The 144,179-nt window shown below is 43.4% G+C and overlaps 3 protein-coding genes across 31 annotated transcripts in view; all 3 read right to left on the minus strand.

Annotated features, from left to right (window-relative positions):
- Positions 1–306: 306 nt before the first annotated feature.
- LOC110520061 (bromodomain adjacent to zinc finger domain protein 2B) lies at positions 307–98,940 on the minus strand. 19 transcript variants are annotated; one of them, XM_036974333.2, is made up of 37 exons: positions 98,597–98,940; positions 87,425–87,466; positions 50,053–50,226; positions 43,523–43,729; positions 42,399–42,560; positions 41,796–41,989; positions 41,389–41,583; positions 40,440–41,060; positions 38,968–39,613; positions 38,473–38,754; positions 37,388–37,448; positions 35,358–35,466; positions 35,015–35,116; positions 34,367–34,580; positions 18,832–18,924; positions 18,574–18,635; positions 18,103–18,168; positions 17,112–17,177; positions 16,571–16,615; positions 16,284–16,310; positions 15,114–15,179; positions 14,687–14,827; positions 13,824–14,078; positions 12,672–12,907; positions 11,885–11,959; positions 11,348–11,591; positions 11,080–11,142; positions 10,826–10,970; positions 9,883–10,604; positions 9,271–9,520; positions 8,946–9,101; positions 8,110–8,270; positions 7,750–7,958; positions 3,696–3,831; positions 2,548–2,882; positions 1,847–1,990; positions 307–1,735 (listed from the first exon to the last, which is right to left on the minus strand). In XM_036974333.2, exons 3-37 carry the CDS (start codon positions 50,222–50,224, stop codon positions 1,579–1,581), a joined length of 6,819 nt encoding a protein of 2,272 aa, XP_036830228.2. In that variant the 5' UTR covers positions 50,225–50,226; positions 87,425–87,466; positions 98,597–98,940; the 3' UTR covers positions 307–1,578. The 19 variants fall into 19 exon arrangements, with proteins under 19 accessions (XP_036830228.2, XP_021452734.3, XP_090085802.1 ...); XM_021597059.3 differs by having other exon boundaries at positions 9,271–9,523; XM_090229676.1 differs by having other exon boundaries at positions 43,541–43,729; positions 98,597–98,823.
- A 7,354-nt stretch (positions 98,941–106,294) lies between these two features.
- LOC110520063 (CD302 antigen) lies at positions 106,295–111,892 on the minus strand. Its single transcript, XM_021597068.3, has 6 exons — positions 111,613–111,892; positions 109,337–109,462; positions 108,790–108,900; positions 108,088–108,270; positions 107,781–107,804; positions 106,295–107,679 (listed from the first exon to the last, which is right to left on the minus strand). The coding sequence occupies exons 1-6, from the start codon at positions 111,701–111,703 to the stop codon at positions 107,462–107,464; spliced, it is 753 nt and encodes a 250-aa protein (XP_021452743.1). The 5' UTR covers positions 111,704–111,892; the 3' UTR covers positions 106,295–107,461.
- Positions 111,893–120,637: 8,745 nt separating this feature from the next.
- Positions 120,638–144,179, minus strand: part of LOC110520064 (RNA-binding motif, single-stranded-interacting protein 1) — a 49,687-nt gene continuing 26,145 nt past the window's right edge. For 3 of the 11 annotated variants that reach the window (XM_036974339.2, XM_090229702.1, XM_090229699.1), the window contains exons 3-14: positions 137,715–137,773; positions 134,693–134,784; positions 130,534–130,691; positions 129,638–129,717; positions 128,706–128,821; positions 128,339–128,388; positions 128,080–128,167; positions 127,582–127,632; positions 125,688–125,753; positions 125,317–125,394; positions 124,940–125,018; positions 120,638–123,183 (exon numbers count right to left, since the gene is read on the minus strand). In XM_036974339.2, the coding sequence (XP_036830234.2) occupies positions 124,947–125,018; positions 125,317–125,394; positions 125,688–125,753; positions 127,582–127,632; positions 128,080–128,167; positions 128,339–128,388; positions 128,706–128,821; positions 129,638–129,717; positions 130,534–130,691; positions 134,693–134,784; positions 137,715–137,773 (910 nt within the window). In that variant the 3' untranslated portion in view covers positions 120,638–123,183; positions 124,940–124,946. Of the gene's footprint in view, positions 123,184–124,939; positions 125,019–125,316; positions 125,395–125,687; positions 125,799–127,581; positions 127,633–128,079; positions 128,168–128,338; positions 128,389–128,705; positions 128,822–129,637; positions 129,718–130,533; positions 130,692–134,686; positions 134,785–137,714; positions 137,774–144,179 lie in introns of all 11 variants that reach the window. The other 8 variants (XM_021597070.3, XM_090229701.1, XM_090229697.1 and 5 more) reach the window with 3 other exon arrangements.

The following is a 144,179-nucleotide window of genomic DNA, read 5'->3' on the forward strand; positions in this document are numbered from 1 at the left end:
GGATTTTTAACGCTCAACAGTTGCCTGTGTGTATCAAGAATGGTCCGCCAACCAAATGACATCCAGCCACAAGTATGGGAAGCATTGGAGTCAACATGGGCCAGCATCCCTGTGGAACGCTTTCGACACCTTGTAGAGTCCACAACCCGAGGAATTGAGACTGTTCTCAGGGCAAAAAGGGATGCAAACTCAATATTAGGAAGGTGTTCCTGATGTTTTGTACACTCAGTGTTTGCCCAAGATATCCTACCAACACAAATATTTGTAGTTATAGTATGGAAATGAAATATGACGGAATGCAAAATACAGAGTTGAAAAAGATCCTTTATATTAGATCCGTGCCCCATACACTAGTGAAAAATTATGCTCCTACAAAAAAAAGTGACTTTTCCCCACAATATTCATAAATAAAATAACTTCAAGTACTCTGACTCAGGTACAAAGAAAATGCTGTACATGGCACCAGTAGACCATGCATGACACAGCCAGATTCAAACACAGTGGTTATTACAAACGCCCTGTGTCCTTGGGTCTGTGGCAAAGCAAATGGAGAGAACATCTTTTATGAAAGGTACTGTGCATCACAATGGATTCTGTACTGACGATAGGATGATAATGTCAGAATTCGAGGCCCACCAGAGTTGACATTTTGTACACACAGACACACAGACACACACACACACACACACAACCTTTTGAAGGAATGCTAAACCAAAAGATTGAAATAATTACCTCCACACACATTTGAGAGGGCAGGCATTACCCAGATTGAAGAGACCACAGTGTTTGCAGAGGATATACATCACAGGTAATATACATGTATTTATCACTTTAGACTGAAATGAAACACCACAATCAAAGGCATAAACAATATTGAATGTCTTGTAACAATACTGTATGTACACATATTACAAACAATACTTCATATTAACATGAATGAATAGTATATACAGATGTCATTGCTGCCTCACTGTCCGTGTGAAGTTAGCGAGCAATGTAAAGATACATTGAAATGCAGTGTTACAGTAATACCGTCAGGAATCTTGTGGTACCCCGGCGGCACAGAGCAGTGTAAACAATTCATTTTTTCTCTCTTGGCTTTAGTTTTATGTCCAAAAAAATAAAATAAAAACATTCCGTGAGATTTTTGTTCAAGCAGTTTTGCTTTTTTCTTCCTCGTCTTAGAAAACGGAACCATTTTCACTCATAAATAATTGACTAAATTAAATACATTCACTTTAATATTAATATTAAAAAATAAAAAATAAACTAAGTACAGTTAGTTGGAACGTTTTGTTCCCAGTTGCAGCTCCGATGTGGTTTCTTCTAGGAAATGGTATTGCACTTTAAAAACACCCACCCCTTTTGTGTGTATCCCTTTGGGTGCATTTCTCTGCTCTTAAAAAAAGAAACTGCATTCTACTGTACATCACTGAAGTGAATGTGTAGAATTACAATTGTAAATTCATTTAGGTTCCCTGGATGCTGACGGAGAGACTTTAGACCAATCCAGCTGCTCTGCTTGTGGTTACTGCTGGTCCCATACAGTATAGTGAGGATAAAGTAGTCCAAACTAGCCTAGTTGGTTTGTTTTAACAGCTCATTCCATCTACTCTCAAAAAAACTCCTCATGTTGTGTCCGGCTCGTCCAATGTCCGAATTGTCTTCATTAAACCTTTCACAGTTATCAAAAACCAAGTTAACGTCGATTATAAACGTCTCGAGGTTCAAGTACCTGTAAATTGAGACAAATAAACATTTAATTATGACATTTATGAGACAGAGTCATATCAGGCAACACTGTATGCAGATCATTTTTCATACTAATATTGTATGGTACACGTACTGGCTGTGGACGAGCTTCTCTCGGATTGTGTAGAAATCCATGGGTTTCCTGATGACTTTCTTGTAGCCAGGGACAGATTTGGGGTTGACAGGGTTAAGGAAGGGCCAGGCATCCTGGTGACCCTCCAGCTCAACCAGTAGCACCCTATGGAGAAAAAGGAGTCAACAAATCAATGAACCTCAGATTAACTACAGTCCAGCATGGCAATGCATCCCACACTACAGCAGCTAGGGTGTTAGCCTGAGCACTAGCCTGTTTATGATTCCATGGCAACTGTGCCCGGGACATTACCAGTATCACGATACTCATTAGCATCGTGGCAAGGAAACAAAACAGGAAGCGGTTTAACTTCTTTAGGAAAACAGCCCTAATGTTGGAAACAAACATCATTATGTCACATTCATTTTCCAAGCTATAACACAGTATTTTATATACTGCAGGTTTTTAAAAAGGACCAAAGACTTAGGTCTGCGTCTGGTTTTCATTTTTGCCATGGGAAAAAAAATATTGCGATACTGGTATCATCACAGCCCTAACGCCAACTCCCTGTCACTCATTGACATGCCAAACATGTTTAGCTTGACAATGATATCAATGGAGTCGACAAGTGCACAAACAGATCTGGGACCAGCGTAAGCGTACATCACTTACTGGGTCAATATTGTATTATACTAATGGTGCAACCTCAGTCATACTGTTACCTGCACAATGTCAGATCCTTTTCATTGTCTCTGGCTGATGTGGCCATCTTCGCCTTCTTCACACAGACGGGAGTACTGTCCTGCTTGGACTGGTTGGTGGCTGGGCTCCCCTCTCCTGGGCTCTTCCTCTTTTTGGGCTCTTTACTCACTTTTTTTGGCGTGCTGCTGCTGGTGCTGGCAGCATCGTCCTCAGAGATCTCTCCGCTGGCTACAGACGACGGTTTCCTGTTCTGTTTTACCTCGGTGGTTGTCTTCCCTCCTCGCCCGGCTGCCCCCGCTCGGCTCTGCTGCTGCTGCTGCTGCTTCTTCTTATTCTTGGGGGATTGACCGCTTGCCTGAATGACATAAAATATGCATTTCGCATTTAGCGAGGATCACACTTGTCATCGTTGAATTGAATGAATATGAGAGGGCGGTGAGATACCCAATGGGTTGGACCATACTTTACTCGTCAATAATTGAGAAAAATGTTTTACCTCAACTGGAAATCAAATGATCATTGTTAAGACAGTGGAAGAATCAAATGCATTAATATTTAAATATTGAAAAGGTGTGGGCGACAGAAAAACAGAATAGCACAATTTGAAATGCCATATGGCATAGTCTTACAAGTACTGGAAATAGATGCAGTGGGAACATGTGGGTCTGGGCAGGTGTGATGTCATTATTTGTGTGTGTCTGTCTGTTGTCGGTATATATTTATACATTGAGCTCCAGAAGTATTGGGACAGTGACACATTATTTGTCATTTTGGCTCTGTACTCCAGCACTTTGAAATGATACAATGACTATGAGGTTAAAGTGCAGACTGTCTTTAATTTGTTTTGGTTGTGCTTCAGATTATTTTGTGCCCAATAGAAATGAATGGTAAATAAAGTATTGTGTCATTTTGGAGTCACTTTTATTGTAATTAAGAATATAATATGTTTCTGAACACTTCTACATTCATTTTTTATTTACAATAAAAGTCACTCCAAAAATGACAACACATTATTTACTATTCATTTATATTGGGCACAAAATAATCTGAAACACAACCAAAAACAAACAGCAAATGCACCCAACAAGTTTGTAGAGTCACAAGCATGGGGTCTGAATACTTTCCGAGTGCACCGTACTTTAAATAAACTCTATCCGAGAACACGTACCACTTTCATGATGGATCTCTCCCAGGCAATAGACTTCTGGAGCTGCTGGATGCAGAGAGACAGTTGGGCGGCGCTGCAGACCTCGCCCATGGCCTTGCGCCATACCTTCATGCCCGGGGCCAGTTCCTCTTCCCCCCTGAGAAGATGGAGACAGACAACGTGATCAGAGAACCAGCCACTCACAACATCCCATAAAACTAGCAGAAACATTAACCAAGCCCACTGCCAACAGCAGTGCACAGAAAACCACGAGGGTGGAAGAGTGTTTTGGTCACAGTGGACATGATTAAGAGATACTGCATAATACTCCACAGACCTGGTGACTGACATGCTTCATAGTACTGTAGGGATGGGCATTTGGGATTATTTCACAATTCAAATAATATCATGACATTTGTTCAAATATCCAGGTAGTCTAAAAAAAAAGTAAAAAAAAAAAATATGTATATATACACATACACACACACATGCTCTGAACTCTCTTGACCAATAAAAATGAAGCAAATGTGCATGGCAGAGGTAAACAGCAGACCGGCTGCTTTTCTCCAGTCGTTATCCACTTAAGCAAGTTGGCAGGTAGCCAAATGGTTCAGAGCATTGGGCCAGTAACCGAAAGGTCGCTGGTTCGAATCCCCGAGCAGACTAGGTGAAAATCTGTCATTTTGCCCTTGAGCAAGGCACTTAACCCTAATTGTTCACGGGAGTCGGTCTGGATAAGAGCATCTGCTAAATGACCAGTCTGATTTTTCACCATTATAGAATTGATTCTGTTACAAAAAAGTTCTGGTGAGTGTTTTCCATTGATTTGTGTCAGGTCTTGTGGAAACTCTTAGGTGTGCGCCTATAATTGCTATTTGAAGTGGGGAAAACAGCATATCGATGCGAAATCAAATTTTGTCACATGCTCCGATTACAACAGGACTACCTTACAGTGAAATGCTTACTTATAAGCCCTTATCCAACAATCAATGTGCGGGGACACCGGTTAGACGAGGTAATTGAGGTAATATGTACATGTAGGTAGAGTTAGTGACTATGCATAGATAATAAAACATAGAATAGCAGCAGCATATAAGAGGGGGGGGGCAATGCAAATAGTCTGGGTAGCCACTTTATTAGCTGTTCAAGAGTCTTATGCCTTGAGGGTAGAAGCTGTTGAGAAGCTTTTTGGACTTAGGCTTGGCGCTCCGGTACAGTTTGCCGTGCGGGAGCAAAGAGAACAGCCTATGACTGGGGTGGCTGGAGTCTTTGGCAATTTTAGGGCCTTCCTCTGACATCGCCAGTGTACTGTACTGCGCCGAACGCTCTACCCTCTGTAGTGCCTTGTGGTCGGAGGCCAAGTAGTTGCCATACCAGGCTGGGATGCAACCTGTCAAGATGCTCTCGATAGTGCAGCTGTAGAACGTTTTGAGGATCTGAGGACCCATGGCAAATCTTTTCAGTCTCCTGAGGGGGAATAGGTTTTGTCGTGCCCTCTTCACAACTGTCTTGGTGTGCTTGGACCATGTTTGTTTGTTGGGGATGTGGACGCTAAGGAACTTGAAGCTCTCCTGCTTCACTATAGCCCCGTCGATGAGAATGGGGGTGTGCTCTGCCCTTTTCCTGTAGTCCACAATCATCTCCTTTGTCTTGATCACGTTGGGGGAGTGGTTGTTGTACTGGCACCACAGAGCCAGTACTCTGACCTCTTCCCTATAGGCTGTCTCATCGTTGTCGGTGATCAGGCCTACCACTGTTGTGTCATCAGCAAACTTAATGATGGTGTTGGAGTCGTGCCTGGCCATGCAGTCTTGAGTGAACAGGGAGTACAGGAGGAGACTGAGCATACACCTCTGAGGGGCCCCCGTGTTGTTACCTACCCTTACCACCTGGGGGCGGACCGTCAGGAAGTCCAGGATCCAGTTGCAGAGAGAGGTGTTAAGGCTCAGGATTCTTAGCTTAGTGATGAGCTTTGAGGGCACTAGGGTGTTGAACAGTGAGCTGTAGTCAATGAATAGCATTCTCACATAAGTATTCCTTTTGTCCAGGTGGGAAAGGGCAGTGTAGAGTGCAATAGAAATGGCATCATCTGTGGATCTGTTGGGGCGGTATGCAAATTGGAGTGGGTCTAGGGCTTCTGGGATAATGGTGTTGATGTGGGCCATGACCAGCCTTTCAAAGCACTTCATGGCTACAGACGTGAGTGCTACGGGTCAGTAGTCATTTAGGCAGGTGACCTTAGTGTTCTTGGGCACAGGGACTATGGTGGTCTGCTTGAAACATGTTGGTATTACAGACTCAGACAGGGAGAGGTTGAAAATGTTAGTGAAGAAACATGCCAGTTGGTCAGCGCATGCTCGGAGTATACGTCCTGGTAATCCATCTGGCCTGCAGCCTTGTGAATGTTGATCTGTTTAAAGGTCTTACTAACATCGGCTGCGGAGAGCGTGATCACACAGTCATCCGGAACAGCTGATGCGCTCATGCATGTTTCAGTGTTACTTGCCTCGAAGCGAGCATAGAAGTAATTTAGCTCGTCTGGTAGGCTCGAGTCATTGGGCTCGCGGCTGTTCTTACCTTTGTAGTCTAATAGTTTGCAAGCCCTGCCACATCCGAGAAGAGTCGGAGCAGGTGTAGTACGATTCGATCTTAGTCCTGTATTGACACTTCGCCTGTTTGATGGTTCGTAAGAGGGCATCGTGGGATTTCTTATAAGCTTCCGGGTTAGAGTCCCGCTCCTTGAAGGCAGCAGCTCTACCCTTTAGCTCAGTGTGGATGTTGCCTGTAATCAATGGCTTCTGGTGTGTGTATGTACGTACAGTCACTGTGGGGATGACGTCATTGATGCACTTATTGATAAAGCCAGTGACTGATGTGGTGTACTCAGAATCCTGGAACATATTCCAGTCTGTGATAGCAAAACAGTCCTGTAGCTTAGAATCTGCTTCATCTGACCGAGTCACTGATGCTTCCTGCTTTAGTTTTTGCTTGTAAGCAGGAATCAGGAGAATATAATTATGGTCAGATTTGCCAAATGGAGGGCGAGGGAGAGCCTTGTATGAGTCTCTGTGTGTGGTGTAAAGGTGGTCTAGAGTTTTTTCCCCCTCTGGTTGCACGTAACATGCTGGTAGAAATGAGTTAAAATGGATTTAAGTTTCCCTGCATTAAAGTCCCCGGCCACTAGGAACATTGCCTCTGGATGAGCATTTTCCTGTTTGCTTATGGCCTATACAGCTCATTGATTGCGGTCTTAGTGCCAGCATCGGTTTGTGGTGGTAAATAGACAGCGACGAAGAATATAGATGACATAAGATATTACAGCTTTTAATGTCCCGTTGGTAGGATATACGTGGTTGTAGTTCGTCTATTTTATAATCCAATGATTGTAAATTGGCTAATAGGACCGGTGGAAAAGGTAAATGACCCACTCACCGCCGGATCCATACAAGGCACCGCGACCTTCGTCCTCGATATCTCCGTCTCTTTCCCCTGCACATGACGGGGACGAGGGCCTTGTCGGGTGACCCTCTCGTCCGACTCGTTTAAGAAAAAAATGGTCTTTCAATACGAGGTGAGTAATTGCTGTCCTGATTTTTACAAGCTCTTTCTAGACTCTCAGGTCAGACTTTAGGGCTAAATGCGCAGCCGTAGCTCAACAAATGTCATGGTGTACATGCATCCTTGTCGGTAACAATGTCACTCATAGATACATTCAGGCTGCCGTGGTAAGTCAATGAGTTGACATAGAACCACGGTTACCAGTGTGATGCAGCATGCAGAGCTACAGTACAGACCGGCTTCCAAAGAGACAGATGCAACCACTTACATTAAGGGACTTCACAAATGAAGAAAAAACACAATGCACACAGCAGCAAAAAGGGAGAGAGAAACAGACAACCGAAATAGGCCCCAGTGAAGCAGAGGAAAGCCCAAAGAAGTGTTCAAATGGGAATCTGGATGACCCTACCCTTCACCATCAACACTACTAGATGGTGTGGGAGCAGGGACAGTGCATGTACCCAGCACATTATCCAGTTTGACCTGAATGGTGGGACTTAAAGGGCTCTTCAGGTACCTTCGCTCAATGTTCCTCTCCAGCTCGGCTAGCCGTGTTACAGCTATATCTAGGGGGTTGTTGACGCGCCGCACCAGGCTGCAGCCGCCTTTGGCCGCCTCCTCCCCTGCAAGCTGCTCCTCTCCTGCTAGAAGCAGCTTAGTGAAGGGCTTGTGTTCATGGTAGACCAGGTCCTCTCTCTCTGACTGGGGCTCCGGATACATCCAACCCTGGGAGGAAATAAGACAAACAGTCGATTGCGCGTCCATGCGGAAGGAGCACTTTATTCAGCGTCGTCTTTCTCCATTGCAGATAGATTCCTTCTTCACTACATACCACATGGATACAGTGCTATAAAAGGATGTACAGGATGTACTGTACCTTAACCTGCAGGCTGGCCGAAGTGACCTTCCTCTCCAGCTCCTCCACCTGTTGCAGAACAGCGATGTCCATCTCCATGGCCTGCTCCTCCACACACCAGCTCTCCACTGTCTCCTCGCTCACCCCGTTCTCTTCCAGCTTGGACTCGTCTATCACCGCCACTGAAGCGAGAGTGGGAGGGAGAGAAAGGTGGAGAGAGAGAGGGAGAGACAGACAGGTCCATAGGGATAAACGCAGGACCCCCAAAAACACATTTTTCTAAAAACCAAGTTTACTACAGTTATTGTATCTTAGTATGTACTGTGAAGTTTGGGAAGGATATTTTCTAATATAGGGATGCAGTGTTTCCCCTGACATTTTTATTGGGCTCCCCTGCCTAGCTCTGTAGAGATGAGCCATTGTAACCGCATGCATGCAGACAATCTTCAGTTTAGAATATATTTGGCATCGAGGTTACAGAATTCAAAGCTGTAAGACAGCCTCATTCAATTGCGCCAACATGCTGTAAGTGATTATGATCCTAAGGAATGGTGGTAAATACCACGTTAGCTCTGAATGATGTATCCACTCTCTCCCTGCAGTGGGTTGACATTTCAGTGTCATTTTAAAACCGAGGTCATGCATGCTACCACATTATTAAAAGGTCAGATTTAAAGAGTCACAAGACACTTTGGACATCTATAAGGACTCATTTGAAATGGCACTCTATTCCCTTTATAGTGTACTACTGTATTACCCTATTCCCTATGGGCCCTGGTCAAAAGTAGTGCACTTTATAAGGAATAGGGAATAATTTGAGAATTGTATGCGTGTTAACCCTAGTCTAAAAAACTCACCATCCCTGTTTTTGGCACATGCCTGTGCAATGAACTCCATGTGTTTCTGGATCTGTTTCTGCAGGGCCCTCTCTCTGATACCTCTGCTGTGCAAGCCCTTGACCAAGCTCCTCAACTCCTCCATGTCTGCCACTCTCCACCAGCCTGACAGCATCTCTACAACACACACACCTAAGTTATTAAGACTTCTTTAAATAAAATCCATGACAACACATAATGAAAAGTGGAAATTCTTGGGAGCCACCTAAAAGTCCTCCACAGTGCTTGCATGTGCTGTGTCATCTACCATCTTTCCTGTCAGCGGGTGGCAGTGTGCCATGCTTACCCTCTGGAATGGGCAGTGGGTCGGGGTAGTCCTGGGTCTTGGCCACCTCCACCACGTTGGACGGGGCAGAGGGGGGCTTCTCTCCAGGGGGCACTGCCAGGAAGGGGTTGCTGTTACCCTCCACATGGTGGTAGGCAGCGGCCAGCGTGGAGGGGGGCAGTGGACTGGCAGAGAAGGGCAGGGTGGGGATCATCATGCCACCGGGCCATCCACAGAATGGCAGACCTATCATATGGACGCCAGACTTCACCTGCTTGGAGGAGTTCATGAACCAGAGAAATGCACAGGCAGTGGTGAGGAGTGAGAATGTTATGTAGCAGAACTTGGTTCACTGACAACTAGCACAAATGGCATCTAGAAATAAAGCTATGATAAAAGGAACACGGCTAAAGAATAACAAATCAGACATGAACATAAGGGGGTTGGATTCCTAGAGACAGATTACACCTAGTCCAGGACAGGGATTCAGGTGTGCCTGGGAAATCAGCTTCAGAACAGCACTTATTGGACAACATCAAAAACTGCCTGGTATGCCGGTCAGTAGCAATATGCTTACACCATGTTAACAATCATCCTAGAGGATCAGCGACAGATATGGTGCAGGGGCCCTACCTGGAGAGCTGAAAAAGGGAAGTTATTGATCCCAGTGGTGAGATTGCTGGGGCTGGCTGATGTGGAGGCTAGGGGATTAGAAGACAGGGAGGAGGGGGACTTGGGCCTGGTGGTTGAGGAGGAATAGGGGGAGGAGGCCGGGGGGGTGGTGGTGGAGCTGGTGCTGACGGACGACTCGTCACACGGGGAGCGGGGAAGCAGGCTGAACCAGTGGCAGTTCTTCTCTGTCAGCACCCTGAAGAGCTGGTCATTGGGCTGGAGCTGCTGGGGGCTGGAGGACATCTTCCCTGGGCCGCTGCTGAGGTAGGACGGGCTGAGGAGGGCTGTGGAAGGCTCCGCTTTCACCTCTGGACACAGCAGAGCGGGAGATGCAGAGGGGTTGCTGGGTAGTGTAGTCTGAATGGTAGGGCGGATAGGGGAAGATACTGTGGTGGGGACTTTGGCTAGACTACAGCTCAGACTGTGAGGGTGGTTGTCTGAGTCCGGGGACATCTTGGCCACCTCCAGGAGTTTGCTGAGTTTGGAGAAGGAGCCGGGCTTCTGGAGGAAGAGGTTGAGGGTGTGCTTGTCTGGTGTGGCGGTGTGCTTGTCACGGCTACCCTCCAGGGTGGACGCCCCTAGCCTCCCCTCCACCTCCTGTGGCCTCCTTTCCACCTCCTCCTTCACCTGGACCAGCTCTGTGCGCCTCAGTCTCTCCCTCTCATTTTCCAGCTCCTCTGCTCCTGGAAAATATAGTAATATTATTAACCACATTGCTCTAGAAAGCGCATTTCCCAAACTCACATGTATAATATAAAAGACCTTACCGATCTGAAGCCATGTCACTAGGAGAAGAAGCTGAATTGGGTTATTCAAATGAACGATATTATCCCAATAGTGAGTTGATAAAGTAAGTAGCAACAAGTGTGGTGCCCGTATGTCATGTCAGTGTTTTAAGTCTCACCTTCGCCACTCTCCATACCCTCCACAAAGACGCCCCCACACTGTGGCAGCACCCAATAACGGCGCCTGTAGCGGTCCTGGCCGAACATCATGGAGCGCAACGAGTGGGATGACTCAAACAACTTCCGTCTGATCTGACTCTGTTGCTAGAGAGAGAAAACACAAATGGTATCAAGGCCGGGGTCTTTTCTGCCCGGAAATTGACCCTCATAAAAATAAAAAAATAAAAAATCTTTGATCCCATTGGGTATCAACCTTGGTTAATTTGTCGATATGTTTCTCCAGCTCCTCTACACTGGATGTCTGGTCCCCATCATCCTAGAAGGGAAAGATCACATTTCATTTGACACCAGAGGAGAGGCTGACATTTACAATAGACAAACAATGACTGAGACTATGTCCCAAATGGCATCCTATTCACGATGTAGTGCAATACAGTGAATAGGGTGCCACTTGGGACAACTCCATTGTCATTTGGTTCAGAGGATAGATCATGTGGATAGGTGACAATTTCCTCACTGACCTCATCCTCACAGGTTTCCACTTTCTTCCCTTTCTTCCCTCTCTCCTCCTCCTCCTCCTCCTCCTCATCGTCGTCTTCATCCCCCTGATCCTCGCTGTCCTCGTCCTCATCCTCATCCTCCTCGCTGTCCCCTCCTTTCCTCTTGCGTTTCTGTCCGGGGGTGGATGTACCCAGGGACTGGGTCTCCTCTCCCCCCACACCGCTGTCCCTCTTCCCAGTCTTCTTGGCGTGGCTGGTCCTCAGCCTGGAACAAGACAAGCAGCAGGAGGATAAGAGTGGCAAATGTTTTCCTAGGCTTTGGTATCATACCATACTATATAAAAACCTTTAAAAAGCCTAAACAATCAAATTCACATTTATTCGAAGTATAACTTCAAACAAGTCTGTCCCAATACAAAAGAAATAGAGGCGGGACAACAGTAAATTATGTTCTGATATCCATCATTTTCCCTGGACACCCATTCGGTAATACAGGTCTATTAATGTATGTCACGTAGTCTTCTCCTGAGTGCTCCTTGACATGACTCGGGTGCTCACTTGCGAAGCGTGCCCTCGATGACCCACTTGTCCCGTCGCAGGTTGGTCATGTGATCGATGTTCTTGTCGATCTCGCTGCAAAGAAGCACGAAGCACCAATTTTAGATAGGTCGGCTTTGTTAAACAATGATAAAAAAGGCGAAGTAAGGCTTTAGTGGCATAATTTTCCTTGAGCAACAGGATTGTATTTTCAAGCATTGCCAGTTGTGTCACCTAATCTACCTCAGGTACAGGCAGTGACTTGAAAAGGGTTTCAGGTTTGATGCAACCCAATGAAACGCTCTATGACAACACAACTCTTGATATTCCACATTTAACAGCAAAAAAAATGCCAATAAATAAAACAGTACTATGTCCAGCAAAATCCGCTTCATGCTCAAAGATGAGTGACGCAGGCGTCAGTCAGCTAAAAAACAATCTGTGCTCAGAATAACGTTGGGCTCTATTCAATCCACATTGCGTGATTGAAATTTAAAAGGCAAAGTTTCCCGCGTTAGCGGAGACTGCATTTCGCGGTAAATGCTGCATATGTGGGCTCAGTCGGAAATGACCTTTACTTTTCTATAGCGGAATCTGTAACGCCTCAGCTTTACAGGTTGAATAGAGTCCCTTAATCATTTTTTGATTGGACACTGAACAACATCAAATATCAACAAAGTAGTTTCCCCACATGTAAGCCTAAAGCACTTACCTTGACATCATTTGTCTAAATAACAGACCGTATCAGTGTTGTGATCTAGATCGCAGACGAGACTGCTGTGGCCAAGAGTTCAGTGTCCTCTCTTACCTGACCACACTCTTACTGCAGGACAGCTCGTTGACCAGGAAGGCCAGGACCGAGGCCTTCTGTGTGGCTGTGTGGGCCTGGAAAGCCTTGGTCTTCAGACTGGCCGTGACCTCTCCCAGGTCAGTCTGCAGCTCCGTCCCCCCACAGTGAGCCTCCATGTAGACCCGCAGCACCTCCGACACGTTATCCCGGTTGATGCCCACATTACTCAGGTGGTCCCCCAGGGCCGTCTTGGTCTGGCGGGGCGGAGAGGGACATATATCGGTAAACACTTTATTTGAAGGGTCCCAAGTAAACGACGCTTCAACTAACTGTCTGCTAACCCTAGCCCTCGCCCTCATTCTAAACCTAACCTTAGCAAGCAGTTGCTTATCAACAAACTGTTTGTTGATCGTATAACCATCTATACGCGACTGTCCAAATGAAATGTGACCCATATATTTTTTCAAAGAATATCTTCACATTTTATTGACAGGTTTGCAAAAGATATGTAGAGGGATACAGGAGAGAAAGTGAGTGGTGGAACAGGGGATCGAACCGCTGCCTTTAGGGGCATAATGTAGTCCAGCCTAAGGCACAGACGAGGACAGTTAGAGGGGACTACATTCTTCTCTTTTCAGGGATACATTTTCCCTCGACGTCAACTGAGGCTCCATAATAGGCGACAGTCATCTGGGCTCCTTGAAGGAATAATGGAAAGCCACATGAAAGCGTGACTAAGCCCTTTAGATTAGCATGGAGAGAAAATACTGATGAATTAGGAAAAATGTGGGGGTATAACTGTGGAAGCTGTATTAAGAGCTATAAACACTGATACCCAACCAAAAACAGATAAGCCCATTCATTTAGCCTCGCAGAGCCAGAGATATTGATAATGCCCCACTTGTGTGTTCTGATTACAGTAGGGGAATCTCGTCTTTAGCTCTGCAATGCAGCCCTCTAAGCTGTGGATAGTGCGTACAGTACAGTCTATGAAGGCAGATCAGAATATACTGTACGACTGCTGATAGTATGAGTGTGTGACCATGTGGGAAAGTGCTAATATACGTGGCTGCTCAAGCATTCATCAAATTGTACATATGCCTTTTAGTATTTATGAATGTGTGACGAGTGTGAGTGCGTGCGTTTGTTCTAAAGAGTAAAGTCCCTCACCCGGTGTCCTGGGGGCAGTCCGGGGTCACACACCACAGCAGAGAGCATGCGCACCAGCAGGTCCTGGACCTGTCCCATGCTGTCTCCCAGGTTGAGCAGGCCCTCCTGCAGCACGCTCAGGTTGGGTATGTGGGCGTCCACGTCGAAGCCCAGCACCTTCCCAAAGCTCCGCAGGAACTGCATCACCATCAGGCAGTCAGAGAAGCTGCTTCCTGGTAGAACCAGGCCGGGAATACGGGAATACTCCGGGAGAGGCTGGGCACGGAGAGAGGACACATTCAGTCATGTAATTACAGTAGTGTGCTGTGCATTTGTTAGAATTTCAAGGTTCCTAACGCAGTGTAAGAGCAAAATCTAGAGAGATAGCTTCTCTAGCTGCAGATTCAAGTAGGTCAAACAGAGCTTGACCCGTATGGAGGGAGGTTTAGTGAGAGCCGTATGGAGACGGGGTTGATGTGTGATCTGTGAAATCATGATTAAGCAGCTCTCAGAAATCCCCTGGTCAGAGTTGTGTTAGGGGCAGCCACTTGATGGCACAATTAAAATGTGTACCTGTGTTTACTTCACTTTCGTGCATTCCAATTTGTAAGACGTTATCACTATACAAATAAAGAACCGGTGTCATTTAGAAACACTATCGTCATATTGATTAAAATAGGTAATAGGCAAAGAAACTGATTGAAAGCGATTAAATGTGGCCAGTATTAACGATTTTCTTGGTTTGAGATCGTCTAATGGCAATGCGGCCCACGTCTCCTTTTCAGTTGGAGAACAAATCTATGACCGATAGCACACTCATAGCCATAGAAGGCTCATATCCCTCCCTTTAGAATTTCCGCTAGTAGCTCCTATGAATCGTATACCTTGTGATCTGCTAAGCACATGTCTTCATTTGGCTTCTTCAGCTCCTTGGCAATTTCCAGTTCCAGTCTTCTAAGCTCCAATTTCCTCTCCTTGTTTAACCGTTTCTCATCCTTCTTCTCCTGCTTTAAGCGCTCCCGCTCCTAAGGTCCAAATTACAGACCAAGTTAACAGTGCATGCTATCGGCACCGTTGCAGACAATCGTGTTAGGGATTATGTCATTACAATTCAGGCCAACACTAGGCCTTCCTTGCTTATAAATTGCTGCACTTTCACCGAAAATTGCTTCGGGCCCAATTTCCCTCTTTCATTCACACTCCATATAGTTTTACAAAAAGAGGGGGAGGAAGAACTGAGGAGAGGAGGCAATAGCCAGAAGCCCGCTCTAACAGTTTCAAGGAGAAGTGGTCGAGTTGTGAATCACGCACCTCTGCTTTCTTACGGGCGTCCATGGCCTTCGTCAGCATCATGTGCTGCCTCCGCCTCTCTCTCTCCTGACAGAGCACACACAACCACAGCTCAACACAGACCAGGCCACTTCATATTAGACGTCAAACACAACAGCTTACTATGACACGTACAGTATAGTCTGGCCATCGTTGTGAACATTATAGCGGAAGTTCAGAGGTTAATAAAATGATGACAACCAACAATCAAAAAAAAAAAAGGGCAAAGCAACAGCTATGAGGGCGGTGTCAACGCAAAGTGTAAGCTTGAAGTTAGTCGGCTTGAATGCGTCTGTATAATGGTAATAGGCAAACTGAAGTGCTACTTGTACAACTGCATCTAAGAATTAAAACAGACGTCGTCATACTATGCCGTGTTAGAAAGTTACTTAAAAGCTGCTACAGTTTTTCATTCTTTATTCACTGGTGAAAAGCAAAGCAAAATACCTTATATCAGAATGCAAGTAATATTATACGACAGAAAGCAAGTTACCTCTCACAAATACATTCATGGATTCAATTGGAGATTGAGGCCTTGTAGTAATGAATTTATCTTAGGTGTGTACTGAGCACGCCTATATTCAGTATGGCATGGGTTTAAAGCAATGCTATCATTGCCTGTCTTTAGCTTATTGTAACTTATGGTAAGTAGGTTTGGGTACAACAACAAAAATCAAATATGGAACAAGAAACACGGCAACGAAACGATGAATGAACATTTCACCTGGAGGTTGGTGATTTAAACTGATGTCAACAAGCAGGAGAAAAGCCGGTGATGGACGGGTCTGATTTGTCAGGTGGTAAAATGGACAAGTGCAGCATTCTCTACATTGACTTTAAACACCTGGATGTCAAGCACTTCCATTCACTCGACAACAAAACAAGGAAATGGAGGGTCACGTCTTTAGGGACCATGATAGTGGGCATTGCTCCCCTTAAATGGAATCTGAGTCAAGAAGTTCTTGACTATTTTGTCTTGTACGAGAACAAATAGAGCAAGACGTGCGTACGCAATGCACTTTGCTCGAAAGCCATGCAGGAGAATGTAGTATGACGGCAGCCAGAGCTACACTTCATGAATTGCTATAACAACCATATCACAACCAATATCACGATGCGGTGTTAGATGTGCAAAAGTAAACATACCCATACCATATCTAGTCTATGCCTCTCCAACTCCTGGGAGAAAGAGTTGGCAAAGTATTACGGAACAGAAATCACAGGCTCATAAAAACTAAGTTCATATAAGACAGACCCCCCCCCCAAAAGAAAGGTGACAAGCTAGGGTCATCAAAACTGAATTTAACAAAGTGACAGATTTGGACAGGGAATTGTCAAGTACTTACATCAAGAAGAACCCTTCTTCCAAAAAGATTCCAGTAGAATTGAAAGTGAAAATGGGCTTTGGACATCATGTGGTGCAGGAGAGTGATACCTACCTGGTGTTTCAAAATGACTGCTTGTTGCCTCCTCATCTCCTTCTCCTTTAAGGGGAAAAAGATAAAACGACATTAGAATCCAAACACACCCCTCATTTCCATCATCTAAAAAAAGCAGCCAACACAAACGGATAAGGTTTCTCTACTTCATTCCACAGCAAGTTCAAATCCCTCACTAATCTGATTGACAGACAGGCAAAGAGCCCGGGCATGTTGGAACTAATGTGAAATGGAAATGCCATAGTTGTTGTTGTTGTTTTTTTGAGACGTGCAGGAGACAGAGACAGAATGCAATGTCCTTTATGACACTGATTAACATGGAAAAGGTCTGCTCTGGGTGGCAAGGAGATTTTCCTAAACACGGAGAAGCAGTCCCTTGGAGCAATGAGCATTGCTTTACATTCACCTAAATGAGGCAATGAGGTGCAAGGAGGAGATTGGGAATCAACACGAAAGGGGTTGTATGACTTGAGGCAACAGTGGGAGGTGGAGTGGGCCACAAATTAATGGTTGATTCTTTTAACAGGACATCTAAACTAACCTTGATTCGTTTTTCAGCCTCCATTATTTTGGCATTTGCCGCTTCTTCCTTCTTTTTCCTTTTAGTCTGTGCATGCAAAACAGGTCTACAGGTCATGCAACAGAACAACCTTGAGAGATTCAACACTTCATTCAACAGCACATGTACAGTACTACATGCCGGTAGCCAGTACAGAAATACACAGACAAATCCATTTATGCTCGTGTAAGATTAGGCTTTTATCACTAGTTCCTACTAGAAGCAAATAATGAATTTCTGTCATGTGGGAGGGCTAACATTGTTTGATTAACTAAAATCAAGACAATTTTCACAAATAAACATGCAGGGCAAAATACATATTTTGGTTCTAGTCACTACACGAACACTAAACACACAATGAAATAGACATATGTGCAACATAGAACTGTTCAATTTAGAGCAGAGAGAGGATAATATTGAATGAGAATAGTCCCACTTGCAGCAGGGACTTACTGGCAATGTCAAGCGTGAAATATTGCAATCTTGTGCAGTGAGATAATTATTTCCTCACATTAACACTAAAAAGACAAACTAGTTGTAGTTCTTACAAAATACCAGTAGCCAGTCGGAATAAATTAAGACATTTCAATATCTAATTACAAGCATAGAGGAATCCTGTTAAGAGCAGCTTGCCAACCATGTCAACTGAAATTTGATTTAGTAAAGCTAAAACACTTCGGAGCTTCTATTAGCGCTGTGCATGGAAAATAGCTGTTTCACCTCCTTGTGCTAAACTGTTAGCGACTATTGTCTGAGAGATGGTATTTTGTGTCGAATCCCATCACGGTCTGAGGAGATATGAATATTCAATGGCACTTTGTGAAAAACCAATTAAGCATTAGTCATTTGTAGTCAGGAGACAGAACCGAAAAAGTGCAACCACATAATTTAGAAATAGCCGTTGGTTGATTTAGAAAAAGTCCTACCAACAGCAAAAAAGGAAGTGTTTCGGAATATTTCTGCAATAACTCACCTCGAGAATCTGCTGCGCTCTGAGCTCCTTCTCCATTTGAATTTGCTGAATGCGCTTGATCTTCTCCTAGTACAAGGATAGGGGAATTCAATCTACAGTCATGCATGTTAGAACAGGGGGCCTGTATACGTAGTTCTAATGGAGATTAAGGTTGCAAAAATGTATGAATTTTCAATAAATTCCCTGGTATTCCAGAAATCCTGGTTGAATCCTCCAAACTGGGATTTGGGGAAAACCAGAGAATTTATTGAAAGTTCACAGAATTTTGCAACCATAATGAAGATTAAGCGAGTGTAGCATCTTGAAGGTTAGCACCTTCCCTTTAGAGAATATTTCAAAGCAATTAATTCTGCTTGGGATCTTTTCACCTTGGAAGAGTCGGAACAAAAACACAACTTGTGAACAGATGCATCCGAGTGGTGAGCTTTTGGACATGACATGGCAATGCTCGTACTGTAGGCAAATCCCTACCTGCTGCTTTACAATCTTCACTTGCTCCTTCTGTTTCCGCTTCTCCTCAGCAGCCATGATTGCTGAGAGAGAGAAAGAGAGAGCGAGCGAGAAAGACCGAAAGAAAGGACAAAGAGAATCAGACAGAGAGAAAGAAAGAAAGTAAACATTGAGATTAGGGTTGTACTGTGTGGGTTAAACTGGACTAACTGTGCTATGGTGGAGAACAGGATGAGATTGTCATATGAACAGCTTTCACAGAACACTAGCTTACAATACCTTGTTGTTTCCTAGCCTCCTTGGCTGCTAGTGCCATGGCCTGCTTTTCAAGTTTCCTCATCATTTTAATCTGGGCTGCTTGTCGAGCTATCTCTGCAACAAGAGGAGAGATTTTTAGAGTTCATAGTTCTATTGGTTACAGCAGCTTCTATTGGTTACAGCAGCTTCAAAAAGATACACTATACAGTGCATTCAGACCTTTTTCCACATTTTGTTACATTACAGCCTTATTCTAAAATGCATTAAATGAAAATGTTCCTCAATCTATACACAATACCTCATAATGACAGAAAATAGGTTTTCAGAAATGTTGTCAAATTTATATAAATATTTATTTATTTTTAAATACCTTATTTAGATACGTATTCAGAGATTTTGCTATGAGACTTGAAATGCATCCTGTCCACCTGTGGTAAATTCAATTGATTGGACATGATTTGGAAAGGCACACACCTGTCTGTATAAGGTCCCACAGTTGACAGTGCATGTCAGAGTAGAAACCAAGCCATGAGGTCGAAGGAATTGTGTTGAGGCACAGATCTGGGGAAGGGTACCAAAAACTTTCTGCAGCATTGAAGGTCCCCAAGAACACAATGGCCTCCATCATTCTTAAATGGAAGAAGTTTGGAACCACCAAGACTCTTCCTAAAGCTGGCTGCCCGGCCAAACTGAGCAATTGGGGGAGAAGGGCCTAGGTCAGGGAGGTTACCAAGGCGATGGTCACACTGACAGACCTCTAGAGTTCCTCTGTGGAGATGGGAGAACCTTCCAGAAGGACAACCATATTTGCAGCACCCCACCAATCAGGCCTTTATGGATATAGAATAACTATCTTCAAAGTAATGATTCGGGACATCGGTTGTGAGATGAAAGCTTATTTTTAGTAATAATACTTGAACACGTTAAATTTGACCAACTTTATCTTCTATAAAACAATATAACAACGTTCTAGAGAAAGCTAGGGAAATCACTTGTACATAACTGGCAAGTTCTCGTTTTTTTCTTCCCTGTTGCAAGGCATTCCGGTACTTGCAGTCAATAGTGTAATCCATTACAACAGATATGTACAGTGGGAAGAAAATGTATGTGAACCCTTTAGAATTATCTGGATTTCTGAATAAATTGGTGATACAATTTGATCTGATCCTCTAAGTCACAACAATAGACAGTCTGCTTAAATGAATAACACAAACCATTATAATTTTTCATGTGTTTATTGAACACGCCATGTAAACATTCACAGTACAGGTTGGGAAAAGTATGTGAACCCTTGGATTTAGCAACAGCTTAACCCTCCTTTGGCAGCAATAACCTCAATCAAATGTTTTCTGTAGTTGCAGATCAGACCTGCACAACGATCAGGAGGAATATTGGACCATTCCTCTTTCCAAAACTGTTTCAGTTCCACAATATTCTTGCAATGTCTGGTGTGAACTGCTCGAGGTCATACCACAGCATCTCAATCGGATTGAAATCAGGACTCTGACTGGGCCACTCCAGAAGGCGTATTTTCTTCTTTTGAAGCCATTCTGTTTTTGATTTACTTCTGTCTTTTGGGTTGTTGTCTGGTTGCATCACCCAACTTCTGTTGAGCTTCAATTGGCAGACAGCCTTACATTCTCCTGCAAAATGTCTTGATAAACTTGGGAATTCGATGATAGCAAGCCGTCTAGGCCTAGAGGCAGCAAAGCAGCCCCAAACCATGATGCTCCCTCTACCATTGTTTACAGTTGGGATGAGGTTTTTGATGTTGGTGTGCTGTGCCTTTTATTCTCCACACAGTGTTGTGTGTTCCTTCCAAACGACTCAACTTTAGTTTCATCTGTCCACAGAATATTTCTCCATTTATAGACAATTTGTCTTACCGTGGACTGACTTTTAGAGATAGTTTTGTAACTCTTTGCAGCTGTATGCAAGGCAACAATTCTTAATATCAGGTCTTCTGAGATCTCTTTTGTTAGAGGCGTGGTTCACATCAGGTAATGCTTTTTGTGAATAGCAAACTCAAATTTTGTGAGTTTTTTTTTTTTTTAATGGGGCAGGGTAACTAACAAAAATCTACAATCTTGTCTCATTGATTCGACTCCGGGTTAGCGGTCTCCTGACTCCAATTAGTTTTTGGAGAAGTCACTAGCCTAGGGAGTCACATACTTTTCCTAACCTACACTTGAATGTTTAAATGACGTACTCAATATAGACAAGAAAAATACAATAGTTTGTGTTTTATTAGTTTAAGCACACCGAGTTGTTCTATTGTTGTGACATAGATGAAGATCAGATCAAATTTTATGTCAAATTTATGCAGAAATCCAGGTAATTCCAAAGGGTTCACAATTTCTCTGGCCAATGTACATATAATTCATGTGATGGAGATTGAGAACTAATACAATTACTCTGACATATGTAAATAACTGTAAAATAAAATATCTTTAGACACAGCTCCATAAATTAACTGTAAACATTAACTCTGTAACCAATTAAAGTTACAACTTCCTGCCCCTAGATGAACAGCTGTGTTCATCTACATCTCTAAGCAGTATATCAACTGAATAGGTCTTCTCAACAAAGTCCCTGCGGCAGTACGAACTGAACATGACCTGAATAGCCCATTTCAGCCTGGAAACAGTTCCTCAATCTTCCCTAGGTTCCAGGTTTGTCTGGGTGTGTTATCTTCTCCGACGAGTGCAACATCACCCACTTTCAGTGGGGTGGGCTGTGGTGTCACAGGGTTGTGCCGACTTTAGATCCAGGAAGTAGTATCTTCGCTTGCTGGTCACAAGTCTCTGCCTGTACTTCCATCTGCATGTCATTTCCTCCTGGGTGCTGAGTGTCAGCTGGAAATGGCTTGGGCAGCAAAGAGGTTTGTCTTTTACCCACCAGGAAGTGTGCTGGTGTCGGGGGTTGTGGTTCATCCACTTCATTGTGGACGAAGGTCAGAGGCCTAGAGTTTAGGATAGCTTCAACCTCTGTCAGGACTGTGCACATCTCTTCAAAAGTTGAGCAAAGCTCTCCCAAGAATGTTTCTCGGGCATGTCTTCACTGACCTGACAAGTCTTTCCGAGGATCCGCCCCACCATGCCGCTCGCTTGGCGATGAACCTCCAGGTGATGCCCCTATCTAAGTTGGGGCACTTTGATTGCCTTCCACAACTCGTTCAAGTCCTGATCAGCGCTCTTGAAGGCTTTTGCATTGTCCGAATAGATTACCTTACATAATCTTCTCCTTGAGATTAATATTTTCAGAGCTAACAGGAATATCTCGGTTGACTAATGAGAGACCAGTTCCAAATTAAATGCTCTGGTTACACCACAAGTGAACAGCGCAATGTTTGACTTCTTCACAGAACCATTTTCTTTCATGTAGAGCGGCCCTGCAAAATCCACACCTGTAACTTTGAATGGTGGGTATTCAGTTATTCTGTCTTTTAAAGGTGCAGTGACCTGCTGTTCAGCCCTTGCCTTGAATCTTTTGCAAACTATACATCTTGCCACTGTGCTCTTGACTAGCTGCCTAGCACGCAAGATCCAGTATCGCTCTCTGATTTGTACTAGAGTGTCTCTTACTCCAGAATGCATCATCCTCTCAAGATAGTACTGTATAAACATTTGAGTATCTGTGCTTGTTGGGCAGAACCCATGGGTGCTGCTCTCTGAATGTGAAGTTGGACTGTTGCAGTCTTCCTCCTACACTGAGTAGTTCGTGTTCATCCAGGGACGGTTTCAGTTCTTTGATTTTAGTCATGGTTTAGGCTTTTTCCTGCCTTCAGTAATTTCTCCTGACTGAAACTCTATTGTTCTGTTACCTTGATCCAGACCCGAACAGTTCGTCAGCAGTTAGTTCACCTTGCAACTTTAATAATTGTACGAGCATTCGCTATGAATCTCTTTATCCAGGTGGTCACACTGAACACTTCTCAGTTTGCTGTACCTTTCAAGTTCCAACACGGTTTAGTGATGTCTGTGCTGTTTGCTGTGAGCTGTACAGTGACCAGGCGACTAGACTTGAGTTCTGTATTCACCTCTTCTGGAACCTTGTCATCATCAGTCTCCTCTGACTGTTTAGGTGATGTCAGAATGATGGGTCCGTTCCACCATAGCTGGCTCTGTGTCAAGTTTTTAACAGTTTGTCCTCTTGTAGGGAGGTCGGCTGGATTAGTTTCCCCTTCAATAATGTCACGATGACTCTGGATCAGTCAAGGACTGGAGCTCTGTCACTCCATTTGCGACAAACGGTTTCCGTTTCTGAGCTGAGCTGCAAATCCAATGCAGCACGTTCATCATGTCTGTCCACATTTTGATCGATTTTTGTTCCATTTTCAGTGTGCTCATCAGGTTGTTTGCTAGTCTCGCTCCAATCACAGCTACCATGAGCTCCAGGCGTGGCAGCGTCATTTTCTTGAGTGGGGCTACCCTGGACTTGGATGCGACTAGACTTGTCGTTGTTTCCCAATCTTGTGATAAACCTTGCAGGTAAGCTACTGTACTGTAAGCCCACAGAACAAGTGTAGTTTCAGTCTGTGGCAGTTCTGTGGCTGCATGTCTGCTCTGTACCACCTTGGTATGGCAAGCTGGTGTAGTTCTGAATACCACAGTTGCCATTCTTGTGTCAGATCAGGTGGTAAATCTTCATCCCAGCTGAGTCCCCTCTCCCACATTTCCTGGAACATGCGCTTGATCCTGATGGTGAAGGGGGTCAGGAAGCCAAGAGGGTTGAAGAAGCATGCAGACGACTGCAGAACACTTATCTGTGTTTTCCTTGTGCTTTAGAATGCTCAGCAGCGGCCTGAGGTCAAACACAAAGTAATCTGTTCATGGTCGCCACACTAAACCTAAACTCCTTGTGTTTCTAGTGCCAACGGGAGGTCAGTTGTCGTACTCTCCTCCCATTTTGTTTTCAGTTCAGGAGGGTTGGTCATCCCCTTGCAGAGGTCCATGCCTGCAGTCAACAGCATTCGCTTTGCAGTTGTCACAAAGTAAGCCTCTTCAACATCGCATTAAAATCATCAATTAAGTAATCTACATAGAGTGACTCCCCCAATGCCTCGACAACTTCTGGTTCTTCTGTCTAGCTGTGAGCAAGAATGGACTTGGGGAAACTCCAAATAGCATTCTGGTAATCCTAAGCACGCGCAGCTCTTCTTCATTTTCTCCCCTTGGTGGGCCTGTGAGCAAGAGGAATCTCACAGCGTCTCTCTCTCTCTCTGCTAGGGATTTCTGCAGGAAAGCCTTCTTGATGTCTGCCGTGAATGCAATCTCATGTAGTCTGAACTTCATCGGAATGCTAAGCAGAATCGGATTCAGGTTCGGTCCTGTGAGTAGACAGTCAGAGGGAGGGACAGCCATCTTCATGGGACAAGGCATCAAACACCCCTCTCAGTTTTGTTGTCACCTTGTCCTCCCGGAGTACTGCATGGTGAGGTAAGTAATATTTCACGTTGTTGGAGTTTGATGCGTTGTCCTTGGGCATGTCCACTGCCATATCCTACTGTATGTGGTCCTCAACTACTTCATTGTATCTGCTGTACAACATCATATCCTTCATCAGTCTTACCTTCAAACCGTTTCTTGGCGATTCTATACAGTTGAAGTCAGAAGTTTACATACACCTTAGACAAATACATTTAAACTCAGTTTTTCACAATTCCTGACATTTAATCCTAGTAAAAACTAGGATAAGATTAGGATCACCACTATTTTAAGAATGTGAAATGTCAGAATAATAGAATCACATTCCCAGTGGGTCAGAAGTTTACATACACTCAATTAGTACTTGGTAGCATTGCCTTTAAATTGGTTCAAACATTTCGGGTAGCCTTCCACAAGCTTCCCACAATAAGTTGGGTGAATTTTGGCCCATTCCTCCTGACAGAGCTGGTGTAACTGAGTCAGGTTTGTAGGCCTCCTTGCACGCACAAGCTTTTTCAATTCTGCTAACACATTTTCTATAGGGTTGAGGTCAGGGCTTTGTGATGGCCACTCCAATACCTTGATTTAGCCGTCTTGAAGCCATTTTGCCACATCTTTGGAAGTATGCTTGGGGTCATTGTCCATTCAGAAGACCCATTTGCGACCAAGCTTTAACTTCCTGACTGATGTCTTGAGATGTTGCTTCAACATATCCACATAATTTTCCTCCCTCTGATGCCATCTATTTTGTGAAGTGCACCAGTCCCCCCTGCAGAAAAGCACCACAACAATATGATGCTGCCGCTTCACAGTTGATGGTGTTATCCGGCTTGCAAGCCTCGCTCTTTTTTCCTCCAAACATAACGATGGTCATTCTCGCCAAACAGTTCTATTATTTTTTTCATCAGACCAGAGGACTTTTCTCCAAAAAGTACGATCTTTGTCCCCATGTGCAGTTGCAAACCGTAGTCTGGCTTTTTTATGGCGGTTTTGGAGCGGTGGCTTCTTCCTTGATGAGGAGCCTTTCAGGTTATGTCGATATTAGAGTCGTTTTACTGCGGACATAGATACTTTGTACCTGTTTCCTCCAGCATCTTCACAGGGTCCTTTGCTGTTGTTCTGGGATTGATTTGCACTTTTTGCACCAAAGTACATTCATCTCGAGGAGACAGAACGTGTCTCCTTCCTGAGTGGTATGACGGCTGCGTGGTCCCGTGGTGTTTATACTTGGGTACTATTATTTGTACAGATGAACGTGGTACCTTCAGGCATTTGGAAATTGCTCCCAAGGATGAACCAGACCTGTGGAGGTCTACAATTATTTTCTGAGGTCTTGGCTGATTTCTTTTGATTTTCCCATGATGTCAAGCAAAGAGGCACTGAGTTTGAAGGTAGGCCTTGAAATACATCCACAGGTACACCTCCAGTTGACTCAAATGATGTCAATTAGCCTATCAGAAGCTTCTAAAGCCATGACATTCTGGAATTTTCCAAGCTGTTTAAAGGCACAGTCAACTTAGTGTTGCCCCACTGGAATTGTGATACAGTGAATAAGCGAAATAATCTGTCTAAACAATTGTTGGAAACATTACTTGTGTCAGGCACAAAGTAGATGTCCTAACCGACTTGCCAAAACTATAGTTTGTTAACAAGAAATTTGTGGAGTGGTTGAAAAATGAGTTTTAATGACTCCAACTTAAGTGTATGTAAACTTCCGACTTCAACTGTAGTTGTCTTGGAGTTCTGGCATTTCTCATTTACATGGCAACTCCACATGGTATCGTTCATCTTTGAAGGTGGTTGTTCTCTCGAACATCTGTAGAGCCTCCTTTCCTCTGGGTTCTGTGTTTTCCATGTCAAGCCTTGGCAACACTTGACATGGACAATGGTCCCTGCACCGACCATCCAAGGGTTCCCTCTAAAGCAACCAGCGTCTGTCAGTTGCTCCACTCAGTCTGATACTATCTGCAAGTAGTAGTCTGCTCATATCAGGACAGAGTTCAGGATCTTTGTTATCTTCTCGAAAGTCTGCGAGCTGCAGTCCCTTTCTATTGAGCTCATGTTGAATCTGCTCACCGGGAACCTTCATCACAGCTGTGCACACTTGTGGGGTTTCAATTGCCTCCATTTCAATTCTCTGCTATTTGTCCCAGACATTCTCCAAGATGACATTCACTGTGTTGCGTTGGGACGTTGCTGGAGCAGTGGAGCCAAACGTGTGAAGAGTGAGTGCCTCTTGTCTGATTACTGGTAGTTTCAGGCCCTTCACAAGGTTTTCATGTATGAAGCTTCTCTGACTGCCTCCATCTAGTAAGCAACGAGCTATCTTCCTGCCCGATGGGCCTTCTACCCATGGCTTTTATCGTTTATGGCAACAGTGTTCTGGCCGCCTAGTTGTCTTCACAGAATGGGGAATAACTGAGGAAACAACAGCATCTGCAGAAACAGGAGGGGGTTGCACCTCACGCCTCTTACCAGTACACACAGCAATGTGATGTCTGCTTCCATATGTTGCACATGACACTGACTTTAAAGAATTTTGATATGTGTTTCTTTCCTAAACATACAAAGCATCTTCCCATGTTCTTTAGTCTCTCTTTGTGTGCAGCAATATTGTGATCTGGGCAGTTTTCTGAATATGTGGTCTGCACCATCACCGAATACAGTTCTGTTCCTTCTGGCTGGCCGGGTGGCAGTGCCGCAGCAGATAGCATGTTGGGTCTTTGTTTTAATTTCATTGGAGGAGCATGACCTGTTCCATGGTTTGACCTCTTTCTGTTGGTTGCATGATCTTAGCACTACAAATGACATCTCCCTGCTCTGAACCTCCTTCTGTAGGAAACTGACCATCTCAGACACTTTCCATTCATCATCTACTCCCCTCTGACGACTATAGTCAAGCGCTATCTCCTCTGCAATCATCTGTAGTAAGATTGGGCACAGTAGCCTTCCATAGGTTTCTGACACTACACCCAGTGATTCCAAGCTCCCAATCTGAATTTCACATTCATCGTATGCATCTGTAAGAGGATTTCCTCACGGGAGTGAGATTCAGCAGCTTTGACACGTGAGCACTAATCACAAGATCCTTCCTTCCAAATCTGCTCGAGAAGAGCGATTGTATCATCATAGTTACTGTTAACATCAGTCCTGCTACTGACTTTGCAGCTGGTCCAGTGAGAAGTTCTCAGGTAGGTATAAACTTCTCTACTGCACAGTGAATCATTGTTGTGAATAGCAGTCTCATACTGGCTCCAAAACTCCCGCCACATACTGACATCTCCATAGAATTTCTCAATCAACTTCGGTAGCCTTAGTGATTGTCTCTGTGTTCTGTTTTCAGTTAGCGTCACTCACCCGTCCTGGTAGTGGATCGAGGTCCTGTTTTGTATTTATTTTTTATCTATTACTCATTGTGCACGACTCTCCAGCATGATAACGCACTCTTTGTAATTCTCTGTGCATGCAATCTCCGCATCCAATACGTCCAACGGAGTTAACTGTTCAATTCCACAACAGCTGACAGCAATTCCAACAATGTACTGAAGTAGTCGGTATCCAGATTTTACTGGGTTATATCCACGTCAATCTGATTCAAAATCCGTGTTGTGGCACCTCAGGATGGTACCCCGCTTTTGTCTCATTCTTTCTGCTCCATACCGACGTTCCTCCTCAGCCATTTCAGCCACTTCATCCCTCGGATCACCGTCGCAGCTCATACTCCCTGGTTTCGGCACCAAAAATATAGAACAACTATGTTCAAAGTAATGACTCGGGACGTCAGTTGAGATGAATACTTCTTTTTGAGTAATAATACTTGTTCATGTTACATTTTACCACTTTTACTTGGATAATGACTTGTCACTTGTACACAACAGGTGTGTTCTCTTATCTTTAGATACAGCGCAATGAATTAACTGTAAACATTAACTCTGTAACCCATTAAAGTTATAACAATGGTAAGAGTGGCCAGACGGTAAAAAGGCACATGACAGCCCACTTGGAGTTTGCCAAAAGGCACCTAAAGGACACTCAGACCATGAGAAACAAGATTATCTGGTCTGATGAAACCAAGATTGAACTCTTTGGCCTGAATGCCAAGCGTCTCTTCTGGAAGAAACCTGGCACCATCCATACGGTGAAGCACGGTGGTGGCAGCATCATGCTGTGGGGATGTTTTTCAGCGGCAGAGACTAGGAGACTAGGCAGGATGGAGGGAAAGATGAACGGAGCAAAGTACAGAGCAATCCTTGATGAAAACCTGCGCCAGAGCGCTCAGGACCTCAGACTGGGGCAAAGGTTCACCTTCCTACAGGACAACAACCCAAAGCACACAGCCAACACAATGCAGGAGTGGCTTCGGGACAAGTCTCAATCTCCTTGAGGGGCCCAGCCAGAGCCCGGACTTAAATCCTATCGAACATCTCTGGAGAGACCTGAAAATAGCTGTGCAGCGATGCTCCACATCCAACCTGAGAGTGCTTGATAGGATCTGCAGAGAAGAATGGGAGAAACTACCCAAATACAGGTGTGTAGTGTCATACCCAAGAAGACTCGAAGCTATAATCTCTGCCAAAGGTGCTTCAACAAAGTACTGAGTCTGAAAACATACAGTGCCTTGCGAAAGTATTCGGCCTCCTTGAACTTTGCGACCTTTTGCCACATTTCAGGCTTCAAACATAAAGATATAAAACTGTATTTTTTGTGAAGAATCAACAACAAGTGGGACACAATCATGAAGTGGAACGACATTTATTGGATATTTCAAACTTTTTTAACAAATCAAAAACTGAAAAATTGGACGTGCAAAATTATTCAGCCCCCTTAAGTTAATACTTTGTAGCGCCACCTTTTGCTGCGATTACAGCTGTAAGTCGCTTGGGGTATGTCTATCAGTTTTGCACATCGAGAGACTGAATTTTTTTCCCATTCCTCCTTGCAAAACAGCTTGAGCTCAGTGAGGTTGGATGGAGAGCATTTGTGAACAGCAGTTTTCAGTTCTTTCCACAGATTCTCGATTGGATTCAGGTCTGGACTTTGACTTGGCCATTCTAACACCTGGATATGTTCATTTTTGAACCATTCCATTGTAGATTTTGCTTTATGTTTTGGATCATTGTCTTGTTGGAAGACAAATCTCCGTCCCAGTCTCAGGTCTTTTGCAGACTCCATCAGGTTTTCTTCCAGAATGGTCCTGTATTTGGCTCCATCCATCTTCCCATCAATTTTAACCATCTTCCCTGTCCCTGCTGAAGAAAAGCAGGCCCAAACCATGATGCTGCCACCACCATGTTTGACAGTGGGGATGGTGTGTTCAGGGTGATGGGCTGTGTTGCTTTTACGCCAAACATAACATTTTGCATTGTTGCCAAAAAGTTCAATTTTGGTTTCATCTGACCAGAGCACCTTCTTACACATGTTTGGTGTGTCTCCCAGGTGGCTTGTGGCAAACTTTAAACAACACTTTTTATGGATATCTTTAAGAAATGGCTTTCTTCTTGCCACTCTTCCATAAAGGCCAGATTTGTGCAATATACGACTGATTGTTGTCCTATGGACAGAGTCTCCCACCTCAGCTGTAGATCTCTGCAGTTCATCCAGAGTGATCATGGGCCTCTTGGCTGCATCTCTGATCAGTCTTCTCCTTGTATGAGCTGAAAGTTTAGAGGGACGGCCAGGTCTTGGTAGATTTGCAGTGATCTGATACTCCTTCCATTTCAATATTATCGCTTGCACAGTGCTCCTTGGGATGTTTAAAGCTTGGGAAATCTTTTTGTATCCAAATCCGGCTTTAAACTTCTTCACAACAGTATCTCGGACCTACCTGGTGTGTTCCTTGTTCTTCATGATGCTCTCTGCGCTTTTAACGGACCTCTGAGACTATCACGGTGCAGGTGCATTTATACGGAGACTTGATTACACACAGGTGGATTGTATTTATCATCATTAGTCATTTAGGTCAACATTGGATCATTCAGAGATCCTCACTGAACTTCTGGAGAGAGTTTGCTGCACTGAAAGTAAAGGGGCTGAATAATTTTGCACGCCCAATTTTTCAGTTTTTGATTTGTTAAAAAAAGTTTGAAATATCCAATAAATGTCGTTCCACTTCATGATTGTTTCCCACTTGTTGTTGATTCTTCACAAAAAAATACAGTTTTATATCTTTATGTTTGAAGCCTGAAATGTGGCAAAAGGTCGCAAAGTTCAAGGGGGCCGAATACTTTCGCAAGGCACTGATTTAACTTGCAGAAACTTCTAAAAACCTGTTTTTGCTTTGTCATTATGGGGTATTGAGTGTAGATTAAAAAAAAAATTTAAAAAAGGTATTACAGTTTTTTTTTAAGGCTGTAACGTAACAAAATGTGGAAAGAGTCAAGGGGTCTGAATACTTTCTGAATGCACTGTATATAGACAAAAGTATGTGGACACCAATGTTCCCTACATTTCTTTGGGCACTGAGCATTTTTCAGGTCTGCTGAGCGCAAACTTGAACGTTGTGAAAATTCTGTGCATGTAGCACACGTGGCTACATGCAGCTCTCGCTTTGATCTCAAAACAAGCACATCTACTCACGACCGCTCATGCTGTAAACATAGTCCAGTTCAAAGTAAATGGCATAGATCCCTATATGGCAATGGTATATTTGCATATAGGCCTACTGCAGCTCTTATTGTTTATGCTGCACCGGTCTGTGTAGAGTACGGGCTGAGTCGTGTGTGTCAATCCAAAATAATGCCACTCCGATGCATTCTGCTACAACAAAATATCTTGCATAGTTGGTTTTGTTTCGGTATGTTGCATTGAAAGTGGCTTATATTGCATTGATTCAGTCACAATTGCCACAGTAAAGGGAAACGTTGATTGTGTTAACAGGGAAAACTCTAGAACAGTGGTGACCAACCTTTGAGTCGAGATCACTTTCCGAGTCAAAATGCAAGCTGCGATGTACTGGACAGATTTTTTTTACATGATTTAAAAAACATAAGCCTATGCAACATTAACCAATTAAAAACAGCACTGGAGCAATGAGGTTTGTGCAGTAAGCTATAGGCTTTGCTTGAATTGCCCTGTCAATGCATGGTTGTTGGGGTCATTTCTTAAAATATACACTGCTCAAAAAAATAAAGGGAACACTAAAATAACACATCCTAGATCTGAATGAATGAAATATTCTTAATGACTTTTTTCTTTACATAATTGAATGTGCTGACAACAAAATCACACAAATTATCAATGGAAATCAAATTTATCAACCCATGGAGGTCTGGATTTGGAGTCACACTCAAAATTAAAGTGGAAAACCACACTACAGGCTGATCCAACTTTGATGTAATGTCCTTAAAACAAGTCAAAATGAGGCTCAGTAGTGTGTGTGGCCTCCACGTGCCTGTATGACCTCCCTACAACGCCTGGGCATGCTCCCGATGCGGTGGCGGACGGTCTCCTGAGGGATCTCCTCCCAGACCTGGACTAAAGCATCCGCCAACTCCTGGACAGTCTGTGGTGCAACGTGGCGTTGGTGGATGGAGCGAGACATGATGTCCCAGATGTGCTCAATTGGATTCAGGTCTGGGGAACGGGCGGGCCAGTCCATAGTATCAATGCCTTCCTCTTGCAGGAACTGCTGACACACTCCAGCCCCATGAGGTCTAGCATTGTCTTGCATTAGGAGGAACCCAGGGCCAACCGCACCAGCATATGGTCTCACAAGGGGTCTGAGGATCTCATCTCGGTACCTAATGGCAGTCAGGCTACCTCTGGCGAGCACATGGAGGGCTGTGCAGCCCCCCAAAGAAATGCCACCCAACACCATGACTGACCCACCGCCAAACCGGTCATGCTGGAGGATGTTGCAGGCAGATTCTGTCACGTCTGTCACATGTGCTCAGTGTGAACCTGCTTTCATCTGTGAAGAGCACAGGGCGCCAGTGGCGAATTTGCCAATCTTGGTGTTCTCTGGCAAATGCCAAACGTCCTGCACGGTGTTGGGCTGTAAGCACAACCCCCACCTGTGGACGTCGGGCCCTCATACCACCCTCATGGAGTCTGTTTCTGACCGTTTGAGCAGACACATGCACATTTGTGGCCTGCTGGAGGTAATTTTGCAGGGCTCTGGCAGTGCTCCTCCTTGCACAAAGGCGGAGGTAGCGGTCCTGCTGCTGGGTTGTTGCCCTCCTACGGCCTCCTCCACGTCTCCTGAGGTACTGGCCTGTCTCCTGGTAGCGCCTCCATGCTCTGGACACTACGCTGACAGACACAGCAAACCTTCTTGCCACAGCTCGCATTGATGTACCATCCTGGATGAGCTGCACTACCTGAGCCACTTGTGTTGGTTGTAGACTCCGTCTCATGCTACCACTAGAGTGAAAGCACCGCCAGCATTCAAAAGTGACCAAAACATCAGCCAGGAAGCATAGGAACTGAGAAGTGGTCTGTGGTCACCACCTGCAGAACCACTCCTTTATTGGGGGTGTCTTGCTAATTGCCTATAAATTCCACCTGTTATCTATTCCATTTGCACAACAGCATGTGAAATTTATTGTCAATCAGTGTTGCTTCCTAAGTGGACAGTTTGATTTCACAGAAGTGTGATTGACTTGGAGTTATTGTGTTGTTTAAGTGTTCCCTTTATTCTTTTGAGCAGTGTATATTTCAAAATTTGAGGTAGGCTATATGATCACACCATTAATAGATCTGCTGTTGTATTATTTGAGGCACAGCTGAGTGAGCATACAGACTTAGGGTCCACCTCTCAACATCCCTTCGCTTTCCCTTTCCTCCACTGACCAAAAAGGTGCACTGTCTTCCAGCTGAAGGCGAAACTCAAGTTGAACCGTATTACTTCTGCCTCATGAACAAATTCATGTTGTTACTCCTACAAACAAGAAAGTGAAACATTCCTTGATATTAAAAAAGACCAAGCTGCTAATAACAACGTAAGCCTATCGATACACTCAATCATTAATGCTGCAGTGCTTTGAAATAGGAAGACCGCGCATTTTAAAATTGTAATACTAAGTGCTGAGTAAGAACTTAAACATGAACTCAGTCATATAAACAGCAGTTATTCATTGCATTTGTTGACAGTCTCTCTCGTCATGGTTTTAAACCTTTTGAAATTTCACAGTATCAATTTTGCTGTAGCTTTCTTTTATGCCTGCTACGTTACTGCAGACGCGGTAATCTAAGCCATCCGATTGGCCAGCGGTAGACCCATAGTGCACTTGATTTTCTCTGTGCCCACCGGAAAGGCAGAGTTTGTACCTTCAGACACATGAAATTGTGAAAAATGGCACCAGTTCGGCTACCTAAGTACTGTTATTGTGAAGTGGAAATGTCTAGGAGCAACAATGGCTCAGCCGCGAAGTGGTAGGCCACACAAGCTCACAGAACGGGACCCGCCGAGTGCTGAAGGGCATAGCGCTAACTACCGAGTTCCAATCTGCCTCTGGAAGCAACATCAGCACAAAGAACTGTTCGTTGGGAGCTTCACGAAATGGGTTTCCATGGCCGAGCAGCCGCACACAAGCCTAAGATCACCATGCACAATGCCAAGCGTCGGATGGAGTGGTGTAAAGCTCGCTGACATTGAACTCTGGAGCAGTGGAAATGTGTTTTCTGGAGTGATGAATCATACTTCACCATCTGGCATTCCGACGGATTAATCATGGTTTGCTGGATGCCAGGAGAACGCTACCTGCCCCAATGCATAGTGCCAACTGTAAAGTTAGGTGGAGGACAAAATGGTTTCGGGCTGTTTTTCATAGTTTAGCCTAGCCCCATTAGTTCCAGTGAAGGGAAATCTTAACACTACAGCATACAATGACATTCTAGACGATTCTGTGCTTCCAACTTTGTGGCAACAGTTTGGGGAAGGCCCTTTCCTGTTTCAGCATGACAATGCCCCCATGCACAAAGCGAGGTCCATACAGAAATGGTTTGTTGAGATCGGTGTGAAAGAACTTGACTGGCATGCACAGAGCCCTGACCTCAACCCCATCGAACACCTTTGGGATGAATTGGAATGCAGACTGCGAGCCAGGCCTAATCGCCCTTCGACGAGCAGGTGTTCACATACTTTTGGTCACTTAGTGTACCCCAGTGATGCTTGCAAGAACTGAACCCACCTTGAGCTTCTAGTTTGCGTAGAAGTTTGGCGTCAGTGGCGCCTGGGAAGTCGGCCTCGCCAACGTTAGGAAGTCGACCCTTACTGCGCCTGGACCGGGGGCCCTCGTCACCTCTCCTCTGGTGTTCAGGCTTAGGGGGATGCCCACGCCTCCCCTCCATGGCCAGGATACGAGGAATCACCTCATCCTCGGTCAACAAGCTCCACTGCAATCCCTTATGAGAGGAGAGCGAGGGACAGACAATTAGAGCATTCCATTTACTTACACTGCAGTATGACTATACTTGATACCGTATAAACAATAACCTCATGACAAAGAAATATGAACGTTAAGCTTAAATACATATATCTATGTAATTGCTGCCTTTAAGTATGAATCAATTAGACATCACTTGTTGTATGTAGAAAAATGCATATTTGTCACTTTTTTTCTATGTACTGAAAGGGCTCCATCTTAAAATAGCGTTTTGGAGTGAACTATCCCTTTAACTATATGCGCCTGGCTTTCATATTACAATACAGCATATAACTTTTCCAGTGAATGTAATAGTAACACAATGATATACAGTACTTTAGTACAGCTACAGTACAGCTACAGAAGACTGCTCTGTGGGAGGGAAAAAACGGTCAATAAAGAGATGACAGTCACCTGCGGTCCTTCTCTGGCTTCATAGAAGTCACCAACCCTTATTTTTGCACTGAAGCTAAAATGATCGCGTGTGATGTCACTTATTCCATTTCTGGACACATACTACAAAGAAGAACATAAATGAGGCCTTGGTGAGACAAAAGATCAGTGTTAAGGCAAAGATTAAGTTAATAACAGAAACCTTATTGGTTTGGGTGTAAACTATGTCTTTCTTGATCAAAATCTGGAGACAATGCAAATCAAATCCCTCATTAACATTAGCTTTAAATCTATTAGGATTCGTAGGAAAGAGATGTAGGGAGAGAGGATGCTAACGCTAGTGACCTGGGAGGTATGACCTTACCTTCATCACGTCGGGGTACTGCCGGAGCTTCTTCCCACACGGGGCGTAATACGCCACGTCTCCCTGCAGACGGCCCGCCACATTACAGATACGAGTCTCTCTCTGCCACCTAGGATGGAGGGAGGTTACAAGTGATTCACATACAGAAGCACAATCCCATTCACACTAAATCGGGCAGAACGACACAGTGCAGTGCCGATATATTCCAGTCATGTATCATTTTGTAATGTTTCAAGCAGTCAAAGTAGAGGAACTATACAAGATGCATTATAAATTGTACTGTATATCAAAGTACATGAGTGGAAACTAAGTTGATTTGTGCTACCTTCTTACACCTTCTTCATTCTTTTACACAACACTTAGTCAGCTAAAATTGTTACATGCTCTTCTCCTAGCTGCCAATCCTTCAGCAGACAGCTAGAGCCTGATGTTGGCGAGGGCAGCTATCTAAATGAGCGGTTTACAGCTGTGTCTTCTGTACTGAGTGGTCTGGCTGCCCTGTGAGCCCTGTAGGAATCAGACTCTCCTGGGATGGACAGCTGCCAAGAGGAACACCGCCCCACACGACACGATTCTGGCCCAAACGGCACCCTATTCCCTACATGGTACACTAACCCATGGGGCTCTGGTCAAAAGTAGTGCACTATACAGGGAATAGGGTAGCATTGGCGACGTAGCCTGGATCTTAAGAGGAGCAGGGGACTGATATAAGGCTTGTCGCCTTGCTTTTCTCTTTGAACCTGCTGATGAGAAACATCTGTGGGAGATGAAAGACACCCTGATCTAAGTGCAGCGTCGCTGGGTTTGTGGTGGGTGGCGGGACGGAGCTGCTAATGTTGCGCGTCTGTGTTGAGACTGGATGTGGTTAACCCCTGACCATCACTGCTGCAGTGCCTCATTTCCTGGCCACTTGCTTACTGTCAGGCCTGGGCTTTGGAGGGGCCCACTGAGGGAAGGCGGGATGGATGGTGAGTGGTAGGGAGGGATAGAGAAAAGGGATGAAGGATAGAGGGAAAGAGAGAGGGACAAGGGAGGGAAAGGGGAAAGTTTGAGGAAGGGAGAGTTTAGGGGAGGAGGGGTAGCGGGAGGGAAGGATGAAGGGAGGATGGATGAAGGGAGGGAAGGAGCGATGTTGTGTTGTTTACTCTTTTTTTCGTCTAGCCACTGTTGTTGACGATGTATCATCACCGCTCTGGAAAAAGGAACCTCACTGATTGGGATGTATACACTATGATTTGGCTCATTTAAGACCCTTTTAGTCAGTCATACCACCCATGTTGTTTGAGGGAAAGAGGAAATCGCCACAACATCATATTATAGTACTTTTTTTTTTACATTTATTTTTTACAATAAATGCACTATGCATTATGTGTGTTGAATGCTGTAACACAGAATACAACAATTAATAAAAGTCCCAGGATGGTAGTGACTGCTTATCACTTTTTAACCATCATTTATTCACATTACTTTAATAAAATATTTATTTTCTGACTATTATTTCATTCCAAGTCATCATCTCATCAGAGCTGCTGCATATGCTGTCTGAGAAAATCACTATTTTAGAAGGTCTTCAAATTAAATAAGACATACTTTTATGACTGCTGAATACCACCTATCAATCATGTAGATCATGTATTTTCAGACTCGAAGCAACTGCTTTCTAGCCATCTCGACTTTGCTTGTGCTCTTCACACAGATTGGACAAGTTTAAGTGGGCGCACAATGGATTACAGTCATTGTAGTTAATTACCAAGTGTTCTGTGCTAAACTATGTAAAATATTGGCCTGTTGGAAACCACAACATCACACAGTTCAGGCTTGATGTGATTATCTCTACAGAAGCTGCACAAATCAAGCTCACAGAAAAAACCCAGAACGAAATGGAATTCAAATAATTGAACCGAAGTCGGTCAATTAGTTGTTTAAAAACCCCAAAATAACTGACATTTCGGTTAATCACTCAGCACTAACAGTGGGTGACCAGTGACATTCTGAGTGGTGTATATATGTATATACGGTGTATATCTTACCCAAACTCTAGAGGTGTCCGCAGCTTTCTCTCATCTGTCACTCTCCTTCTCTTCCCTGTTCCTGGGATAAAGAGGGGACTCTTTACAACAGTCTGACAGATCCACTGTGACCTGAGCAAATGCAGAAACCTTGTCGTGTTGGCCAGAGGTGCCCTTAGTCTAAAATAAGAAACACCTACGTCAATTCAGTTGCCTAGGGGGAAACAATGGCTTGAAAACTCCACCCACCAGACAGGGTACCTTTAAGAACATTTCAGCCTGTTACGTTCAGGTGTTTTATTCAAAGAAACATGCAAAACATTGGGTCCTTTTAACCACTGTTGCTTTTAGAAATGACACATCAACGCAGGGTTAGCAATACAGCACCTTGTCAAATCGACCATGTCAAAGCCGATATCAAGGAATAGAGCTAAGAATGATTATATGGGAGTGGAACTACAACAATAAAAAGATTCCAACATGCAGCTATTAGGAAAGAGAGACTCGGACTGCAGTAATCATGGAGGTCTGAGCCAGCCAAGTGCTTCAGCTGCTAAACGGTTAAACATGTGCCAGCCAGGGTAATCAAAAGACTCAAAGGGCCTGCTCTGAGTCATCAAAACAATGACACAAACACTTTGACCAGAGACATGATTTTGCATTGAGAGACACCCTGAACAATGTTTTCCTGCTGGATCTTTTTTTTTTTTTAAGCATGCGTTGTTTCCCCTGGATTGGACTGGGTGATCAGACTAAGCATTTGGAGAAGGAGAGGACTGGACTTCCAACCAACAGCCTCAAGGTCCACGACCAAATAGCACTATATTGGGAATAGAGTGCCAATTGGGATGCAGGCCATGAGAGTAGCACACTGGTTTGAGCAGGGCTCTCCAACCCTGTTCCTGAAGAGATACCGCCCTGTAAGTTTTTCTCTCCAACCCTAATCTAACGCACCTGATTCTAATAATTAGCTAGTTGATAAGTTGCATCAGGTTAGTTACAACTGGGGTTGGAGCAAAAACCTACAGGAGGGTAGGTCTCCAGGAACAGGGTTGGAGGGCCACAGGTTAGAGAGCAAAGATGAGCTGAGAGAGTTCCATTGGTACCTGGTGGAGTGGAGCAGAGAGTATATGAGGAAGAGGGGGTGCTGTGGTAGACCAAGGCCCCAGAGCTGGTCACCATGGCTGGGGTGGGCAGGCCACCGGATGCCTTGATGACCTGGAGGTTGAGAGGGGAGCAGCTGGCTGAGAGGCTGGAGGAGGTGGTGTCGAGTAGAGAAGAGGAGCCTTTGGCACGCTTCAGAGGGGTCCTATCTGCCTCCGTGTCCGTGGTGGTCTCGTCGCGGTCCTTCACGTCGTCCGAGTCGCTCTCCAGATTACTCTCAGACTCTGCAGGGGAGACCAGTGGGAGTGGAGGACTTGATAAGTCATTCTCCAATTAACATTCAGTTCACATTCAACCACACTGATAATCACAGGCCTCTTGAAGGAACCTCTTTAAAGTATCTGCTGAATCTGTACCTAAAGTGGCTCTGAAGCACTTAAACCAGACGTAAGAGCTGTTCCAGAAGTGCATGACATTAACGTGCTGAGCTGACTAACCTGATAGGCTGTCATCAGAATCCTCCTCGTCGTCGTTGTCATCATGTTCATCATCCTCATCCTCTACGGAATCGTCGGAGTCCTTGCTGCTGGGGATGTCAGACTCTGTGCCCCGGAACAGCTCCACCTGGGACTGCACCAGGTGGGTCTGGGACTGGGAGATGCCCTTCCCTGTGTGGAGAGCCTTTTGCTGGGCCTTGCTCTTCCCAGCTCTGTGGGCCAGGCCCGGTGAGGTAGAGGCCCAGCCTAGGGCTCCAGAGCTTTGCTCCTTATGCCCAGTGCTCAGGTTGACAGGCATAGAGAAGGGTGGGCTGGTGGCAGCCAGGAGAGAATTGTTGATGGTGCTCCTGTTCTGACTGCTGCTGCGAGGCTTGGTGATGAGGGCCAGGGGGGCATCCTGCACAATGCTGTGGATCACCCCTTTGGGGTGGGCGCCCAGGAGGGAGGAGGCCAGGAACAGGTTGGAGTGGTTGGTGTGTGGAGAAGGGAGCCTGAGACTGCTCGGGGTCTCTGGAGACAGTTTGGGCGGTGCTAATGAGGAGGGCGATGAGGCGGCCATTTTCTTTTTCTTCAGGCTCTTGAACCGATCCTGATGCATCACTGGCAGAGGGAAGGCCTGTTTGAAGTGCTCCTGGGAGACGAAGGGCTTAAGGAGAGAAGGAAGAGGGGAAAAAGAGAATGGAAGTAATTATACGAGCTGTCAGTCATTTGCATTACTGCAGATTGTGAAAGGAAAACATAATAAGGAATGCACTTGTAATTGCTCAGTGAGAATGACAATGAGGAAGCGGGTCTCTCCCATTAAAGTATATTAAAACGAGTCCGTGTCGAACACGGTATACAAAGAATAAAAAGCTGTTCGGCACAGTCCCTGCCAATTTTTTATGTTTAGTGCCGTATTCTAGGCTTAGCAATCAACTTTCTTTTTTGAGATACCTCTAAACTCCGTCAGTACTCAAATCCTGTTCCAAAGGTCTTGTTATAGATTGACCTGCTATCACCACTGTTCAGATTAACAATAATAATTTAATCCTTGGAAAAAGACAGATTTTTTCCCCCTTTTGATAACAATGGGATAGCAACGGGCTTCCTAAAGCATTACTGAGTTAATTGCGTGTCAGCTTTTGTGAAGTATTTCCAATAAAGCTAACTAACTGCATTGTCACTTTAGGTCGTGTACAGGGAGGGCCGTCATGAAACGTAATCAAACTGCTGATAACAGTGCTTAGACGTTTCATTTTCTGTAGAGAGGAAGCTGACCTTTTCAAATCTGCAAATCAGAAACAATGATAGTCAAGAAGAAATGGGAGATACTAAATATCCATATCCTCTCTGTGAAAAAAAAAAAGAACGTTATCAATATTGCTTTGGAGAAAGACTTCAATCGAATAGTCTTATTTTAATAAGTGGAAAACACACCATTACACACAAAACAATGAAAATGCAAATAATTTGCATACAGCAAGACTCACCTGTTTCAATTTAAAGTTGTTGATGTGTAACAAGGTTTTATCCAGGAAGTTTCTGCTCCCCAACTTCATACGGTCAGACAGGGGTTTGGGGGAGCCTGTCCGAGATTTGGGTTTGTGTGAGGGCGAAAGGGTGGGTGGTTTGGGGGACGAAGACAGAGAGAGAGGCTTGGGTGAGGAGGAGAGAGACAAGGGCTTCGGAGAGGAGCAGAGGGAGACGGGCTTGGGAGATGAAGAGAGAGAGTTTGGTTTAGGTGAAGAAGAAAGAGAAAAGGGTTTGGGTGAGGAAGAGAGAGAGAAGGGCCTGGTGGGTTGAGGAGACGATGAGGCCTCCCTGCGTGGTTTGACCAGAGCCAAGGGTTTAGTACTGGCCAGCCCCGTAGCCTGGATCACACTGGTGTGCTGCTTGAGTTCTTCCTCCCTGTTCCTGGAGCTCTGGAAGACAAGGGATGTGGACTGGGACAGCGCTGGGGGCTGGGGTGAGGGTTTGAGCGGGTAGTGGAGGAAATGGAGAAAGGTCTCATCTGGATGTTTCTGAAGCAGACCACTCCGGCTGTCCCGAGCCTTCTCGCCTTCAGCAGCATGGGGTCTCTTCTTGCTGATGGCAGTGCTCTGTGTCAGGCTCTGAGAGAGAGAGAGAAGAGGAGGGGGAGGACAGTTTCATGTCAGCTCTGACTCAACCCAGCCCACGATGGCAGCCCTGTCGGGCAACGCGGTCAGGCCCCCAGCGTGCCACCCACCAGCGGAGCTGCCCTTGACATTTAACTGAGATTAACAGTCATAGAGAGCGTCACAGTGTGCTTGGAACAAAGCGGAAAGTATAACATTTTCGAAAGACAAACCATACAGACATGTCATGTTGAAATAGTGTATGCATGAGTCCAGATATATGGCTACCGAGTTCTAACAATCCAACAGGGACAGTTCGACTGGACAAGCGCCTGAAGTACACCTTAATCGTCCTCTTTACACGGCTCTCCTTCTCCGAGTCAGAATCGTCGCTGTCGTTGCTCTGATCGTCGTCGTCATCCTCCTCGTCTAGGTCGTCTGAGTCACTGCTGTTCACCCCGTCGCTGGAGATATCCGAGGAAGAACCTGATTCGCTGTCACTGTTGCTGGACGCCTCCACTGGTTTCTTGCTGAGTTTCTATAACAGAGAACAGTGACGGAGTCATTCCGGCCTGTACGGTAACTGAATACCATTGCAAAACAGCACACATCTCAGATGTCAATGCTTGTCTAGATCGCAGCCGCCCTTGCAGGACACTAACGTTGCCAGATATGTTTACCACCAACTAGTCCTTTTTGGACTTGTTTTTCCTGGGTAAGCCCTAATATTAGTTGCCAGATCCTACTAACCTTCTCTTTAGTTTTCTGAACGCTCTTCTCCTTCACTTGGGTCCCATCCTGGTGGCTCTTGCGGCTTCTGACGCTTCCGTTGGTGGCTTTCTGTTTCTCCGTGTTCCCCTGTGTTGAGAACGTAGCGGCGGTTGTGCTGAAGCTGCTCCCAGACACAGTGGAGATCCTGCTGCCATTCACAGCGCCATTCACTCCTTTGACCATGAGGAAACAGACACCACAACTATCAAATCAGGAACGACCACTTCTATACAGTGATTATGAAAAGGAAAATAAGGTGGAAGACGGGCGAGTTCTCTAAAATGATGACTTATCAGAAATTGCCAAAGCACTTACTATTGGAAAAAATCTAATTACATTAGCAAAAGGATCTCCAGGTTAACATATTCACTGGTGAGACACCCGGCACCTGCTTACAAACTGATTTATGCATTAACATGGTCTTCCTATTGCCTCCAGGGTCAATTAAACATATTTGATATTGTACCTGTGCCCATAAGGACATCATTCTCTTTTATGCAGAAAAGTTCCTTGCTTCATTAAATTGTTTGCAGAGTAGGGAAAACATCTGGCAAGAGAGAAAGTGTGTGTGTGTCTGCCTACCTTTGGCTGTGGCTCGTCCATTCTTGCTGGGGATGCGGGCCTGGAAGGGGCTGAGGTCGTTGCTCTGCTGGAGTTGGGGTAGGAACATGGGCGGCAGCCCCAGGAGATGGGGAAAGAAGGCTGCAGCTCCCCGCCCCTGAGCCTCAGCTGCCCGCCACCATTCTTGGGTGTGGAGGGAGAGGAGAGAGAATGCATGAGAATCCATGCCAGGCTGATTTCACTGTTATTCGAGTCGTGTTTAATGCATCTCAGTGATGACACACTGTTTCAGACAGCCAGGGTTTACGGCTGTTCAACCTTTCTGTTTCTCTTTGAACAGATCTCAGCAGATGACCAGTGCATTCCACAGACTCACTGATTTCAGCCCATTTAATTGTAAACATGTTGAGAATTGTAAATCCCAGAGGATAGACGTAGCTCCACATTTGAGCCTCATTCATGCTGGATATTTCACAGCTGCAAAAACAGTCTCACGGGGACTTTCTCTTTCCCTTTAAAATGGCAAAAGAAATTCAAAATGGAGCCCTTTGTGCTTGATGAAGTTGAACATACTCCTGATTCATTTGTGATTCCAGACTTATACAACAACAAAAAATCATATTCACAAGCTCTGGAAACTGTATACAGTTCCTGGTTGCTAACCAACACCATTTTCCTCTGAGTGTGACAGAAAAAAATTTATGTAACAAAACATTTAGCTTGAAAAGTGTGATAGGTCCAATGTTTTTCTCAGAGGTCAAGGTGGTGGTGTGAACCATCCCAATCTATAAAAGTAATGTCCTGAATGCTGCCTATTGAACTGATGTGACGATACCATAAAGGCTAATAAGCACACATTCTGGGAACTCTCAGAAGGCGGAATGAACTAATCAAATGACTGTGTCCCAAACGGACACCGATATTCCCTTAATTGTGCACTACTTTTGACCAAAGCCTTATGGACCCTGAGCAAAAGTAGTACATTATGGTCTGCTCCAAAGTAGCGCACTATATAGGGAATAGGGTGCACGTCTGTTATTCACTGTCAGATACTGATACATTTCTAGTTTGTACTATTCATTATTAGACATAAACTAATGATAGTGCATATATTTTAGAATGGATTCTAGTCAAGGCCCTCCTACCTGGAAAAGCTGCCATACCTGGAAAGGCACCTAGCTGGGAGTGAGCAGCCAAGGCAGCAGACATCCCCAGGGAGCCCAGGCCTCCAAACTCTGAGCGCCCTGAGCTGGTAGTGTACAGACCAAATGCTGGGTGGTTGACGATGGGAAAGGCACTTGAGACCGTAGACATGTTGAGATGTTGATCGCCCGCCGCCCGGAACAAGTGTCCTGGAAAAGGGAGGCGGGATAACGGCATAATGAAGCATCTGTATGAATTTAGTTACATAATCTATGTAGCTAAAATACCACAGCTAAATAATTCATCCGTATGACTGTTAATGTTTAATATCGCAATAAAGTGTCCTTAAGGATCTGTTACAACATCCTCTGGATGGGAAGAGATCATGTTTTATGCATTATCAATAAAGACGCTGGTTAGTGGGTGTAAAGGAAAAAGACTCCACGGATTCTGCTTGATCTGTTCAAACATGCTTTTGCAAATATGAGACATGGTTGTGGGAGGCTGTTGGGATTGTATTCAGAGGGAGATCATCATGCATGTTTAAAGTGCCTGGTGCTGTTGCTCGTGTTTGAATACGATTATAAAATTGCAATATCAACAAAATGGCCTCTAACATTTTGCATAATCATTTTCCTAAATAAAAGTCAACCTGAATTTGGTTAGGTGGGGGGGGGGGATACAATATATTTACAAGGATGTTCATTTCATGTTTTGCTTTTTTCCTGTATGTTGGAATTTGTGCAGGACATTTGAACAGCTGATAATGCAATCCCAAGATTCCTCCTCTTGCACCTGATAGATGCAACTAACAGATCACTCCTGGTTCACCGAGATATTGTAGGCAATGTTCCCTCTAATTTTTTGGGGCACTGAACAAATTTTAGGTCTTGTGAGCGGAAACCTGAACATTATGTGAATTTTGTGCAACTTCAGGGACACGTTTACAGTAAACACTGAGGCTGTACTCTTATAGGTTTTAGACAGTAGCCAAGCGGCTATTTGATCATAATGTAGGCCTACCACCAAAACCAGTAGAGCAAATCCCATAAAACGTTCACATGGAAATAGCTTTTGATTACAATAGCCTATGTGTGGTGTTCAATACAGGCCTACACTGCATGAGACTTTTAAAAACATTTTTACATTATGAAGGGCTTGACATTAATGAATGATTTGGTACTTGGTCTGTAACACCATGGGCTAGTTGACTGTAAATAACATTGTATTGTCTTGTATGATGCAAGAAAGCACTTTACAAAATAAAATGCATTATTATTACTACCATACAGAGAATTAGACCATGTAGGCTACCGCTCTGCGTACTGGCTTATTTGTCAAAAAGACTCCAGCCACCCTAGTCATAGACTGTTCTTTCTGCTACCGCACGGCAAGTGGTACCGGAGCGCTAAGTCTAGGTCCAAGAGGCTTCTAAACAGCTTCTACCCTCAAGCCAAAAGACTCCTGAACATCTAATCAAATGGCTACCTGGACTATTTGCATTGCCCCCCCTTTTACGCTGCTGCTACGCTCTGTTATCTATGCATAGTCACTGTAAAAACATAGTACCACCTGTAAAAAGCCTCAATATTGTTATTTTACTGCTGCTCTTTAATTTCTCTATTTTTTTGTTGGTTAAGGGCTTGTAATTAAGCATTTTACTGTAATGTATACCTGTTGTATTCGTGCATGTGACAAATATATTTTGTTTTTAAATCTGATTTATTTGCATATTCAAGCCGCTCTCAAAATACAACACTGCCCCTTTAATTAAGACAATTAGCTGACTGGCATTTCAAAGACAGCTCTTGTCGGAAGCAGTAACTCCCCATTGCTGAACTATACTTATCTATAACTGGGATAATAACTCGCTAACTGCGCACTGAGCTGAACTGATCTGAAAAGCGGATTCACTCGAGGGTGATTGAATGACCGCTCCAATAGAATTCTACTCCGTTGCACTCTGGCTACAACAAAATCACAGACTCAATCTTACAAAGTTAGATCTGTTTTGTTGCATTGAAAAGGGGCTGATATGTTGATTTAAAAACTAATGGGACGAATTCGGTGAAGTACAATCTCGTGTATCTGCGCAGCATGGAATTTATTCTGCGCCACAGTCCTGGAGGAAGTGTGCGGTTTAGAAGGAATTTTATTTAACTAGGCAAGTAAGTTAAGAACATATTCTTATTTACAATGACAGCCTACCCCGGCCAAACCCAGGTGACGCTGGGCCAATTGTGCGTCGCCCTATGGGACTCCCAATCACGGCCGGATGTGATACAAGCCTGGATTCGAACCAGGGAGGGCCGTGTCCAAATACCATACAAGCGTACTAAATTGTATGCCAACAAATTATGTTTTATAGCATGAATGATTTTCTTGTTATTTTTATGAATTAATGAATTGTTATTTTCGTGTCAAATGGACAATAGGCAACCCATCCCTTATGGGATTAATTGACACAAACAAACTTTACAATAATTCACTGTGGTAATTCCATGATAATTCTTCCGGTGTTCTCTGCATTGCGCATCGCATAAAGGGTGAAAAAAATATTCAAGCTAAAAATACATAATAGTAAATAATAAGGTTACCCAAACAGTAATTATATCCCTAGTATGTGAAATAACAAAAATAGTACTCAATGCATCATCTGAATTGGTGTCGAATTCCCCATTTGTTCGTTCTGGTACATCGAGTCAATTTGATTATCAGCTGTTGTCAAACACGTGAGTTTGAAAAGACAAGTGAATTCTTGTAGCTCAAATGCTGAAATGAGTATGCAGTTTAAGTATGTAGTACACTAGTATGGGTATATAGACACAACCATTGTTTCTCTCTGATCACTACTTCCCAGGACTCCTGGGAAATCAGTGGCAATTGTTACCGAGTGGATAATCTTGGTTAACCCAGAACTAAAACCTTGTGTAATTTCGTCAGTCGCTCAATTTGGTTTGGGGGGGGGGGTCGAAATTGAGATTGGTTTGGCGAAGGCGTCAACCCTCGCCAAAGCAATCTTATAGCTTGGACGTAGAAGCTGTTCAGGGTCCTGTTGGTTCCAGACTGTGGTGCATCCATACTGCTTGCCGTGCGGTAGCCGAGAGAAGTTTGTGACTTCGGTGGCTGGAGTCTGACAATTTGTAGGGCCTTCCTCTGACGCCCCAGGTATAGAGGTCCTGGATGGCAGGGAGCTCGGCCCCAGTGATTTACTCGGCTGTACACACTACCCTCTGTAGTTCCTTGTGGTCGGACGCCAAACAGTTCCCATACCAAGCGGTGATTCAGCCAGTCAAGATGCTTTCAATGGTGCAGCTGTAGAACTTTGAGGATCTGAGTGCCCAAATATTTTCAGCCTCGAGGGGAAAGAGGCATTATCGTTCCTTCTTCACGACTGTGTTGATGTGTGTGGACCATGATAGTTCCTTAGTGATGTGGACACCGAGGAACTTGAATCCCCCGACTAGTTCCATAAAAGCCCGGTCGATGAGGATAGGGATGTGCTCGGCACTCAGTTTCCTGCAGTCCACAATCAGCTCCTTTGTCTTGCTGATGTTGAGGGAGAGGTTGTTGTCCTGGCAACACACTGCCAGGTCTCTGACCTCTCTGTAGGCTGTTTCATCACGTCAGTGATCAGGCTTACCACCGTTGTGTCGTCTGCAAACTTAATCATGGTGTTGGAGTCGTGCGTAGCCACTCGGTCATGGGTGAACAGGGAGTACAGGAGGAGACTAAGCACGCACCCCTGAGGGGCCCCCATGTTGAGGGTCAGCGTGGAGGATGTGTTTTTACTTACCCTCAACACCTGGGGGCGGCCCATCAGGAAGTCCAGGATCCTGTTGTAGAAAGAGGTGTATAAATCACGGGGTCCTTAGCTTAGTGATGAGCTTGGAGGGCACAATGGTGTTGAACGCTGAGCTGTTGTCAATGAACAGCATTCTCACATAGGTGTTCCTTTTGTCCTGGTGGGAAAGGGCAGTGTGGAGTGCAATAGAGATCGTGTCATCTGCGGATCTGTCGGGGCGGTATGCAAATTGGAGTGGGCCCAGGGTATCTAGGATGATGATGTGACCAGCCTTTCAAAGCATTTCATGGCTACAGATGTGAGTGCTATGGGGCGACAGACATTTAAAACAGGTTACATTGGCGTTCTTGGGCACAGTGCTATGGTGGTCTGCTTGAAACATGTACTGTAGGTATTACAGACTGGGTCAAAATGTGAAAACACTTGCCAGTTCATGCTCTGAGTAAGCATCCTGTTAATCCATCTGGCCCTGCGGCCTTGTGAATGTTAAAGGTCTTACTCACATCGGCTACAGAGAGAGCGATCTCACAGTAGTCTGGAACAGCTAGTGCACTCATGCATAGTTCAGTGTTGCTATCCTCATCTGTGGAAGCGAAGCAGTTTAAGCAACACCTTCACCCAATCCTGATAAGTCGAACTAACCAGTGACAAAAATCCAAGTCCCGGAACTAATATTGCTCGTTATCTCATGCATCCTATAGCATGCCGACATATCTACAGTACTAGTTATATTTAGGTAGTCTGTCCACAAGAGATTGCGTGGACTGGCCTAGGTAAATAAAACTATTTAATTATTTAAATATTCCCAACTGTCTATGTCCGTGTTGGCAAGACAAGCCCTGCATGTTGTCCTCTCTCACAGTCAGATAGACTAGAGTACTGAAGGACCACATTTAAATGGAAACTCAATTAGCAGCATAGACGTGCACAGAAGCTTGCACCTGCTGTTCTAACAGGCCATGTGCCAGCCAGGTGATTGGCATAATTCAAAAAGATGACGGAACACATTTCCTCATAAAATTACTAAATCCCCCAAATAAATGAAACTTGTCAGCTTTCATTCTACAATCTAATTTCAAGTCAATGTATAATATGTTTATAAGGAACATTTATGGTTTGTGACTGGTCTATAAACCCACCCTGTGCACTAGCTCTTCCAAGCAGCTTGCTTACAATTTACAGCCTTCCCATTTGATTTCAGCCTTCCCATTTTCAATAAAAAAAAAAAATAATAATAATAATAATAATAATTTAAAAAAATAATAATTTAAACACACAAACCAAGCACTTTTTATACAATAATGCAAATAAGTGTGTTATGCTGTAAATGGTAACTATAAAAGGATAATGTCAGGTCTAGATTATCTGCATGTAATTCCTATAATTCCCTGACATCTTGGTATTGTTAGAGAGAAACTGATGTAGGCCTAAATTATGTGGAGAGAAGTTAGTTAGGCCTACACAAGTTTGCCATGAAAATAAAATATGGAGTTTCATGCTTGTCAGTTCAAATCAACCAACGTTTACTTTTTAATTGCATCTGTGACAGCAAAAGATCTATCAATTACTTATCTTATCATCCATTTCACTTCCATATAAAAATGAGCACTTTTCATTTCAGATTTCAATCAAGTCCTTTCGGTTGAACAATGTATGAGCTTAAAGAAAATTTTCCAATCCATAATCGATTCAAAGCACTGTGAAATTAACGTTTTTTCCCCCCATTTCAACCTAAAAAGGTTAGTGATATCCAAAACCGATTGAGAATTAGTATCTGAAAATTGCCTTATAAAGTGCTTTCGCAAACATGAAAAGTACTGCGTGAGACAAGTATGTCATGAATTAATACCACAAGTAAAGCATGCAAGTGTAATTAAATCACTTAGATAGAGCGTGACCAACACAGGAGATGTAATATCTTTACTTTGCTTACCACCAGCGGGGATGAGAAATCTCTTAAAATAACCAAATGTGTTTTATTCTCATAAACGCTATGGTGACTTCAGAGGTGCTGTGCTTTCTGCATTTAATTCCAGCTCTCTGTCCAAAATAGCTTATCTGGAGAAATCTCGGAGCGTGTTTGGTTGGTGTGTAGGGGGATAAAAATGTATAATGTACGAGCAAAATGTCTAATGGCTTCTTTTTATTGTAACAGCATTAATTAATATTTTTTTTGTATTTCTTATCATGAAAGAAAAAGGGAGTAAAACCACAAATCACAGTTGATAAATGTGCATGTTATTTTCTGGTCAGGGCAATCTGCTGCTCGCCACATCACCGCTGCTCGCGCCACATAATAGCTTCGGACACAATTAGTATTCAGAGAAAACAGGATGTTTGAGGCAGCGGAGGCCACAGCACTCGATTTGGCTGACAGACCTGTCAAATCACAACGGGCTAAACTGGTGCTAAAGGTTGTCAAGAAACATCAGAGCGGGTGTGCGACGTCTTACACAGAGGATTTTTCATTGCTGGTGTCGATTAATGCTAAAGCTTTTTCATTTCTCCACAAACTGTCAGGAAATAAAGTGTGAGAAGACGGTGCTTTCTTCATCTTACTGAAACCTCATAATTAACACTCAAGAATGCTATTTTCTTGTTTAATTTGCAGTTGGAGAATAATGAAATATGATGAGTTAGAGGTGAATATAGCCCATGTATTCGCATGTAACGTAATTGATCTGTGTGTGTGTGTGTGTGTGTGTGTGTGTGTGTGTGTTTACGTACCACAGGTGGTGAGAGGGGAGCCCAGAGCGGCGTGGCTGGGGGTGACGCTGCACTTGGAGGAGGGTGTCTTGGCCGAGGCAGGTGAGGAGCCGACGGAGGAGACCGCGGACGTGGTGATATGCAGGGAGGACGGGGCTGACGATGGAGAGGCCAGCCGCTCTCCAGACTCCATATCTGTCAAACACAATCCAATCAACACACCTACAAAAGGCAGGGGAAGAAAAGAGGTGGAAAAAACCCAACCCCACCCCACTGAGCCTCACCCCCTCTCACATGTTAATTACCCCCTCAACAATATCTCCGGTTAGTTAAGGCCACTGGCCAGAGAATCTCACAGAGAGCTTTCACGGAGGCAACAGGGAAAGTAAGGAGAAGTATTTGATCACATATTATGGACACACACACACAGAGACAGACAAAAGACCCTCTTGGGTATACAGGAGTGTTTTATATTAGATGTAAAACTGGTGCCACTCAAGACTTGCGTTGCTAATGAGAATATTAGCGCTTTAACGTGGACAGTTTTCACAGGAATCATTGAAATCATTCCCAGCTTACAATGCAGCAGATGTTCCTCTTAAAATGTACAGTTAAAACACTAATGGTGACTCGATGGGTAGATGTGCAGAGAGCTATCACTAAGCCATCTCTCTGTTGACACAGACCACAGTAGCTCTGCCCATCATCCAAATGAAGACACAGACAGGCTGATTCTTTAGTAGTCTCGTGATTTCATCACCCCCTAAATCTCCCAGCTTTTCCATGATTTATGCCACTTCCCTTTGTTGTGTTTCACAAAAGACCACATCTGAAAAGCCCCTTTAACAAGTGTTTAACAGCCCTGGCATCTTTGTTATTGTATCATTAGACATAAACTATTTCTAAATCTCCCCGGTGACTGTCCTCTGCAGCGGAGGCAGCTAGGCCTGCTGGTGATTACATCTGGGAGACAAAGCTATCCGCTGAATATTAAGTAACGTCCCTCCTCGCCCACCGACAACACTTACGAGACGACGCAAATGACATGAAAGCTGCAGCCGTCCGCCACTGAAAGGCCATGCTGCAGTGTGTGTGTATAGGTGTCCATAGATGAATCAAAACCCTTCTAATTTATACTTAATAATTACAACAGTACTCTTTAAAAAGCTATCATCATAAAGAAACTATCTAGCCTATTCTTTACGGGAGGATCATTTATTCTCAATTGCATGAAGATTGAACGAACCAACAAATATAGCCTAGATTTAATATAAGGTAGGCTAAATAACCCAAATCAAATATGAAATGATCCTACATTATATACTAAGATTAGATTTAAATGGAAGTCCAGTCTGACTCACATGTCACTCACACACACACACACACACACACACACACACACACACACTTTAATATTTCCTTGATGTCTGCCCACTTCTCTATTCTATTGTGAAATGTTGCAGAAATGATTTCCTCTTGGGCAATTCATTTCTGCTGCACAAGACAACGGACGTGTCTCTCTGGGGCGCCTCTCCGTCTATAACAGAAAAACTGTCTACAGAAATAATCAGAAAAATGTTCCCTTAAAAACAATCCCTCAAACCCCATTACTTACTAAACGTACATTTGAGGAAATTGAAAACGAAACATGAATGAGACGATGGCAAAGACGATAATTACAAAAATTAAAAATCAAGCATTTTCTAGACTTAAGAGGCCAATCCTGCCTTAATGATCAGAACTTATCACTGGGTTCAGCTTGATTTTATAGGTTATTAACGTGCATGGCACAGTGGCGCTGATATTCCAGGTGCTATAGAACCTATAGCACCTGGAATATAGCACCTGGGAAATTAATTTGACTTTGGAGTGTGCATGTGCAACTCATCTTGAGCCCCTGACGGCATGCCAAACGCAGCAGCACACATAATGCACGCATTCCTAACAGCAGGCTGCAGATCCCATAGAAGCCATGCTAATGTACAGGAGAGGATTTAGAGGAGAAATGGATCTGCCTAAAATCAGTCACGTTCTGCAGATATCACCCTTCCCACAATGCAGCTGCTAGCCTGGAGTGCAGGTCATGCCGCAAACAAGATATGCCCCTTCCTTCAGATAATTTGATGTGCTTATAAAACAGACCCATCTTTTTCTTAATGAAAACCCCACACACCTCCAAATGCCACTGACCACTGAAATGCCATGAGCTCATTAGGCCTGTTGGTTGCGGTGGAAAATGCCATGTCTGTGCTCCCTGCAACTGTGTGTGTGTGTGTGTGTGTGTAAGCCTTGCCCTCCTGGTGTAGCCAGGTTGGACAGTGTGTGTCGGTTCGGTGTGTGTGTGTGTGTGTGTGTGTGTCATCCGTCTTATTATCCGCAAACCCAGCATAACAGATGGCTGATGCTAAACAGTGATAATCCCACAACAGAGTCATCAGCATGGATCAGCAGTATTCAGGCTGCCGACGGACAAGATGTCTTCTCCAGCTAATGGAAGGTGCAGGGCTGCTAGAGATCTAGAGTATAATACAGAATGCCTTGACCCCATTCAAAGTCCGCTAGAGAGCTGCAGCATGCTACCGCACTATACTACTAGCCTCTCGCCACGCACTCTGCGTGCGTCTCAAGTGGCACCCTATTCCCTGTGTAAGGCACTACTTTTGACCAGGGCCCTGGTCAAGGGTAGTGCACTATATCGGGAACAAGGTGCCATTTGGGACGAACATGCCTGTTCCACTAGTTACAGCCCTGCTGTATGTCACACCTCTGTCACTTCACACTAGGGATTCATATTTTCCCGAAAATCGACCAATTTTCAATAAAGGGAATAATTCATGTTTATTCAGAGAGTGTCGGGAAATAAATACATTTAAAGCTTTAAAACCAAAGATATGGTTACTCAGGGTTCTTCCAAAATGAGACTGTTGCTGTTCCACATTACAGTCTGGCTGCACCCCCATGTAAAGCTTCCACAGCAAGTCATACTGATATTTAGTAATGACAGTAAACTTTGATCGCCAATGACATGGTTGTGAATTGCGAAACAGGCCGTTTATAAAAGTCAAAGCGTTATGTACCTCAATTCATTCAGTGCATTTCAGCAGAATGCCTAGGCTATCTGGACACAGAACGCTCTCAGGATGCACCCCGAATAGGCCATAGCGTTTTCGAATCATACAAACTCTAACGGTAGTCAAACAAAAAACAAGTGACCAAAGTTGCTAAGCTCGCTAGATAACCTCCAATGAATGACAGAATATCTCCTATTTGGCAAAATCGAGTTGATTATACAGATAGCAGATCAGCTCATGAATAACGGGGGCGATGAAGAGAGGAAATTGTTTAAATATCAAGATCTCTTAACGGGGACGAACTCGGTTAAAATAAATATCCATATCTACTCTCATACCGTTTGTTGATCACACATTCTCTACTGACGCTCCCATATGGGCAGCAGTACGACACAGGGCAGAGAATGTTAAGAGCGGTATTTTGACCTGCATAGGCATGTGCTTTGATAATCCAACCTATGGATTACAGAATAAAGTTAGGATTCTTCTTGTGAGACAAGAGTCTGGATTTTGGGTTTCAGTGGGATTGGTACGATAGGCTATTTTCCTATGCTCTATATATGGCTTTATAAGGCCACCATGTGAGTGAGTCAACAGGTAAATAATGCGATAATGTAGCCTAAATGTTCCTGATCAGTGATTGATGAGCAAACGCATAAATGGGATATCACTTCCACTTGTCCAGCCAGAGATTAATTAACCATTCAGAGAGATTCTGTGAAACAAAAATCACAGATTTTTGGTCGGGAGTAGGACAGGCTGCTAATGATTGTCTTTATTCTAGTTTGCTCATATATTAGCTGATCAGAACATTTTTATACACTACCTGAGTGAAGAGAAAAATACAGTTGTATAAAAACGTTCTGATCAGCTAATATATGAGCAAACTAGAATAAAGACGATCATTAGCGCACAACTTAATTTACCTAACAATTTCCCCAGCTTAACTGTTACCAAATATCAAAAAACTGAGATTCAGTGAAAACAAAGAGCTGACATTGATTGATTTACCTAGTCCCCCCCATGCTGGTCTCAAAGCAGCGGGATGAGGGTGCTGAAATTATCATCTAGGTGACCACACACACACACCACACACACCACACACCACACACCACACCTATTGCTTTAAATTGAACAAAAAATATAAAAGGCAACATGTAAAGTGTTGGTCCTATGTTTCATGAGTTGAAATAAAACTTTCCATAAGCACAAGTTTATTTCTCTCCAATTTTGTGCACAAATTTGATAACATTCCAGTTAGTGAGCATTTCTCCTTTGCCAAGATAATCCATCCAACTGACAGGTGTGGCATATCAAGATGATTAAATAGCATGATCATTACACAGGTGCGCCTTGTGCTGGGAACAATAAAAAGCCACTAAAATTAGCAGTTGTCACACAACATAATGTCACAGATGTTTCAAGTTGAGAGAGCGTGCAATTGGCATGATGACTACAGGAATGTCCAACAGATTTGTTGCCATATAATTGAATGTTCATTTCTCTACCATAAGCGGCCTCCAACGTCGCTTTAAAGAATATGGCAGTACGACCAACCGGCCACACAACCAAAGACCACGTGAAACCACGCCAGCCCAGGACCTCCACATCCGGCTTCTTCACCTGCGGGATCATCTGAGACCAGCCACACGGACAGCTGATAAAACTGAGGAGTATTTCTGTCTGTAATAAAGGTATTTTTTGGGGGGGGGAAACTCATTCTGATTGGCTAGGCCTGGCTCCCCATTGGGTAGGCCTGGCTCCCCATTGGATGGGCCTGGCTCCCACCCATGGCTTTGCCCCTGCCCAGTTGTCAAATCCATAGATTAGGGCCCAATTCATTTATTTCAATTGACTGATTTCCTTATATGAACTGTAACTTAGTAAAATTGTTGCATGTTGCGTTTATATTTTTGTTCAGTGTAGTGTAACAGTTGCATATTACTTTGGGAGTTTCGGTATAAGCAAGAATTTGATACATGCCTTCAAGTGCATTAGCCTTCTTCATTTCAATATTTTCATCATCAGTTGATCATAACTAAGGTGAGTGTTCCTCTCTCTGTGCTTTTTCTAGGCCCAATGGCTGTTTCCTCATCTCTTCTCTCCGCTGCCGCCCACCTCCACTGTGTTGTTCTCAACTTCAGTTCAAATCAATTTTGCCTACTGTTTTGTAGAAATCAGACTTTTCTTTTGTGTGTGTGTATTCGGGCTCATTTAATTTCTGTGATGTCATACCAAGCCTGGGCTCTGGCTTTCAGCTCACCGGGCTTGGATCGGACCTGGATAGAATTTTCAGTTCTGAGGAGAACTCAACTGTATTTCAGGTCTCATGTGCAGTCTGGCAGTGTCAATTATGCATGTGCTTGGAATTTATGACGACTTTGTGTGAAGTAAACAAAAGGCTTCCATGCGACAACCTGTTTGGATAACGTGCCATACATTTTGCTTGCCAATCTGCTGCTGCATATGTTGTGTATTTCGTGGAATTTCAATAGTGTGACATTGGTGGGGAAAATGTTGTAATTTCCCGGGTCTTGTAATTACATTTTTTTAGGAAATGTGAAGAGTGATCCTGGGATCCCGGCTACCAGTGTTTATCCCTACTTTACACATAAATGAATAAGTGACACAAACAATAAGTAAATGGAGAAATAAGCCTAACACTCTAGTTCACGTGATAACCGTGGTCTGTGGATCCACTGCATTCATTCTCTATGACCTTAAATGGTGTAATGATTAGCTGTAGCCCCCGACAGGGACAAAAACAATCTCTTGAAGCGTGAGCAGTGTCTTAACCTGGCGCTCTGCATGGTTGCCTGGTGACACTGGTAGATTATTTTTACCGACACAAAAATCACCAGTGTCCACTGAACACAATTAACGAGGCTTCTGCTACACTGGACAAATAGCTGGGCCACTGTTGAGACGGCGTGATTTGCGGCACAGTGGGATCGATGGATGGAAGGGGTTGTTAAAAAGGCAGAAGAGGATAATCCGACCTGAACAGCACATCACAGAGCCAGAGAGAGAGAGAAAAAAAATAACTTTCACCCCCACCTCACTCCCAATCCCCTTCAGAGTTCACCCAGCAGAAGTGAATTATTTGTCTTTTTTTTGTTTATACTTCTGTGCATCTGCCTGCGAGGATAGTAGCTCACTGTGGTGGCTGGTTGATACAGAGGAGGTTGATCGGGAAATTGGAAAGTGGCTCAGGTCAGCATGGCTGGATGCATCTGTAGTTCACTGGTAACATTCGTAGTTCAGATGAAATGCCAGGACGGCTCCACTGAGCATCAAACAGCACGGCAGAGAGACAGACAGACCTCAATTCTGCTTGCGTTCGTCTGTCGGTCAATCCTTTCCGGCCTTGACGTCCACTACCTCCCTTCCTAGACAGTGATGAAGGGCTCCGTCTGCCCCGGCCACGGCTTTCTAATGCAGGAAACTTTCGATTGAGACACATCTGACCGAGTGCTGGAGAGACACAGTGTGCTATGATGAAAAGAATGAGGCGACTTTAAAAAAAGAGCACCCGCCCCTCTCTGTCTCACACTCCCCCAAACTCTAATAACTAACGCCTCCAATCATGATCAAACAGGCCTCTTCATATTTTGGTGAGGGAGGTCATAGACTGACAGAGTTGCCGTGAGAGGATGTGACCTGGTAAAGCAGAAAAATAATAGAAACACACCGCACATGTTGTACAAGGAACGTCTCAATGTTTTAGCACAAGGGAGTCAAATCTGGTCGAACCATTCATCTCTGGCTGTGTGTTTGTAATAAGCCCCTAGTTTGTACCACGTGCTGCCAGACAAATGAAACCATGTGCTCCTTGGGTTTTGTTCAAAGATAAAAGCTATTTTTTGTTGCTGTATTTTATTAGGAACCCCATTAGCTACAGCCAAAGCTGCAGGTACTCTTCCTAGGGTCCACATGCGGTTTGTAATGGACAGGGAAGTTGCATTACAGTACTATTTATAAGAAAAGTCCAAATGTTAATTCCCTAAAACGAATGAAAGTGTTAGCCAAATGCAGTAAGCTAGTTTAGTGCACATAGCCTATACACTATATTGACACACGTTTTTTTTTACTATAGGACTTCAAGCCCTACTCAGAAGGGAAAAGAACTACAACCCCGTACGACAAAACTCCCATTTGTTTCACGTTCGTTCAAAATGGACAGCATCTCTCAGCCTTTCAGACCACTTTGGCATTGCCACGGTGGGTGACACATTACACCGCTCTATCCCCGAGCCCTGCTGCCCTGATACAACAAAACACGTCCTCCTCAGAACTGGCTGGCTGGCTGTCTGTCACAGCTAGGCCACATAACATTTAGTCCTTTACATCCCAAGCTGTAATCACATTTTTGACCTAGTATGCAAGGGCACGTATCATCTCAATCCACACGGCAGATCCATCTGTGTTCATAACGCCAGGAAAATAATATATATATTTATTTTTCCCCCCTTTCTTAAGAACGACACACAAAACACAAAAGGCAGGGCGTTTGGTCTTCATCATTCCTCCGGGAGCATACATCTTTTAGGAGAGGAGACCTTCACGCCAAAAAGTAATTCTGTTCGTGTCGACTGCAGAAAACGCATATCGAATGCTTACCGTGAACAAAGACGGAGGGGGGGAGGGGGGTAGTTTGGGAGGCAAATGAACTCTGATGAATGATGTGGAAGTTCAGTGTGACAAATGTTGGAAGAAATGCATTTGTCCTTCGCGGCGGCGTTAGCGAGCTAGTGCGGGTCCTGAGCGCGACAGAGCTAGTGGAGGCAGATCATTTCCATTTGGAGTGATCCAGGGGCGGAACGTAGGGAACGCGGGGGCCTGCAAACAGGAATCCCACATGTTCCATACAAACTGGTATCCATCACACAACACATTCCTGGGCCTGCAGCCTTTCCTGGCCACGTCAACACCAGACATTAGCCATAAAATATGGAACCCTGCACATTTTAATTATAGAGGGAGAAGAAGAGAGAGGAGAGAGAAGTAGAAGAAGAGAAGGGGAGAGAGACAGGAGAGAGAGAAAGGCAGGGTACTTCATTAATCCGTCAATCCGTTGCTAGCCTTTGATGGAGGCTGACACGAGACTAAGTAATAAGTATGTTGGTACCTACAAAACCACTTAGGAAGGGGCCCCATTTCAACAGCACCAACAGCCTAGGCGCTGGCACCAAAGTCAAACAAGACCGTACTAATCCCAATACTACAGCGTTTCTTTCAAAACGATTAACTCCGATGCCAAACCAAATGTTTGCAGTGTTATAGTGGATTTAGACAACGGCGCTGCTTCTTAAGCATACTCAAAATATCCCCCTGAATCTAGCTTTAAGTAACCTTCAGGTTTTGCTTATACCAGGAGAATAATTCAATGTTACCTTCCAGAATGGTAACTCATTACAGCAGTTCCATATGAATTGTTAACTGGATATATTTAGAGGTCCATTACAACAGAAACTGTTCATGGGAATGGTTCCTCTTAATGTGCACGTTCCTCTTAATGTGCACTTCCCAAAAACATGGAGAGAAGGGTATGGCAACTGGCCAGCCAATGCTGGTTAGAGATAATCACAGTGTTATTACTGTACATTACATACATTCCCATCTCTCTCCTCTCGTTTACTCCTAAACCCTTTGCGCAACTGTTTTCCTCCCGCAGGCTACATCACAATGATTATCTGTTGCTAATAAGGGAGAAGAGGAAATATGAGGGCCACGGTACAATAGTGTTATTGTTCAATTTCTGTTGAATCAAAAAGTGGGAAATGGTGCTGATACATCCTGTGAAACGGAGTCATCACTAGCCGGCTACCACCCGGTTACTCAACCCTGCACCTTAGAGGCTGCTGCCCTATAATCATAGAATCACTGGCCACTTTAATAAATGGAACACTAGTCACTTTAAATAATGTTTACATACTGCTTTACTCGTCTCATATGTATATACTGCATTTTATGCTACTGTATTTTAGCCAATGCTCGTTGCTCATCCTAATAATAGATTTCTTAATTCCATTCTTTTACTTTTAGATGTGTGTATCGTTGTGTCTCGTTCGATATTACTGCACTGTTGGAGCTAGGAACACAAGCATTTCGCTACACCCACAATAACATCTGCTAAATATGTGTATGTGACCAAAAGCATTGTATATTCCAGTACAGAATGTGTTTCAATACAATAACTGTATTTAATTCAAATCTAGTTAGAATACTTTGTGTAGCCTATCTACATATTCACAGAGAGAGAAAAAAGAGGCGCAGGGAGTCACACACAGGGAGAAGGCAGAGGGAAGAAAAAGATGAAGTGAGAGTGAAAGTGTGTGAGAGAGAGAGAGAAAGACGACAAGGGAGGTAAAACCACAGGAGAGAGATAGAGGAAATAGGAGACAGCAGACCTCCATCAGTGGTCTCTGATTGGATGGAGCCTTTTCCAGTCATGATATACATAATGCAGATGACACGCATGTGAGAGGCAAGACAGAAAGCTAACTGCTACTGCTTTCAGCCTGGAACAATGAGAACCTCTAAAAGCATCTGCATGCTCAGCCTAATGCTCCATTGTCACCCAAGATGCTACTCAAATCTATACAGGGCCTGAGGAAAATTCTTCAGGCTACAGCAAGGCCTCACACATTTTGTGACGCAAACATACCAGTAAACATATTTCTTGTGCTGCTTTTCCTAAAAATGGGAGATGCAAATCTAAATACTATTGACAATTTGTAATTCTCCCAAATGTGATTTTAAGGAACAAAAAGACAGACCCTAGGCCTATTTCTTTGTAAAAAAAAATAATAATCTGATTTTAGTGTGGACTATGAAGTTTAAGTTGTCTATTACATTTTCAAAACAAATATTTATTACATCAGCCCAAAATATGAAACATTCAAGTCATAACAATGGCAATAAAAAAAATATACTACTAGCAATTACACAAAGAACACCTATTTACTTTGTTTGTGTGGCCTTCACAGTTTCCCTTGCTAAAATAATATTTATCGGTTCCAAACAAGTGTTAACGTGGGAGATACAAACGCAATGTGTCTCAGGAAAACCTCATTTGCATATAGCTTTAACTTGCAACTGAAATTATCCACACAAAGCAAAAGGCGTTAACACATTTGGACGACAACTCACACTCAGAAATAAATTCAGCATTTAAAAACTCTAATATTATGGGAGAGGAGGGTGTATTTGCATGTCAACAAGAGAGAAGGGTTTGAATATAAATAGAATGCAATCACCTTACAGGAGAGGGGACGGCTACAAATTAAACATGAGCCTAGGCTGCCAGTGCAAAGGTTATCCTTCATTCTGCACCGCTGAATAAAACAACCCTGACCCATGGGCATTTCCCACTCTGCTCGTTCTACTGTAATATACAGGAAATACATCTTCATTGGCTGTCTCTCATTAGATAAACCAGACAGCCTTTTGATGAACTACTTCTTAACTAGGCCTAGTTGATGAGAACTTGGACCTACAGTGCATTTGGACAATATTCAGACCCCTTCCTTTTTTCCAAATTTTGTTACAGCCTTATTCTAAAATCGATTAAATACAAACAAATGTATCATCAATCGACACAAAATACCCCATAACAACAAAGCAAAAACCAGGTTGACATTTTTTGCAAATGTATAAAATAAAATAAACAGAAATACCTTATTTACATAAGTATTCAGACTATGTGGATTGAGACTCAACATTAAGCTCAGGTGTATCTAGTTTCCATTGACCCATCCTTGAGATGTTTCTACAACTTGGAGTCCACCTGTAGTAAATTCAATTGATTGAACATGATATGAAAAGGCACACACCCGTCTATATAAAGGTCCCACAGTTGACAGTGCATGTCAGAGCAAAAACCAAGCCATGAGGTCGAAGGAATTGTCCACAGAGCTCCGAGACAGGATTGTGTCGAGGCACAGATCTGTGGAAAGGTACCAAAAATTGTCTGCAGCACTGAAGGTCCCCAATAATACAGTGGCCTCCATCATTCTTAAATGGATGAAGTTTGGAACCACCAAGACTCTTCCTTGAGCGGGCCGCCCGGCCAAACTGAGCAATCGGGGAAGAAGAATCTTGGTCAGGGAGGTGACCAAGAACCCGATGGGCACTCTGACAAAGCTCCAGAGTTCCTCTGTGGAAATGGGAAAACCTTCCAGAAGGACAACCATTTCTGCAGCACTCCACCAATCAGGCCTTTGTGGTAGAGTGGCCAGACGGAAGCCGCTCCTCAGTAAAAGGCACATTGGCAAATTCCAAGCGGGCTGTCAAAAAAAAGCACCTAAAGGACTCAGACCATGAGAAACAAGATTCTCTGGTCTGATGAAACCAAGATCTGGAGGAAAACTGGCAACACCCCTACGGTGAAGCATGGTGGTGGCAGCATCATACTGTGGGGATGTTTTTCAGTGGCAGGGACTGGAAGACTAGTCAGGATCAAGAAAAAGATGAACGGAGCAAAGTCAAGGGAGATGAAAACCTGCTCCATAGCGCTCAAGACCTCAGGCTGGGGTAAAGGTTCACCTTCCAACAGGACGCAGGAGTGGCTTCGGGACAAGTCTCTGAATGTCCTTGAGTGGCCCAGCCAGAGCCCAGACTTGAACCTGATCAAACATCTCTGGAGACCCGAAAATAGCTGTGCAGCAACGCTCCCCATTCAACTTGACAATGATTGAGAGGATCTACAAAGAAAAATGGGAGAAACTCCCCAAATACAGGTGTGCCACGCTTGTAGCGTCATACCCAAGAAGACTCGAGGCTGTAATCGCTGCCAGAGGTGCTTCAACAAAGTACTGAGTAAAGTGTCTGAATACTTATGTAAAATGTGATCATTCTTTATTTGTTCCTTTTTTTTTTTTTACATTTACAAACATTTCTAAAAACCTGTTTCTACTTTGTCATTATGGGGTATTGTGTGTAGATTGAGGGAAAAGACAGAATAAGGCTTTTTGTAGAAAAAGTCCAGGGGTCTGAAGACTTTCCGAATACACTGTATATCAACAAATCAAGACATCTTATCAAAATTATTTGCAATTAAGTGGTAGCCTTGTTTTTTTGTTGCAATGTAACACCACAGATGACCTAAGTATTTCACCGGATGTATAAATGTAAAGCATCCCGTTGGCGTTTCCACTCACTACCAAATATGGTGATGAGAGGAAGCTCAGTGGCCAGCATTGGGAGAATATGGAGCGCGATGGATTTTGGCCGACATTCAGCTAATTTTTTCAATATTTGACCTCCATACAGTTCTGTTTCCAAAACTAGAATATGTAACAAACTGAGTGAATTGTGTTTTGTAGAATTTACCATTTAATAAAATTGCGAATTTTGTTATCGCACACGCGTACTTTACAGTGTTGGCGGTCCCTAATGGAAATATGCAGATAAATGCTAGAACATGCCAAAAGGATCTCACTAGCTTGTGCTCGGCCCACCTACTTGATTGTTCTGCCCACTATGATTAATTTGCTCCTACTGGAAACGACAGGCTGTGGTCTATCTTGGGTTAGTTATAAATATCTTAGGTAACACTCTTGAACTAGGCCCTAGTTGTACTGGTATGTCAGCAGTTGGCAATAGCATAGGTCCTCAGGTTGTGTGGTCATGTCTGTGGTCACGCACTTCTAATTTTACTGGCTAACAATAGCGTACCACTGCCAGAGACAATGGGACACAAAGTCCAAGAAGCTCAAGGCTTTAGGGCAAGACGCCACAATATCACTGACCTTCATGGTCCGGTACGACCAAATAAACAACATGGTCTCCACGCTATTTATGTATAGAGGGAATGACAGGGGCATACACAGTTTCATCCCATTTCTCTGACCCTGTCAGATGCTGAGGCTGAGCGAAAAAGGCGAACCAGGATCAAGGTAAACAACACTCTGATGGCTTTCTCATTCCTGCAGAGGGGTCCCCCCAGAGCATAAATCAAATATCCGCAGCACTATATACAAGGGGCCAGAGTCCCAAACCCCATTTCCTATATAGTGCACTGCTTTTGACCAGAACCCTATGGGATTCCCTGGTCAAAAGTAGTGCACTAAAAATGGAAGAGAGCCATTTGTGACACAAACCAGGGAGTGGGCTGCAGTGAAGCCCGATGAAGCAAAAAAATATATATAAAAATGTATCCAGAGCACGGCGTCCCTGACAGAGCATTTGTCAGACACACACCATCCATATACGTCCACTGGTAGAGGATGGGCATTAGAAATATTGCACACTCGACCCACTGAAGTGCCGCATACGGTTCACCTCGATGCTAACGTGTGTAAATCTGACTGGGCTCTGTCGGAACCTTATTACAACAACAAAAAACAGAGCGCAAAAGTGTTGTTTCCCAGTCTACACAACCTTAGATGAAAAAAGGCCCACGTCAGGTAATGCATTTTTCCTTGCACAGAGAAAACATGCAGGACATGCGCAACAGCGTTTAGCCTTCCCCTCAGGTTTCTTTTGGAAAAGTATAAACCGGCTCCTTACTTCACCAAATCAGAATGATGTGGGGAAACACGGGATTAGCAATTCAAATTCCTGTCCCACATTGAAGCTGAAGAGGCCTTAGAAATTCCAGATAGGACATTGCATTATTAAGATAACATGGGCAGCAGCAACACAGCCGGGACAAGGAGAGGCCAACGGTCTCCTGCCACATTCTTCTAGCCCAACAGGGAGTGCAACGCTCAGGGAGACAGCGACTCACCCAAGCCCACCTCTAACACAACATCCAACCATACAGGAGCAGCTAACTGGTGTAAACTGAGGCCTTGATTTTGTTTAACTTCCTGTGTCCTACAATGCCAAGGCTGCTACATTATCAAGGATGAATCCTGGTTGAAACTGTCAGGAATGACAAGCGGGGCTTAAAAAAGGTGAACCAGAGAGAGTTGTTCCAGGGATGTCAGACATGAGGGCTGTATGTAGAGTGCTGTGGGTGTAAGACATGGAGGCACTCAGTGAGCCTGCAGCAGAGCAGAGTAGAGCCATGGTCCGTGCCTCAGCACAAAGGAAAGAAAGGAACCATGGCTGGTCACAGCACACGACGACAACACCCCCCCCCCCCCACCCACTCATCTGCAGCACACCAGCTATTCACCTTAAATCTGTCAATCAACCTCTGTCTATCTGGGCTTCACAGCACTATCTCCGCATGGGGAAGGATATAGCTTTTCACACTACACACCAAAAATAAAATATTTCAAGAAGCTAAGCAAGCCAATAACCTCACTGGAGGGAGGTTATGGGGGAAATTGATTTTTAAAAAGTTGAATTTTTAAAAAAAAGATATCAAAAGATATCTGAAAATGAGAGGGAAAAAAAAGGAAGTTCCAACAGTGGAATTAAGATTGAGAAGCCACATGGTGCAACCGGTTCTCTTCTCAACGCTGGGTCTTGTTGGTGAGCTGACAGACAGTTTCTCACACGGCCATCTTTAAGCCAGTCATGTGGGAAACACACAGTGACATCTCAAGGTACACAGCCGAGGAAAACGGTCTCAGAAGGCGGCTGCATTGTCATTTCTGCTCTCCGTTTTAAAAGATATTAAATCGCCCGTGATTAGCATAATCTAATCAATTTTGTGAATCGACTTCTAATTACCAGGAGCACATCTTCCTGAAATTAACCCTGGAAGCACACACACTCATTCCTTTTCACTAAAGCATAAATGTGAAAGAAAATTATTCACAATAAATAAAATAGCTTCACTGTATGCCCATCAAAATCTAACCGACTGTATTAGTTAAGAGGAAAACAAATCACTTAGACCTTTCACTGACGGGAATACAAAGAATGCATGTTGCTTATTACAAAATTGTCTTTCAAGCGGCTTTTTCGCATTTTAGAAATTGGTCTAGTCTTCATCTTAACACGTTGCCTCGGCTAAATCCTAAATTAACTCCAGCAATATGGACACCTAGAACTAATAATGTGCTCTACAACACACACACAGTATGCAAATTATGAACAAGAGAACTCTCATTTCAACCAATATGCCTCATTGGTCTTTTAGTCTTGAGATGTTGGGTATCATTTCTGTTTTGGAGTGTTGTAGAAATAGTGAGTAATTATCTTGAAGCATACAACCCAGCATAACCTTAAAACTAAAGACAATTTCTTAATGTGAGAAATTTGCATTATAATCAAGGGGGTAACACTCCAGAGAGCTGTCTGCATTAGAAACCGTCCATAAAAATACATTGCACAGGAATATTTAAATCGGTGCACGAATAGAAGGGCCTTAAAGAATACAAGAATAGGTCTGATTTGAAGAGCTTGATTAAAATGAAATGCAATCGTATGCAAAACAACTCTGAAGGTCATTCATACTGTAGGCAATCCTTTCAGAGCCTTGAATAAAATAAATGCTGCTCTGTTGAAAGCACAGTCCGTACTCCTCCATTCCTATTTCTATTCCTCCTTACATTTACAGCGTATGAAACTAAAATTCATCACACAGATTTATTGCGTGAAAACATGTACACAGCAACAAGACAGATAAATAAGCAGGTAACTCTTGCTAAAGGTCTGAATGTTGTTTTGACCAACGGATCTTTCTGATTGGTCACTCTTCAGCCTTCATCTTGCATTGGATTCGTTCCATGTCATATCAACAAGCCATGACACCCACCATCTCAGATTGTTCTGAAAATGTTTCTGTAGTTGAAAACACCACATTAACATTACTGCAACATATAGCTGATCAATTAAGCTAATTGATTGCACCCAAAAAGAGTCCTTTAAATTTATAGGATCCACATAATATTTAATAAATAGTACCTAACATCTGATTTGGACCACACTTCTTCCTACAATGGAGTAAGACACGAGGAACCCCCCCCCCCCCCACCCAAAAAAATCTAAAGCCACAGACTCCACCACCACCACACGCCAATCCCAAACCAAAAAAAAAAACAGTATTAGTTCTCCATGTCAAATCAAATTTTATTCATAACATGCTTCGTAAACAGGTGTAGACTACCAGTGAATGCTTACTTATGGGCCCTTCCCAACAAAGAGGAAGAAATACAAAAGTAAAAACACGTAATAAAAGTAATAAATACACAATGAGTAACGATAACCTGGCTATATACAAAAATATGAGACACCCCTTCAAATTAGTGTATTGGACTATTTCAGCCACACTCTTTGCTGACAGGTGAACAAAAAGAGCACACCGCCATGCAATCTCCATAGACAAACATTGGCAGTAGAACGGCCTTACTGAAGAGCTCAGTGACTTTCATTGTGGCACCGTCATAGGATGCCACCTTTCCACCAAGTCAGTTCGTAAATTTCCTCCCTGTTTGAATACCACTGCTATATGCGGACTCATTGTCGTCGATCAGGCCGATCACCATTGCGTCGTCAGCAAACTTAATAATGGTGTTAGAGTCGTGGGTGAACGGGGAGTACAGGAGGAGACAAAGCATGCACCCCTGAGGGGCCCCCGTGTTGAGGGTCAGCGTGGCAGATGTGTTGTTGCCTACCCTCACCACCTGGGGGTGGCCTGTCAGGAAGTCCAGCATCCAGTAGCAGAGTGAGGTGTATAATCCTAGGGTACTTAGCTTAGTGATGAGCTTGGAGGGCACGCAAATGGTGTTGAACGCTGAGCTGTAGTCAATGAACAGCATTCTCACATAGGTGTTCCTTTTGTCCAGGTGGGAAAGGGCAGTGTGGAGTGCAATAGAGATTGTGTCATCTGTGGATCTGTTGGGGCGGTATGCGAACTGGAGTGGGTCCAGGGTGTCTGGAATAATGGTGTTGATGTGAACCATGATCAACCTTTGAAATGATTTCATGGCTACAGATGTGAGTTCTACGAGGAGATAGTAATTTAGACAGGTCACCTTGGAGTTCTTGGGCACAGAGACTTTGTTGGTCTGCTTGAAATCTAGGCATTACAGACTGGGTCAAGCAGAGGTTGAAAATGTCAGTGAAGACACTTGCCAGCTGGTCAGCGCATGCACAGAGTACGCAGACTGGTAATATGTTTGGCACTGTGGCCTTGTGAATGTTAACCTGTTTAAAGGCCTTACTCATATCGGCTACGATGAGCTCGTCTGATAGGCTCACCTCACTGGGGAACTCGCGTCTGGATTTCCTTTGTTAATCCGTGATAGTTTGCAAGCCCTGCCACATCCGATGAGCGTCAGAACCAGTGTAGTAGGTTCGATCTTAGTCGTACTTTTCCAGTTTGATGGTTCATCTGAGGGCATTGCAGGATTTCTTATAAGTGTCCGGATTGGTGTCCTGCTCCTTGAAAGCAAATGTTGCCCGTAATACATGATTTCTGGTTGGGATATGCACGTACGGTCACTGTGGGGACGACGACGTCGTGGATGTACTTGTTAGTGAAGCCGGAAACTGATTTGGCAAACTCCTCAATCCCGGAACATACACTGCTCAAAAAAATAAAGGGAACACTTAAACAACACAATCACACTTCTGTGAAATCAAACTGTCCACTTAGGAAGCAACACTGATTGACAATAGATTTCACATGCTGTAGTGCAAATGGAATAGACAACAGGTGGAAATTATAGGCGATTAGCAAGACACCCCCAATAAAGGAGTGGTTCTGCAGGTGGTGACCACAGACCACTTCTCATTTCCTATGCTTCCTGGCTGATGTTTTGGTCACTTTTGAATGCTGGCGGTGCTTTCACTCTAGTGGTAGCATGAGACGGAGTCTACAACCCACACAAGTGGCTCAGGTAGTGCACCTCATCCAGGATGGCACATCAATGCGAGCTGTGGCAAGAAGGTTTGCTGTGTGTCAGCTTAGTGTCCAGAGCATGGAGGCGCTACCAGGAGACAGGCCAGTACATCAGAGGAGGCGGCCGTAGGAGGGCAACAACCCAGCAGCAGGACCGCTACCGCCGCCTTTGTGCAAGGAGGAGCACTGCCAGAGCCCTGCAAAATGACCTCGAGCAGGCCGCAAATGTGCATGTGTCTGCTCAAACGGTCAGAAACAGACTCCATGAGGGTGGTATGAGGGGCGACGTCCACAGATTGGGGTTGTGCTTACAGCCCGTTTGGCATTTGCCAGAGAACACCAAGATTGGCAAATTCGCCACTGGCGCCCTGTGCTCTTCACAGATGAAAGCAGGTTCACACTGAGCACGTGACAGACGTGACAGTCTGGAGACGCCGTGGAAAACGTTCTGCTTTCTGCAATATCCTCCAGCATGACCGGTTTGGCGGTGGGTCAGTCATGGTGTGGGGTGGCATTTCTTTGGGGGGCTGCACAGCCCTCCATGTGCTCACCAGAGGTAGCCTGACTGCCATTAGGTACCGAGATGAGATCCTCAGACCCCTTGTGAGACCATATGCTGGTGCGGTTGGCCCTGGGTTCCTCCTAATGCAAGACAATGCTAGACCTCATGTGGCTGGAGTGTGTCAGCAGGTCCTGCAAAAGGAAGGCATTGATGCTATGGACTGGCCCGCCCGTTCCCCAGACCTGAATCCAATTGAGCACATCATGTCTCGCTCCATCCACCAGCGCCACGTTGCACCACAGACACCACATCAGGAGCATGCCCAGGCATTGTAGGGAGGTCATACAGGCACGTGGAGGCCACACACACTACTGAGCCTCATTTTGACTTCAGCCTGTAGATCAGCCTGTAGTGTGGTTTTCCACTTTAATTTTGAGTGTGACTCCAAATCCAGACCTCCGTGGGTTGATTCATTTGATTTCCATTGATAATGTGTGATTTTGTTGTCAGCACATTCAACTATGTAAAGAAAAAAGTATTTAATAAGAATATTTCATTCATTCAGATCTAGGATGTGTTATTTTAGTGTTCCCTTTATTTTTTTGAGCAATGTATTTGAGTCTGTGCTAGCGAAACAGTCCTGTAGCTTAGCATCTGCTTCATTGGACCACATCCGTATTAAGAGCATCACTGGTACTTCCTGTTTGAGTTTTTGCTTGTAAGCAGGAATCAGGAGGATAGAGTTATGGTCAGATTTGCCAAATGGAGGACGAGGGAGAGCTCTGTATGGGTTTGTGTGTGTCAAAAAGGTGACCTGGAATGTTTTCGCCAATAGTTGCACAGGTGACATGCTGGTAGAAAATAGGGAGGGCGGATTTCAGTTTTCCCGCATTAAAATCACAGGCCACTAAGAGCGCTACTTATGGAAGAGTATTTTCTTGTTTGCTTATGGCCCTATACAGCTTGTTAAGTGTGGTCTTAGTGCCCGCATCGGTTTGTGGTTGTAAATGGACAACTATGAAAAAAAAAAGGAGGCGCGCACACACACCTCCCCCTTGATCTTACCCAACGTTCTATCCAGCCCAAAAAACTAGCTAGATGTACAGTATATTATCAGTGTCCTTGTTCCGCCACGACTGAGAAACATAGGATATTATAGTTCTTCAGGTCCCGTTGACAGGATAGTCTCGAACTGAGCTTGTCCAGTTTGTTCTCCAGTGATTGTACTTAATTAAAATGGCCAATTGGGTGCAATCAATTAGCTTAAGTTCTCAGAGATCAAATTATATTGCAACTAAATAATATTTGAGGAATGCTTAGCTTATCTGTTTCTATACCATTTCAGAACAATCTGAGATGGTGGGTGTCGAAATCCTCTGTGCTTTTTGAGGTGGAATGACCCATTGGGTAAGGGATATCAAAGGGAGAATAGACACCTCAACAACTGCTTGGACGCTCAATAAACATGCTAGTGTGGAGACTATTACCACAAAGACGACAAAAATAGTTAATTCCAGAGGAATTTAATTATAAAAATGTCATGTCCTTTTGATGTTTGAGGGCAAAAGTCACACAATGAAGCAATTTGTATTCAGCTATGATGAATAAAAGAGTGTTTCACATTTGGCCTAATTTCTACGAGAGCCACTTGAATCCCGATCCCAGGTTGGCCGGGGCTTGCCCAGGGCTAAGTGTAAGTGACCATTTAGAACACATGAATATCGCAACGTGAACATCCCACGCTTCTCTCAGAGAGCAGGCATTACTGTTAAAGGAGAAAAAAGCCTAAGTAACCCTGTGCACCTTTAAAGAAGGACTCAATACTTTTTTGGGACAATTAATGGAACGTCAAGAGTATGAGCTCCATCATAGAGCTGGGCCTGTATCCAAAAAGTGACTCAGAGTAGGAGTGCTGATCTAGGATCAGGTCCCAACCTGTCCATAGGCCGTCATTGCAAATAATAATTTGTTCTTAACTGACTTGCAGAGTTAAAAAAAGGTTCAATTATTCACTATAATCTAAAAGGCAAAACTGACCCTAGATCAGCACTCCTACTCAGATATTTTGTGGATACAGGCCCTAGCCTGCATGGCTACAGATCCCCCAATCCAATTTAGTTATGTCATTTACAGAAGGAAAAGGTCAGAGCGTGGCCTTGGCGGTACCGCACAAGACCGATGTTACATGTAAATCAACTTTAACTTTGTTAACAGAATCACAGTTTTCACCACTGTAAAGCATCACAGAGACAGACATCTTAACTTAATTTGGGAAACAGATGTCAAAGTGAAAGAAAAGCATAGTTTCCCCCCCCCCCATCACTATCATTAACTAGTACTGAGAAATACAGAGGAAGTGTTCAAGCAACAGCTAATCAAACCACTGTAGGACTATTTGCTATCAGAGACTGAAATTACATGTTTTAAAAATGACTATGAGCCGATTTGGAATAGGGTGCCTTTTCAGGTAATTTCAAAGTGTAAACAGAAAGCAAAAAATTAAGTAAAAAGAACACTGCAATCACTCCACTGCACTTCCTGCTGTACACCTTCCAAACACCCTTCACGCATCAGGCCACAGAAAAAAAGATAGCGTGTGTTTTTATTTTCAATGTCATTATGTGAGCTCACTGATACCCTGGATTCGTCTCCGGACGAGAGGCAGCGAGAGGTATGTAACCTCTGTCTGCACAGTGTTTGTCAACCATTGGAAAAGGTTATCAGACAGTGGTGTCAGAACCTTGTACGTAACAGTATGATCATCCCTAGTGAAGATCTCATACCTTGTCCAATACTCGTGTATGGTTTTCCAATAACATTGTGGTCAGATCCTAGTATTTTTTTCTGTCATGATGTTCAGATTCACAAATAAAGTAGACCATGTCATATTTCAAAATACTGTATTCCTTACAGGAGGAAATGGAGGACAAAAGATTTTAGACTAAAAACGGGAGAAGCAGCAGGAACAGAGAGTTGATTTTAATATTGCTCCAAAACACCTGAAATTCATCGGAGAGTTAACAGTGAATGTGTGGGTGTGCAGCAGTGGATCCTATACCAAGTGTATTCAGGGCTGAAAGAGTCACTTGGGATACTCATCAGACTATTTTTATTTTGATGAATGTGCAGAGAAAATAACTAATTTCCTTTCTGCCTCTGAGCCATCTTCAAAAAAAAAAAAAAAAAAAAAGCTCTGCTAAATGAACGTTTCCATAATCCCAGTGTGCACTTCTCTGGGCCTCTGAGCTCCACTTTATACCATATCCTAGCTAAATGTGCAGCCTAATACGCTGCTCTACGGCCTTTAGAAAGCTGTAAATGTTCACGTTAAAAGAAGGATATTCCATTAGGGCTGGCATTGCCAGGGACCTCATGATACAATATCATCACGATGGTTAGGTGCCGATACGATATGCATTACGATTTTCACGATTCTATATGCATTGCGATTCGACACCGACTTTAATAGTGATTCGTTGTTCCAAGCATATTGCTAACCACATGTCTGCTGCAGAGGGACAAGAGAGAGCCGTGATAAAACGCGTTTTGATCAGTCATGGAAATATAAATGCGCTGAAAACAAATTGGTTCCCCATTTAAAAAGATGGAGAACGAGCTATGGAGGAAACGTTTTCGTGCAGGTACAACCAACTTGAGCCAAAATAATAAAAATCGCAATATTGTCAAAATAATATCCCGATTCGCAAATATCAATTTTTCCCCTAACACTATATTTTAAAAGAAATTATTGTTGCACTAGAGGCTACTACTCAGTTCCAACTGCATTTGAAATCAGCTGCTTTTTCAAGGCAGTTGGCTTTTTTACTGTAAAGGAAATTGGTCTATAGATAAAACGTACCAACATACCTCATATGGTGTTCTATCCTATCATTTATTATCCAACATTGTCGGATTCAGCTTATAAAACAATAATTTTACAAAATGTCAAGGGTTCGAGGCTTGGCTAAAAATCACTTGCTACTTTACAACCTGAGGGACAAAATATTCCTTGTTGACATCACACTAAACTAGCCTATACTGTATAATCGAATACAACATAGGGTCAATTATGTCCATAAGTAATACAAACTTTCCCCTTTTTTGCTTGTGAGTGATGCGAATCCAAAAGGCTTGTTTTTCCATGACAAGAGGCATGTTACTAAACCTGTTTAAAGCTGTGCTGTCTGCTAGCACAATGACTGGTTTGACTGTGGACTGAGCCCACATCTTTCAATCATCACATCACAAGGTTTCTGAGAATGAGGCTACGGTGAGTGAGCTAATCTAGCCCATTCATTTCCATACAACATCTGGGAGTACTTCAACTGCTCACCCCTGCCCAGCAGAATTCTGAAGTGGTCTGGGATTTTTTTGTTTTTTTAAATCTCATGGCTTGTATGAATGCTAGGTCTATGTGATCTCAGGGTAGAGATGGGCACACACACAAATAGCCTTTTACAGTGCACTCAACATTCACAAGACACCATTCTGGGGTAAAATATCTAACCGTGGCGTGCTGACAGAGACTGAAGGGCAGGCTGAAATGAATGAAGTGAATTCTCAGCGGGAGTGGCTCTGGCGGCTCTACACTCATTTGCATGCGAAAACATAGACGGGCTCCTCGGTCACCTGTGACCACATGAACCTCACAATTCCTCAAGTTCCACACATCCCGAACACTCCCCTCCCGTATTCAAGGCAAAAACCCACATGAACCCTTTTCTTGACACAACATTTCAGGTGCTGTAAGTCACCGCAAGATAATGAAGGTGCAAGCCATTCCAAAAGGTTGAAATTGGAGCTGATGAGATGCTTTCACATAGTCATGAAGCTTATCAAACCATAACAGCAATAACAGTCAAATACCCCCTATTTCGTGTTGCCTACCACCTGTATGCCCTCTAAGATTCCTCACTGTTTGTGTTTTGCTAGCAGGCCCAGGTGTATAGAAGCTGGTGTGAAACAGAGCAAGTTGCACACGGAGAGAGAGAGTCCTGCTCCTCCTCACACACAGCTCCTGTTACCGCCAGTGTGCTGTGTGCAGCAGGGCCTGAAACAGGGCAGGACAGATGCCTGGCATAACAGGAGAATCTCACCCTCAATACAGAGGAACGAAAATAACTGCCTCTTGACTTCCAGGGTTTCAGATATAACAACAACAACCTCTCAAGTGGAAAGACAGACACACGGGCTACACCTCTGCATTAGGCTTCACATAAATGGGGGGGGGATTCTCATCGCATTATGAAACAGGCCTAGACAGACTCAATGACTGACCACAGGTACAGTTTAGAAATGTTCTTTAAAAGATGTTCCTGTACTGTTAGACAATAACATTTGATTTTTGATTTATAAAATGGGAAAGTGAAAATCATTTCATTGTTGTTTCACGAGAAACTAGACGTCTCCCAAATAGCAAGCAAATTCCATATTTAGGTTACTACTTTTGACGGGAGCCCTTGTCTAGTGCACTAAGGGATTTGGGTGCCATTTGGGATGCATACTATATCCTTTCACTTGTGCCTGACAAACAAGGATTCCTGAGGCAGTACTGGTGTACACAACAGCTCCATGGCCAATGTGCCCTGTCAATGCTGTTATCATTGTCTCACCAAGGACACGCCACAGCCTTTCCTAAACACCACATTATCCCACTTAATACTATTCAGCGCTGTTTGCCTCTCCTATTGAGATACAACTCATCTCAGTTAACCTTGAGCAACAGTACAAGGCTTTCTGTAGGGTAAAGGGATCTCGACGATATCCATTTAGTTAGATTGCTCGTGGAGTGAGACGGGAGGAGACAGGAGTCAGGCCTACTGCTTGGCTGGCCGGTCTTGCATTTTTAAATGGGACTGTAGACCGGAGCGGGTCCAGCTAACTGGCAGGTTCATCTGTCTGTAAGAGCTGGGAGCTGCAGCACACCACAGCAGTGGGACAGGACTCTATACTCTATCAGCACTAAACTCACATCCATTCTTAGGTTTCACCGCTATTGTACAAAACATTAGGAAGACCTGCTCTTTCAATGACAGACTGACCAGGTGAAACAAATCAAAGTTTGTGTCACGTGTGCCGATAATAAACAGTGGCGAGGCTATATACAGTAGCGAGGCTAAATACAGGCACCAGTTAGTCGGACTAATTGAAGTAGTATGTAAATGAATGTATAGTTAAAGTGACTATGCATATATGGTAAAGAGAGTAGCAGCAGAGTAAAGAGGGGTTTGGGGGGGAACACACACTTGGCTTGGGGGTAAAAGCTGTTGAGAAGCCTTTTGGTCCATGTGGTAGTAGAGGAAAAAAAAAAAAGTATATGACTGGGGTGGCTGGGGTCTTTGACAATTTTTAGGGCCTTCCTCTGACACCGCCTGCTGTAGAGGTCCTGGATGGCAAGCCGCTTAGCCCCAGTGATGGTAGTGCGTATGGCCCAGTACCTCTGTTGTGCCTTGCGGTCAGAGGACGAGCAGTTGCCATACCAGGCAGTGATGCAACCAGTCAAGATGCTCTCGATGTTGCAGCTGTAGAACCTTTTGAGGATCTGAGGACCCATGTCAAATATTTTCAGTCTCCTGAGGGGAATAGGCTTTGCGTGCCCTCTTCACGACTGTCTTGGTGTGTTTGGACCATTCTAGTTTGTTGGTGATGTGGAAACCAAGGAACTTGAAGCTCTCAACCTGCTTCACTACAGCCCCATTGATGAGAATGGGGGCGTGCTCGGTACTCCTTTTCCTGTAGTCCACAATCATCTCCTTAGTTTTGGTTACGTTGAGGCTGGCCGGTTGTTATTCTGGCACCACCCGGCCAGGTCTCTGACCGCCTCCCTATAGGCTGTCTATTCGTCGTCGATGATCAGGTCTACCACTGTTGTGTTGTCTGCAAACTTAATGATGGTGTTGGAGTCGTACCTGTATGTAGTCATGGGTGAACAGAGAGTACAGGAGGGGACTGAGCACACACCCCTGAGGGGCCTCCCAGGATCAGCGTGGCAGATGTGTTGCTACCTACCCTCACCACCTGGGGATCGCCCGTCATGAAGTCCAGGATCCAGTTGCAGAGGGAGGTGTTTAGTCCCAGGATCCTTAGCTTAGTGGTGAGCTTTGAGGGAACTATGGTGTTGAATGCTGAGCTGTAGTCAATGAATCCAGATGAAAGCTCTGATGCCTTATTAATGTCACCTGTTAAATCCACTTCACTCAAAACAGTGCAGATGAAGGAGAGGAGACAGGTTGAAGACAATTGAGAATTGAGAGATGGATTGTGTATGTGTGCCATTTAGAGGGTGAATGGGCAAGACAAAAGATTTAAGTGCCTTTGAGCGGCGTATGGTAGTAAGTGCCAGGCACACCGGTTTGAGTGTGTCAAGAACTGTAGCGCTGCTGGGTTTTACCCACGCTCAACAATTTCCTGTGTGTATCAAGAACGGTCCACCACCTAAAGGACATCCAGCCAACATGACACAACTGTGGGAAGCATTTGAGTCCCTGTAGATCGCTTGACACGTTGTAGATTCAATGCCCCGACAAAATTAGGCTGTTCTGCAGGCAAAGGGGGGTGCAACTCAATATTAGGTAGGTGTTCTTAATGTTTTGTACACTCAGTGTAAGTTAACGTGTATTGTACTATATACCCTTTATACTGTTAACATTTGAAAAATCTGACAAATATTGTTTCTAGTTTCTGACTGCACATTTTTGGCTATAATCTGACAATAGGATGCTCTTTAGTCTTATTCAAGCCTGCTGCTTCAGGAGAACCATGTCTAACAGACTAGAAAACCAACTACAATGACAGCATCTGTCAACCATTCGTTTGTACAACAAAACACATATTTGGTGGACTATACGAAAACCAGCATACACTTGCCTGGGAAAACGAGGCCAAATTAGCGAGAGCAACTTAACACCACTTGGCAAATTAGCCGACATCTGGAGTGAATGACAGGCACTCGAATCATATTAATTGTGACCGTGAGGGCAGGCAGAGAAGGGAAGCAACGCAACGCTTTTTTTCCTTCTTTTTTTTTTTTTTTCCTGAAGGATGCCATCTAAAGCTAAACATTTCCTCCTGAATATTCAGGCCAAGTGAATACAATATTCATTTTGCTGCAGGAGAACAGTTGATGCATAACAATGAGAGCTGCTAATGAAATCAACCATCAAGCTGAAATACATACATATTAAACTGGGGTCTCGGTGTCACTCGCTTTTTTTTGTTGCATCGTTTGTTCTTTTTCCTCATTTCTCTCCCTGACCTTTCAATATTTTTCTCTTATCTTGAATTTGCTCACAGCCAAGAATGATGATTGCATTTCATGACGATTTTATTCTGGGCATGTACAAATAATCTCTGACGGGGTCTCTGAAAGCTTGCATTTTCTGACCGTATTTTTAAAAAAAAGGTTGTTTTCGCAAACAATGCATTTTAAAATGTTATTTGGACAAGAAAATCCTGAGCCATTTCACGACAAATATCATAAATTAAGTGTAATTGCCATTCTGCTAAACCTCTGTGCCAAGAGTATAGGCTTACTTATGCAACTTACGTCATTTATAGCAGAGTGTTTAAGTCATTAGAAGTAGGCTAATCCAATGCAAATCTTGTTTAAAGATCAGGTTTTTTCAAATCAATGATCGTAATTGTTAAACAAAACAAATGCAGGGAACCTATTTACAGTGTTTCTCCTATATTCAGACAGAAAAAGATACCCGTGTTTACATTTCATGTCCGTATAAACACTTGCATTCAATCAAGTACAGGACCAATGGGAGTGAGAGAACCAAAGCACTTAGGCTAAATCTCTGTGTAGCAGTTTGCTGTATCTAGCATTTGACTATCTACGTTGGTTGCGAATACCGGATGAAAATAGCCTACATTTTAGACAAAACAGCAGGTAGCCTAGCAGTAATATTCATTAAATACAGGGTCCCTCTTAGGAATTATGATAAAAAAGGCAGTGCTTTTAAAAATGTTTTTGCCTAAGCCTTACACAGCACAAGCCAATGCTAGTTTCCTGACTCCGCATACAGATCTTTCCCTTAAATTGTCATTTGAATCATTTTTGCACATTCCTTGTAAACAAAGGGAGGGGGATAATTGATCAAAGTGGGAGAAAGAGATCCCGGTGAGTGGTGGAAGGTCAGCCCCCGCCAGCCAGCCGAGAGAGCTGATAGGGGGGAAAAAGAGCCCCATTGCTCCCGAGCTGCCATTCCTCTTCCCTGACAAAGACTCCATCTGCCACCGAGCCAGTCGCAGCCTCCGATTCAGAATACCAATGATTCCCAACCATTCTGCAAGTCTAGCGTTCACCTTGGTATCACCTCTACGTGCGTCTGATGCGCTGACGGTACAGATCCCCTCCCTGCAGGCGGCAGTGCACTGCAGGCTGCCAGCCCAGCACTCATACAGCTAAGTGGCATTTATGCAGTTCCTGGAAGGACAGCATTTTATTAGCATCAATATTATTTAAGTCTTTTCAGATCTGTGCGAGATTTCCAACCCATTATAATTCACACTCAAATGGTAATAAGCGGTGATTGGCGAAGTGGGAAGGATTTAAATCATGCCAAAGTAATGAGAGTGGGATGCTTTACCTGCAAATCACAGTGATTTCAGGGAACACGGTCTGAAAGGATTTTCATTTTGCCGTGCATAGTGTGTGGTGTGCATTTTGCCAGCCCTCAGAGGCGATGGGAGTCAGAGTGAGAGGGTGGAAAAATCCCCTAGCCTCTGCCGAAGTCTCAATGCCAGCATTAAGGGAAAGACAGGCAGCTGGTCCTAACATCCCAATGATACTAAAGAGAATTCAATTTTCCCCTTCGCCATCTGCACACCAAACCACAGAGACACACTTATGGGACAGCCTCCTCTCCTATTAGAAAAACTCCCTTGTGTCGACCATGCCAGTGCTGTCCCAAGACCCTGTCTTTCCTGACCTCTCGACCCTGAGGGGAAGCGCCGGGATTAGTTCAAGTTTATTGACAACAAATTAGCGTCTGTGGTGGGCGCAGATGGCCGGAGCTCAACCCTCAGCTTCAAATACCGATTCTGTAATTACTTCCCTCACGTTCACAGTTATACCTTATTCCCACTGCCTTTAAAATAGAGGAACAACGCACAAATCCAATCACAGCCAGAATGAGATATGGAAATTCCCTGATGTGTGGTTGCTTCAAATGGGGCTGTTTCTCATGTCTACTTCTCATGGTCTTGAGGCCTTGAGAAAAAGGTCACACTAGGCCTTGTACTAAGCACAACTGAAACTAAAATGCTTCAACTCGCTTTGTTTCAAGTCGGTGATACCTCCGCCAGGGGGCTACTGAGGTTAGTATGTAACACCAAAGAGGGGGGGGGGGGGGGGGGGGGTCAGTGGGATCTATCCTATCAGTTTAGGAGACAGCACTTAAAGCAAGACCTGTGTGACCACCTCCCTCCAGCCAGATCCCCGGGGAGCACAGCCATCCTGACCCCAGCCAGCAGAGACACACAAATCCCCTGCCTCGGCCTCCCTTGCATCTCCACCCTTGCCCCCCTGCAGTCCTCAGCCTGCCTACTTTTAAAACACACCCAACCACCTAGCCCCGACAATCTCTCCCCCCTCTCCATATGCAGATACACGGCTCACTGCGGATGACCTACAATCGCTCGGCAAATTGAAGCTCAACAATCATGGTAGTGCAACAGCGCAACTGAATCATGGCAGTGCGCTTCATTAAGGTACATTATTTCCTGCTATATTTGCCTTTCCGAAGAGGCATAAATATTTGGCTCCGTTTGTGCACACATTAGCAGCAAGGCAGGTATGCATGCACCACACGGGAGACGGAATGAGTGGTTTACACCCTTCCAATGACAAGCGATATCTAACGTCTCCACCGATGATGAATTAATTCAGGGAATGTATTGAACAAAGACACAAGAATCCAGAGAGGTTAAGCAGATGAGAAGTGACAAAAGTCTGACTTCTCGGTCTCCACAGTACATCAGTAAAGCTGCTGACCACAGCATAGTTGTTGACAATTAGCACGTTACAAAGTAGCATAAAACAGAGACCGTCGGTGTCGGATGAGGTTACCAGTATGCTGCATAATTCACAAGTGTAAAGCCCCACTGATGTCTCTCCCAGACGGTCGCCTTTCAGAGAGAGCGGTCTGACGCTGAACAAGCTCAAGTGTAGCAAGATATCTCGCAGATTGTATTAGGTCTTAACTGAATGAATAGCCTACACTAAATGTTAGCATAAAAATGGGTAGTGTGCACAGATTTGCAGACATAGTCGCAGGTGCAGCATAATGATAGTGTTTTAGCTCTAACAGTGCAGTAATATCTAGCAATAAAAATATTTAAACGAACACACTATCCAGATTTTTTTTTTTACAAATATTAGAACGAGCAATGTAAGAGACCGGAATAAATAAATATATAACAGAGTCTGGACACACCTACTCATTCAAGGATTTATCTTTATTTTGACTATTTTCTACATTGTAGAATAATAGTGAAGACAACAAAACTATGAAATAACACATATGGAATCATGTAGTAACCAAAACAAAGTGTTAAAACAAATATATTGTGTTTGACATTTTTCAAAGTAGCCACCCTTTGCCTTGATGACAGCTTCATGAGGTACAGTAGTCACCTGGAATACATTTCAATTAACAGGTGTGCCTTGTTAAAATTACATTTGTGGAATTTCTTTCCTTCCTTGAGTCAATCAGTGGTGTTGTGACAAGGTAGTGGTCGTATACAGAAGATAGCCCTATTTGGTAAAAAGACCAAGCCCATTATTACTTTAAGACATGGTCAGTCAATACGGAACATTTCAACTGCAATCACAAAAAACAGCGCTATGATGAAACTGGCTCTCATGAGGACCGCCACAGGAAAGGAAGACCCAGAGTTACCTCTGCTGCAGAGGATAAGTTTGTTAGAGTTCCCAGCCTCAGAAATTGCATATATTGCAAATAAATGCTTCAGAGTTCAAGTAACAGACACATCAACAACAACTGTTCAGTGGAGACTGTGTGAACCAGGCCTTCATGGTCGAATTGCTGCAAAGAAACCACTACGAAGAAGAGACTTGCTTGGGCCAAGAAACACAAGCAATGGATATTAGACGGCTGGAAATCTGGCCTTTGGTCTGATGAGTCCAAATTGGAGATTTAAGGTTCCATCCGCTGTGTTTTTGGAACATGCGGAGTAGGTGAACGGATGATCTCCGCATGTGTGGTTCCCACCGTGAAGCACGGAGGTGGTATGATTGTGCTTTGCTGGTAACACTGCCATTGATTAATTTAGAATTCAAGGCACACTAAATCAGCATGGCTACCACAGCATTCTGCAGCGATACGCCATCCCATCTGGTTTGCACTTAGTGGGACTATCACTTGTTTTTCAACAGGACAATGACCCAAACACACCTCCAGGCTGTGTAAGGGCTATTTGACCAAGTAGGAGAGTGATGGACTGCTGCATCACATGACCTGGCCTCCAATTCAACCAACCTCAACCCAGTTAAGATGGTTTGGGATGAGTTGGACCGCAGAGTGATGGAAAACCAGCCAACAACTGCTCAGCATATGCGGGAACTCCTTCAGGACTATTGCATGACTAAAAGCATTCCAGGTGAATTTGGTTCAGAAAATGCCAAGTGTGCAAAGCTGTCAAGGCAAAGGGCGGCTGAGAAGAATCTACATTTTTATTTGTTTAACACTTTTTTAGTTACTAAATGATTCCATATGTGTTATTTCGTAGTTTGTCTTCACTAGTATTCTACAATGTAGAAAATAGTTTAAAAAAAAATAAAAAATGGTTGAATGAGTAGTTATGTCCAAACTTTTGACTGGGCCATTCTTGATACACACGGAAAACTGTTGCTGCTGGGGTTTTCATGATCGTTGCAGTTCTTGACACACCCAAACCAGTTTGCCTGGCACCATAGCCCGTCCAAAGTCAATTAAATATTTTGTCTTGCCCATTCACCCTCTGAATGGCACACATACACAAACCATGTCAAGGCTTAAAAATCCTTCTTTAACCGATCTCCTCTCCTACATCTACACTGATTGAAGTGGATTTCAAGTGACATCAATAAGGGATCATAGCTTTCACCTGGATTCACCTAGTCAGTCTAGGTCATGGACAGAGCAGGTGTTCCTAATGTCTTGTACACTCCGTGTAATGGACAGTAGGTGAATAGAAAAGGTGTGAACAGCAGTAGTAATATAGGATGAGCTATGAATAGAACACAGTACTTACATATAAAAAGTGGGTAAAACAGTATGTAAGCATTAGGGATGCACCGATATTCCATTTTGTCAATACCCAATCATTTGTTTTTGCAATAAAAATGACACCCGATATTAAAAATGTTGAGGCCTTTTAAGCATTCTAGTACAGTTAAATAGTTGAAACACACCAAAAAGTTATTTTGTTGGCATTTGCGTATGTCCCCATTACCAGTAAAACATAATCGAAACCCATTTCCTTCACTTACTTGCTGTGCTGTTTTGTTGTTCATTTGTTCAGCCTCAACCAGAATTTCATGATACATGTCAAGCAGTTTCAGCTCCATGGCCTCCCTTCCTCGGTGCACACTGTCACGGTGTCCGTTTCCATCTTGTCCAGCTGTGTCTAACATTTCATGTAAACCCTGTTTGTCTGCATTGAAGTAGCAGTCCTTGTACCTAGCATCGAGCATGGTGGCGACACAGTAAAGAGGCTCAGAAAGAATGCCACTGAATCGCTTCTTCACAGCCTCGCTTGTTCACAGCCTCAAGTACTTTCGCAAGTTAACCCCACGGTCTGTGTGGGCAGTTTTGTTGAGCAGGCGTTTCAATGCCATGACAGAGGGTATCATGTCTGTTGCAGACACAGTTGATTATCTTATTTCTCCAGTCAGCTGGAGCTAGGAGTGTGTTCATGTTTCCAAGTTTCAAACATGTTCTCAAATGCCATCGAAATGGCAGCAGCGGTATGAGAACCAGCACATTCTTGAGCATGCAATATGGCTTTCCCCTGCACGAAATCCTCGTCGACCCACTGTGCTGTCAGACTCAGCATGCTCATGGGGCTGGCATCGCTGGTCCAAATGTCAGTCGTGAAGCTAATAGCAGTGACGCCCATAGCAAGTAGCTCATAGATGTGCATTTCAACAATACTGTGCAACTCCGGTAGGGCAACATCTGAAAAATAGCCCATACTTGGTAGTGTGTACCGGGGATCGAGGTGCTCTACCAGTTGGCGAAAGCCAACATCATCCACAACAGAACGGTTGACTGTCAAGGGCAATGAATTCCATTATCTTGGCGTTAAGTTGTATATCTAAAATGTTCTTACTCTTTCAAATGACAGCACAACTTGAACTTATTTAGTTATTGGAAGGGTGCGCATAGTATTTTTCTGCTTTTGTTCTGTGTAACGCTGTATTTTTCGTGGAGTCATTACGTCATCTACCTACGATATATCTGGGCTCCAGAATGGCGCAGCAGTCTAAGGCACAGCATCTCAGTGCTAGGGGTGTCACTACAGACCCTGGTTTGAATCCAGGCTATATCACAACCGGTTGGGAGTCCCATTAGGGTGGCGCACAATTGGCCCAGCGTCATATGGGTTTGGCTGGTGTAGGCCGTCATTATAAATAAGAATTTGTTCCAAGCTGACTTGCCTAGTTAAATAAAGGTTAAATACAAATATAGGTATGCACATCGGCGTTAAACTAGACAGACATCTGGCCGACACCGATGTTGGCATTTTTAACTAAAATCATCTGATTCGGCTATATCGTACATCCTTAATAAAACATTAAAAGTGACCATTGTTCAATGACTATGTACATTGGGCAGCAGTCTCTAAGGTGCAGGGTAGAGCACCAGGTGGTAGCTGGCTAAAACAGTGACTAAGGCTAGTGGTGACTATTTAACATTCTGATGGCCTGGAGATGGAAGCTGTTTCTCAGGCTCTCGGTCCCAGCTTTGATTCACCTGTACTGTCTCCGGCTTCTAGGTGGTAGCTGGGTGAACAGGCCGAGGCTCGGGTGGCTGAGGTCCTTGATGATCTTACTGGCTTTCCTGTGACAAGCCAAATTTCTTCAGCCTCCTGAGGCAACACAGTGCATAGCTTAGTGCTAGCCACAGTGCATAGCTTAGTGCTAGCCACAGTGCATAGCCCAACTGACATGTGAGCAACCAGCACTAAAACCAAACACAGGGGACAAAGTTTGGTTGGAGGAACCCAGCAATACAATTTAACAGTTTGTAGGAGAGGAGATTCAGCCAGGGCGACTGGCTGGGCTGATGCAATTCATTGTGAAGTCCTAGCATCTCGCGGCCCAGCCGCCCACTGCTTGTGACCTTTGGGGTTTGTTCTACTCTCCCTGGGCTCGCCGGGGATTGACTATCTGACTGTGTCCCAAATGGCACCCTCTACCCATTGTAGTGCACTACTTTTGACAAGGGCCAATGGGGTTCTGGTCAAAAGTAGTGGCCTATACAGGGTGCCATTTGGGACACATCCCCAGTCATTAAAACACCTTGCAGTCCCAATCGAATGAGGTGGAGCGACTCTGCTTAAGCATTACTGACTCCTTGGAAAAGAACCCACCTTGACTACCGTTCCTCACAACAGCTCTGGTCTGTTATTCACAGGAAGTCTTGCGATCTACATAGGCTAATAATAACTGATGTTGTAGTTAGGGCTGGGAATGGCCAAGGACCTCAAGATAGGATATTATCACGATACAGTGCCTTCAGAAAGTAGTCTGCTTCTAAATCTGCATTGCTTGCCGTTTGGGGTTTTAGGCTGGGTTTCTTTATAAGCACTTTGTGACATCTGCTGATGTAAAAAGGGCTTTATAAATACATGTGATTGACATTCATACCCTGTGACTTTTTCCACATTTTGTTGTGTTACAGCCTGAATTCAATATTGATCAAAAGTTTTTCTGTTGTCACCCATCTACACACACAATACCCCATCATGACAAAGTGAAAACATGCTTTTAGAAATGTTTGCAAATGTATTGAAAATGAAATAAAGAAATCTAATTTACATACATATTCACACCCTTAAGTCAATAATTATCTTTGGCAGCGATTACAGCAGTGAGTCTTTCTGGGTAAGTCTCGAAGAGCTTTGCACAACTGGATTGTACAATATTTGCCCACTTTTATAAATTCTTCAAGCTTTGTTAAGTTGGTTATTGATCATTGCTCGACAGCAATTTTCAAGTCTTGCCTAGGATTTTCAAGATGATATAAGTCAAAACTCTAACTAGGCCATTCAGGAACATCCAATGTCTGCTTTATAGGGTATTGTGTGTAGGCCAGTGACACAAAATCTCCATCTAATCTATTTTAAATTCAGGCTGGAAAAAGTCCAGGGATGTGAATACTTTCTGAAAGCACTGCATGTATTGAGACTCTCACAATTCTGTATGCATTGCGATTCATATACTGTGATTTTACTGCGATTTGATGTTCCAAACATATTGCTCACCATACACGGAGTGTACAAAACACTAAGAACATAGTCTTTCCATGACATAGACTGACCAGGTGCATCCAGTTGAAAGCTATGATCCCTTATTGATGTCACCTGTTATATCCATCTCAATCAGTGTAGATGAAGGGGAGGAGACAGGTTAAAGATGGATTTTTAAGCCTCGAGACAATTGAGACATGGATTGTGTATGTGTGCCATTCAGAGGGTGAATGGGCAAGACAAAAGATTTAAGTGCCTTTGAACGGGGTATGGTAGTAGGTGCCAGGCGCACCGGTTTGTGTCAAGAACTGCGACGCTGCTGGGGTTTTCCACGCTCAACAGTTTCTTATGTGTATCAAGAATGATCCACCACCCAATGGACATCCAGCCAACTTGACAACTGCGAGAAGCATCGGCGTCAACATTGGCCAGCATCCCTGTGGGAACGCCTCCGACACCTTGTAGAGTCCATGCCCCAATGAATTGAGGCTGTTCTGAGGGCAAAAGGGCGGGGTGCAACTCATTATTAGGAGGGTGTTCATAATGTTTGGTATACTCAGTGTATGTCTGCTGGAGAGTGACAAGAGAGGGCCATGAGAAAATTAGTTTTGATCAGTCATGGAAATAAATGTGCTCCCTATTTAAAAATAAGATGGAGAACAAGCTATGAAGGACAAATACTGGAGTTTTGGTGCCGGTACAGACAACTAATTCAAAAATAATATTGCGATATTGTCAAAATGGTAGAAATCCAGATATCGTTTACAATATATCGTAACTGTATCGATCCCCCCCATCCCTAGTTGAGGTACACCGATACACCTATCCTGTGTAGATTTAGGAATCAACTTTGAAAAGAGTTCTTTCATCACCAGCTCTCTCTCCTCGTCCTTCCCTCTCCACCCCTGGCCCAGAGCAGGGAGGAGGAAGAGCGGAGGCTGAGGCTCGAGTATTTACTACCACATCATATTACACAGACACAGCAACCTGTTAGCCATTCAGGCTCGTCGCAAAATACACTCTTTGAAGCCACACCGTTAACTGTAGGGAGGACATTAATTAAAAAAATTAAAAAGGAGAAATAGAAAAATATCATTGGTGTTTCAGCACACTCAACAACCCCCCCCCCCCCGGGGATCCCAGTCAATAGGGCTCTCCGAACCCCTTCCCTCCCATCCTGTCTCCTCAGCCTTTTCAGCAATAAGAGCAGGAGGAGAGTCAGCCAGGCTTCTAGGTAAACTCAAGGTTACTGATGACTACCATAGGACATTCTGGAAGGTTCCCATAACACACAACCTGGGCAGGATCTGGGATGATGGGATTCCTCTCCTCAATCCCCATTCCAACTATTTCTGGAACGCTGTGGATGACCCGTCTCCTGGCAGGGTCACACAAAGATTCTATTAGGGTTTTCCTCAGGATCACAAAGTTAGCTGAAGAACGTCCCTGCCCTCGGTTTAGCACATCGACTTCAGTAGAAAATAACATGTTGCCGATGGTTACTTCGCATTGCCCTTTTACTTTCAACAATACACATTTCAAATTCTGCCGGAGGGAGGAAACAATTGTGACACACTGTTTTGGTTGGACGTTTTACTGTTGAAGAATGGAACAGTGAAAGTTCGTTAAACCGTCAAGCCTCGGCTATAGCAGCCCTGAGAGGCCCGACACGCAGCCAAGAGGAAAGGGAAAGTCCAGCAATAACACTGTCTTGCTATTAGTGTCATACACTAGACACCTGATAATGCCTGATATCTCTCACACTGTACGCAACAGTTGAAAAACCAGTACAGAAACGAACGACTGAAATACTGAAGTATTTACAGTAAACGCCAGAGGTTTGTGCAATTCCTGCATCGAGGGACTTTGGGGCATTTCTCTGAGGCTTGTGTGTTGTAAACACGTGTTCTACATTGCACTGAAAATAACTCTGGGGTCCTCACACTGTGTGGTAGTGATTGTTGCAGTCGTAAGTCAGACTGTCTGATAGGAGTGGAGCTGAAGCTTTGAGAGCCCTCCTGACATTGTCTGGGGTGAAACACTACTATTTACAGAGGCAGCCATGCGGCCACTATTCAAAGCTTCTTTATGTAAAGTGGCTCACTTTCAAATTCAAAACAAAGGCAAAGGACAGCTCAAACTCCACCAATTACCCCAATGTGGTTGACAGTAATTTATTTGGAAATAGCCAAAAGTAATAGAATGCTTCTTTTCATACAGATTAGTATGTTTTGAAACTCTGACATGCTAATTCCATGCAAGACGGGCAAACTAATTAGAAATTCGCAAACAGAGCAAAGTGTACTGTAGCACAAACTAATTCCATTAAAGAGGGCCTTGTTAAATCTAGGCCTAATTGGAAAATGCTCTAATCCTATACCTAAATAATGCTTTGAACTGAAGAGTTGTGCTTAGTCCAGTAGCCTATCCCTTCGTGACTTTCAAAGTCCAATTTGACAAAATGAACAGATTTTCGGACACAAAAATAAAACAAAAAAAACAAACAGGGACTTCAAACACAAACAGTGGGGACAAAATTGTTTACAGCTGCGATGGGCGATTAGAATGCAGTCAGTGTGACCAAACACTTACTGCTGAAGGATCCTCAATTCTGTGACATCACGTCTCTGCAAGCTGAAACAGAAGAAGACAACAGTCGGCCTAATTGCTTTATTTTATTGATTTATTCATTCTCCATAATTCCTGCCTGAAAGCAATATGAAAAAAAAAAAAAGAATGCTAATTCGAATGGGTTTAGGCCTTGAGGGGGAATACCTTATCCATTCTAACATCGACAGGGAATCAAAGCCCTGCTGCAGCAGCTTTGCATTATGGACCGATCAAACAAAAAGGCTGGTGTATTTCAAATATGACAACAAAAATCAGCTACAATTGGAATATAGCCATATCTATCTAACCCAAAACTGCTAGTCTAACTAGTTTGAGTCAAATTGATGACTAAGTAGTCTACAATATTTCACATCTAGACAGATCCTCCTATTTGTACTCAAATGAGTGTCTGTCTCAAGTCCAGCAGCTGTTTGTCAGCCAGTGCAGTGGATTGAGAGAACGCGTGCGACATGCTGGTGGTGTCTCTCCTCTCACGTTGCTGGAGGAGTCATGTCACACTGGTGTGGAGCTCAACACCGTAAGGCAGATCTCAGCACATCCACAAATCGCGCACCCCTTCTCTCCCCTCCACCAACACGCATATCATCCTGGGAGATTTGGATCACCAGAAACAACAGCACTTGCAGAAGCACTCCCAGACATTTCTGGCAAGACAGCAAATTTCTTGTATTTCATTACACATTTCCATCTGGGTTCGTTTCAATTGGAATGTGAAGGAAACGAGGGCTGCGGCAGTTTAACACCCGGTGTCAGCAGCAGACTTAAGCACACATGATTTACAGCCTCGACGCATCACTCAAATTCCCCTAGTCCACCACGCAATCTGTCTACAGGACGACTACGGCTTCACAACGGAGCCAAGGGAAACAGACATGACTAGTGTTCATACAACAGACTATTATAGCAGCACAAACAATTGACTGTCAGCAATAGATCCAACGTCAATGTAAGCGATCACGTCAACGTTATGACAACGATCATCATTAAAAAAGACAGCCTATAAAATCAACAATGTACTGAATGAGGTCTTTATAAATCAGACTACTCATTTTGTTTTCGTCATAGAGGAGATGAACATAAATGGTTTCTATTCTATTTGTTCAGCGCTCCAGGAGTGGAGTCTAAAACTCAAGACAGGCTACAGATGAAGCAAGCAAGTATGGGCACAGATTCCTAGGCCTGGCCTACCTATGATTTATCTGAACACCAGCCTGTAACATACAAACTCAAAAGTCATTCTCCTGCTGCACTTGATTAGGCCTAACTTGCTTTTTGGACAATCCTCTCTAGGAACTGTTCTCAGTGAGCACTGTTTACTGAGCGAGGCAAACAGGATGCTGTTAAAAACTACACTTGTGTCATTTCAGCTCAGGAGGCCATTTGCTCTCAGTCATCGTAATCTTGCTACGACTGCTGCTGCTGGCCATGCCATTTCCCTATCCTAGCAAATGCTTTGCTCAAAATGGCTTCAAGCCAATTACTGGTATCTAAGGAGTGTCTCCATCTTTATTCACTCAAAGGATGGGTATCAATTACACACTAATTAGAAAGACACGCCTCCTCCTGCTACAGCTTAGTAACAAATCCATCCTGATTCACCCGGTGTTGATAGAAGACAGAGTATTTTCTCCTCCTGTTTAGCATAACCTAAAACTACCAGTACTTTAACAGGATCTTAGGTTACACACTATATAGCCTAACCTGGTAATAAAGTTTTGACTAGCTGTAAACTCGGTGAAGATGATAGTTGATAACCCGTATGTTGTCCCTCTACGGTGAGGTTTATGGAGATTAAAAGCAGATGAAGAAGAAAACGTTGGCAAAAGCACATGTTAAACTCATGTTGTCCTATGGTCTACGGAGGAAGAAAATGTAGGCTAACGAATTGGATCAAGGCCTGGGTCTAAGCTGTCCAAGATCCCCCATACATGGCATTGAATTGTTGGTTAAGGGCTTGTAATTAAGTATTTCACGGTAAGGTCTAAACCTGTTGTATTTGCCGCATGTGACAAATACAATTTGATCGGTTTCAATGTTGGTTAAGAAAATCAATATAAATAGCCTACAGGCCAACACTGAGGCACATTGGAAAAGGTTTAGCCTACATACAACAGCATGGGCTGACTAAAGAACGCCTCATCACAGAGTAACAAGTGGACACAGATTCTACGGCCCAGCCAGCAACAGATCTAAACCACTCATTACACTGTGTAGCATGATCAAACCAGCAGGGCTGTACAGCTGTAATGGTTTCCAAATGCTGCAACAACAAACAAAATCATTTCTCACAGTGTCACCTGGACAAACCCTTCCCTGCCATGCTGGCTCTGGTCTAAAACATGACCGGAGAGAGAACATGAGATCTTATTATCTTTTGAGACAGAATCAGAGGAAATAGACCCAAATGATAACCGGTTTGGATCCTTGGTTGTGTGGCGTTCCCAGGGCAGCAACAGGATTCAAATCCACTTGAGGAACGCTGAGATGTTCTGACAAGAGGTAGTGAGTGCCGTTGCATCCCCAAGCGCCGAAAATGGTAGGGCAGAGAGAAATAAGTTGCTTCCTAAAAAATGCCGGTGCGCCTGCCTGTATGTTAAATTAGCTCTAAATATTTGGATTACACCGGGGAGCTCTCCCAGAGGATTTGCCATAGCCTGGAGGAGCCGTTTCTATCTCCACACAACTCACACATCAATAACAACCTCTGCAAAGTGCAATTAATACACTATTTAGCCCTCCCCACAACAGACAGGCTCTTCCTGCAACTCCATCTGTGCCATTTTGTGGTTTGAACAACAGCAGAGGGCGAGCAGGAGATGGATAGTATCTCTTTTCTCTGATGTTTCATCCAGCGCTGGGAGCGTAAAAGGTCACTCCCGGCCTCAAATAAAAGGTATTTTCCCAGTAGTTCCTTTTGAACTGCTTGGGCTGAACCTTCTTCTCATGTTACGAATAGCCGTCTTTCCGTGGCATCACTTAAAGAAGAGAGACAATAGCATGAAACTTACCTTGAGAGACAGCTCAACAACAGTAATGAGTAATAAAAAAAAACAGCTATGTTCCAGGTTTCCTTTTCCCATCCTCTCCACACAGCTGTGATGGATTACAGAGTTTCAGCGTTTATTAGGGAGTTCAGCGGAAAACCGTTTTGTCTGTCAAACTAACAGTGTCTTAACGTCTTCAGGTCATTTTCCAACCGCAAACATGTAGGTCTATCGCCATACCTGGTCACAACTTGTAACACTTTCCTTTCCTGACAACTTAATCTTGTGTCTTCACCTGATGATGCAGCACTAGCAGAAATGAGGAATAGCCTAATAATCCCGCCTACTGTAGTGTAGTAGGCCCACATGTCGTGAGACATCTCCATGCTCATTCAAATAATTCCTGATAATCCACTCCTTCCACACACTGGGGATCATTTTAAACCATTCAGCTAAAACAGGTTCCTGCAGTTGGTGCCATGATCCAATAAAGCCGTTTAGGCTACTAACTAAATAAACTGAACAAGTATTGTTAACATGGAAAAGTGTCCGGAAGAGTTGTAATGGAGGCTAAATGGGAATGGAGCAGCATCGTTCTAAATGCACAAATGTCATTCGTCTTTCCTACAATCATGTGGAGTGGCAGGGTCCTTTTCCCTCCTTCCCCCTCCTGCATCTTGGGAGACATTAAGCAGAGCTTGAATCAACAAAGAAGAATGTATCCAATGTTGGTTTCTACTGACCCACATTCACAACTGTTTTTCCCTTTTCCTTGTAATTTCATGCAGTGTTCGATAAATGTAATATTTAAAGCTGCAATATGTAACTTTTTGGGAGACCTGACTAAATACACATAGAAATGTGAGTTATAGATCTGTCACTCATTGAAAGCAAGTCTAAGAAGCAGTAGATCTGTTCTATGTACGCTATTTCTATGCTTCCCGTTCTTAAGTTTCATTTTTGAGTCTTTTAATTTCAGTTCTGCACACCAGCTTCAAACAGATGAAAACACTACATTTTGGGGTATAGAAAAAATATTTCACAGCAGTTTAGATGGTACAATGATTCTCTAGACTAGAAATGCTTGTTTTGTCACAAACTGAAATTTGCCATTTTAGAAACCAGGAAATGGCGGAGTGATTTCCGCACAGTTTATCTTTAAAACCGTGGCTGCAGCAGACCTGCTAGCACAGCTAAAATGGCAAGCCTTTGTGGCAGTAGTGACCGATTTTAAATGCATGAAGATCAATAAATAAAATGGGGCACTGCTGAAACACAATCTTGGTGTGTGAGTGGAATGGGTTATAACAGCCAGTGAACGTCTTCACTCATACTGCAACCAGCTGTCTTGAATTATGAATACATACGTAGCATTGAGAGGCTAGATAAGGATCATATCACCTCCACCTTACCCGACACCCTAGACCCACTGCAGTTTGCATACCGCCCCAATAGATCCATGGATGATGCAATCGCCATCGCACTGCCCTATCCCATCTGGACAAGAGGAATAACTATCTAAGAATGCTGTTCATTGACTACAGCTCAGCCTTCTACACCATAGTACCCTCCAAGCTCATCATTAAGCTTGGGGCCCTGGGTCTGAAACCCACCCGGTGCAACTGGGTCCTGGACTTCCTGATGTGCTGCCCCTAGGTGGTGAAGGTAGGAAACAACACCTCCACTACGCTGATCCTCAACACAGGGGCCCCAACACAGGGGCCCCACAAGGGTGCGTGCTCAGACCCCTCCTGTACTCCTTGTTCACCCATGAACGCCTCCAACTCAATCATTGAGTTTGCAGACGACACAACAGCGGTAGGGCTGAATACCAACAACGAGACAGCCAACAGGGAGGTGGTGAGAGCCCTGGCGGAATGGTGCCAGAAAAATAACCTCTCTCTCAACAAAATGAAGGTGCTGATTGTGGACTTCAGGAGACAGAGGGAGCAAGCCCCCACCCACAGGGCCGAGAAGGTGAAAAGCTTCAAGTTCATCGGCGTACACATTACTGACAATGTGAAATGGTTCACCCAAACAGACAGTGTGGTGAAGGCGGCGCAACAGCGCCTCTTCAACCTCAGGAGGCTGAAGAAATTCAGCTTGGCCCCTAAGACCCTCACAAACTTTTACAGATCACCATTGAGAGCATCCTGTCGAGCTGTATCACTGCCTGGTATGACAACTGCGCCGTCCGCAACCGCAGGGCTCTCCAAAGGGTGGTGCGGTCTGCCCATGCATCACCGGGGGCACACTGCCTGCCCTCCAGGACATCTACAGCACCCAATGTCACAGGGAGGCCAAAAAGCTTATCAAGGACCTCAGCCATCCGAGCCACGACCTGTTCACCCCACTATCTTCCAGAAGGCGAGGTCAGTACAGGTGCATCAAAGCTGGGACCGAGACTGAAAAACAGCTTCCACCTCAAAGCCATCAGACTGTTAAATAGCCATCACTACCCTGCCTCCACTCAATACCCTGCTCTGAACATAGTCACTGTCACTAGTCGGCTACCACCCGGTTCCTCAACCCTGCACCTTAGAGGCTGCTGCCCTATGTACATAGACATGGAACACTGGCCACTTTAATAATACATACCGTTTTACTAATTTCATATGTATTCTAAACCAGGCCATCCTATTCAACTATTGCTGTACATATACTTTTCTATCCTACGTACTCTACATTCTATTCACCAAATCCCAGAGCCCTCTCTGGCCTCCAAAATACCAGCAGTTTAAATGTGTACTACAGTACATGCAATTTCAGCTAACGATGCAAATAGCAGTAAGCAGCCAAACAAAACGGGCCTAACTATTGGCATTTCAAACATGGAGCTCATTATCACAGCAGGGAACTTCAATCATTGGAGCATCCCTGCTTCAGCTAAGACATGACAACCATCTCCAGGAGCGGAAAAATAAACCAGAAGGGAAAATGTGTAATCTCCCAGTCCCTGACATATTCCTAATAAATGACCCTGCCTAATGTTTCTCCGGATCAGCCAATCAGAATGCGTCAACCCTGACCTACAAAAGGACTCACATCAAGCCTTAATAAAATAAAATAATTTATGAAAACAAAAAGAGAGGACATTGAATTATACAGTATTAACCTCCATGGTTTGCATACAAAGACAACCTTAGATTTATTTATGCCTGTGTTAACAGCCTCGCCATGCTGTTCTTTACAGTGAACCGGCTGCCAATTTGATGAACCTCTCAGCCCTCAGCAGGAGTTCAGCGTCTTTGATTAATGAGTGCAAGCTTGTGAAAAAGGGTACGAACAGGAGGGACAGGGGAAAGAAATGGTGTGAAAACGCACAATTGCCAGTCCTCCATCAGGACGGCTGCCATAATTACTGATGGGTTTAGTTCATCCTTTGAGGAGAGCCAAAACACACTTGGGCCCCTTTCACATCCCACCAAAAGATAGAAAAGAGGCTGCCCCCCCCCCCCCCCAGCCTTGTTAATAGCCTCACACTCAAGATGGCAATGGTGACTATTCACAGAGAGAAGCTACTAAATCACAACAACCTAATTTAGCCTAATACGGCTAGAGATTGCTTTATTAACTCAGGTAAGCAAAATAAAACATTTACCCACGTTTGTGACAAACTCTTTAATCTTGACCGTTCGGAAGACCAAGTTGGAAAAAATTAAAACCTTAGCTGTGTTCGATAACTCATACTAACCGTGACGTGAATGGAGTATATAGTATGCTTATTGGTCATAGTTAGTATGCCAAAATGTTCCCGGATGTCGTACTAAATTCAACAAAACACGAAGTACATGACACCATTTCCATACTTTTCGGGCCCCTAATGCAATTCTTCAGAAAATGGGCATGGCTTCACAACATTTTCACATTGAAAGAAAATGGCGGAAAATATGCAGCCGAAGTCCGATGAGACCGGATACAAATTAATTGACAAACTAATGACAAATGTTAAGAAAATGTTGAGCAATTTAATAAAGTATCTACTTTTCAAATAAGTTACACGTTATGTTAGCGTAGCTAACAAATTGTCAGCTATCTTTATGAACCGCGTAGCATTACAGCAGTATGTACCGGTATGTTAGCTAGTTACCTAACGTAAGTTGGATACTAATACATCAAACGTGCCAGGCAGTATATTAACTATCTGCTATCTAACCAACGTTTATTGACTACACTAACTGAAAAGGTTGCTAGATCGAACCCTTGAGCTGCCAAGGTAAAACTCTGCCGTTCTGCCCCAGAACAACCCACTGTTCCTAGGCCGTCATTGTAAATACAAATGTTCTTAACTGACTTGCCTAGTTAAATAAAAGGTAAAAATAAATATTAAAATTCTTAGCTAAGTGGTATAGTTATTGTGCGTTTCAATGGACATTGTTAATTCTGGCTATCTACTCCGATTTCAGAGCACTCTCGTGCACCGTTGAATATGGCCGGTGTCAGTAAACGTCAGTAAAAGAAAGAATCTAAAATTGTTGCCAGCAGCACAGTTACAGTCACCAACATGCTGGATAACATGAAAACAGCCTAACCAGCTCTGCTAAGGCAAGTAAAATGGTCAGAGTGGAGGTGTTCACTCATTTGTGTCTGGAAGTAGCTAGCCAACGTTAGCCAGTTAGCTTGGGGGCTTGACTGCCGTTGAACAATTAGATCAACCATGGCGTGCTCTTCGGCCAGAGCGTCTAGTGTTCGCTCTAAACGCTCCAAGAGCGAAACTCTCTGAATTTACAAATGCCCAGAGCGCACTCTGGCACTGCAGATTGAATTTACAAACACACCTGAAATCGTAAAATGTTTAGCTAGTCATTTGTTTTGCTAACAAGCTAGCATAGCAACAGCATCAACTTCCAGTAGACAGGCGAAGCTCTAGTACGCTCAACTGAAATTATATAGTTTGTTTACAGTATAGTAAAATGAACTGATAGTATGTACTCATTAAGTATGTAGTATACAGTATGTTTGTATGAGTATTCGAACCCAGATCTTCAGTTTTATCTTGGAAATTCAGATTGAATCTTATTTTTTGGGTAGATTAAGTCAGCCTAATATTGTCATCAGTATTAGGACATCTAATATGTAAACAAGCATTTCGCTACACTCGCATTAAACATCTGCTAACCATGTGTATGTGACAAATAAAATTTGATTTGATTTTTACCCTAAACAAATTCTGAATGTTTTACATTCTGGTACAGGCTATATTGTGCTGTTTAGTCTGCTTGAGCCTAGCCTAAGTTAAAAACCTCATATATGCAAATTAGTCTACCAGTTACACTAACTAACCTTTTGAAGCTAAATCATGAATGTACTTATGTGTTGTGCATAATAGCATACTTTTACAATAAGCTACATATTACACTCCATGCAAGGAATAGGCTAGACTGTACCCAAGTGGATGAATAGCTGGAAATAATGATTGAGCTGAAAATAAACTGTATTAATCACACCATTGGGCACTTAGCATTTAAAAGTGCTGTTTCAAGCAATTTAGCAACCGTGAGCTACTGATGAGATTTTCCATCCTTGAAGGACCCTACGATATTCCAAACATTCAAATGCTCCACTGCTGTTTTTCTTAATGCTAAAGCTCACATCCGGAGCCGGTGATTTGTTGCGATGCATTATTGTTCCCTCGTTCTGAGACTGTTTTCGAGAACATGAGCTCGGAATAAATATGAGGCAAATTCAGTGACCTTCCAGCGTTGTATCTGGTTATTGGTTGATTCATTGGCAGTTACTGGAGGCATGAATAACACATCAAGGCTGTAATCTGATTTATTTTGCTTCCTTGGCTGGAATGGCTGCTTGAGCCATTTAAAATTATGGACCTTAAGGGGAATAATGTTTGCCGTTTCACTTAGACTGTGAGCAATAGTTAATTGACTATCAATTAACTATTTACAAAGGCCAATCAATTCCGCTGTAGAACCAGTGGAAAAAGCAGAGCAGTGTCAAAGGAAAAACCGATGTAACATGTGGAATCAATGGTCCTAACAAACAATCATGTTCTGAATGCAGTCTAGTTGAAATGATACTAAAACATTCAAAAACGCATGACAAGGACTGCGGCTTGTTGTATTTAACACTTGTTTTCTCAGGTTATACATCACCTATGCCTATTCTTCATTTTCTTAGGGAACGAGCAGAATATTTTATTTTCCTCACAGAGCAAGCGGTAAAGCTTCCTAGGACACCAATGTTCGCTTTGTAGCATCTACAGGTGAAACATTCTGGAGTGTTAAAGGAGACCTGGGTATGGCCAAAATGTCAACTTTAATTATTGCTCACTTATGCTTTTAGATACAAATGTCAAATATATGTCAACAATATGTATTAACCCATCATTGATTTCCACTGTTGATTACCTACTAGCATGTCAACAAAATTATGCAGATGTCAAGTCGATGCATCATAGGGAAGTGGAAGGCATTCCCATAAGAGAAAAACCACACATCAGGATATTTGGCTAAACATTTGCTCCTTTACATTTAAGCTATGCAGTGAATATCCAAACAAAGAAATGGGAGGTGGGGCAATTAGCACTTAGAGCAGAGGCATTCTGCTCTCAGAAGAACACAATTTTGGGGGTAGGCAGCATTCAAAGAATTCCCTGAATGAACCACAGATTGGCAGCGCCAAAGACCAGTATAGCCTAGTGCTGGTACAATATCAGGTTCATTTTCGGACAGTGGCGTGAATAAGACAAAATGTTATGAGTGACATACAGAACAATATGCTGTATATGATGTCTGGACTGCTCATACATTTGTAGCGCATTAGCCTGCCTAGGAAATCTATTCAATCAAATGGCATACGTTCTGAAAGTAACAACCCTTTACACACACAACCTTTACACACACACACACATCACATTAAAGATTCTGAATTTTAACTGATACGTTTTCCTTCCCTTAATATTGAAAATGAAAATCCGTCCAATAAGTCAAACATTGAGAATACTCAACCCCACCACCTGTCACCCTTCAAAATGACAAGCCATTTTAGGCCAGTGTGCCTTTGCATTGTTTAAACCTTCTCTTCATGAAAAAAAACATACTTAGACACATGAAACCAATAGCCTCAGTCATTTAGAAAGTTAGACAGAATGAAATGTTATCACAACTTCAGTTGACGTCATGTATCGTCCTCGTGAAACATTTGATCACTTTTGGTGTCTAATTAATAAGCATTCCGGATCTTTGAAATGAAAAGAGTGGGTGGATTAAATTGCCCAAGATGGCGAGTGGCTTGTTGTTTAGAGGGCAGACAAATGGTGCACGTTGTAATAAACAAAGGGATACATTTAATAAACTCTGCTGGGCTGCAGTTGCTTGTCTTTATACGAAGCCATACAAAAAGATAAGAGGTAAGGAAGGAGCTTCGGACCCAAGCAGTGGACTGGCTGACACGGATGGGATTTCCACGAACACCTCCAAACATATTGTCCGAACATTAGATACAACACAAATAAGCAACAGCGAAATAATGTAATATGTGACTTAAATTAGGTTTACTCAATGAAGAGCAGACTTTGGCATCTTCAGCTCAATACACACTGAAAATACCTTTTCTCAGCATTCGCACTCTTTCCACATAACTTGCCTGCAACATCGTTTAAAACATTTCAAATATACACTTCTTAGTGATTATAAAACCTAGCCGACACCAAATGCATTTATCTGTGACAGACATTCAATGATAGCTTGTTTTACTCCGCGTTTACATTTTTTTTTAAAAAAGGTCAGTCAAGCCGCACCAGCGACGGACACAAAGACGAGATTCGCTAGCTAACCAGCAAGCTGACACTGACAGTCACCTACTCAGTCTACGCCGTAAAAAAGTGATAGAAATATACGTGAATCTCGCCATTAAGTTAGCAACTAGTTAAAGTAACAAAAACCCGAGTGCTGGTATTGTCGATACATTTACAAGTTATCATTCTTGACAAGTTTGTAGCAACCTGCTCCACTCAGGATAGGTTACATGATAAAGGGCAAGCTGCTGGACAGCGTCGATAGAACTAGGTGCTAGCAAGCTAGCCAGAAATCGAGCTAACAAGCGTTGAAATCTCTAGCGAAATTGCAAACTGAACGTCGTTATGAACGATAACGTAAGCTAACTTCCCACTACAAAACATAAGAAAACTCACCTAATTTCCGTCACTTTACGTATCCTCCTTCGCGTCAGTTACTATGTAAGAATAGCGTTATGTTCCCCCAGATTTGCGTTGTTTGCGGACAGTGCCAGGAGATTATAAAGAACGAAATTGGGCTGTAATTGAGTGTGTGTGTTAGTTAGGCTACTACTATACGGCAGATTGAAGGAGACTCTTCTCAAGGTTTGTTCAGCTTCACTTCAAGGCACAAAAGTGACGTCAGCTAAAAGCTCCAACAATGCAAACTTTTGTCTGATTAATTAACTTAATTCATTGCTAGAAATGACTGTAAACAGATACCAGACTATGCATCTGGCAGGTATTGTTTTATTCAACCTGGAAGCAATCTATGATTGATATTGCATTTCAACAAAATGCTGAATTCAGGAGTCTGGGGGGAAAAAGCAAATAAATCAAGTGAGCAACACATCACATGTAGGCTAAATAAACTGGTTTGGGGGTAATTGTGGTAAACTAATAAAGGTATATGCTGAGGATGAATGTGGAATGCAGTGGTGGGAAAACTGGGAAAATATATGGATGGCAGTTTATATACACTGATTATGTATTTGATTATGTATTTGTACATTAGATCATTGCAATTATGTAACAAAATGCATAAATAATCAAACAATACGTGAAAAGATTACACAAACACTTTTTTTTAAATCTGGGTGAACACTGTTTTTGTCTTGTGATAAATTAAAAAAGGTACACCTTGAAAGACTACATAATCACAGAGCCATTTGAATATGTGAACCATTGGTCTTTTGATTAAGTGTTTTAGGATAATTTGCAGTTAATACAGAAACGCAGTCTTATCTGTTAGCACATCTACTAGAGTTGGGCAAAGACTGCCATCTGTGCCTAATTGTGTTTTTTCTTTCTTTGATCAGACATCTGCAACAGGCTGAGCGGAGACCTTGTGACCTAGTCGGGGGAATGCAAAATATTACATTCAACAAACACTGTGAAAATGTAGATAGTTTATGTAGGTACTGTTCATTGAATCATCAAATTGACAGGGAGGGGAGGGGGGGGGGGGGGGGTGGAGGTAAAACAAATATGTTTGTGGTTCAATTTAACTAGAGTGCATATAAGAACACATTTTAGATTTGGGAAAAAACAAACGTGTTTTAACGCTTTTATGAGACATATAGGCTACATTTAATCACCAAATCCTTCAATTTAATTGTTGATATGTTGCTTTTAGACAGATAGCAAAATATTCAGAGCGTGCAGAAATTAGCAGCGAAAGCTTTGTGACTGTTCAAGGGAGCAAAATGCTTTTGAATTAAGGGAACTGTGGCTTTTACCTAAGCAAATTGTACATGCACTAGAAGTAATTGTATACACTAATTAAGAAACAAAGTCACTCTTGTATTATGTGGGGGGAGAAAGCGTATTCCGCATTGTGAATTTTAAACAGGTTTATTTGCTTGTTCACCATCCTTGGCCTCATTGATTTCCCCCCTTCCTCTGGGTCAGTAAAGACACTACATTCAGACGTCCTTAACTGGATAAAACAAGCTTGCCTGGATCGACAGAGATGGTGGGAGAAGAAAAATGATTTGATGATTTTGTCATTTTAATTGTATTGGATAATCCTCATTAGGGACAGCGAGTGATGAAAGAGCTCAAAGCTGCATCAAGAGGCTTCACTGGCCAGGCCTTTTCACATGCAATGAAAATGTCAGCCTTTACTCGGTCATTTGTAACTCAATAAGTGCAAGTCCAATGAGTGCAATGCAAGCACACGGGGGGGGGGGGGGGGCAAACAGTCTGTGTCTATAAAATATATTTTTAAAGAGTGTTGATTAGAAAGTAGAATGAGATATCAAAAGACATAGTAAGATGATCTCTTCGGAGACTTATGGAAAACAAATAAAATGTGCTGATTTGGTTTTAATTATTATGTTTCTGTCAGTCCATGACAAGCCCAGGATACCCATCAGCCGCAGGGGCTGTGCTTGTCATTATCGATTTTCACCTGACACATTCAGATAATACAGATTGTAATAATCTCAGTACACAACTCCCTATAATTCCATTAAAAACCAGTCTCCAAGCACCAAACATACATTTAATTTACATGACGCAAATTCCCCTGTCAGCTAAAAACAGGGTAAATGCAGTCCAAGGTTTCTGTCCGTGATTAAATTCAGGGTTCATCTTGCTAGGCCTCTTTTAAAAGCCCAATTGTAATATATGCCATTAAGACAACAGTTTACTGGTGTTGACTAATTAACCTAAAGTGAATTACAATGTTCAGTTAAATTACTGTCTTAGTGCCCTACAAAACAGGGCTTTCACATTTTCAAAGCACGGTCTGTTTTTCATGCAACAATGGTTGCTAACTTTATTTTTTCCATGGATGTTTTAAATATCACCCAGTTTGGGCCACTTAGAAGCTATTTAATCACATGAGCTTCAGGTGAATTATGACAATGAGGTATATATTGCCCTTTGAACAAAACAATACTGTCCAGATAGGTTAGAAGGGTTAATGATGACATATACGTGTCTGTCCTGGACACCAACACTCTATGGTACTATGTGTCTATGGTACACCCTGGTGTGGGATCTTAAAATATTAGCCCAATGGAAATATTAAATGATGGTGTAACAACTGGAATGGTGTGGTATCAGTGGTGGCATCCATCCAGACTGATATACATTTCATTTCAGGGGATATCAGACAAGTACCAAGGGAAGTATTCCAGGTCTGACAATTTAGGATAGAACACGTTGATTCCTTTTAATGACATAGGTATAAGTCAAATATTTATCCCTTCAGGTGTTCCAACGCCAGGCCAATTTGTCTGTGCTTACATCATTACGTGTTTCATGTCTTTGTAGCAGCGGGACTGGGTGATAACCATTGCATTCAAAATTACCTCTAAGTTTTGCACTCCTCAAAATATTTAGCAACTGCATCTAGCACACACAGGCAAGGCTTTAACGTGTGGCAATCACATTTACAAATATAATAGCGCTTCACGCAGAATTAAAAATGACATAAATCAAGGGAAACATCACACACTCTGACAAAAACATGATCAGGATTAATACAGGAGTGCGTTGGTGGAATAGAGATAGATCCATACAACATACAAGATCAGTGACTAGGACCTGTCATCTAAACATTGTAAAATCCCACCAGAAACTCATTTTACATGTACTTCACATAAGAAGAAGCATTCCCAGCAAATTATAGACCCAGAGGAAAGAGAGAAATGACCAGGAAAATCTGGCATGGAATGTGCTATCAAGTAAGCAAAATTCATCCATCCATATAACTATCACATCACAAGACAAATTACACAGACCAATTTTGGCTCAGAATAGACTTTCTTATAAAAATTATTCTGCAGTGTAAATAGTGGCCTTTGTTTTTCCTCTGTTGATCAGAGTATGTTCCTGGACAGTGAATGGAGGGGAAACGTGAGCCTTCTTGAACATGGGAAACGTGAGCCTTCGAGAACATGGGAAACGTGAGCCTTCGAGAACATGGGAAACGTGAGCCTTCGAGAACATGGGAAACGTGTTCATGCTCCACACTTCTGTCTACAGGCACCTTCGTTTGAAAAGGCAGGAGAGGGGGATGATAGTGAATACTAAAGAACCGAGTTGAAATGTAATGAAATAATTGAGTTTGAAAAGAAACCTGGATTTGACTGTGGTAAAACATGATACTTTGAGGAAAATAATGATTTGGATGAAATAATTGATTTTCGGTAAGAAATCACATGAATCACAGAGTAGATTAAATTATTGGCATCAGAAATGTCTGAACGTGTGAAATTCAGGGAAATATTTCAGGAGTGTTTTACAAGTTGGCAGAGCTTATGAAATATTCACGAAATTGCGAGTACATGTACTATAAGCGCTGCATAAAATATTGAACATTTCAGAGTAATTGTTGGCATATTTGTAGTGAGCTTAGCATCTTTTGTCCACAAATGAATGCAACAATACACATATTACTTGATAACCTCTAGTGAACAGCAGTGGCTCTGTGCATCCCATTTTCATACCAACTGTTAATGTCATATCTTATTTATGCATACCACTGTCCCTTTTAATTAGCCATTTCAGGTCAGTGCAAAGCCCATCCTCCTCCAAGCTGTGGCAAGGCAGACGTGTGAATGAAATGCCTTCAGTGTTATTTGATCGAAATTAGGCCATTACAGCCATAATCATAATGGCAACAGTCTTTACATAATGTATGCTCTCCAGAAACGATCCATCTTGGGGTGAAACAGCAACACTTGTATTGAGGAAGCAGCAGGAAAAAAATGAAAACACAAAAGCATAGATCTGTCTGGAAAAATAAAGTACCATGCTAGACAAGGTAATTAGAATGTAAGCTGGTCCCATCGTAGAAAAAAACTCAAGCTAGGCTTTTTTTGCCCACATTAATGCTACAATTAATTATGATAATCGCTTCTGGGCATGAAAACAAACATCAATTTTAGAAAACCTGGCCTTGCACTACATCTACGAGATATATATAAATATATAAAAATATATGTGTGTACTGTTTAATTTTGGGACCACTTCTATAATAAATGGCTGAATTGATCTGGCATTACTGTTAAAACCAAAGACAAAGCAAAGCTAATAAAATTGATTGTCAATGGATTCGTATAAACATTTAAAATGCTCTCTCAGCTCCAAAAAATTAGCTTAAGCTCTTGGGTTGGGTTCAAATAGCATAGTTTTTCTAACATACTCAAAACCATTCTAAAAGCTTCATTCAATGTTCCTTTCATGGAGAACTGCATTCACAGCAAGCTGCTATTGTATTCCTATCTAATGCATTATGCTTTGTTGAATATTCATAGCTGCCTTGTCCAGAGCAAGGAGGGTGAAACAGACTGGATCCTGGGAAAATTGTGGTGAAGTTGGGTTGAACAAGTCACAAAGCATTCTTCTGTGATTGCAACACATCTGCTGAAATCCCATCCAGACAGAGGGGCATTTCTAATGTCTGTCTGCACAGTCTATTTCTAGGATGTATTGTTGTATGTAACCCCTTGGCAACAAAAAAAAAGAAAAGATGATCAGACTGACAATTTCAATTGGACTCATCTGCAAGCCACAGAGGGCCATGATTAGAAAGGGATAGTGAATATTGTGAACATAATATTCTGTTTAAATGCATTTTGTCTGAAGGATATGCATTCATAATATTGAAATATATCCATAGTGCCTCCATAGCAAGAAGTATACATGTTGTGCATGCTTATACATTTTTCAGGTGAATAAGCAAAGTAACTTGAGGAGCACTGAGGAAAATGTCCAATAAAAACAGTTTAAGGACTGAAATATACCTTTTCCTAAGAGGAACTATGGGAGTCCTGATGTATCGCATTACAAGAAAAACACTCCTCTGGGCCTTGTGTTTTTCCTGACCGGATCATTTGTTGTTCTTAGTTGCCATTTGATCTGTGGGATTAGTTACTGGTAATCTATGTTCCTTCAACTGAACTTTGAATCAGGATGGGCTAGCTTTGTTTAAATCTAGATACATGGCCATGCCCCACTCAGTAAAGTTAAAGCCTATACTTTTGAAAACAGACTGCATGCTGCAGTTGAAAAACTATGCATTTGAACAGACTTTTCAACCAATCATATAAGTTTTTTCCCACAAACTAGCACACGTGCCATAAATCAAACTGAACAGATAGCAGCCCGGAATATTTATCTTAATCAAGTTCAATACTTACACTTGATCATTATCATAATCTCTACCTGAATAATCTAATTATTCTACAATTAGATTAGACAATTATCAAGTTGTTTTTTTTTACCTAAAAAAAATAAAAAAAACATAGACAATGCATGATTACCTCAAAGAGTTTAGGCAATCTGTTTCTGTTGCTGTTCCTGGAAAGTACAGGCTGGAAATGTGATCCACTGTCCCACCTAGTGGCCAAGCTCCTAAATCAACATTATATTATGAGTTCTCTCCTGATCTTACCCTGTGAGATGTCAGATGTTATGGATCTCTAACTGTTGACATCACCATTGGACCCTTGCTGGAGGGCTACATGACCAAAATGTACATACAATCTCCAGATGGAAGTTATTTTCTAGGAGCAAAATATAGATCGCTTAATCCGAAGGTACGGAAGAAGGACAATTGGGTTGTATTCATTAGTGTACACCATTTCAAAGCGTACCAAAACGCTTTGCAATGGAAATTGAAAGTGAGTTTTTCTTATTAGACAAATTCAGATAGATCCATCGCCCATAAGTCATTTTTGTGCCTAATGAATACTACCCTCTAGTGCCATGGCAGAGCCAGGACAGGTTTTCATACAGATGGAGGGTCGGTACGATACTTCTCATGCCTGACAGATGACAGTGATTTATAATATTAAATATCCCTTAAGGAGTAATTAGAATGTCCTCAATCCGGTGTCCTAATTCATCACCCATTTAATTATGCATTGACAGATGTATATTTAGCTGTAAAGTTCTGGAACGATCTGAGGAATGGATAGAATAATGCTGATATGGATATGGTTGACATCACTTCAGATTGTTCGTGTTGCACTTTGGGGTTAGGTAGGTTTGCAAAAATCGATGTCAATCGGAATTGGGGGGGGGGGGGGGGTCCAAAAATCCAGGAGTCATCCAACTGTGTTTTCTGGAAAACCTGGACATTGACACTTACTGGAGTTTTGAAACCCTGGGGTTGGGTAGGATTCTTCTCATACAGTACTTTATAGAAGGTATTTCCATGCCTTTGGGTTAAAAGGTTGAAGCCCCTCCTAAAGGAAAGGAAATGCAAACCAATGTATGAGGGATTACTTTGAGATTCCATTGACAAACTATGTAACACAGTCATGTCAACTTGTGCCATGTTTGCCAAAAGAAGCAACAAGTACAGCAACTACATCAACTGCATGTACCGTCTCAAACAATTTCCCCACAAGAGGAGATGCTCACACACAGAGTGTACAAAACATTAGGAAAACCTTCCTAGTATTGAGTTGCATCCCCTTTTGCCCTCAGAACAGCCTCATTCCGTCGGGGCATGGCCTCTACAAGGCGTCGAAAGCGTTCCACATGGATGCTGTTGATGACAATGCTTCCCACAGTTGTGTCAAGTTGGCTGGATATCCTTTGGGTGATGGACCACTCTTGATACACACAGGAAAACCAAGCAGCGTTGCAGTTCCTGACACAAATCGGTGCACCTAGCACCATACCCCTTTCAAAGGCACTTAAATAAATACAGGCAGGCTCATAACTTACAAGTAGCCTCGGACTTCAGGCTTCAACAAGAATGGACTTGAAGGGGGACTCCCGAGTGACGCAGCGGTCTAAGACACTGCATCGCAGTGTTAGTACAGATCCTGGTTCGATTCCAGGATGTCCTTGTCCCATCGCACTCTAGCGACTCATGTGGTGGGCCGGGCGCATGCACGCTAACACAGTCGCCAGGTGTACAGGGTTTCCTCCGAGACATTGGTGCGGCAAGCTTCCGGGTTAAGCAAAGAGTGTGTCAAGAAGCAGAGCGGCTTGGCAGGGTCGTGTTTCAGAGGACGCACGGCTCTCGACCTTCGCCTCTCCCGAGTCCGTATGGGAGTTGCAGCGATGGGACAAGACTAACTACCAATTAGGGAGAAAAAGGGGTAAAACATTTTTTTTTTAAAGAATGGACTTGGTCACACGAGACCAGCTCACAGGTGATGCCCAAACTTTATTGTGTGTAACAAGCAGGGCTTAGTTTAAGCCAAATTAAACAAATATAGCAAGGTAATCAGCAAAACGCTTTCAAATACATTCATAGAACTTCAGGGATGTAGTGCTGACAAAACACCATTTAAAGGACCACTCCTCAAACTGTAACATATCACTAATGCATTAGTAAAACTACTGACCATATTCATGAATTCGAATTTGGATTAATAGCTTTGTAAGAAATTAATTATGAGTGTTTATTCAGGTAGTCCCACCAAGGACATTGTTAGAGAAAGACTAAACGATCCTCACTCAAACGAATAGAATAGAAGTTCATACATGTCATTACAGACTAATGCACAACAAATCATATCTTATTATAAACGTAATCATCTGTAGAAGCCTTTCACAGCACACAAACGACAATGGGACACAGGATTACAGATCCCTTGCTGAGAAAAAAGAAATGCACACTGGTTGAAATGTGTCTCTTTGACCTATTTTACAAGCCTTGATCTGTTTGTTTGAGGTATGAATGATGGATTAGTCCCTCTGTACTTTCAATGACTTGTATTGATCTCATATTGAGAACTAAGAAATTCAAAGTTCTGACACTAGGGTAAGAGACACATTGAAAAGTATGAGCACTGACAAGGGCAATACAACATAAAGATGTGTGAATGATTACATATGTCAGACTCGCCATGCGGTACAAAGATCGCCAACTTTATGCAGACAGAAGACGTCGGGAGACCCAACTTCTTTGACGATTGAAACACGTGATTCTCACAATTCAAAAGAGTATCGAATTAACGGCATGCAACGCATTCGGTGCGTAGGCTAAATGTCATTTGACAACATATTTTCGTCCATATCCTGTTTGGCTAGCACAACAAAGAAGAAGAAAGAGCAGACTGACCCAATACCCACATGGGAGCCCATTCAGACAGGCAAAAGTGCAAAGGACGGGACATACCGTGGCACTAGTTGGTGGTAAAAGTGTTGCTACGCATGTCATTCCATAGCAGGATGTGATTTTACCTGTCAAAGCATCTCTTCGGAACAATGGAACCAGTCTTAATTAAGAGGGTCACCTTTTTCTCTCTAGGCCTCTCCTCCAACAGTGACTCCACACAGCAGAATCTAAGAGCAGGATCTCCATTAAGCCATGTCATCAGCCTCCTCTGTCTCCTCTGTCTCCTCGGTCTCCACTAGGCAGGCCTCGTCAGAGGTGGGAGCCCTGAACGGGGGGTGGTACTCGAACGATGCGAGGACGGCACCGAATTGGTGCTTCTGGTGCAGGAACCAAAAGACTGCCGAGATCCCCATGATGGCGACCACACTCAGAATGACCAGAGCTGAGAGCAGTGGACTAGTAGCTGAGCAGGACATAAACAATGCAGGGAGAGAGGTTACCATTGATCTTACTGTATGGCTATTTAAGAACAAAATAAAGGAAAAATGGCTTTGCTTCTCTTACCGGGTTTGCCGTTTTTCTCTGCTTCTGAAAAATAAATGAACAATATATTAGTGAAACATAAAAATAACTAATATGAATGAAAATAACAACATCTGTATACACTTGTTGATCAAATTGTCAAAACAACACATGGCTGCTACAGTGGGCCTATGTCCGTCCACTGGTCTATGTCGGCGGGAAATGAAATTTTTCTGTGTTTGGAGGTTATTTGAAGGCCGCCCGCTGAGCACAGACGATGTTCGTTATGGGGTGTCCCGAGTAGAAAGACAAATGCTGCTGAAAAAAAAATACAAAAATAGGGCCTTACTTTCAGCAGTCTCACAGACCACTCCATTCTCTAGGTTTTCAACACAGCTGACTTTCTCCCACTCCCCTGTGGTGCTGTGCATTGCCACACAGGTGTCCATGGGAATCAAGTCAGGCGAGCTGGAGCTGTTCCCCCAGTTCTTAAAGCTCAGGCCCGTCTCATCTTGCCACTTAAAGTCCTCATCTTATCAAACAGAAAAAACAAGACATCAAAATTTGAAAAATAGCAATTACTTCACTTATTCTCTCTCCCTCTGTTAATTTGACTTGTCTTTCCTTCATAAGCCAAACAAACCTTGTCTGAAAGAAATAAAGTTATGCACAGTCAAAATAACCCTGTTCGAAGAATACCAGTGGTGTTGGATTTTTTCCATATCATGTATAGATGCTTTTTATAGTGGAGATCAAGTTCATAACTTCCCTTACTGGGCTGATGAAACAGCGGATTGCGCAGTCAGATGGAACAGAGTAAATCGGCTAAATCTATGACATTAAAATGCCTGTGGTAACTTGTGGAATAGACACCGGCTGGAATGTGCTTTTAACCAATCAGCATTCAGGATTAGACCCACCCATTGTATAATATGGATTATGCCAGCCGGTGACATAACCACATTATGCGGTACAATCACATAATAGGGCAAAGTAGCCTTCATAATACAGAGGTGCCATAATTTCAGAATAAATATCAGTTCTTACTTACCGTCACTGTCATAATACATGCCCAACCACACATGGATGTTGCCTTTCCACACCTGTGGACTGTACTTGATGATGAAATCATTCTCCTCTGCACTTTGGACACTCACCAATTCTAAGAGAAAACACAAGACAATCTGTTGCAATTGAAAAACAAACATTGAGAGTAGTTTAAAATGGTTAAATTAAATCAAAGCCTATCAGCTAAATCAGGAATGGGCAAATTTGAGGGGATGGGGGACACAAAAACGTTGAACTCATCATGGGGGCCACAGTGATTCACAGGTTTGCATACCTACATCCATACATGCAGTCAGAGCTGGCCTTAGCCTTCTTGGGGGGGGGCACTAAGTGAAATTTACAAGACGAAAACTGCTTATGCACAAGCTAATTTCGAAATTGCACCTTGTGTTGTGTATTCTACTACTCTAACTTTGAATAGTTGAGACCCCAACAGTTTTTTTTATAATTTTTTTTGTCTTTGGAAATTGATCCCTGGGCCTACAATGATAACAAAAAAAAGTTGCAACATATTGATGACTTGTAAATACCATGTCCTGAGCAGAGAGACTTCGCAGCTGCAATCGTATAACTTTTAGCCATGTCTTCTTCTCCATGGACAAAGTGGTAGCATCTTTGTCCAAAAGGCACCCAGGTGCGCCCATCTGCAGGACAGTCTGTGGGGAGAATGAATCATTAGACAAAAACACTAGTCTCAATCCTCATTTTCAAACAAAGTAAGGTGTCCCTGGTCCTAGCCTAAATTTCCAACAGCTCACCGAAAACAAGTCAAGCAAGAGCCACCAGTGACGGAGTTAAGAACACTCCACAGCTAGATTGAAAGGTCGCGGATGGAGCCATCCGATTGGTACCTTTTGGGTGGCTCAAACCGTTGGAAAGTGGTCAAGGTTTGTTATGTGTGTTAAGAAAGCAGAGTTCCCAAGTTCGAGCCAGGTATGAGCTGAATTAAAGTGACATGACATCCATGTTGAGCTGCTAAGCAAGCAACATGACATGCATAACAGTGATGCCGTGATCCAGATGCGCAAATGGGCTCAGCTCAACAGCTGGGTTCGCTGTGTAGCGAGTTTAAAGAGGGTGAGTGTAACGGAGTTAAGAATGTACCGTAAGCCCACTCCACAGCTAGCTTGAAATGTCACGGATGGAGCCATCCAATTGTTACCTTTTGGGTGGCTCAAACCGTTGGAAATTTGTGAATCAGCGGAGGGCGGTCACCTGTGTTAGCAAAGCAGGGGTCCCGAGTTCGAGCCAGGGTGGTACTCGCTAAGCAAGCAACGTGAAGCTATAACACCGATAAACAAGGATGTTTGGAGTGATTCTTCACAAAACCCCAGACACAATATTTATCCATCGAATAGTCCTTTGGAGGAAGGTTTGTTGACATTTGTATCTAAAAGCATAATTGAGAAATACTTGATCGAAGCTGGTCTATTTATGACATTTAAGACTCCATAGTGTTTCATCTATAGGTGCTACAAAGTGTCAGATTAAGCTTTACCGCTTGCTCTAATAGGAGTAGTATTTTGATTTCTAACACTTTTTTTTACATTTAATTTATGAATATTCCAAAATATAAACATGAATATTGAAAATAAAATAGTTTTGATTTGGCTAATTTTTCTATTTTTTAAAGAACATAATACTCTACTTGCAAGTGGGATCTCTGCTGCTTTTAGAGTTACAGGTATGACCCAATTTGTGTGCATTACCAACAGAGTGAATGTGAATTTTTTTAAATTAAATGGTCACCTCTGTCATTGCACAGGATGCGCAATGATGCAAGTAAAAGGAGGGCTGGGATTGGTTACATTGCCTACCATGCCAATTTATATGTATATATATATTTTTAAATATAACCTTTATTTAACTAGGCAAGTCAGTTACGAACAAATTCGCATTTACAATCACGGCCTACACCGGCCAAACCCGAACAACGCTGAGCCAATTGTGCACCGCCTTATGGGACTACCAATTACGGCCGTTGTGATACAGCCTGGATTCGAACCCGGGTGTCTGTAGTGACACATCTAGCACTGAGATGCAGTGCCTTAGACCTCTGCATCACTCGGGAGCCCAAAGTAATCGACGAGGATGGGATAAAATAGGCCATAACCTTAAAACTAGCAGTGATCCCAATCTTTTTTTGTCTGTGTTTCTTGAGGAATCACGTACTTTTTTTTATAGCAAGAGAAGCATTAAGTACTTTTAAAGCCACCGTCTGGATGTAGTCCAGTAATTTCAAATAATTAAATATACCCTTTAAATGTAATGTATCCCATGATACCTTCGTGAGATTAGTGCAATTGCATTATCTTGTCAGACAGAAATCAAGTGTCATGTCAGCGAAAATGTCATGGAGTAAATTGTTTGTTTACATTTTGTAGGTGGGCCCACTTTGACATTATGCACATTTTACAGAAGACGATTTGAAGACTAGGCTACACTGCCTTGCTACCTTTGGAAATTATGTGGACACATATTGTTTGCTTCAACAGTATACCTCGATGTCTGAATTATAACGTACATTGTTACAAGCCAAATTATGAGGGCAGCTTTATTCGTTTCTAATAAATACTAGAATGTTTGGCATGTAACCGAATGAAAATATAAATCCCTATAAAAAACACATGCCGACAATAAAAACGTCAGCAATGTTACAATGTCGTTCAGTGAACTTTTGTCGAAATGTTACACGTTTAAACTGAAAGCACAACAAATACTTCAACTTTCTCGAACAACACGAAGTGAGCATTTCCCATCCACTTAATATAATAACATTAAACAATAGTTAATTATCTCAACTTACCACCAGCTAAAGTAGATTGCCAATAAACAACAACGAAAAGGAGATTGCATAAGGCTAAGGGGCGAGGGTGCCATTTCTTCATTGACTCCATGTCCGCGAACTCCAACTCATGGCTCGGAAGTTTTTCAGAGCTTCATACGTCAGCATCTCACATTGATATGTAACCCCACCTCTAGAGTGCCCGAATTATCATGCTCCCTCAAAAAGTAGACGGGAGCAAAGTTCAGACTCAAGAGTGGTTGAAGCGTGTCTAAACAAATGATCATGCTGAAACTAATTTGTGAATTGCATGATATTGCTTAGCTGCATACTGTTGACATTATTAGTGAAGTTGAAGAATAGCATTACGTTGATTACATTCGATTTCATTTTCAATTGCTTTATTATGGATTGTGGAGAAGGATATTTGGTTATGTTTTGTTTTGCCAGAGGAGTAGGGGCCCCATGAGGATATTGGTTTGGAGAATAACCCATAAAGCCTCTAGATGGTGCCATAACTGCATAAATGTCTAGATTTCAGTGATTGCAACCCAGTGGTATCACATTCTGCCTAGAGTGCCTCATTATGTTTTGAAAAATATACAGTCACACAGGAACATATTTTTACATAAATTCAACTGAAATTAATGAGCAATTGGATGTAAATATGAAGCACAATAAATTCCATTAAGTTGTAGGTTGAATAGCCCGATCCTTACTTGTAAGGCCTACCATGACTCAAATGATGAATAACGTTATTGTCTCATTAATTAATGCAAAACTCCCAGTGATTCTGCTGAGTTGACCAGGATGTGGCTGAAAAACCAAGATGTGAGACTTGAAGAAGTGAGAAGACCGTTGGTGAGAGCTGGAATGGCAGAGTGCTCAGTGGGGTACGTGAAAGCCAGTTCTAGACAAAAGAAGATTAGAGACACTGCATTAATAAACAAGACCAAATCAACAGGGAGCATAGACGCAATGTCTGCTGCATGTCCACTCCAAAAGTTCTTCGGCGATGCCAGAAATTCTTTTGGGGTTTAATAACATCCAATCTGCATAGTTGGGACTTGGAAGATATTTAATATAAGTCACCACACTAGCTATGGACAAGACTGTGATTGATATCTCACACGTACTTAATATGTAGGGGAGAATGGGGTAAATCGAGAATATCTTTATTCAGCATCAGTCTGCCAAGGGAAATATATAATTTTTTCTAACAAAGATATCTACATATATTTCAGGATGTTGTGTATCCCAAGAAAGAATCAGAATAAATGTAAGCATTACAATTCCAAAAAAGTTGTGTCTTGGCACGTAAATTGTGCCTCAAGACAGGGTAAGTTAAGCCACCTACACATTTCTATACTCAATGTAAATGTAAATGTAAATGTAAATGTAATGTATACTCAACCAACATCGTTATTTCCCAAACACAATTCAACACAATCACACTGTTTTTTTTTTGTTGTCTTTAATCATTTTAAGCACCTTTTAACAAAGGCTTAACACCTAACAAACACTTTGTACTTAAAAAAACACTTTTAACATAGCCCAGGCCCTGTTGGTACCTCATATCCCAGAGATAATGCCTTGCGTTATGCCAGGGAAGAAAACACTTACATTTGCTCAACTTGCTTTTGGCTCAACCATTGGCTCAACTTATCCCAATAGACTGTCACATGGCTATAGAAATGGAAACATTGTGATTTTAGAGACACAAAGTAACAATAGCCTATGATTAAAGGGACTGCAGTCAATCTATTACTAGGCTCACTCCGTCATCATCATTATCATTAGGCTATTTACATCATTCAAATACAATCTAATCACATGCACAATTCAATAACCCTCCATTCATTCATTGACATCGGTGAGGAGAGATATATTGGTTTTAACAACAACATATATCTAGGACCAAGTTTGCTTGCGTCTTGCCTGCGTCTATTTGCAAAGAAAATACATTATTTATAGCTCTAGATATAGTATAGGCTGTTTTTAGCCTTCAGCCTTCATATACTGTAACCATATGAATGAATTGATAGACAATATTCTGGTGAGATGAGGGCAGTGAACTATTGAACTATTAACAGAATATATTTACAAAAGAATACACACACACACACACACACACACACACACACACACACACACACACACACACACACACACACACACACACACACACACACACACACACAATCAAGGGTTTTTCTTTAGTTTTGCAATTTTCTACATTGTAGAATAATAGTGAAGACATCAAATCTATGAAATAACAAATATGGAATCATGCAGTAACCAAAAAAGTGTTAAACAAATCAAAATATGTTTTAAGTTTGAGATTCTTCAAAGTAGCAACACTTTGGGTGGGCCATCATTGTAAATAAGAATTTGTTCTTAACTGACTCGCCTAGTTAAATAAAGGTTATATAAAAAAAAACATTTAAAAATAATTTGGCTTGATGACAGCTTTGCAAACTCTTGGCATTCTCTCAACCAGCTTCACGAGGAGTTCCCACATATGCTGAGCACTTTTTGGCAGCTTTTTCTTCACTCTGCGGTCCACTCTGCAAGGTCATCTGATGCAGCACTCCATCACTCTCCTTCTTGGTCAAATAGCCCTTACACCGCCTGGAGGTTTGTTGGGTCATTGTCCTGTTGAAAAACAAATTATAGTCCCACTAAGCACAAACCAGGTGGTAGCCATGCTGGTTAAGTCTGCCTTGAATTCTAAATAAATCACTGACAGTGTCACCAGCAAAGCACCCCCACACCATCACACCTCCTCCTCCATGCTTCACTGTGGGAATCACACATGCTGAGATCATCCGTTCACCTACTCTGCGTCTCACAAAGACAAGGCGGTTGGAACCAAAAATCTCAAATTTGGACTCATCAGACCAAAGGACAGACTTCCACCTGTCTAATGTCCATTGCTCATGTTTCTTGGCTCAAGCAAGTCTCATTATTGGCGTCCTTCAGTAGTGGTTTCTTTTCAGCAATTCAACCATGAAGGCCTGATTCACTCAGTCTCCTCTGAACAGTTGATGTTGAGATGTGTATGTTAGTTGAACTCTGTGAAGCATTTATTTGGGCTGCAATCTGGTGCAGTTAACTTTAATGAACTTATCCTCTGCGGCAGAGGTAACTCTGGGTCTTCCTTTCCTGTTCAGCCCTCATGAGAGCCGGTTTCATCATAATGCTTGATGGTTTTTGCGACTGCCCTTGAAGAAACTTCTAAAGTTCATGAAATGTTCTGTATTGACTGACCTTCATGTCTTAAAGTAATGATGGACTTTCATTTCTTTTTGCTTATTTGAGCTGTTCTCAAATCAAATTGTATTGGTCCCATACACATGGTTAGTAGATGTTATTGCGAGTGTAGCGAAATTCTTGTGCTTCTAGTTCTGAGAGTACAGCAATATCTAACAAGTAATCAAAAAATTCCACAACTACCTAATACACACACATCTAAGTAAAGGGATGGAATAAGAATATGTACACATAAATATATGGATGAGCAATGACCGAGCGGCATATTTCTTGCCAAAATATGGACTTGATCTTTTACCAAGTAGGGCTATCTTCTGTATACCACCACTACATTGTCACAACACAATTGATTGGCTGAAACGCATTAAGAAGGAAAGACATTCCACAAATGAACTTTTATAAGGTACACCTGTTAATTGAAATGCATTCCAGGACTACCTCATGAAGCTGGTTGAGAGAATGCCAAGAGTGTGCAAAGCTGTCATCAAGGCAAAGGGTGGCTACTTTGAAGAATATCAAATATAAAGTATATTTTGGTTACTACACTTTTTTGGTTAATACATGATTCCATATGTGTTATTTCATCGTGTTGATATCTTCACTATTATTTTACAATGTAAAAAGTAAAAATAAGGAAAAACCCTTGAATGAGTAGGTGTGTCCTAACTTTTGATTGGTACTGTATCTATATATCTAAAATATTCTGCCCATACCAATACATTTATTTTAGGCCATAACTGAACCAATTTATGTAGGCTATATAAACAATATTTTGCCCATATCAACAAATTTATAGGCCTATACAATATTTATAGCCATACGTGATTGAATGAAAAGCAGTAAACATACCTGCCCACATGAACGAATGTAGGCCTATATAAAATATAAATAGCCATGCACGATTTAATGAAGAGCAGTAAACATTGTTTCACATTCTTTAATAACAAACTCATGAACACAACCAGACAATAGTAAACATGCACAACATTCTTTCACATTCTTTAGTATCATCCTTAAGATTGCGACAATCTAAGTAACATAATAAAAAAAAACATCAGTTTAAGCTAGATATGTCTGTTTCTTTTACATGGGCTGTGTCTCAATCCTCCGCATCCGTACATTGGTGGAAGGCAGGGACGCTCCAGTACATTGGTGGAAGACAGGGACGCTCCAGTACATTGGTGGAAGACAGGGACGCTCCAGTACATTGGTGGAAGGCAGGGACGCTCCAGTACATTGGTGGAAGACAGGGACGCTCCAGTACATTGGTGGAAGACAGGGACGCTCCAGTACATTGGTGGAAGGCAGGGACGCTCCAGTACATTGGTGGAAGACAGGGACGCTCCAGTACATTGGTGGAAGACAGGGACGCTCCAGTACATTGGTGGAAGACAGGGACGCTCCAGTACATTGGTGGAAGGCAGGGACGCTCCAGTACATTGGTGGAAGACAGGGACGCTCCAGTACATTGGTGGAAGACAGGGACGCTCCAGTACATTGGTGGAAGGCAGGGACGCTCCAGTACATTGGTGGAAGACAGGGACGCTCCAGTACATTGGTGGAAGGCAGGGACGCTCCAGTACATTGGTGGAAGGCAGGGACGCTCCAGTACATTGGTGGAAGACAGGGACGCTCCAGTACATTGGTGGAAGACAGGGACGCTCCAGTACATTGGTGGAAGGCAGGGACGCTCCAGTACATTGGTGGAAGACAGGGACGCTCCAGTACATTGGTGGAAGACAGGGACGCTCCAGTACATTGGTGGAAGGCAGGGACGCTCCAGTACATTGGTGGAAGACAGGGACGCTCCAGTACATTGGTGGAAGACAGGGACGCTCCAGTACATTGGTGGAAGGCAGGGACGCTCCAGTACATTGGTGGAAGGCAGGGACGCTCCAGTACATTGGTGGAAGACAGGGACGCTCCAGTACATTGGTGGAAGGCAGGGACGCTCCAGTACATTGGTGGAAGGCAGGGACGCTCCAGTACATTGGTGGAAGGCAGGGACGCTCCAGTACATTGGTGGAAGACAGGGACGCTCCAGTACATTGGTGGAAGGCAGGGACGCTCTAGTACATTGGTGGAAGGCAGGGACTCTCCAGTACATTGGTGGAAGGCAGGGACGCTCCAGTACAGTAGAAGGCGGTAATCCACCATAACGTTGGATGCCAACAGCCGATAAACCCCACAGAAGAGGAAGAGGCGGGGGCGACAACTGTAGCTGGTACACACCGGTAGAATGTCCTTTGCCCCTGCCTGTCAGGGACTGTTTTCCCTCAGTTCTGTTAATGACGCCAGGGACGGTGTTCGGCAGGCGGGAGCGAACAACATTGTGTGCTAGCTTAGCCAGCTGCTCCTAAGGAGTACCCAGAAGGCAGGAGGCAGGGGCGACGCCGTGTCCTAGATAGCTAACCAAGCTACCAACCTAAACAAGCTAGCTAGTGCACAGTGGTGCTAGCACACAGTGTCACCCAGTCTCCCACCTGCTGTGTACCGGTAGCTAGCGGTAGCCGGGGGCAACACCTGTAGACAGTGTCCTTTGCCCTCGCCTGTCAGGCACGGTTTTGTCCGGTACACAGCAGGTGGGAGGTGGTCTTCTCACAGAAACGTCTGTAGTGTCCAAACGGTTTGGCCTACGGACTCTCGCGAACACGATGGTGTTCTCCTTTTTGCTCCACATCCCCCTCAAGTCCCACAGGACTCATCTGAAGCCGGTAACACTGATGTGCCAACTTCTGTCTGTAGCGTCCGAACTGTTTGGGCTACACTGTGGAAAGGGGAGACTCTCACGAACACGATGGTGTTCTCCGTTTTGCTCTATGATCCCCACAAGAGTCACGGGACTCTTGTCCCATACGAATGGATGAAAATACAGGGGTAGTTTTGTTCCAACAAAAATAAGGGGTTAAATATGCATCCAAAAAAACTCTAATATTTCTTGAGGTTTCTTATATCTCCTAGTATATAGGACAGACACTTCAAAAACGTATTCCTTATGATTCATTTTTTTGCTGTTCTTCATGCCATTTATGAAAGTGTTGTTCAATGTCTTTCTATGGGCTATAGCAGTAAAGGCTCAATATTTCTTTGATACCTAAAGGGGTCCTAAAATTCAAAATCAAATACCTAAATGATCCATGGTACTGTAGGACCATCTTAAAACAATTCCATATCTTAGCTTAGTAGAAACCTCCCCCAATGGCTTAGACTTTTAGAGGTTAATAGCAATAGGCTACAACTGGCTTCACAGCTTCTCTGTGAAACTCAATGTATTGCAGCCTCACTCGGACAGTGTTCACTGTAAAAATAGAATGCATTGCAGCGGTACTTTGAACATTTGGACTATATTAGTCCACACAGCAACAAGGATGCACTTTCACGCTAGGTTTAAGATGTCATATTGAAGCTTATAGAGACCCTATAATTACAATTAAAGATAGATACAAGTATCATGAAACCTCTAACACAAAATGTTTTAATTTGACTTGGTGAAACTTTTTTTTACCTGCTTACCCCTTTTTCCATGTGGTTTCTTCCTTCACACATTCCATTAAATGATGGCCTCTTCCTAAATAATTGGTCAAATTATCAAGTCATTAATTTTTGTGTATGGTTTCCTAGAAACAAGGGCAGTTCAACTTACCACACTCTCCCCTACAGTAAATATGGATCTACAGTTATTATCTTCAGGAGCCCTCCAGGACCTGATACAGAGAAAATGTTTTAGATTGAACCTCTGTGAGTGAAGACAGAGCAGAAGAGCAATACACCCAGCCATTCAACGTCATCGGAATGTTAAATGTAACAGATCAAACATAATGGTCAGATAGAAAGATACCACTGTTAGTTCACTCTCCACTGAGATGCCGGAGGTTGATGTTTCAGAAAAGTCCAGAAAAGATCAAGAGCTCTTTGTCCTCTCCCTGTATAAACGCCACATACTTTGGTGGAACAGAAGACACGATTTTTCGTAGATGGCACAATCATTATACCTTTGTTGAGATGGCTCCTCTTGGAGAGCTGCTGTGCTGTTATTACCTGCAGCCAGACGAAAGGGCAGAACGGGTAGTATGATATAGTTATGGTGGAGGCAGAAGGCGTGCCCGGCTTGTACAGTAGACGCAGCTGGCTGCAAGCCACAGACAGCTGCAGCATGGATCTGGCCCCTTGTCGGTCTGCTGCTCATGGCTTCCCGTCGGGTGGCACCACACCCTGCAGGAGACCAGGAAGACCCATCTGCCAGTCCAGGGCCTGGCCACTATGGTCCTCTCCAAGCTCCTGTCCTTCTATCCTCCCTCCCATCCACCACCCACCCAGGCCTGGCCACAGCCCTCTCCAAGGCCCAGTCCCTCTAGCCTCCCTCCTGTCACCACTCACCCTGGCGGAGACAGGGACATGCATGTTAACACCGTGACCGGGAGATGGTGTTGATGATAATCTCTACACTGCCCTCACCCTCAGGGCTGTGAATGTGCTAGTGCCAAACACACTGTATGTCCAACTCAACAGAAGGTCTCTTCAACAGTAAGGTCTGTTCAGGCATTCTAATGACAGACTAGAGCAGTGAGTCCTGGTATATTGATTAGATTGCCTCCATAGCGGATTTACAAAACAGTGCACAAGATGAGAAATAAAACAGACAAAAGTTTCATGATAAATTGCATTGCCAGAGTTATATGAATTGGGTTGGATTGACACGGTATGATTCTACCCCATTTATCCAATTTCCTTTTCTTGAGCCTGTCATTTGCAAAGGTAATGGACCTCATAGATAAGTTACCCCTCTGTCGCGCGAGGAAATGTGTCACATATCTTCATTGTAAGAGAGAGCAGTGTCAATCTCAACTCTATGTGAGGGAAGGTCAGAGTGTCAGTGTGTTGAGACCAATGACTAGAATTCTCATGTGCTCTGAGGAAATTGCTACTGTAGGATTAATCTCACTCCCTGGCCTTGGTGAGCCAGTCGCTGTTAAGGAGACAGGCCTATACAGGCCATGTTGTACTGTCGCTCCAATCATTTCCTGAAAGCTTTTGGCTTTGTGAGGAAGATCCACAAGAAAAACACTGCAAAGGCTGTGTCAGCGGGAACTGCTGAAATTGTTTTCCTTCAGCTCCTTATCTGTGGAAACAGAGGTCAAGGGTATCATTTACAAAAAGAGACAAAAATAAAAGGTTAATATATAATTCACTTTTCAAAGAAATGCTAGTTTTCTGATATGCTTCAAATTTTTCTGGTCTTGACACATTTCACTGTAAGAAAATAAAATAAAATAAGCTAATAAAACGGTTTATTTAAATCTTCAAAGTCATATGTTTTCAATATATCCTTTAATTTGTCTTCCAATTGTTACTGATAAATGTAACTCTCAAAATGTATGTTTGTATAGAGCAGGAGCAGCTCCCATTGGTCAAATGAAGTACCTCCAATACAGACTCCACAGTGGACTGGTGGGGTGGGGTGTTGATCAGCAAGAAAGAGGGAGGCAAAGACAGTGAAACAATATTTTACATCCAAAGACAATTACTTCGGGGAATTCGGCCTGGACTGTTTTAGGCATAGAGATCCTATAACGTAAATGATGGTAATTTATAATTGTTTTTTTGTTGTTGTCATGTTGCTAGGAAATGAACAAGCTCTTCATAAGCAATTGTCTCAGCTCTGAGGGTGTATGTTTACTATGGGCAAGAATCCAGGGAAATACAACAGTCAGAGATCAATATAATACCACCTCTCCTCTCTTACACCAACACAGAAAGTCAAAACACAGAACAATTCCAATGGAAGTTTTTATTTTTTTTTAAATTCGAAGAAATTAACAGAAATAATGCTTAAGTAACAATGTACTGAAAAAAATATTTTTGGCTTTAACAAACTCTACAAAACAAAAATATAGAGGAAAGTTTTCATAAACTGGACATACAAGTTACCACTGGCAAATGTGTGGCACATGTAAAAAAAAAATAATAATAAAGTATAATATTTACTCTTATATAGATATCTCTATGAAAATCTTTTGTTTCTTCAAACGATCTGTACAAAACTTCTGTCTTCATAAATTACTACTTTTCAACATAACTGAATGACTATTTAACATGATGGTTAATTAAATGAGCTTTTCCTTCTTTATGCACCCTTCCAACTCTTGACCCAGACGCAGTTTGGCACTTGGTTCAGACATTACTAGCAGCATAACCCTCACAATAATTCAACAGTATTAGTTATCAGTCTCAGGCGTTTCATAGAAATCTCCAGTATAGTCACAATGGCCCTTTACTTTGGTAACTCAACTGAAGCTGACTGCAGAGGAAATGCTGCTGCAAGCCTGTCTGGACTCTGACAAAGCAACAATGATGTTCTCAGGAGCACAGATCCAGGAAATACCACAACTTTCAGCTTTTATTTATCTTCAACCACTTTTATTAGCCTCTGGAATCTGGAATTGTGATGAAAGCAGCAGTTCTACTTTTGAAACTATGAAACTGAAATTCTGAACAACTAAAACACGCTCAACGCACAATTTTCCTCCGAATGACAATTATTGTGAAGAAAATCAAAAAGTATTAAAAACAACCTGAAAGAAAACAAGTGTATATTGCCAGCTCCTGAGCATGGCGTTTGGTCTGGAAGGGCGGGCTGGACCTGCTAACCCGGCTCAATACAGAGGAGAAAGTAAACTCTGAGGTAGATAACTGGTCGGTCTGTGCAACCATCAGGCCAGAACATACCATCTATTGGCCAGAACACAGGCTTCTGGAAGACAACTTAATCATAAAGCCTGTTCAAATCTACTATGATAAAAAATTATCAAACTTTAGCAATAACATTCTGTTGCACAATGTTAAAACAAATTATTATTGTATTTTTTGAAATTTCATAGTTTCAAACTGTCTTCTTTCCTGGTTCAATTCGTTTTATAACGTTGCATTTTCCATTTTTCTGTAGTGACGAAATCAGTGTGTGGCACTTGTTGGATCCAAATCGTCCTTCATGCTTGTTTGTGTCCATATTTTCCCATAACACGTATGACAACTGAATGTAAATGTACAAAAAAGGCACATTCTCCAAACTGCAATCTAGTCTGGCAAAAAGTCAATTACATCCTGGTTAGAAAGAGAAATTAAACTATTTCCTCAATTTACTAGCTCACAGTTCTTTGGTGAAGTAAATCATAATTGAAAGTGCCGAGCTTGTTTGTTTCCTATCAAAGAGCTGGGTGCAATAATATCTACATATTCATCTCATTTTTCCCCAACTAAAACTCCATTAAACGTAAGTTGCACTGGAAGGCTTTGATAAATCGAAGTTTGCCTCTTTGCATTTCAACTGAAAGTGAAAAAGAACAACAAAATCCCCCAAAAAGACACAACCACACCCTCCCTTATTCCATCCCCACCCCTAGAAGCTAATTTTAGGCTAATCTACAACACCAAGTAATCAAAAAAGGCAAGATTCAAAATGTGATAATTCAACAGAATTTCTAGCACATTCAAACAACCAGAGACATTTAAGGCCCTGTGATTATACAAACATTACATTCTATTAAAACATCATCAGATTTAGGGGTAATTTCACTCTAAACATTTTTTTCTCGAAAACTTCTACTTTAGATTCATTTTCAGAGGGGAAAAGCAAGAACATTTAAACACAGCAGATTTATTTTGCTATATCCAAAGGAAAAGCCCTATTTCACTGATTTACAAGGCAATAGCTCTCACCATGACTTCCTCATTTCTAGCCTAGGAGGTTGCCTATACAGCTACTGTAGTCTAGATGGAACGATCAATCTAGACCACTAAGATAAATCACTTTACAATAAGAAACATTTAACACGTCACCATAGCAACACTCACACAGCAAGCACAAAACATCATTTTCAAGATAAATAATACAACTTCAGAAAATTCTATTTCAGTACAAAATAAGAGGAAAAACTCAATTAAAATTATAAAAAAATATTAACAAAAGACATCTTTACTACCATGCACCATAAACAACAAGTCACATGATCCTCTATAGGTTCTTGCATCCATGTGACAATTCTTGGTAAAAAATAAACATTCTTTCTTTAGTAAAATACAACTACTTTTTCTTATTTTTTTTTTAGAGAATTTGAATCCTTTGATGAAATTAATCACTTATTTGCACCTCATGGGACATACCAAAATTGTCTCACTTGTTTTTCTTATCACAAACAAAAGTAAATCATTGCAGAATTCTGTACAAAATGGGGATAAATCCTTAACGCACAATCCATCACCAGAAGCAGCCATGATTGTTTCAACTGTCATCCCACTCTGTCTTCTGGGCTCCTACCACACCTGAGGACACAACCAAGACAGTTAAATGATTGTACACTCTGGTACTAAAGCCTTGTGCACATTTGCAGTTTGAAGTGACTTAAATCCTATTTTTTAGACTGTTATTTGGCATATCGTGTTGCTCACTAGCTACTCTGTTTACAGTTTGACAAGAGCATGTGGTAGATAACTAGATGTTAATTGTTTACAAACAAATTAGTGAACATGCTAGAGAGCTAAACAGCTACCTAGCTAGCTAGTTGACTGGTGTGGCTAGCCAAAAAGTACTCGTTTTGAAAGTTGTATCATCTTATCCTATGAGGCTTTAAAAGTGTTCTTACACTATGATTTTGAACATTCAAAGAAACTGGGAAACGTCCATGGCAGGCATTGTTGTTACGTTAGCTTGCTAACCTCTTGAGTGATAGGAAGCACGAGCACCACCTCTAATTAGCCTGCACCACTGCGCACACAACCGTCATTACTATGACAACTAGCCATGTCAGCAATTTACTGCTGTCTGAACACACACAAACCCCGATTTCGTCACTTGTAACTTGCTGTTTGGTCAATCAGAATTTGAAAACCGATCATTAAGCAATAAGGCATGAGAACGCGGGGATTATCGTTGCGAATAACTCCCGACTAAGAGTTGTTCTTAGGCCCAATGTGGAGATAAAGGCCTGGTAAAACAGCCCTTAGGGGGGAGTTTATAGGCTATGACGATTTCCAACATTAAAAAAAGATTAACAATATGTTTTCATTAAAACATTTATTTTAATGAGTAAATTCATTTTCTTTCATCCTTCCACCAGACGATATAGTCTGAGGAAAAGCCAGTTGTTAGTTCTGAGATTGTGAAGTTGCTAGCCAAACAGGCAGGCCATTCATTCTATTCATTCTATTTGCAATGGCTGCTATGCCAAACAAATCATTGGCATGTAGCTACGTAGGCTAGCTACTTCTGCTTTGCTAGCTAGCCAACTAATAATAACTCACAATCACACCCGGCAGCTGAAATGACAGCAGACTCTGTGCATTTGTTTGTTTTACCTTTGTTTATATTGCCATTTCTATGGATATATCCACTCTAATGATCCTGATAAATGAATTCGCCTGGCTCAGAGAAGCCGTCAGTCTCTTTTGGACATGTTCATATGGCACAGGGGAGATTGCAACATTGTTGCACATGTCAGAGAGGCAGGCAGCAAAGTTTAGACAAACCTAATGCTAGGCTTACACGCATGGGGAAATGTACATTTTAGTCATTTAGCAGACACTCTTTTCCAGAGCAATTTACAGTAAGGGGTGCATAGATTTTTTGTACTGGCTCCCCGTGGGAATCAACCCACAAGGCTGGCGTTGCAAGCGCTACGCTCTACCAACTGAGTCACATGGGACCATAAGGTCTTAATGCCTTTTGCCAGGGGAGATTACGTTTATGAACGGCCTGGCTGGGCTGTGGCACAGTGGACGCGCATTGACAATTGACATGGAACTGTTAACAGGCATTACCTGGGGATTGTGGTGAATAACTCCCTGCTATCAACCAATCAGCATCCAGGATCCAAACAAGCCACTTCATAATATAAAACATTTACCCACAACCATATAGGCTAGGCTGAAGACCCTGGTCCCAAATGGCACCATATTCCATATGTAGTGCACTAAGTCTGACCAGAGCCCTATCTGTACTCGTGTACTATATAGGGAATAGGGTGCCATTTGAGATGCACAGCATGTATGACATAAGGAAAAGATCCCACACTGACTGTACCTCCGTATTACTTTGTTTGTTGGTAGGTGTAAGGGGAATGATCACTTGATGACTCCACCTGTTGTTGCTGACTGTTGTCCTGGAAGGAAAATGAAGCAGTTTACCATCTATAAATACATGAAGTGTTATCTACGTGAATTGCCTCTTTAATCTAGCATCTATAAACAACCGAGTAGTAAGTATAGCTAAAATCTTATGGGCCAGTTTCACAGACCTAGTCCTGGACTAAAAATCATTGTTAATGGAGATTCTCCACTGAAATAACTTTTGAGTCCAGAACTAGACCTAATCTGTGTCTGGGAAACTGGCTCTATAGGTACAGCTAAGGTACAGGACAGCATAAAATATGATTCATGAATAGTAAGTTAATCACAAACCTCCACTGGAACATTTGTGGCCTGCATGTGTGTGTACTGGGGAATATAGGCTCCTTGCATAGAGTTTGCAGCCATGTACTGCACAAGGAAGGACAGAACTGTGTTAGCATACATCCATCTAAAATGCACTATATATAATACAGATTCCGACATCAAATGTACTTCTGGGGCCATATGTAAGCATCTCAGAGTAGGAGCACTGGTCTAGAATCAAGTCCATGTTATCTTATTTATTAGGATCTAAAAGGCTAAACTGATACTAAATCAGCACTCCTACTCTGAGATGCTTGATACATACGGCCTTCGCTCTAATTATACAACACATGAACACAGTTTAGACGTATTTGACCCTGTGACCCCAGATCTCTCACCGTTCCTGTGCTACCCATGGAGAGATGACTCATCTGCTGAGTGAGAGGGCTCATCATGGATGTAGGCTGTAGTGACATAGTATGGTCCATAGAGGGCGATATCACCGCTCCCTGGGACAGAGAGTGTGAGAGGATGAGAGCACGGTAGCAGAGGCACACAGACATTCATGGATCCTATATTTCTTTGTACGTATAACAAATAAACGCTACACACATCCACGAATACCATGCAAGATCAAAATGTCATAAACAGAGGAGTGAGAGACAGTGTAAGAGAGAAAGAAGGACAGACCGGCACGCTAATTCCTATGTAGTGCACTCCTTTTGACCAGAGCCTTATGGAACCTGGTCGAAAGTAGTCCACTGAAAAGGGAATAGGGTGCCATTTGAGACGCAGCCATCCTGTTAAGTCTCTGGAACTAGTCAGGGCAGATAGGTGGAGCTGGAGAACGTTGGAATAATACCTAGATTAAACCCTTCCCTTCCTGAATCATGTATCATTCCACAAGGGCATGCCCTCTTTTAGGTTTCAGACCGAGAGAGAGAGAGATCAACTGAGCTCAGTGTGTCAGACTTCATATCCTATGGCCACACTGACTATAGAAGTCACTGGATGCATCCCAAATGGCACTCCATTCTGTATATAGTGCACAACTTTTGACCAGAGGCATAGGCATTACATAGGGAAGAGGGTGCATTTGGGAAGCAGCCACTGACAATCTTGGGCACATGGAAGTACTTGTAAGAAAAACACCCACTGGGAACCACTATTTCCTTGTAAAATCAGGTATGACTATATGGCACAGAACAACAATTACTCATCTCCCTACTAAATGGAATCAGTCATCAAACACAAGATGTTTGAAGCGCTTCCAACTTGTCCTGTGGTGAGTGGTGAGCATCACCAAGAGAGTCAGGCATCCTGGTTCTAGTATTTCTCTCAACACCTTAGTGCCAGTAAATCCCAGAGTGCCCAGTCACATCCTGTATGTGTGTCCTCACTACCATCCATCTTCATTTTTCACCAGTGGTGAAAAGTACCCGATTGTCATTGAGTAAAAGTAAAGATACCTTAACAGAAAATGACTCAAGTAAAAGTGAAGGTCACCCAGTAAAATTATACTTGAGTAAAAGTCTAAAAGTATTTGGGTTCAAATATACTTAAGTATCAAAAGTAAATGGAATTGCTAAAATAGTAAGTATCATAAGTAAAAGTATAAATTGTTTCAAATTTTAAATATTAAGCAAACCAGACAGCACCATTTTTTTTTTTACAGATAGTCTGTGGCACACTCCAACACTCAGACATCATTTACAAAAGAAGCATGTGCTTAGTGAGTCCGCCAGATCAGAGACATTAGGGATGACCAGGGATGTTCTCTTGATAAGTCTGTCAATTCGACCATTTTCCTGTCCTGCTAAGTATTCCAAATGTAACGTGTACTTTTGGGTGTCAGGGAAAATGTATGGAGTTAAAAGTAGATTATTTTCTTTGGGAATGTAGTGAAGTAAAAGTAAAAGTTGTCAAAAATATAAATAGTAAAGTAAAGTACAGATACCCCCAAAAACGACTTAAGTAGTACTTTTACTTAAGTACTTTACAACACTGCTTTTCACCTCCCTAGTTCTCCTCTTTTCTAAACAAAGGGAACACCTGCAAACAGCTGATCTACACCTGCCCAGAGTAAGAAAGAACAGAAGAGAGAGGAGAGAAGGGAATGAGAGAAGAGAAGGAGAGGAAAAGCAAGACATTCCAACAAGAGAAGAGAAGAAAAGAGAAAGGAGAAACATTTACATTCCAAGGTGAGGGAAGAAAACAAGGACAAGAGTTGATGAGAAAATAAGCAGGGGGCGTGAAAGAGAGGGTCAAGAAAGGTTGTTTATTTGGGCTTACTGGGTGCTGCATGATGTAGGGCTGGTGAGTAACCCAGGAGGGATTCTGTACCTGGAACATCACACATACACTCTGTAAACACACTGGCACAGCACAGGGCACAGGGCAGGCACAGGGAGAGAGCTATTTCAGGAGCTCACATGCCTCTCTGTTTGGCTCAGCACTACAGAATACGCCCCAAATGGCACTCTATCCCCTATAAAGTGCACTACTTGTGCAGTACTTTTGACCAGATCTCTATAGGCCCTGGTCAAAATTAGTGCACTAGGGGATAAGGTGCCATGTGGGACACAGTCCAGGGAGTAAGGCCATAGTGACCTCTCACAGCCCCAGCCCTCTAAGGAGAGCCCTCTGAGGTAAGTGTCATAAAAGGTTAATACATACATATAGACCTGGTCAATTACAGAAAGTGTGCATTATGGCTGTGTAGAATAGAGATGCTACTCAAAGCCATGCAAACCCATACATCCATATCAATTGAATGAGGTAGATGCCAACCTGGTACGTGGAGATAGGTGAGAGATATGGAGACATGGACGTTTGAGCAAGCATCCTGTTTCCGATGCTGTATGGAGACGCATAAAATCTGTAGAGGGAAATTCAAACGTTTCTAGAGTCCTACACGCCACAAAATGATAAGACTTTGATTGGATTGATTCCTTACTAACAGTGTACGGCAACAACAACAAAATGCTGAATTGACATTTTAAAAAAAATGGCAATATGAACACAGTGGATTTGTTGCGGTGGCTCTTACCCGTTTTGCATAGCCGCTGTGGTGGTGTCGTACGTGAGGGTCATTCCAGCCTGGGGACATAGAAAAGAACAAGAGAGCTAAAATGAGACCAGATAACTCATACCCTGAGGCAACCCACACACACAGTCACATTAGCCTTAAACAAATCTCCCCTTGACACCTGTGGAGACTGATTACTGCACTTACACCTCATAACTCTGTCAAAGAGTTCTAGGTATAGGATTTAACCTTGACGTTGGTTTATTAAAACTGGAACGAGACAAGTTTTTACATATCTAAACGCCATTCCTATAGATGTGCTCTTCCGTGTGCAGCAATCCCACTCCATCTAGCATGCATGCTGAAACGAAAGGGCAGCAGCACTCACCAGTCTAGCATCGCCGTCTCTAGCCCACGCACGGCTGTTCTGCAAAAATGTATACTGGCTTTGTCTCTTTTTCTGCCCGCCGTCAGCAAACTTACACAGTAAGGGCTCCGGTGGCACTGGAGAGAAAGAAAGAAAGGGAGAGAGAGAGAGACAAAGGGAGAGAGAGGGGCTTCACAATCACACAAACACTACTACAGTATGCATGGTGCTGTCTGGATCGCTTACTGGGGAGGCAGGTAGCCCAGCGGTTAAGAGCGTTGGCCCAGTAACCAAAAATTCACTGGTTCGAATCCCTGAGTAAACTAGGTGGAAAAACTGTTGATGTGCCCTTAAGCAAGGCACTTAACCCCAATTGCTCCCAGTAAGTCGCTCTGGATAAGAGCGTCTGCTAAATGACTCAAATGTAAATGTTACTATACAGTCATTCATGGTAGCTGACTGAGCCTGGGAGTGGTTTTTTAGCCCGGCTGAGAAACACAGACATCTCATTTGTCAGCTGGGGCCCTGTAATCCCTGTCCTTTCCAAAAAGGCGGCAGGGCCAGTGGACACTATTTCAGTCGATTAATCCAATTAAATAGCTTAAACTTGCAAATAAGGCAGCTCTCCAGCCACAGAAGGCCGCTCGCTCTTCACTCTGCCTCTTAGTAGAGGGTCCATGGCACCTGATTCACTAGGGCCCTGGTCAACAGTAGTGCACTATATAAGGAAAAGGATGACATTTTTGGACACAGACCCAGCCTCCTGAAAGGACCACAGATCCGCTGCTTGACCACTCACTGTATTGGTTCACATCCCCATGAACCAATAGGCAATCCACCTTTGACTATAATTTATATATATAAGCTGTTTAATAAAAGAGCTAACCCTTGAGAGCCAGTGCAGCTGCTGAAAGGGTGAACAATTATTGGTTCTTAAGAAATCAGTCCCTTACCAGTAACTCCAGGTGGTGTCTTAATAAACTTCCCGTTGAAGTGAGAGATAACGGAGTCACATTTCTCTGTCGACTCCATCCTGAAATATGCAGGAGACGAGAAGTTACACTGCAGAATCTCATGGTGGCATCCTACACTGCTTTATGTTTTTAGACGGAATATAAAATGCAGACCTTCCCAATAAATGCTTTTCTAATGGGTCAATATCCCGGGCTTTAATCTTGGTTGCAGGTCCTAGACCTAAAGGTAATGTAGTAAATATATCTCTGCTCTGGATCATTGGTAACATGCATGCAGGCAGGCAGGGACTTGACCACACACCCTCTCATAGACAGACAGACATTCCTATGAAGCAAAGATAGTGTTTCTGCTTTGTGAATCAAGGGCCTGGCCTCCCTTTCAGGTTAGTCAGTCAAGTGCCCTGTTATGTGAGCGTGAAAGGAGGAGGCCCACGTTAACACTATAATTACACCATCCCAGTCATAATGAAACTGATCTTCAACTGGCACTTCAAAACATTAACTGTTCGTTGTCCATTAAAATCCACGGCTCACCACAGTGTGTTCACTCATCCTCTCTGGGGAAAAGTGGAGATACAATAACTCCTGGGCTACAATGGCTATAATGGCTATAACTATCTCTAATCAAGCAATGTAGTTGTGAATTTTGATTACGTGAGAATACATTTTTAGTCTGATCTGTATGTGCTCTTGTAAACTCTGTCGCTATCCTTGCCAAGCCAAACATTGGTTTTACACGACAGTGAATGACAAGGAGTTGGCGTGATAGCACAAATGGACCGGCACTTAGGCTATCAATTTCAGTCACGTGAATAAAAACGCCATTCAGGAATGTTGGGTTGTGGCTCCAGTTCATTCTACTACTAGTGGCTGACCTTGCAAAGCCCACTCCTCTACTGGTTCCATTGGAGTCCCTCAGTATTCGGGTAGAGATGACCTGGCCAAAGGGCTTGAGCATGGTCTCAAGCTCCTGCTCGTCCATCGACAGCGGCAGGTTGGAGATATACAGGTTGGTTGGGTCTTGTTCTTGTTGCTGCATGGTGATAAAAGACAGGAAGCATTGACGTGTTAACGGCACTTAAGAACAACCTTGACACACCTGGAAAAAATATCTCAAACACTTCAACTCCATCTCTTTATTGGCATCAATTTCAGTTTCAGGCACGGCAGTCATATCCCTTGAATAATTCCTACTCTCTGTCTGTGTCCCAAAATGCACTCTATTCCCTATATAGTGCACTACGTTTGTCCAGAGCCCTTGACCAGGGCCCAGTAGTGCACTGTATAGGGAAGAGAGTGCCATTTGGGACACCCTGAGACCTCTGACTACCGTGATGCCTCTCTCGACCTCCGCTGTCTTTGTCTGCCTGGGTTTTTAGCTAATAAAGGGTCACCATGAATAGTGATTTGCATGCAGCACACGGCTGGTTGAGACCCACATCAGCTGATTTCTTCCTGTATTTCAATAGCATCAGCAGAAACATAAGACACGGCTACGGGTCCCCGGGGAGCAGCCGCTCACCATTAATATTCATCAGCGTCCTGCCGCATCCAGAGCCCAGCCTAACACACTCGATTGGATTACTAAGTTAATACGCTGACAGAGAAATCTACATCCAACTATTAGGAACAATGAATTGGCACCACACAGAACAGCAGAGCAAAGCACCCAGTGGAGGTGTTCAATCAGAGGGATTGGTGAGGAGTTGAGGGAGGGATGGATGGAGGAAGGGAGGAGTGTGTTTCAGCACTCAGCAGCAAAAGGGTGTGTGTGTGTGTGTGTGTGTGTGTGTGTGTGTGTGTTCTGCTCTAATAACTCTAAAAAGCGCTCTAGAATGAAAAGAGGGGGGTGGCCATCAGCAACAATCCTCCCTACTCACCACGCGCACGCGCACACACACACACACACACACACACTCAAATGATATTCAAGGGCAAAAAGACTGCCTTACCATTTTATCCTTTATGGCTTACCTAAAGGGTAATGGTAAAGCATTCATCCAGTTAAATGGCCTTTAAAACATTTATATTGAATAGGCCACAGATATCCATTCAGGATCACAGGCTGCCTACACAGAAAGTATGGAATAGACGATAGACGGAAGATCAGACTAACTTAGTCAACACACACGACCTGTATTCCACAGAGAATTTCACTAGTAATGTTTTCAGTGGCTCAGAGGGAGGAATGAGTGTAGAATAATTACCACATGGTTTACCCGTGAGTCATCCCGAATAGGAGTTCTCTTAGTATAAGCCCCGAATCAACTCCTAACTCCGCCACCATCTGACAGAAATTAGAGAGAGAAAAAGCCTTTCTGTGCGTGTGAAGCGGCTCTTAAAACGTAGGGACCGAAATTTGGCGGCAAAATAAGACATCTGTTTGGGCAGCAGTGAATGGGGTCACCAGCAAAACAAGTACTGTGACTAAGGCGTGCTCATTGAGGGTTATGTCTAGAAGGGATACAGATTTTTGTCAAAATTTACTTTTTGGAGCAGGTTTAGGAGAATTTACGGAGCAGGTTAGGAGGGCCAGTGGCGGTTGAGGGGAGGAGGAGGGGTGGCCTGGCAATTGCTTGTCTAGCCGGAGAGGGAGTCCCTCCAAATGCTGTGCTTAGGCCACAGGTTTATTATTACGATCGTCTGTTCATGTCCAAAATAAGTGGGAAAGTAGACCTCACTCATCTGTCATTAGTAGGGGAAGTTCACGTCATCCTAAACAAGTTTATCCACTTACAATATTATGATACAGACACATTGTATCATTATTATGTTATATTGTACTCCTTCTGTAACATGTTAGAAATGGAGAATATAAGTATGCAATCCATCTAGGAAAAGGAACATATCTAGGTGGAAATACCATTAGGAGAACATTTTCAACAGGAAACCCCCATCTGCTGACTTCCTACCTGCCTTTGAAATAATAATGAGTGAATGCCTATTAAATGTTTCCCGGGCAGAAAGAAAATACCTTTGTTTGGGGAGTTCATTAAGCCCAAGCAAGTCCTGGTAATAACGAGAAAAAGTTAACTGAAAAGGCTCCGACTTTTAAATGGCCTTTACCTTGAACAATGCCTAGATTAAATTTAGGCATTCCTCACAAAACGGCTTTATTTTAATTAAAAGTTAAATAGGTGCACAGAGGCATGTCAAAAAGCAGAGGATTTTGAGGATTCCTGTTTAGGCTTTGCGGGCCCGATTTCCACAACTATAACTGGCTCGGTTGCCATGGCAATCTCCAAACGATTTACATCCCTTTCTTCTGTCCAAGATTGTAAACTACCTTGTTCAAAGTTATTACAGCCCCTGCTGGCCCTTTGAAGACCAACCATGTGAATTCTCTGCCCAATTGACTCCCACCAGAAACTGGCCTCAAAACTGCTCCAGTAATGCTTTACCCAGCTCAGTCTGCCTGACACATAGGACTTTCAAAGGACATTCTATAACAGGACAAACTTGCTACACGTACGCTGTTCATAACCCTTTCATTACAGTCTGTCTAGTAAGTCAGGCCTTTTTAAAGTGACACAAGCTGGTGTGACTTCAGTGAGTAATGCTGCAGCAAGCTAGATCGGTTACACGCAGAATGCAAGGCTCATGACTCATGCTTCTCAAACTAATATCCCTCTTCACCACTTAGTCTTAGTCAAAGTTTCACATTACTTCCATCCTCTTTTGCCTCCAAACTTCCACAGCAATGCTTCCAGGAAGCTTGAGAAAAAAACCTAATGGCTCATCTAATTTATACACTTTACTTTATTACACTGTACACATATACTGTATGTTTATACAAGCACGTGTGAATCATTTTCCAGTCATTTTAGAGCTAAGATTCTGGGAGACAAGAATATTCAGCATTGTGTCAAAAAGCAGCCTTCACCTGTCCTGCCTAAAACCAAGGGGATCAAACTTGTCTCAGTGCCAGTCGGCACTGAACCCATTAAGACTTTCCAGACCTGGAACACCGTTCATTGACCGTCACATCTTCTTTGGATGTGGAGCGGGGAAACAGGAAAATATACTGTATTTCCCAACAATTTGTGCCTTGGTTGGTTGTGCTCGCAAAGCCCAATTGGCCGGAGCCGGGTTTGGAAATGCCTACCGGGGAACAGTGGGTTAACTACCTTGTTCAGGGGCAGAACGATAGTTTTTTTGGACCTTGTCAGCTCGGGAATTCGATCCAGCAACCTTTCGGTTATGGTCCCAATGCTCTAACCACTAGGCTACCTGCCACCCCAAGGCTAGTGAAAAAGGCTAGTGTAGGCTAGTGCAAATGAGCCCTTTGAACAGACAAGATGAGCCTCCTTTGGAAAGGACACACTGGATGTGTCCCAAATGGCACCCTATTCCCTATATAGGGCACAACTTTTGACCAAGGCCCTAGTGCACTAAATAGGGAATATGCTCTCATTTAGGATACGGCCTGCCCTATATGCCTCCTTTAGAAAGGACACACTGAGTCCTCTCTGCTCCTGCTGAGGCTTAGACACACGTCCCCAGGGGGAATTCCTTCTCCGGCACGTCACCCTGTTGTCATCGCAGAGTATCACCAGCCTGTTCTCTCCACCCAACAGTCTGCCTGTCGGCGCCACTCACCCCTGGTGCCCCTCCAAAGTGTGTGACAGGATGCCTTTAGGAACTGTCACACACACCACCACCACTCACACACACGCAAACACAAGAGCACACACACACAAATGGAAGAGCACACACACACACACACAAAGGCAGGAACACACACATGAACGCAAGAGCACTAACACAAACACAAGCAAGCTAGCACACGCACACACACACACACACACCTATGGGCTCATGTTACTGCACAATGACCACAGAGTCACAGGGGGGCTGCAGACAAACTTGAGAGGTACACATGCAGCCCGGGCAGGGAGATACATATTCATCTATGTAATGCTGGGTGGGTCAGGTTTTTACTGCCTGTAAATGGACTACCAAAATCCATTGAAGACTGTGTATTGTCAGGTGTTAGTGTGTGAGAATAGGAATAGACTGCAAGCATACCCTCACCTTAGCCATCTGGGCTTGGACCCCGCTGGTCTTCAGGGCAGTGACAGCTTTCTGAGCTGCAGCAGGGCTATCAAAGTCCACAAAGCCGTAACCTGAGGGACAGAACACCATACCACTCAAGACACTTCTCACTATATGCGTTACACAGCCTACCTGGAAAGACTGCATGGCACAACCATGCTACGTAATGCATCATTTAGCTTTATCATTACTATCTTCTGTTGGCAATGTAATTAAACATATAACAATTACGGACCCTAGTCAAAAGTACTTCACTACATTTTTACATATTTATATATACAGTACCAGTCAAAGGTTTGGACACACCTACTCATTCAAGGGTTTTTCTTTATTTTACTATTTTCTACATGGTCAAATAATAGTGAAGACATCAAAACTATTAAATAATACATATGGAATCATGTAGTAACCAAAAAGTGTTAAACAAAGAAAAATATTTTTACATTCTTCAAAATAGCCACCCTTTGTCTTGATGACAGCTTTGCACACGCTTGGCATTCTCTCAACCAGCTTCACTTGGAATGCTTTTCCAACAGTGTTGAAGGAGTTCCCACATATGCTGAGCACTTTTTTGCTGCTTTCATTCACTCTGCAGTCCAACTCATCCAAAACCATCTCAATTGGGTTGAGGTCGGGTGATTGTGGAGGCAGGTCATCTAATGCAGCACTCCATCACTCTCCTTCTTGGTCATATAGCTCTTACACAGCCTGGAGGTGTGTTGGGTCATTGTCCTGTTGAAAAATAAATTATAGTCCCACTAAGGGCAAACCAGATGGAATGGCCTATCGCTGCAGAATGCTGTGGTAGCCATGCTGGTTAAGTGTGCCTTGAATTATAAATGAATCACAGACAGTGTCACCAGCAAAGCACCCCCACACCATCACACCTCTTCCTCCATGCTTCACAGTGGGAACCACACATGCGGAGATCATCCGTACACCTACTCTGCATCTCACAAAGACACACCGGTTGGAGCCAAAAATCTCCAATTTGGACTCATCAGACCAAAGTACAGATTTCCACCTGTCTAATGTCCATTGCTCGTGTTTCTTGGCCCAAGCATGTCTCTTCTTCTTATTGGTGTCCTTCAGTAGTGGTTTCTTTGCAGCAATTCAACCATGAAGGCCTGATTCACGCAGTCTTCTCTGAACAGTTGATGTTGAGATGTCTGTTACGTAAACTCTGTGAAGCATTTATTTGGGCTGCAATTTATGAGGCTGGTAACTCTAACGAACTTATCCTCTGCAGCAGAGGTAACTCTGTGTCTTCTTTTCCTGTGGTGGTCCTCATGAGAGCCAGTTTCATCATAGCGCTTGATGGTTTTTGCGACTGCAATTGAAGAAACTTTACGAATTGATTGACCTTCATGCCTTAAAGTAATGATGGACTGTCGTTTCTCTTTGCTTATTTGCGCTGTTCTTGCCATAATATGGACTTGGTCCCAAACAAATGATAGTCCCACTAAGCGCAAACCAGATGGTTATCGCTGCAGAATGCTATGGTAGCCAAGCTGGTTAAGTGTGCCTTGAATTTTAAATAAATCCCTGACAGTGTCACCAGCAAAGCACCCCCGAGCATCACACCTCCTCCTCCATGCTTCGTAAAATACAGAGAATAGTGTGACATTTGGTTGGCACTCTAAATCTCAGGTCAACATTGACGTCTACAGCAAGCAGAAAGTGACAGGATGTGATTGACAGCCACCACAGTGAGGCCAAGCCAGAGGCCACCATGTTCTGTGGTTGACCCCCACCTCTAAGGGGCCCATGGTGGTCAGTCAGTGACTGGTGGTGAGGTAGTGTAGTCGGCCGAGGGGAGCAGAGAACGGTGCTGAAGCTGCAGATTGCAGTGATGACGCCCAGGGCTCAGGTCAGTTCACTGTCCCCCTGGGGCTACATGCAGGCCAGAGTCAGACCTGCAGTCCCTCCCTGCCCTTGACCATCAAACAAGCTCACAGGTCCACAGCAAACTCTCTGCTCAATGTGGAATCTAATGACAGATTCTAGTTTGATCTTGGTGATAAACAGCACAAACCAAGTATATGCTGAATCGGAACATTCTGATGTTTGTTTTTATGAATGGCAAATGTTCATTTGGCTTTCCAAGTTGGGATTTTGGGGAGTTTCTCAGGTACCTTTCTTCAAGCAAGCCGTGAGTTCAAGAAAAAATCGTCATGCAAGATGAAAGGATGTTTCTCAGTCGCCACCTGTGATTAATAAGGGTATAATAATCCCCAGCAGGACAGTGACCAAGCTTATTCCTAGCCCATCTGTGGTGCGTGCTGGCTGGGCTGGGCTTCAATGTCATTGCGCTTCTCACTAGTCAGAACAGGGTGTTGGGCCCAGGGCTGCAGCCAGAGCCAAGACTGTTTGTCACTCTCCAGAGGGAGGGGCATGAGCTGTCACTTCCTCTTGTGATCCCCCCCATAGCGCGCTGCACAGTGACAGACAGCCAATCAGTAAAGGGACTAAAATAACATGAAGTAGTGGCAGCCTTTTGCCAGCCTGTCTGTCTGTTTCCTGATTAGACCAGCCCCTCTGAGCCACATAGCTGTTGGATGACTGAATGACTTCAACAAGGCAGAGCCAGTACACTGTGACACTATTGGGGTGCCAAACCCACTGCGTGAGTCAAGAAGGCCTTAAGCAAGAATCTTCATTCATTCCTTAGCATGGCCTTTGTCTTTAGTACAATAGCATTAGGAGGATTATGGTGAAAATCCTTTGCGTCATCATATCACAAACTGGAAGTCTAAGTCAAAGCTCCAAAGCCTTAACACTGATCTCCTGCTTTACAACGAGTCATTGCGATACCTACGTACAGTATCCTCTCAATGAAGATGCATGTGATGAGTTTTTATTGCTTTAAGCCTAGGGGTTGTTATGAGCATGACTTCTTGAGTTGTGTGCAACAATTATAATAATAAAAAATCTGTTAGCAGAATCAACCACGTCCCGACTTACTGAAAGTCTTCGTAAAAACAGAGGAAGCCATACACACCTTTACATTTGTTTGTCGTCTTGTCCAGGATGGCCTTTGTTGATACAATTTTGCCATACCTAAGAGAGGAAGAGAGAAGTATTTTTAGTTGTGTTGCGTTATGTCCCAGACAGAGGGAGCCTGTTATAAAAGACAAAAAGAGTGAGGCTTGCACAAGAATGTATGACATCACCAAAAAAAAGCATGAGAAACAGGAAGCCGTTTGTTTCCATGTGGATTTGAGAATCTCTGCGGCGCTGGAGCAAAGGTTGCCGTGATTTTTACCAAACGACAGAATCATGGAGGGTTACCTATCCTACATAGGCATAAGGATGTCTGACTCGTGAAAAAGACGTACCGAGAATCAGAAAACATTTAGGAATAAACTTGAATGAAATATGCATTACACACTGTATATTTACGATTTCTTGACAATGCAGGCACAGGGGGACTGAGTAGCATTCCATAGACACATCCTGTGCTTTAACAGTTATTTTGTGCACTGTGTTGCTGCTGCTGCCAGCTCTGACAAATGAACTCAGCGGTGACCCCTAAACACTGGCTGCACTGCATTTCCTTTCAGCGCTAAGCTAGCTCACTCTATTCAAAATGAATAGCAAATCAGTACAAAGAAAGCAACTGCGACATATATTGCAACTTTCTCTCTGTACAATGATGAATGCAACCAATAACAACGCACAGACGCCAGGCCGTAGTAGTAAATGAGCCTCCCTTGTAGTAATCAGCGCGGCAGACAAATGGTCGATGAGGGGATTGGCTCTCTAGACGGAGGAGGAAGTGTGAGCTTTGACCTGAGCTGGGAGGCGGGCAGGTGGTGGCTTTATGAAAATGAGGCCTCCGTCCCGACCGTGAGTCATAGATATAACCGATTGTGACAGATCTGGTTGTGTGTCATGGTGTTATGATTGTCGCAGAGGAAAAGGTCACCTATAGTGCTTTTGCCATTAATGATCGCAGATCAGCAGTGGCTTAATATAACCAAATAAATCTCCATGATATTTGAAATCCAATTACAGAGCCTGACTTTGCGAGCAGCAGCACATGTCTGTGTGTGCTGTGCTCGTCTCCGCGGGCCGGCGTGACCTTACTCTGTGCTCCACTGGGTAAAGAGCCTCGAGGATGAAGGGGTTTCCACTAATTGACTCCAAATAAATCAATTACAGGAATCACCACAGTGTCAACGGCAACCCCCCCCCCCCCCAGAGAAGCTCACCAATCAAGGGACGCGAAAATCTAAACCTTGAATGCAAGAGGTTAAAAAAGGCACAGGATTACGACACCCGCTTCCCAATCTGGGCCACCATTGGATGACTGAGAGGACACAGTTTAACTCTAACTCTCAGCATCGAATGTGTATGACATTGGTACAGAAGTTCAGGGTAAAGGTGTCCGGGATGCTTCCCATCTAAAACAGTTTGTGAAAATACAGTGCATTCGGAAAGTATTCAGACCCCTTCCCTTTTTCCACATTTTTGTTATGTTACAGCCTTATTCTAAAATGATTTTTTTTTTTTAAAGTCCTCATCAACCTACACACAATATCCTATAATGACAAAGCAAACACAGGGTTTTAGAATTTTTTTGCAAATCTATTACACCTAAAAAAAAACAGAAATACCTTATTTACATAAGTATTCAGACCCTATGAGACTAGACATGGATCTCAGGTGCATCCTGATTCCATTGATCATCCTTGAGATATTTCTACAACTTGATTGGAGCCCACCTGTGGTGAATTCAATTGATTTGGAAAGGCACACATCTGTCGATATAAAGGTCCCACAGTTGACAGTGCATGTCAGAGCAAAAAACCAAGCCATGAGGTCGAAGGAATTGTCCGTAGAGCTCCGAGACAAGATTGTGTCGAGGCACAGATATGGGGAAGTGTACCAAACCATTTATGCAGCATTGAAGGTCCTAAAGAACACAATGGCCTCCATCATTCTTAAATGGAAGAAGTTTGGAACCACCAAGATTCTTCCTAAAGCTGGCCGCCTGGCCAAACTGAGCAATCGGGGAGAAGGTTCATGGTCTGGGAGGTGACCAAGAACCCGATGGTCACTCTGACAGAGCTGCAGAGTTCCTCTGTGGAGACGGGAGAACCTTCCAGAAGGACAACCATCTCTGCAGCACTCCACCAATCAGGCCTTTATGGTAGAGTGGCCAGACGGAAGCCACTCCTCAGTAAATGTCACATGACAGCCAGTTTGGAGTTGGCCAAAAAGGCACCTAAGGGCTCTCAGACCATGAGAAACAAGATTCACTGGTCTGATGAAACCAAGATTGAACTCTTTGGCCTGAATGCCAAGCATCACGTCTGGAGGAAACCTGGCAACATCCCTACGATGAAGCATGGTGGTGGCAGCATCATGCTGTGGGGATGTTTTTCAGCGGCAGGGAGTGGGAGACTGGAGAGAATCAGAGAGATGAAAACCTGCTCCAGAGCGCTCAGGAACTCAGACTGGGGGGAAGGTTCACCTTCCAACGAGACAATGACTCTAAGTACACAGCCAAGACAACGCAGGAATGGCTTCGGGACAAGTCTCTGAATGTCCTTCAGTGGCCCAGCCAGAGCCCAGACTTGAACCCAATTGAACATCTCTGTGTCACGATCGTCCTCCTCTTCATCTGAAGAGGAGAGGCGAGATGGATCGGAAGACCAAAATGCGGCGTGGTAAGTGTCCATGGTAAATCTTTAATAAAGAAAGTACTGACACTGCATACAAAACAATTAACAAATGACGACCGTGAAGCTACAAATTAGACCTGTGCTGACACAAGCCACTGACATAGACAATCACCCACCAACAAACAGTGCAACCCAGGCTACCTAAGTATGATTCTCAATCAGAGAACACTAATGACACCTGCCTCTGATTGAGAACCATACTAGGCCGAAACATAGAAATAGACAAACTAGACATGTAACATAGAATGCCCACCCAGCTCACACCCTGACCAACCAAAACATAGAAACATACAAAGCAAACTATGGTCAGGGTGTGACAGTACCCTCCCCCCCCCAAGGTGCGGACTCCGGCCGCAAAACCTGAACCTATAGGGGAGGGTCTGGGTGGGCATCTGTCCGCGGTGGCGGCTCTGGTTCTGGACGTGGCCCCCACTTCACCTTAGTCTTTCCCCACCTTGTCCTCTTCCGTGGCCTCCTCACCATGGCAACTCTTCTCAATGGACAGAGGGGCGGCAGCTCGGGACAGAGGGGCGGAAGCTCTGGACAGAGTGGCGGCAGCTCCTGGCTGACTGGCGGCCCCTGGCTGACTGGCAGATCTGGAAGAGTCTGGTTGACTGGCAGATCTGGAAGAGTCTGGCTGACTGGCAGATCTGGAAGAGTCTGGCTGACTGGCAGATCTGGAAGAGTCTGGCTGACTGGCAGATCTGGAAGAGTCTGGCTGACTGGCAGATCTGGAAGAGTCTGGCTGACTGGCAGCTCTGGCTGCTCCATGCTGACTGGCTGCTCCATGCTGACTGGCTGCTCTGGCTGCTCCATGCTGACTGGCGGCTCTGGCTGCTCCATGCTGACTGGCGGCCCTGGCTGCTCCATGCTGACTGGCGGCCCTGGCTGCTCCATGCTGACTGGCGACCCTGGCTGCTCCATGCTGACTGGCAGCTCCATGCAGACTGGCAGCTCTGGCGGCTCCTTGCAGACTGGCAGCTCTGTCGGCTCCTTGCAGACTGGCAGCTCTGGCGGCTCCTTGCAGACTGGCAACTTTGGCGGCATCCTGCAGACTGGCAGCTCTGGCAGCTCTATGCAGACTGGCAGCTCCTTGCAGACTGGCAGCTCTATGCAGACTGGCAGCTCCTTGCAGACTGGCAGCTCCTTGCAGACTGGCAGCTCCTTGCAGACTGGCAGCTCCTTGCAGACTGGCAGTTCTGAACAGGCGGGAGACTCCGACAGCGCTGGAGAGGAGGAAGGCTTTGGCAGCGCTGGACAGGCGAGGCGCACTGTAGGCCTGATGCGTGGTGCTGGCACTGGTGGTACTGGGCCGAGGACACGCACAGGAAGCCTGGTGCGGGGAGCTGCTACCGGAGGGCTGGGGTGTGGAGGTGGTACTGGAAAGACCGGACCGTGCAGGCGCACTGGAGCTCTTGAGCACCGAGCCTGCCCAACCTTACCTGGTTGAATGCTCACGGTCGCCCTGCCAGTGCGGCGAGGTGGAATAGCCCGCACTGGGCTATGCAGGCGAACCGGAGACACCGAGCGCAAGGCTGGTGCCATGTAAGCCGGCCCAAGGAGACGCACTGGAGACCAGATGCGTAGAGCCGGCTTCATGGCACTTGGCTCGATGCTCACTCTAGCCCGGCCGATACGCGGAGCTGGAATGTACCGCACCGGGCTATGCACCCGCACTGGAGACACTGTGCGCACCACAGCATAACACGGTGCCTGCCCGGTCTCTCTAGCCCCCCGGTAAGCACAGGGAGTTTGCACAGGTCTCCTACCTGGCATAGCCATACTCCCTGTTAGCCCCCCCCCCCAAGACATTTTTGGGGCTGCCTCTCGGGCTTCCTTGCCAGCCGTGTTCCCTCATATCGCCGGCTCCTCTCTCCGGCTGCCTCTGCTCTCCTAGCTGCCTCCACCTGTTCCCATGGAAGGCGATCCTTTCCCGCCAGGATCTCCTCCCATGTGTAGCAACCCTTGCCGTCCAACACATCGTCCCAAGTCCATTCCTCTTTGCGCCGCTGTTGCCTGTCACCACGCCGCTTGGTCCTGTTGTGGTGGGTGATTCTGTCACAATCGTCCTCCTCTTCATCTGAAGAGGAGAGGCGAGATGGATCGGAAGACCAAAATTCGGCGTGGTAAGTGTCCATGGTAAATCTTTAATAAAGAAAGTACTGACACTGCATACAAAACAATAAACAAATGACGACCGTGAAGCTAACAAAATAGACCTGTGCTGACACAAGCCACTGACATAGACAATCACCCACCAACAAACAGTGCAACCCAGGCTACCTAAGTATGATTCTCAATCAGAGACAACTAATGACACCTGCCTCTGATTGAGAACCATACTAGGCCGAAACATAGAAATAGACAAACTAGACATGTAACATAGAATGCCCACCCAGCTCACACCCTGACCAACCAAAACATAGAAACATACAAAGCAAACTATTGTCAGGGTGTGACACTCTGGAGAGACCTGAAAATAGCTGGGCAGCGACGCTCCCCATCCAACCTGACAGATCTTGAGAGGATCTGCAGAGAAGAATGGGAGAAACTCCCCAAATACAGGTGTGCCAAGCTTGTAGCGTCATACCCAAGAAAACTTGAGGCTGTAATCGCTGCCAAAGGTGCTTCAACAAAGTACTGAGTAAAAGGTCTGAATTCTTATGTAAATGTGAGATTTCCGGGGTTATTTTTTATACATTTGTTTTTTCATTATGGGGTGTTGTGTGTAGGTTGATGAGGGGGAAAAAACAATTTAATCCATTTTAAAATTGGGCTGTAATGTAACAAAATTTGGAAAATGTCAAGTGATCTGAATACTTTACAAAATTCAATGTATTATGGCAACATTTTGTGACGTTTTAGTTCGATTTTTTTCCGGCTGTTCGTGCACAAGACATTTTTTAATCGAGTCAAGGTGAAGTCGGTAACCGAAGTGTACGCCCATTCATCGGTGATTGGTCAACAGTAGCGATGGGATTCTTCAATGAAGTGTTTGTAGTCATCCAAAGAGAGAAGATTCCTTATTATGCACATTTTGTCACTTGAAGGAGTATGCGAACAAACTGTTCGGCTCTAGCCGAACAGAAACATGTGGAAGGCTTTAGACAACGGCCAAAGGTGTCTATGTGTGTGTGTGTGTGTGTGTGTGTGTGTGTGTGTGTGTGTGTATGCTACAACACATCTTCCAGGAAAATAAGCTTCTTAAGACAACCTTAGCCATTAGACTCCCCCCTTTTCCATTAGCTTTCACTAACCATCTATCACAGTGTGATGGAGCTGCTTGGTGCTGTTAGACAGATGAGGGTGAGCTGCATGGTGCTGTCAGACAGATGAGGGTGAGCTGCTTGAATCAGGTAGAATGTCTTCTCTGAGAAAGTGGTGGCAGTAGCAGCTTGGAGAACAATGTTCTCCCATTCCACCTGCCTTTCCCCCCCCCTGCCTTTATCCCATTACAGTGGCTAAAAGGGCTCTGATTACTATTCACTGCATGCTTATTGATTCCTGCGGATAGCACTGAGGGATACTGTTCTGTCTGCTCTGAAAATAGCAGGATTGAGTTATGGCCTCGTATTGACTGAGGGCTGTAAAGTGTTCCTGAGTAGCAAGTGAATTTTTTTAATGCGATATGAAGAATCACTTTGCTATCAACAAGAACTGATTATACCTTGTGCTTTTTGAATCCTCAACTATTGCCTCAAGGTTTTAAGTAGACATTTCAGGATTTTATTTGGGGATATTTTGGGATCGGGTGGTGGATCAGCTCAGATGGGATC

The sequence above is a fragment of the Oncorhynchus mykiss genome, chromosome 3 (assembly GCF_057628025.1).
Source record: "Oncorhynchus mykiss isolate SJ-2025 chromosome 3, ASM5762802v1, whole genome shotgun sequence".
Taxonomy (NCBI): Eukaryota; Metazoa; Chordata; class Actinopteri; order Salmoniformes; family Salmonidae; genus Oncorhynchus; species Oncorhynchus mykiss.

What these genes read in the sequence shown, in the direction of transcription:
- LOC110520061 (XM_021597059.3), bottom strand. Translation starts at nt 50,224, where the DNA reads ATGGAGTCTGGAGAGCGGCTGGCCTCTCCATCGTCAGCCCCGTCCTCC. An exon ending in CGGACACCTCTAGAGTTTGG is followed by an intron (nt 35,467 to 37,387) that starts GTAAGATATACA and finishes CCTCCATCCTAG; the next exon opens with GTGGCAGAGAGAGACTCGTA. An exon ending in CAGTCATTTTGAAACACCAG is followed by an intron (nt 16,311 to 16,570) that starts GTAGGTATCACT and finishes TCTTTCTCCCAG; the next exon opens with GAGTTGGAGAGGCATAGACT.
- LOC110520063 (XM_021597068.3), bottom strand. Translation starts at nt 111,703, where the DNA reads ATGGAGTCAATGAAGAAATGGCACCCTCGCCCCTTAGCCTTATGCAAT. An exon ending in GGTCTGTGAGACTGCTGAAA is followed by an intron (nt 107,805 to 108,087) that starts GTAAGGCCCTAT and finishes TTTATTTTTCAG; the next exon opens with AAGCAGAGAAAAACGGCAAA. An exon ending in AGAGAAAAACGGCAAACCCG is followed by an intron (nt 107,680 to 107,780) that starts GTAAGAGAAGCA and finishes TGTCCTGCTCAG; the next exon opens with CTACTAGTCCACTGCTCTCA.